The following is a 144,179-nucleotide window of genomic DNA, read 5'->3' as shown; positions in this document are numbered from 1 at the left end:
CCAAGAAAATGATGTGCATTGCCAAAATATTTCATGGAAAACTGCTTGCTTAAGGCATCCTTGAGAAGCGCAATCTCATCTTTTGATTTCCTAGCTATAAGCATATCATCCACATACAAGATCAGAATGATGAGGAAACCATTAATCAACCTCTTGTGTATAAGCAGTGATCCTCTTGGCTCCGCACATAACTTGGGATTGAATGTACTTATCAAACTTGATGTACCATTGCCTTGAACCTTGCTTTAGTCCAGACAAAGCTTTCTTAAGTCTACACACAAGTTCTGCCCTTAATGGCTTCTCAAGCTTGATCTCAAATCCTTCTAGTTGCTTCATGTAGACACCTTCTTCAAGATCCCCATGAAGAAATGCCATCTTCACATCCATTTGGATCAACTCCATGTCCTTTATGGCTACTAAACCAAGCACAAGACCCATCTCTCCATTTGCATTATACCATTGAAGATGCACTTGTGTGACTTGGGATCTAGCTTCTTGTGAAGTTCTTTGGGCATGTGTGAATGCTTTGCACCCAAACACACATAGTCTATCATAATTTGGTGTCTTTCCAGTCCACATCTCTTGCAAAATCTTAAAGTTTAATGGAGTACTAGGCGATCTATTGATGACGTATCCAACTATCATAACAGCCTCTCCCCAAAACTCATGAGGTAAAATTCTCCATAGATGACATGGTTGTGACTCTTTCTTGAATTGTGTGATTCATACACTCAACGATTCCATTTTAAGCAGATGTGTATGACATAGTAAATTGTCACTGAATCCCTTGTTTGTTACAAAAATTCTTAAACTTTGTGGAGATATACTCTCCACCATTGTCAGTTTAAAAAGCTTTTAGCTTTCTACCAGATTGGTTCTCAACCATGGCTAAGAATTTCTGGAATGTAGCAAACACTTTGTCTTTCCCCTTCAAGAGGTAGACTCGCACCTTTCAAGTAGAGTCATTTATAAATGTCAGGAAATATAGTTCTCCCCCTAGAGATTTGTGTGGCATAGGCCCACATAAATTGCTATGAACCAAATCTAGAGAGTTTCCCAACTCTTAATGTATTGGCGAGGAAGTTTGCCTAGTTCACTTGCCATAGATGCGATGCTCACATAAATTGAATTTTTTTAAAAAATTGACATAGGTAAGTAGCCCAAATGTTGAAGGATTTTCATTCCATTTTGGCTCATATGGCTTAGCCGGCTATGCCACAACTCAGTAGAAGGTTGCTTGGCTACATAGATAGAACTCTCTTTGAGTGAAGAGACATATAAAGAGTACAATGAACCAGATTTGTGACCTTTTATGACAACCAAATTTGCTTTACGCACCATCCAAAAACCATTGTAAAAAATAATAGTATAACCTAGAGCATCAAGCTGACCAACTAACACCAAAATCTTAGTCAGTTTAGGAACATGTCTGACTCCACGGAGCATAAATTCAGTGCCATTCATCATGCATAACTTGACACCTCCCATACCACATACTGACAGGAATCTCCAAGCTTGATTAAACCATTCATAGAAGTACGCGTGGAGAACCATCCTCTATCGGGAGTAACATGGAAACTGGCACTTTAATCAATGATCCAATTTTACGCATGGCACTCATCAAGAGCCACTAAAGCATTTGGACTCAAATTGGAAGTGAAAACAAGCACATTTGAGGGCTACTACACATCACAAATAACCTTTGGAGGTGGAGATTCAACCACATTGATCTCGTCTATCTTTACACTGCTCTTTGGAGCGTCATACTTCACAATAGCTTTGTCCTTTTCACACCATAAAACACAAAAATATTTGTTTAAATGGACTTTCTTACCGCAATGATAGCATTCTACATTTCTCAAATCACGGCCTCAAATCTTGCTATAATTTTGGTGATCCTTACAATCCTGTGGAACACCCGCGGATGCGACTACGCCCACCTCTTTGCCTATGGCAATTATGGCCACTTGCCATATATGGCCACTTGCCATATATGTATCTCCATGACCATTGCTATCAAGGCAAAGAACATAGCAAGAAAATGGCCTTCATTTCACCATCAAAATTCAATGCTTTTTTTATGTTAGTTGAGACAAGATGCTATTGAACTCATTCAAGTGTGCACTAACATGCTACCTTTTCTCATATTCAAATGCATAAGTTTTTCATCAAGAAAACTTTGTTAGAAGCACTTTTTCCATCCCAAGCTGTGCATAGAGAGTACAAAAGCTCTCGTGTTGTAGTCTTGTCCATAATCGTGAAGAATATGGTCTTGCCAAGATGTAATATAATAGTGGCCATAGCACGGGCATCCAAATCTTCCCATTGATCATCAGTGTAAGCACTCTCCCTACTCTCTTTCAATGGCTCTACCAAGCCTTTGTTGACCAAGACATCAAGCATACGTTGCTTCCAAATCGTATAGTTTGTACCATCAAACTTCTTTATGTAATAGTCTTCCCTTTTTGAAGCACTACTAGCAGCCATAACTCAAGAGAATGTGACCAACGATTTATGGCAAAATTTCTTGGAGAATTTTGACTGAGTTTCCCCTAAAACAGGAGTAGAGACTCAAAACAAAATGTAGTAGAATAGGTTATAAGCAATCAAATGTGCCAAGAACGCATATGATCGACTCACGAGAAAAATCCGACAAAGTTTCCTCTGTACGGGAGTAAAATCTCAAACCCGACATGAAAAAATCAACGCATAAACTAACAAAAGAAACCACTAGGCATAAAACTAACGTGAAATTCTCAAAGAAACTATCATGTGACCTTCAACTCGGTGTCAAAAACAAAAGTGTCCGACCAAATACATAGCCTATGGTGAGGATATCGAAAGAGGGGTACCCTAATAACCTATATCACCAAAAGTGTCTCAACATTTGAGAACACCCCAGCTCAAGAAAACCTTACGTAAACAACTCTCCAAAGGCTAAGCAAACTCAAGACTAGCCACAATCTCAGAAAGGGATCTTCCGATTCGAGTCTCAAAAACGATCGGGTAGCTGTCAAAAACCAAGCCAAATCTGTTATGGAATTGATGTTTTACTATTTTATTGCAGCTGACAGGTGGAAAAGACTGGACTGAGCTAGGCCTATGCGAATGAAAATATATACATTGTACATTTTATTATTCAAGTGCTCTTTTATGAGCTTTGGCCATTTATGACCGGCCGGCCAGTTTGTAATCACTTTGACCATTCAAGAAATCTATAAATGAAATACGTGCAAGAAGGAAATGGTCACTCTTGCACGGGGGGAGATTGCACCCAGTGTCTGCGTTGCTCTTCTCATCTCTCTTCTCTTCTCTCTCTCCGTGCCGGCGTAGCACTCCACTCTAGGAGGTGCGTCTGCACATGCTCTTCTATTCTCTCTCGCTCTAGGTCTTTCTCTGTTCGCGTACGTCGTTGATTATGTGCGTGTGTGACGATTCAGGTATACCGATTTATCGTTTATGGTATGTATTGTGTTATCATGAGTATTTTGCAGGGCCATCGCGCATCCGTTTATAGCAGTGGTATCAAAGCACAAGGCTACGCTCTGGGTAATAATCAATCAAAGAAAAAAGAATGGAATCTGTGGGAGGAGCTGTACGATTATGCATCAGAGCTAAGTGCACTAGCATGACTCTTTCTTTTTGTCTATTTATATATTTTTATCAAATCTAGTCCTCGTCGTTAATTCTTTCTTACAAATCTTTGGTTTCTTAATCTTAATCCTCCAAAATATAGAATTTTATTTAGTGAAATAAACTTGAATACGATGTAGAATCAACACTTACATATTATTAATATCTGAATTACCACTCAAAAAATATACCGATATAACTTGTTAACATAGTAGTAAGAGGGACCTGAGATTGCATTCGATACTGAAGAATACTTGGATACATCAAGGATATGTATAGTAGAAGAAGTAGTGCTCTTGGCGCTGAAGAAAGCTTTGCAGGGTCAATTTCACCTAGGAATTAGACCATTGTCATTGAATAGTAGAAGAATACGCCTTACTATAGTTTAAGAAGGAGAAGATGTAGAATCATCATAGATTTTATGCGTAACACTGATTGGCTTTTATGATAGCAGAAGAAGAAGGAGATGGAATTCAAACAAAAAAAGAAAGAAAAAAAGAACATCCAACATGTTCGCATTTTCTCCTCGGAACCTACCCCAAGTTTGCCCAGAAATTTATAATTAACGAGGGTATTTTTTTTATTTTTAAAGAAGAGTAGGAGATCCATCAAGACGAGCAGAGGCCTAACATCGTGAGTAGCATGGCAAACAGAGCTCGCGAGCACCACGGCGGATAGAGCCGGCCAGTGGGTGGCGTGAGAAAATACTCCATGCGTCAGCCAGCCATGGCTTTATCTAGCAACCGACCACGTCAGCACTTCTGCTGTTCATAGGAATGGGTGGTTCGGCTAACCAAATCTACATGCAGATGCTCTTTTCCTACCCCCTACAGACTACTACCCACACCCGCCAGCCCTTGCTTACGGCTAACTCCTTGTACTAACAGCCAATGTCTCCTTCGCTAATGTATACACACCGAGACACCATAGAGGGCATGCAGATGGCAAGTCAACTCTTTCTCTCTCTCTCTCTCTCTCTCTCGCCCGTAAGCTGGGAGTGCCTATCACACAAGAGGCGGTGAGCACATCCCATATGCAGTCCGACTCCATCTAGCTCTCTTTGGCTGCCCCTCGTTGCTGCAGAAGAAGTGTCACACACACACTCTTGGTTGCCGCAACTACCACCAACCAACTGACCTTCACACAAAACACATGCAAGAATTTTCCGTAGCCGCAGAAATGCAGTCCAACTCCATCTAGCTCTCTTTGGCTGCCCCTCGTTGCTGCAGAAGAAGTGTCACACACACACTCTTGGTTGCCGCAACTGCCACCAACCAGCTAACCTTCACACAAAACACATGCAAGAATTTTCCGTAGCCGTAGAATTTCCTGGTCCTATAGGGTTGCATGCCAAAGAGTTCTGCATGGCCCTTTTGAGAGCTGCACCAACCAACCCACCCGCCCTCTATCTCTTGCATGGCCCCAGGCAGTTAGAGCCCACACTTCAACCAGCTCTCTCTCTCCCCACCTATCGCCCTCTCAGGCTGCTAGTTCATTCCGGCCTGACCCGCTACATCTGCCATGCGACCACTAGCGCTCCAACGTCTCTCGTAGGCTGCATGTGCCTTGCACTGATCGTGATTGTGCACCAAGTTTTGCATAGCCCGACCTCTTTAGGTTATTCGCTACAGCCACCTTGGATGGCTCGACTCGCTAGTGGAAGGACAATTTTGTGAGCTCTATTTGCCCTGCATATACACACATCACGTTCTTAGCTTCATTGCGTTGACAGCAGAAAGTTGGGCATCTCGGTTTCTTGATGTGAGGGCATGACGGCAATCTATCGGCAGTATATGCTGGGACCTGTCATTTTACAATGGCCCACATCAGTGGACAAAATGTTTTCACTTATACAAACTACCCTCGTGACTTCAGGTTTCGAAACCTAGGTAGGCCAAGAATACTGGCAAGAATGCACGTGGCATGACATTATGCCGATAAAGATCAAGGTCACCATCATCGACATGGGACAAGGTACCTAAGGCAAGGTGACTGACAATCTCCAAGCATATACAACAAATCCTCGCCACAATGCTGTTAATCAAGGAGTCCCAAGCAAAATTATCATTGCTATCATTATCTTTTCATTCATAAATTGCCATATCTATTCATGAGAATCGCCCATGTCAACCAAGTTTCAGTTACAACTTGTCACTGCGCATTTTTATTTTATTTTTACTCTACCCACAAACCAGTGGCTTGATGGTGATGTCCGCTCACACCTATTCCTTGTACATCAGGCATCCTCAGGCATTGCCGATGATGATGACCTGATGACTTTAGGTTTTTAGTTGTAATCCTTTTTTTTTCATGTTATTTCATTTTATCTTGTACCCAAACATTGTATTAGAACCATAAGGATTGTATTAGTTTGGTCCCATAGACCTTTGCAAGACGCGAAATATAGCATTTCATGTCGCTCTCTCTCTTTCTCCTCCCAATATGACTACTTACAGTGGTGGACATTGATGAAGCTCTTCCATGACTAATGTGACACTCTTTGCGACAATGCCCAAGGTCGGGTATCCACGTGGCTTGACGACGATGACGATGATTTTAATCTATTTTCGTACCTAAACATTGTATTAGAACCACAAGGACTGTCTCCATTTTTTTTTCGTAGGTTATTTTTACATTTTAAAGATGGATACTATAACATTTCATTTCTCTCTCTCTTTTCACATCCACCCGCCTCTCCTCCCGCCCCAATTAAAAAAAAATATATATCTCTATTTCATTATAATAATAATACTAATAATAATGAAAACATTAGAGAACACGCATCTACCTGGTACCTGAACAATGCAACAGGCAAGGCTCATATATAATTTGGACGCTAGTGTCATACACTAACCACCCTCACAATTGACGCTTACGTGGAGCACCTTTGCTCATTCTAGTTGAACACGGTCATTGAGTTAACAATAGTTTTTTTATGAAACTTTAAACCAAAATTAGGTGCTTACTGCCTGAGCACAAGTTGTCGTGCAACAACTCGCACTTTATTCTTGTATTTGTTTTTGGTTAGTGGCACTAGTTGATCTATGCTATTTAAAGTCAACATTTTCTTTTCGTTCAGTTGTCTCACGTTTGTCTTGATTGTATACTAATCCCTTTTGTAGTTGCCATTGCAAGTTCCTGACCAATTATTAACCCCATGCTAAAACATTTTGGATCTATTGGTATACTTTGGTGTAAAACGCGAGTTGCAGCACTTGTACCTCATCCATATACCAACAATGGTCTATATATTCAAATACAGTTTACCCTCCGGGTATGTACATCAAATATGTCATTCCTCTTTTCATATTTCATTTCTCTGCATTGTGCTCTAACATAAATACTCAGACACTGCTACTAAGGTCATCACTTCTAATTATATTGAAAGGAATTTTTCTTGAGCTGATTTATCATTAAGCTATGCTGCGACTTATATGAGTTAAGGTGCTCTCGAATAGTGAACAAAAATTTGTAAGTACTTTGCTACTCAACTATACTCCAATGTGGTGTCACACAGGTAGTCATTGTTTTGTTTTTTATGTCTTGTCTAGTCCATTGGTCACATGCACACAGATCCGCCGATTTAGGCAGTGTGTAAATGCTCACCTTGGTGTAGATCCGCCGATTTAGGCAACACCAGTTATCTATGCAGATCCGCCGATCTAGGCAGCACACTGACAAATTGCAAATTCACAATGGTAAATGCAGATCTACCGATATAGGCAGCATTAGTGCATATTCGCCAATCTAGGCAGCACGTCCTATTGGTGTAGATTCGTCGGTTGAGGCAACACTGATCACAAATTCATGCTGCAGTGGCTGGCCACCATTGTAATTGGTATGATTTTGTTACCCGGGTACATAATGAAAGCGATTTGGATTTGGACTTATATTGTGGAATTGGAATTGGATTGGGATTTGGTATCTGATGATTACTTTATCATGGCAGTGTTTATGTGATGAGACTTGACATTATGAGATTGATGATGAGTGTGACCAATGATATCCTGATTCCTCAGGGTATGACATATACTACTTATTCTAGTGGTATGGGACACTAGAATAGGTAGTATGTGGATGACGGCAGGCATAAACAATGTTGTCTAATTTTATGAATTCTTGACTATTTGATACAAATTTTTAATCATTGCTTTTGACAAGTATTGTTTGCAGATTTTTATCTTCGCAATTGAGGACAATTGCTTTCCAACGGAGAGGTATGTTATGGAATTGATATTTTACTATTTTATTGTAGCTGACAGGTGGAAAAGACTAGACCGAGCTAGGCCTATGCGAATGAAAATATATACATTGTACATTTTATTACTCAAGTGCTCTTTTATGAGCTTTGGCCATTTATGACCGGCCGGCCAGTTTGTAATCACTTTGACCATTCAAGAAATCTATAAATGAAATACGTGCAAGAGGGAAATGGTCACTCTTTGTCATAATAATCAATATCTAATTCTCCTAAATGATTTTCTCATATTAAACTGATCATTTAATGTGGGGAAGTGCCAAGGGAGAAAAAGCTAGAATATTGGTTAAGTTAGCAGACCGGCCACAGTAGGGATCCAAAGGAGGGAAAATAGGGATCCAAAGGGGGGGCCATCTGCAAAAGAGCCATGTGAAACAACGGGCTAAAAAGACCCTAAGGTTCAGCCCATTAAGACTTCCAAAATGCTAAGGTTCCAAAATTCAAAGGTTGTGTCCAAAGGTCAACCTTAGGGAAAATTGGATGCTTAGTGTGTGCCCAAAAAGTCTTTCTACATCCCTACATGGGAGGGGGCGAGCCCCAAAGCTAGGGGATGAGAGAGAAAGCCACACACACACACACAGGCTCCCTTTACACAAAGGGAATGAGGGACACATGTCAGCTCCCTAGGCCAGATGCCCACAAGGTATGCCCAATTCCTATTGGAAGACCCTTGAAGTGGACCAATGAGAATTAGGCTAGAGTAAATCTAGTTTAATTAATTTAAAAACATTTAATAAAAGAAACCAATAAGAATTAAGTGTCCTAGAAGACTATTGGGCAGTCTCCCAAGGGGTCCAATGAGCATTCAGGAGCCCCATGGCTTGCCTGATTCCTATTGGCCAGGAGGCAAAGGGGTCCAATGAGAGTTTAGTTTAATTATTTAATTATCTAAAGCTCTCACAAAAGGGGAAAGGGGGACACATGTCAGAAGGCTATCACTTATGCTGCTTAATCCCTATTGGCTTGACCTGGGGAGGTCCAATGAGGCAAAAGCCAGACTAACTTAGCAGCTAGGGCTCGCCCAAGAGAGAGAGGGGGCTGATTTTTGCTTGGCATTGACACACACACTCTCACACTTGACCATGTGTGAAGGGAAAATACTCTATCTCCTCCCAAGCTTTAATGGAGAGCTCATCACCTACTCCAAGCTTGTGAGATAGAAGCCTACATCAACACTCTCTTGGCATGTGGATGCAAATCCAACCAAGAGCCAAGCTTCAATGCATGCTCATCTTCTCTACCAAGCTAATTACTAAGCTAAGCTATGCTAATATGAGTGATTATGTGAGGAGATGTACTTCTTTCTCGTAAGATACTTCTTTTTCCTCTCAATCTACTCTCATACCCTGCTAGCTCTCACCATCTTCGAAGGTGTGTGAGGTCTTGGGTCTGAGAACGGGGATAATTCAAGTTGTGTTTGATTAAGTGTTTTGCTTGGTGTATGAAGCTTCCATCTTCATTGCACTAGCTCGTCTTGAAGGAACACAAAGAATTGTATTGTACAATGTCTCTCTTGATGGGAGAAACCATAATACAAAGCCTTTTGGAGGGGGGACCGGCTCCATGCAAATCCGGTCCTCAACTGTTGTCAATAGCTTAATTGCTCTCTCTTTTGAAAGTATTGTCGATGCTATCTAACTAGGTGTTATGCTTTTTGTTGCTCTCTCCACCCAAGCACTCTTGTAATTCTCATTAGGAATCAACTCTAATGAAATGCTCACTATGTTCATGCTAATTTCCGCTACACATAAGATTTTAGGCCATTAAATGTTACATTGGTATCAGAGCTCAAGGTTTCTCTTTTCTTGCTCAAGAAGGGAGGTCCTCAAGCTAGCTACAAATGGTTGGTATTATTAATTGCCTGTGAGTAAGTAGAATAGGGATTTTTCAGCCTTGCAGTGCGCCTGCCTTTGTGCAGTTAACGGGGCATCACCGTCGAGAGCTATGGTCTTAATAGTGGAGTCCTACGGGGCTTGCCTACGGCTTAACCACTATTGAGCTATTAGAAGCTTGACAGGAGCCGGTGCTGTTTTGGTGTCGAAAGACCCTCTCTTCTATTCCTTGCAATTAATGGTATTCGAGCCGCGGGTACAGTAGCTTGAGTGCTTTTTCTAAAGGGGTAAAGAGGAGTAGCAACTAGGGCTTGAAGTGCCAAAGTACACCTAAAAAGTTTACACCTAAAAGTTGTTAGAATGGCTGACAATATTAAAGAGAGTGAAATTAATGTTGATAACTTTGATTTTGCTCATGAGCAAGCTACTAATGATGCTTCAATGCTTGTTAATTATCTTGTTTCTAGGCTTCAACAAGCCATGGGCAATCCATCTCTCCAAAGTGAAGTGCAACGGCAGCTCCGTGCTCACGGGATTCTCCAAGCTCATCACCATGACGAGAGAACACCTAGGAAGCCTCCTTGTGAGACTACCAAAAGAGGTCTCTCTCCGATTCGGGAAGAAGAAGAGAATCCATATGAAGGGCTCAAGAACTTACTTCTTGATGATGCATCTCCTTCCCAAAGGAGAACTCAAGAGCCTCCACCGAAGGAACGAGAAAGAAGCGAGTCTCCCGCCACCTCGGCGGAGATGGCTCCACGAAGACGGCGGGCTAAACGCTCTCCATCACCACCAAAGCGGAGAAGACCATCACACTCTTCTCCACGCCATAATTCAAAGAGGGATGATAAAAAGCAAGAGAAGAAAAAGGCGAGAAAGAGGACACCCTCTTCTCCATCTTCTTTATCCTCTTCCTCTTATGAAAGCTATGGTGAAGACGACAAAGATCAAGACAAGAAAAAGGCGAGAAAGAGGTCACCCTCTTCTCCACCTTCTTCAAATTCTTCATCTTCTGAAGAAAGTGATGGTGGAACTTTTGAACCATCAAAAAGAAGAGGCCATAGGAAATCCTATGCCGCATGGAAGAGGTCGTCCAAGCTGAAGAAATTCAAAGAGGGAGGGAAGAGCATCTCTTTCCTTACCTATGATGGCACCTTCGGTGCTACAGACAAAGTTTTGGCCTTTATCCAGCAATTCGATGCGGCGTTTGGAGATGAGGGCTTCACGGAGTCCTCTAAGCTACGCCATGTAGCTATGCACTTTCAAAAGTCCGCCAGACAATGGTGGTCTAGCCTACGAGCCAACGGTGAAGCTCCACGAACATGGAAGGCTTTAAGAGCTTCCATTATGAAGCAGTTTTTGGCCACCGATGCCAAAGACAAAGTACTCACCGAATGGCGAAGCTTAAAGCTCTCTCCCAATGAATCCATCCACAAATATGTAGACAAGTTTTGGGACCTACAACTCAAAGCCACTGTCTTCAAAAAGTTGGATTTTGGAGAGCAAAAGCAACAATTTTGTGCGGGCTTAACCGAAGAAATGGCGGAGTATGTCAACTCCCAAAGGCCACGTACCATATCGGCGGTAATACACCATACTATGGTGGCCTCGCGAATCAATTTCCAAACGGGGGGTAAAAGAAATAATAAGCCCCCGGAAAACAAAGGTTCCAATGAGCCTAAGGGGAAGGACAATGTCCAAAAGTCTCCTAAGGGCAATTCCAACAAAGCTAAAGAGAAGGGAGTTTACAAAGGAAAGAATAAACTCTCTCCTGAAGAGCTTGAGCGTTATCGTAAAGATAACCGGTGTTTCAAGTGCGGCGAACAAGGGCATGCGTACCGCGCTTGTCCCCAAAAGAACAACCGCCAAGATCCTCCTAGAGCTTCTTTGGTTGAAATCCAAGAGGAGGAGATTCACCAAACTCACCACAAAGGATCTCCTCTATGCCATGCTTGGGGAAAGGTAAGAGAACATGATGCTTTTATTCTCTTTGACCCTGGTTCTACTCACAATTTCATATCTATGGAGTTAGCCACCAAGCTAGGCATACAATCCTACGAGATGGGAGATATCCTACCCGCAGACAGTGCCTTCAAGGGGCAAGAAGCTTCAGTCACTCCCTTAATCGGGAAATTGAGGCTTCATGTCCAAGGCTATGTGGACAAAGAGGATTTCTTTATCTCTCCTCTAAAGCATGAGGATGTAATCCTAGGGGCACCATGGTTTGACCGTCTGGCAGCCCATGTTAAATTTCCTGAAAGGAGAATCTCCTTTAAGTTCAGGGAAAAGGACATGTATATAGATGCTAGGGAGATGGGTAACACCATCCCCATTGTACATACACCAGCTTTCAACAAGTCAATAAAGAGCTCTATTTCCGTGTACATGATTTTTGTTAAAGATTCTCAAAATGAACCTAATGCTTTAGCAAAAGAAAATAAAAGCAACCAAAAGGAATTAGAGTTATCCAATTTTCTCAAGGGGTTTCAAGATGTCTTTATTGACGACATCCCTTCTGAGCTACCTCCTAAACGAGGTAATGACGACCATGCAATTGAACTTCTTCCAGGAAGTTCACCGCCTAACAAACCTCCTTATAGAGTTTCTCAAGCTCAACAAGAGGAGATTATGCGGCAAGTGCATGAGTTAATTGAGAAGGGCATGGTTAGGCCTAGCTCATCTCCATTTTGCTCACCTGTGCTATTAGTGCAAAAGAAAGACGGCACATATCGTATGTGTGTCGACTATAGAGCACTAAATAGGATCACTATCAAGAATAGGTTTCCCGTTCCACGGGTAGAAGACCTATTTGATAAGCTACAAGGATCGACCTACTTCAGTAGGATTGACCTAAAAAGTGGCTATCATCAAATAAGGATAGTTGATCAAGACATTGTAAAGACCGCATTTCGTACTACATTTGGTCTTTACGAATACATTGTCATGCCTTTTGGCTTGACTAATGCACCAGCCACATTTAACCGCTTGATGGAGAAGCTGTTCAGACCTCATCGAACCTTCACTGGAGTGTTCTTTGATGATATTATCATCTACTCTAATTCATTAGAGGAACATAAGCAACACCTCCAGGTAATATTTCAAGTTTTAAGAGAGAATAAACTTTATGTTAATCGAAAGAAAAGTGAATTTTTCTTGCAAGAGATTCAATATTTAGGTCACATTATCTCTCAAGATGGAATCCAAATGGATCCATCCAAGTTAGAGGTAATAAAAGGATGGCCTAAACCAAGGAATCTTCATGAACTAAGAAGCTTTATAGGTATGTGTGCATACTATAGACGCTTCATAGAAAAGTTCTCACAAATTGCGGGACCATTACATGACCTAACAAAGAAAAATGTTAGGTATACGTGGTCTGCTAAGGAGAACAATGCTTTCGAAAAGCTTAAAGAAAAGCTTATATCTCAACCTGTGCTTACACTACCGGATCTCTCAAAACCATTTGAGGTCCAATGTGATGCTTGTGGTGATTGCCTTGGGGCTGTTTTGCTCCAAGAAGGGCACGCCATAGGCTATGAGAGTCGAAGGCTCGACCCTGTTGAGCAAGCTCTAGGCATATACGAAAAAGAACTCCTTGCAGTTCTACATGCCTTAGACTCATGGAAGCACTATTTATTGGGGACTCCTTTCATTCTGCGAACGGATCACCAAAGTCTTAAGTACTTCATGACGCAGACCAAGCTCTCCGACAAACAAATGAGGTGGGCAAATTTCCTTTCGCAATTTCATTTTCATATTGCTCACATTGCTGGCAAGCATAATCAAGTAGCCGATGCACTCTCAAGACGACCGAGAGTGAATGCGGTTTCCATAGCAACTCACAATGATCTATCTTTAATGATAGATGAGTATGCTATTGATCCCGATTTTAGAGATGTGATTTCAGCCCTTGCCTTAGGGAAGAAAGAAGAACCATTTACTTTACAAGATGGCTATCTTCTCTATGGCAATAGACTATGCGTTACTAACTCACTACGTGAGAAAGTAATGTATGAATCTCATGCTCCCCCATATGCGGGGCATAGAGGGATTCAGTCTACCCTAAAGGGAATTGAAACATATTTCTATTGGCCTACCATGAAAGTGAACATACATGAGTATGTTTCCAAATGTGTGGTATGTCAAAAGACAAAATTTGATAGAGGGAAGCAACTTGGATTGCTTCAACCCTTGCCAATCCCTAATTCACCATGGGAGAGCATATCCATGGATTTTATCTTTGGATTGCCTAAGTCTATCCATGGGAATACGGGAATATGGACGATAGTAGACAGGTTCAGTAAACAAGCTCATTTTATACCTGTCAAAAAGACTATCAAAGCCCATCAAATGGCAACCCTCTTCATTTCGCACAAATTTTCAAGTACCATGGCTTGCCAATGTCCATAGTGTCGGATAGAGATCCTAGAATGACCAGTAATTTCTGGAAGGGTCTCTTTGAGAATTTAGGAACAAGGCTAAACTTCTCTTCGGCCTATCATCCACAAACTGATGGCCAAAGTGAAATAGCTAACCTAACTATTCTCGATCTACTAAAAGCCTATGTAACGGAAGTAGATCAAAGATCCCAATGGGAGAAGTACTTACCCTTAGTAGAGTATGCTTACAATAACACTGTACATACTTCTACAGGAAAAGCACCTTTCGAGGTAATTGAGGGAAGATCAAAAAGTCCCTTGCTACTTAAGGTACATGGGAAGATCTTCGCTGCAGATGAGTATAGCCGAGACCTACAAGAATCTTTCCAAAAGATTAAGGATGCTATCTCTATCTCACAGCAAAGGCAAAAGGCTGCTGCTGACAAGCACAGAAGAGCCCAAGCCTTTAAAGAAAACGATTGGGTCTTGTTAAAGTTTCCCAAGGCTCGATTAAGGCACACGACGGGCAAGAATCCTACGGGCCACCAAAAGTACTATGCTAAACTAGCAAAAAGGTACTATGGTCCCTTCCAGATTCTTAGGCCAATCAATGAGATGGCCTATCAACTTAAGTTGCCCAATCATTGGCTCATACACAATGCTTTTCATGTGAGCCTCTTAAAGCCTTACAAAGGAGAGCCACCTCAAGAACCAACTATTGAAGACCCACCGGAGATCGAGGACCACGAGGAGGTGCTGCAGCCCGAGTCCATTCTCCGACATGAAGACAAGGTATTAAGAGGCGGTAAGACTATCCGACGATATCTTATTAAGTTTAAGAATTATCCTTTTGAAGATGCTAGATGGATGCAAGGCATACAATTAAAGGATAACCTAAACCTTGTCAATGCTTACAATGCTTCCCAAGAGTAAGCAAATGTACAAAATGTTAAAAATGAACAAAAATTTTGTCTTATAAGACTCTCTTTTTCTTTATTTGTGCACAAAAATGAAGTAGTATGCATGCTTAGATCAAGTTTGCGGAGACGACGTCTCCCGAACACCAAGTAGAGCTTGTCACTCTACTATGGAAGATTGATAGGACTAATGTGCAGACATGCTTGCGGCAGCCTCAGGCTCTCAAGCGCCAAATGGACTAGTCATCCATTATGGAATGATGTCGTAGGGTAACATAGGGATCCTCTACCCGCTAAGAAAAGGACTCATGCATATGCTTTATCTTCTCTACACCATAGTCGAGGACGACTATGATTTCAAGAGAGAGGTAATGTCATAATAATCAATATCTAATTCTCCTAAATGATTTTCTCATATTAAACTGATCATTTAATGTGGGGAAGTGCCAAGGGAGAAAAAGCTAGAATATTGGTTAAGTTAGCATACCGGCCACAGTAGGGATCCAAAGGAGGGAAAATAGGGATCCAAAGGGGGGGCCATCTGCAAAAGAGCCATGTGAAACAACGGGCTAAAAAGACCCTAAGGTTCAGCCCATTAAGACTTCCAAAATGCTAAGGTTCCAAAATTCAAAGGTTGTGTTCAAAGGTCAACCTTAGGGAAAATTGGATGCTTAGTGTGTGCCCAAAAAGTCTTTCTACATCCCTACATGGGAGGGGGCGAGCCCCAAAGCTAGGGGATGAGAGAGAAAGCCACACACACACACACAGGCTCCCTTTACACAAAGGGAATGAGGGACACATGTCAGCTCCCTAGGCCAGATGCCCACAAGGTATGCCCAATTCCTATTGGAAGACCCTTGAAGTGGACCAATGAGAATTAGGCTAGAGTAAATCTAGTTTAATTAATTTAAAAACATTTAATAAAAGAAACCAATAAGAATTAAGTGTCCTAGAAGACTATTGGGCAGTCTCCCAAGGGGTCCAATGAGCATTCAGGAGCCCCATGGCTTGCCTGATTCCTATTGGCCAGGAGGCAAAGGGGTCCAATGAGAGTTTAGTTTAATTATTTAATTATCTAAAGCTCTCACAAAAGGGGAAAGGGGGACACATGTCAGAAGGCTATCACTTATGCTGCTTAATCCCTATTGGCTTGACCTGGGGAGGTCCAATGAGGCAAAAGCCAGACTAACTTAGCAGCTAGGGCTCGCCCAAGAGAGAGAGGGGGCTGATTTTTGCTTGGCATTGACACACACACTCTCACACTTGACCATGTGTGAAGGGAAAATACTCTATCTCCTCCCAAGCTTTAATGGAGAGCTCATCACCTACTCCAAGCTTGTGAGATAGAAGCCTACATCAACACTCTCTTGGCATGTGGATGCAAATCCAACCAAGAGCCAAGCTTCAATGCATGCTCATCTTCTCTACCAAGCTAATTACTAAGCTAAGCTATGCTAATATGAGTGATTATGTGAGGAGATGTACTTCTTTCTCGTAAGATACTTCTTTTTCCTCTCAATCTACTCTCATACCCTGCTAGCTCTCACCATCTTCGAAGGTGTGTGAGGTCTTGGGTCTGAGAACGGGGATAATTCAAGTTGTGTTTGATTAAGTGTTTTGCTTGGTGTATGAAGCTTCCATCTTCATTGCACTAGCTCGTCTTGAAGGAACACAAAGAATTGTATTGTACAATGTCTCTCTTGATGGGAGAAACCATAATACAAAGCCTTTTGGAGGGGGGACCGGCTCCATGCAAATCCGGTCCTCAACTGTTGTCAATAGCTTAATTGCTCTCTCTTTTGAAAGTATTGTCGATGCTATCTAACTAGGTGTTATGCTTTTTGTTGCTCTCTCCACCCAAGCACTCTTGTAATTCTCATTAGGAATCAACTCTAATGAAATGCTCACTATGTTCATGCTAATTTCCTCTACACATAAGATTTTAGGCCATTAAATGTTACACTCTTCCACGGGGGGAGATTGCACCCAGTGTCTACGTTGCTCTTCTCATCTCTCTTCTCTTCTCTCTCGCCGTGCCGGCGTAGCACTCTGCTCTAGGAGGTGTGTCTGCACGTGCTCTTCTATTCTCTCTCGCTCTATGTCTTTCTCTGTTCGCGTACGCCGTTGATTATGTGCGTGTGTGACGATTCAGGTATACCGGTTTATCGTTTTATGGTATGTATTGTGTTATCATGAGTATTTTGTAGGGCCATCGCGCATCCGTTTGTAGCAAAATCGCTCCATAGATGACGTGCATATGCAGTAACAACGCCGCAACATACATGAGTTTGATATTGCGCATAAACAAGCGCCAAAATAGTGTGCAAGCAAAAATGTCAATCCCAACGGAGATACTCTCTCAAAAGAGCTCACAGCAGTACACATGTGCTGTCAAAAACACATAAATCTGATATGCAAAAGTTCCATTGGAATTGCGTAGTATTGCAACCTATACTTGTCAATGTGCTGTATCCAATCGTCAAAGACAAGATAGACACGACAAATTCCGCAGTCGAAGTGCCCAAACAATGCATGAAGCATGTGCATACACATAAATACAAAACTAGCTATATCTTGAGCCGCATTGGGCATCATACATAATGATAACATGGATGAGATAGACACGACATTCCGCAGTAGAAGTGCCCAAACAATGCATGAAGCATGTGCATACACATAAATACAAAACTAACTATATCATGAGCCGCATTTGGGCATCATACATGATTATAACATGGATGCAAAATTTGTGAAATTTCAGCAATGCAAAGCTGAAAATATCATGCACAAAATGCTTGCAAAACCTCCTCAAATGTCTCCACTACCACCTATGTACATGGGTATGCATCTAAGTGTCAATCCAACTTGCACATGGATCGCTTCCACATGCAAGACACGGCTATAAATACCCTCAATTTTCAGCTATATAGAGCTGAAAATAACTTGGAAAGAACACCTGCATATGGCTTTAAACAATGGCTTGCAACAAGCCTCCCATCCGTTGTGTGTATCGATCACTAGTCAGGCTACCCACACATGCATACATGCACCTGAATTGGAGAGTATGATGCCGAAAAGGGCAATGACAAAAAAGTCAAAATCGGAGAGCTCTATGTCGGAGAATTCAGAGCTGGAGAGATGAAAAAGCCCACACGCACACAATCTCTCTCTCTCTCTCTCTCTCTCTCTCTCTCTCTCTTTCTCTCTCTCTCTCTCCACAACCAAAAACTCTCTCTCTATCTGTAGAGTTGATGGGAGGGAGCAAAAGGAAAAATATATAAATTAACATTGCTTGTGGTGTTGCCCGTGTAGAGAATCAACGCTGCTTCTGAACTTGCTTGATACAATTTCAGCTCTTGCAAGGTTCCATACTCTCCTAAGGCTTGCAATGCTGAAGTTTTGTACTCGCTATGTGCTACTTTATGCCCTACTTCACATTGTAAAATTGTTTGCTCACTACATGATTCCACTTCTTCCATGCTAATGTTTTCCTTTGTAATACTTAGCCTCCTCTGTTTGAGTGATTTGTACAAAACTTTGCAATGGTTTGTACTGAGGCTACCCAATTTCTAGAGAGTTCCTTTGCTTACTTGAGAGGGCTACACGTGTGGGATGGGGGGGTGTTGATGCTAGAGTTCCAAGCTTTGATACCTATTGTGAGGCGAGAGGGAGCGTGTGTGCAAGTGCACGAGTAGGAGCACGGCTGTGTGGGTGGAGCTTTGTGTGGATAAATCAGCCACAACCCTTTATTCTTTTTTATGTATTATAGAATGAATAAGGTGAAAGGTAGTATTGGGCATGCCCGACTAGTATGGCTTGCACCCTTATAGAAATGGTAGTTGAATGAAGAATTGAACCTTTAAGTCAATCATTGGACCATAGCTGCAAACAAGGAATCTTATTGTCCCTTCTCCCAAAGAGAATTCTCTTATGAAGTCTCGTAAAGAGACTTCAAAAAGTGGAAATTCTATCCAGCAAAAGAAGCACTCCTCTGCTTGGAGAAGAGGAAGAACCCCTCAATGTGAGGGAAAGGGATAGAAGAAATACAAAGATAGAATATAGAAATCTCCTGTGAATGAAGAGACAGTCTTGTGTCATTTGATGTAGATGTACACCCTTGGAGACGTCGAAGAACTCCCTCACCATCACCTCCTTTTGGGAGGGGATATTCATGTTCTCATTCTCCTCATCACTCTGAGGAGAGTGAGAAAAAGCCTAAAAAGAAGCGGAGAAAGAAGATGCCATCCAATGCTCCATCTTTGTCAAGCTTATCTGGATCAAAGATTTTATCGTATTGAGATAGCAATTCTTTCAAAGTACGCAAGCAAAGAGGCCATCAACGCTCTCATGCTGCTTGGAAGAGAGCATCTTGCCTAAGAAAGTTCAAGGAAGGAGATAAAAGCATAACCTTCCTCTTCTTTGATGGAACTTTTGGCAATTTGATTAAAGTCCTAGGATTTATCCAGCAATTTGTTGCGGCCTTTGGGGATGAAATTTTTTTGGAGTCATCCAAACTTTGACAGTTGCCATGCATCTCAGCTTGTCAATGGTGGGCAAGCCTATGCTCCAAGGGAGAAGCCTTGAAGACTTGGAGAGTTGCTATCATGAAGCAATTCTTATCCAATGGGACTTCTATTATTGCCTCTCATCCCAACAACTGAGAAAAACAATAAGAAACCTCTTACACAAGATTCATTCACAAAAACCTTTATATCATGGCATTTTCATACACAAACAAAAATCAGGAAACAGTGAGTAACCTGCATTACTAAATCATGATTGAAACGCAATTACACTGCGAATCTAAAACTGATAGCGCACAAAATCTTCATCCTCTTCCATACACAGGGATTCCCATAGGTTTCTCCTCTTCCCATGAAGATACGAGTAGTTACTGTTGGCGGATATGCCGCGACGGACGAGCACAGCGAGAACTCACCTAACAAGGTTTGTCAGCTAAGGACGAAGCTCGACCCGTAGGCGCATGGAAGCAAGCATAGGGTGTCAACCTACACTCGACCGACTATTGACTACTTCCTACAGAGGTCTCTACCCAATGTCTAAGTTACAGCCTTCAAAAGTACACAGGAGGAGATTTCCTACAACGCTTCCAAGAGCCAAATACCCATCAGACTTTCTCGAAATGCGACAAAACTTGAGGGAAATCCTATTAACACCAATAGGCCGCTCTCCCTAAGGTTCGTGACCCAAAACCCTACCCAAAAATACCCGGTGAAAAATCACGTAGGATGTCTGACATGTTTTTGCAGGTCGTCGTTTCTGAAAACTAAAGTGCTTAATTTATAGTTCTACTCATTGCGAACGCGTTGTTGGGCGCATTTTTGACACCCCGTTTTTTGTAAATTTGTACATATGGACATGATGCCCGATGTCAAAAGGGCGTGTGGGCTTTTTTTTTGTGGGTTTTTTAGCTTGCTTTAGCAAGCACATGTACATGCACTGCAAGTTGCTAGTCTAGTGACAGCTGTCGGGCTACTGTAAGTGCCCGTGAGTGAGTTTTTTGAAGTGAGCCTTGTATATAACTTAAACTCATGTACAAATTGAAAAAAAGTTCAGCCAAACATCAGAAATTTGCAGGTTTTAGCTCGTTGTGTCTCCTTGGTGCTTTTGGATGCAGTTTTTTGCCCCGACTAGCCTTCTCTACGTGTAGTCGTGCTGGGACAACTTTCTGTTCGCGTCAATTTTGCTCATGGCGGCGTATGGAATCAACTTTAGTCATCTTCAGCTTTCTCGCCAGTCATTTTTCAAATTTTTTTCAAGCTTTAAAGTGCCCCAATTGGAGTTGTGCTCTTCAGGTTACGACTAGTTCTCTGCAGGGTTATGGCTATGGCAGCCTAGTGGCAAATTGTGTATAGGCAGATTGGGAGGGCATGTATGTATGAATTGTGGAATTGATGTTGAATTTGTGGGTTTGTGATGTTCAATTATGAAAGGGGAGGGACTTGTCTTCATATGCATTGGTCGGCGTGTGCTGTAAATCCATACTTGGACAGGGTTTTGCTCCTATGTGACATAGTCTCTTGGGTGGGCGATGACCAGTAAATTCCCAAGGGGAATACTCTTGTTGGACTAGTGGTGTTTCAAAGGAGTTTCCCAAAGCTTTTGGTGTTCATTTTGTGCTCTTTCAACGCTCTTGGTGACATTGCTATAGAGGTGTTTCAGTTTGCTTGTTTCCCAACAGTGTTTTGGTGCCCGCCACCGAGGAATCGCTTCAAGTTACCTTCAGTTTACAGGTTTTGAAGACATGGCGTTTAATTTTCCGGAGTTTAGTGGGAAATCAAATGAAAGTTCCAAAGCTTTCATTGAGAGAATGGAGTTTGCTTGCCTTCTTGCTGACAAGCAAGACCCAGCGTTGGTGCTACGAATCTTCTACTTCTGTTTGAAGGGAGATGCTAGGGAATGGTTGGAAGGCTATGAAAAGGAGATACAATCAGCCCAACCTCCTCAAGTTATGACTTATGAAATGGTAAGGCATGCTTTTCTTACACACTTTCAACAGGTGGAAGAACCACAAAAGGTATGGCAGTCTATTCAAGGTTTAGTACAAGGTGAAGGCCAAACCATAGAAGACTTTGTGAAGGCGTTCAATGCATTATGGAAAAAGTGGTGTACATCTTTGGGGGCTGAAATTCCTCCAGCCATGTTGAAAAAGGATAGGTTTCTTGCAAGCTTGAGGAGTAACCTACGCTTGAAGGTAGAGCTCAAGCAGCCAAGGACCTTTGAGGAGGGAGTTGAAATTGCAAAGAATACAAAGTGGAAAGCAGAGCGTCTTCATCAACTTGGAATCAATGTTGAGCCAAAGCTTGAAGTGAAAGCGGTAGAGCAACCAAGGGTCCTCATCAGGGAGCCAGGTTATGATCAACAAGCTTCTCATGATGTGAATGCCTTTCGCAAGGAGATGCAAGAGGTTGTAGGTGTTATGAAGAATCTTAGTGTGCATGTGATGGGAGGTGGAAGAGATCAAAGTTATGGATATGGACGTGGTTATGGAAGCAATGAGGGTTATACAGTTGGTAGAGGAAGAGGCATGGCTGGAAGAGGCATGGCTGGAAGAGGGGATATGTTTCAATGTTACGATTGTGGCGAATGGGGTCATAAAAGCCCTCAATGTGACAAGCCAAAGAGAATGGGTGGCGACATGTTTCCTCTTCCTCCACAAATTCCTTCTCGAGCTCAAGATTATGGTATTGAGATTAAAGGGGAAGCAGGACCAAGTGGTTCGACAACAGAAGAAAATGGCAAAACAAAAGTGGTAAGCATAATCCATTTGGAGAAGAGAGAGGATGATTTGGGAGCTATGGTCATGCCTGTAGGTAAGAGGGTTACAAGAGATCATGACATGAGTGATGCAAGTCCCAGCCATAAAAGAGGGAAACAGGTTGAAATAGGTACAGGTAAAGAGAAGAAGAAGAGAAAGCCCGGGAAACATTACAATGCATCTGAATTTCCTTTGGGAGAAGGGAAACCAAATTATAGTTCAAGGGCTGATTTGGTGGGTAGAAAGGCTGATGTTACCTTTGGGAAACTCATGGAGATGTGTCCCAAGTTAAAGAGGCAATGGAAGCACGTAGTCAACCCCATGAAGAAGGAGCCTGCAAGGGGGTCAGTGAGAGTCTTGTCTTTGAATGAGCTACATGATATATGTCCTACTATGGATGCATGGCATAAGAGGAAGTGCATTGGAGAGGCTTATATTGATGGAGGTGCACAGGTCTGTGTTATTACTCAAGCTTGTGTATCAAAGTTGGGACTCAACATGGTGAAGAATTCAGGTTTTCGCATAAAGCTTGCCAACCAATCAAGGGTGAGGTGCTTGGGAGTTGTAAAGGACTTGGAGGTGGATGTATTTGATGTTAAAGTGCTGGTCAATTGCCATGTTATGCCCGCGGGTATTGGTGCTTTCCCTCTCATCCTTGGAAGACCATGGTTACAGGCAACCAAAGCTATACAGGATTGGGGACATGGTACCATCACTCTCTACAATAGAAGGGGTGATAAGAAGAGGTTTGACATGGCTAGCAAGCAATCTTTGGATGATGATTTTGATGAGAAAAGTGATGAAGAAGAGTCCTCAAGTGAAGAAGAAGACAATGGGGATTATGGCAGTGAACTGGAAGATAGCAGCAATAGTGATCTAGATGTTTCCTCCTTGTTTCTTGAAGAAGAGCATGATGAGAAACAAATATTTCTTGGCATTATGGATAATGAGGATATCTCTGGTCCTTATGAGCAAATTGAAGAGCTGATGCAACCCAAATTTCAACTTAATGTCAAACAGGAGATGATACAAGGTATGTTGTCTCCCGACTTGACTAGTCATGAGAAGGGTGAGTACCTACATATGATGCAACAATTTCCCCATTTATTCATCACTTCTTATGAGTAAATTAGAGGCTTTAAGGGAGAGGAAATACACATTCCAATCAATGAAGGAGCTCAGCCTGTACGCCAAAAGCTAAGGAGAATGGGACAGGTACAACTTAATGCTTTTAAGGAAGAGGTAGACAAGCTTCTTGAAGCAGGTTTCATATGTCCTGTGAATACTGCAGAATGGGTGAGTCCTGTTGTTGTCACACCCAAGAAGGATGGAAAGTGGAGGATATGTGTTGATTTTAAGCCCCTAAACGCAACCATGAAGAGGGATCCGTACCCTCTTCCTTTCATAGATGACATACTTGATTCTATTGCAGGGCATGAGAGGTATAGCGTATGTGATGGATTCTCTGGATATTTTCAGCTCACCTTGGCTTTAGAAGATCAAAAGAAGACCACATTTATCACACCATGGGGATGCTTTTGTTATTGTGTGCTTCCTTTTGGTCTTATGAATGGCTGTGCGTGGTATCAAAAGCACGTCAACAAGGTGTTCTCTCCCTTTCTTGGCAAGTTTGTGAAGGATCTTATTGATGAATTTTGTGTTTATAGCTCTAGAAAGGATCATTGTGCAAAGCTTGGGATGGCATTGAAGCAATATGATGAAAGTGGAGGTCAACTCAACCCAAAGAAGTGTCATCTTGCTCAACCAAGAGTGAAGTTTTTGGGGCATATGATCTCAGAGAATGGAATTGAAGTGGATCCTGACAAAGTGAAGGATTTGGTGCTCCTCCCATCACCTAAAGATACAAAGCAACTTTCTACTTTTATTCAAAAGGTGAAGTATATGGCAAGGTTCATTCCTTTGTCCTCTCAACTTCTTTATCCTCTACAACAAGTAGCAAGGTTAGATCCTCTATAATGGACAAATGAATGTGAAGAGGGTTTTCAAGGTATCAAAGAGGTTCTTGGTTCTCTTCCTGCTATGCAAGCTCCTAATTGGGATAAAGAGTTTTATGTGAATCCATCAGTAGGTGAGGATGCTATTGGAGCTAAGCTTCTTCAACGAGGTAACAATTCCCACTACATGAAGCCTATCTATTGTGCTAGCAGGGTGAAGCTAGAGGTGGAAAGAGGCTACACCAAGGTGGATTTCATCATGGTAAGTGTGATTTATGCATGTAGAAGGTTTAGGCACTACCTTCTCCCTAAACCATTCACATTCCTCACTAGCTACACTCTTTTACCTCAATTGGTGAATAGCCCTACTTTGTCAAAGAGGCTCATGAAGTGGATTGTGGAGCTACAGGAATTCCAATTCTCTTTTCTTGTTGAGGAGAGTACAAGGGCTACATTGGCTGATTTGCTTACTTATAAGGAAAGCCCTCTTCTTCTTAAGGAAGATGCAGTGAAGAAGCAACCATAGAAGCTCCTCACATAGACAATGCCTATCTATTGTTTTTTGATGGATCTTACAGGAAAGCGCATGGTGAATCTTTGGGAGGTGTTGTAATTTATGATCCTCAAGGTGCGTTGGTAACTAAAAGGAGTTTGAAGCTTAAAGCACAAAGCAACAATGAAGCTGAGTATGCTACTTTGGAGAAAGGTCTCAACCTTTGCCTTCAGCTTGGCATTCGTCGTGTGAGGGTAAGAGGTGATGCTCTTTTGGTGGTTAAGCAAGTCCTTGGGGTGTGGCAAAGTAAGAATCCAAGGCTAAAAAATATGTGTTTTCAAGTGAAGAATCTGCTTAAGCATTTTGAAGCTTGGAGTTTAAGGCATGTGGACAGGTCTCAAAATGAAGAAGCACATGGTGCAGAGCAAGGTTCAATTGGGCAATTGTATGTGATAAGGGCTGATTCTCCTCTTTATTTGGGAAGGGAAGCTTTAGAGAGGTAGGAAGAGTTTCTACAAACATGTATGCTTCCATCAGAGTTGGAAAAGTAAAAAAAGTACGCCTTCCTACGTCGTGCCAAAAGGTATGTGCTACTTGGTGATGCCTTGTATATGAAGGGGGCTGATCTTGTGATGAGAAAAGTGACTTGGAAAGAGGAAATTTACAAAATTTTAGAGGAGAATCATGAGGGTTCTTGTGGTGGTCACTTTGCTTCAAAGATCACTTTGGATAAAGTCTTGCAGGAGGGTTATGTGTGGCCAAGTGTTCAACGTGATGTTCATCATTGGTGCAAGTCTTGTAAAGAGTGTCAAAGCATGGCAAATAGGGTTCTCAAATCAGAAATTAGAGGAACCATTGTGGCTTATGATGTGTTTGAGAAGTGGGGTATTGATGCAATAGGTCCTCTACCTATGACAGCTAGAGGCAAATGTTACATACTTACTGCTGTTGACTATCTATCCAGGTGGGCCGAAGCCAAAGCTGTTAAGCACATCACAAGTAAAGATGTTTCCTTATTTATATATGAAGATATTTGCTGCAAATTTGGCATGCCATTGGAGTTACTTTCTGACAAGGGTCCAGGTTTCAGGGGAGAGTTGGTGGATTATCTATGTGAGAAGCTTCATGTGCATCGCAGGTTTACTCCATATTATCCCCAATGCAATGGCATGAATGAAAGATTTAATGAAGAGCTTATAAGGATGCTTACAAAGATGACAAGAAACAATGTGAAGACTTGGGATTTAGAGCTACCTTGTGCTCTATGGGCTTATAGGACTGCCATCAAATCAGGTACTGGTTTTTCTCCCTTCCATCTAGTTTTTGGCAAAGAGGCTTTACTTCCTATTGAGGTGGAGATACTAGCCTTGAAGATGATGCTAAAGCTTGAAGAAGATCCCAATGATGCATTCAAGGAAAGACTTTTATATTTGCAATGTGTACAATTGGATAGGGTGTTAGCTTTTGAGCATTATGAGCAGGTCTTGAAGAAAAATCAAGCAAAGGCAAATGAGAAGGTAAAGGACAAGAACATCAAGAAGGATGACATGGTGCTTCGTTACAATAGTAAGCTTGATAGCACTTTTCAAAAGAAATTTCAAATCAAGTGGCAAGGTCCTTTCTTGGTCTTAAACAGGTTTCCAAATGGCACATATCAGCTTGCTGACTTGGATGGTGCCCCACATAAAGCACGTGTGAATGGCTACAGGTTGAAGAAGTATATTGCAAGGTTGATGACTGTGATTGAGGATGAGACTTCTTTTGAAGAATTTTTTGATCATGTGGTTAATGATGAAGATGAAGTGAAGACTCCCTTATGTGGTTTACAGGATCTCTTTTGTGCTGCTGATCATGAATGATCTAGCAGGCTGGGGTGTGGCAAACTATGTTGGGTGCATTTTTGACACCCCGTTTTTTGTAAATTTGTACATATGGACATGATGCCCGATGTCAAAAGGGCGTGTGGGCTTTCTTTTTGTGGGTTTTTTTAGCTTGCTTTAGCAAGCACATGTACATGCACTGCAAGTCGCTAGTCTAGTGAGTTGTCGGGCTACTGTAAGTGCCCGTGAGTGAGTTTTTTGAAGTGAGCCTTGTATATAACTTAAACTCATGTACAAACTGAAAAAAAGTTCAGCCAAACATTAGAAATTTGCAGGTTTTAGCTCGTTGTGTACAGCTTTCTGTTCGCGTCAATTTTGCTCATTGCGGCGTATGGAATCAATTTTGGTCATCTTCAGCTTTCTTGCCAGTCATTTTTCAATCTTTTTTTCAAGATTTAAAGTGCCCCAATTGGAGTTGTGCTCTTCAGGTTACGACCAGTTCTCTGCAGGGTTATGGCTATGGCAGCTTAGTGGAAAATTGTGTATAGACAGATTGGGAGGGCATGTATGTATGAATTGTGGAATTGATGTTGAAGTTGTGGGTTTGTGATGTTCAATTATGAAAGGGGAGGGCCTTGTCTTCATATGCATTGGTCGGCATGTGCTATAAATCCATGCTTTGACAGGGTTTTGCTCCTATGTGACATAGTCTCTTGGGTGGGCGATGACCACCCAAAGCTTTTGGTGTTCTTTTTGTGCTCTTTCAACGCTCTTGGGTGACATCGCTATAGAGGTGTTTCAGTTTGCTTGTTTCCCAACAGTGTGGATATGCTGAAATGCGAAACAGACACCATATGCTCACCGAATCACCAGAAATAGCTCGCGGGTCAATCTCGCGAGGCCGGGCCATACACGCACAATGTAGGTGTTGGCGCGTAGATCTCTTCGGGGGCAACACGCTGCACTTCTCCACACTCGATTCCGACCACCAGTGTGAGCATAGCGTCAAGATAAACTCTCACTCTCTCTCGTACACAGAATACGCTTCTCACAGACACTTGATAAAAATCCACAAAAGGTTTTTTCATTAAGGTCAAAATTTGGTATAAATACCTTCCAATTACAATATCTCAAGTTCCAAAGTAAAATCTTACTCCGTCCAATGGCAAAAAGAATATACAAAATTGGAAACTTCTGCAAGCCCCAAGTGTTTACAAATGAAATTACATGTTTTTTCTTTATCAGGGAATGACTACATAGGATTTCTTTCTTTTCGTATTCCACCAGTCTTCTGCTAACACTCCCCCCCTCCTAGTTCATGTCGTCCCCGACATGACAGTAGAGCTGCTGCGTCAGTGGAGGCTTTCCGGGAGGCTTTCGCGCATCTTCAGAACAGACTCATACCGTGCATGCTGGGCCAGTAATGTAGGGCCGAATATATATGTATCGATGGTGAAGAAGCCGGTGTAGAAGGCTTCTTCAAAGGCTTGGAGGTGGTATGAGGGCAAGAACATTATTCGTTGGTAGAGGGCATGTATCACCTCATGGGAAGGTTGAGCAGACAGTTCATAAGCACATCTATATGTATCTTGGAAGAAAAATATGCTGTGTGTTCCCTATCCAGGTTTAAAGACCTCAAAAACTGCCAGAAGGGTTTTACACATCTTCTTGAGCATAATGCAAGAGAGGTCAGGCGAGTCAGTGAACAATTTAATGGCACCCGTTAGGGTTTTCACCATGTATTTCTCACTCATTCTCTTACCTGCCTTCAAGCCTGGCAGCTTTGGGTAGTTGAGCCACGTGGGGTGGCTTCTCTTCAGCAGTTCATGCTCCTTCCATGTCCGCATCCTTGGTAGAGGGCAAAAGCTGAGGTTGTCTTTGATTATTTTAGGAGCCTCTACCAAATGTACTAAATACTGAGGGTATTTAGTGAGCCATGCCTTCCTCCATCTTGGTTGGGAGTCTACAATGAGTTTAACCCCTTCTGGTCTGGTGACATCTTCATTGTACAGTGGCACTGTGGGCTCCTCTTTGATCCTCTTGTTGATTGTAGCAGCCTCATATTTGAGAAGAGGATAGGGGAGAGAAGGTTGTATCCATTCATGTCGAACGAAATTTGCATCTAATTTTTGAATTGGCATCGACTTTAATATCCTCTGCTCCCATTGCATTGCTTCTTTTGCGGTATCCTTTATAGCTGCTTCTATGGCTTTCTGTAGATTGTCTTCCTCTTCTTGTGTCAGATCCCGGGGCTCTTGTACTGACCCCTCAGGAATGTCCTCTTGTATGATAGTGTCCACCGGATCTAACACATTCTCTATGTCAATTCCTTTCGTTACAGCCGGCCCTTGACTTTGTTGGCGTTCTTCACTTGTTTGGCCCTGAAGTTCATCCAGCTGCTTTTGTAAATTGTCTTTTGCTATCTCAGCTTGTTCTGTCACAGACACTAATAGGTCATTGAGTTTTACATTGACCCTATCAGATTTGTCTAACTTCTGTTTTATCTCAGCATTCTCTGTTTGTAGCGTTTGTGAATTATCTTCTAATCTTTCCTGAAGCTTCAACAATTCTGCTTTCAATGACTTGTTCTCCTCTTCCAATCGGCTTTGTATCACCATTGATCCTTCTACCATCATCACTCTTTGCTTCCTCTCAAGCGTCACCTCTTTTTGGAGTTCTATCATTTGTTCTTCAAACGCATCTTTTTCTTGGCTTGTGCTAGTTGTAGCTACAACTCTTGCCCTGCCTAGCGATGCTCTCAACCTCTGAATAGTTTTCTCTTTTACTTTCATTTGATCTTTGAGGTCAATTACCTCATCTTGGCTAGCTTCATATGAGATTTCAGCCCCATCCTTAGCTTCTTTCAAGCTCTCTACTTGCTTCGACTCTTCCACTAATTGTAGGGTTAGCTCATCCCTTTCCTTCTCAACTTCAGAAAGAGCCTTGCTGACTTTCTGGTATTCCTCTTCAGAGTTTAGCAGCTTCTGATTGCTTTCCTGGCTTTGATTTTCTAGCTCTTGACATTTCTATAGTGCTGCTTCTAATTGAGCTTGTACATGTGCTTGGCCATGCAGCTGCTCCTGATTTTGCCTCTGGAGTGTTTCCACTTCTGATTTCACATTTTCTTCACTCAACCTCAGCTCTTCGTACTCTATTTCTTTGGCCATTGATCTGGCTCTCAATCCTTGTAGTCTTTGTATAGCTTCTTCCTTGTCTTCCTCTTATGGCTGCAAATCTATGGTGTCTGTTGCATTCTCATTAAGCTCCACCAAACGAGTGCTCAATGTGGATTTTCCGGTTTAGGTGTTGATAATTGAAATGCTGTTTGAGCTACCTCCTCTCGGGTATATCCAACAGCTAGCAGATCTAGGAATATTCCATAATTCCTTGCCTCAGGATCTTGCTTCTCATTTTTTGGTTCAATTTCTGCCTTCTGCTCTTTCTCTTTGTTCTCCTCTTCCTTGGAGTCTTGTTGCCCATCAGATTTGTTCAACTCCTCAGTTTGTCGGGGTTGAGGAGGACTAGGAGGAGGTGGTGATGGTGGAGGACTTGACTCTCGGCTTGATGGTGGGGTTGATGGCTTCTTTTTGAAATCCCGTTCAGCTTTTGTTTTCCTCTCTCTTTCTTCCCCTTCCTGCTCTTCTAGCAATTGTCGCCTCACATCATCAACCTCTTCGTCAGTAAATGGTATGACTGGAATGTTCTCAGCTGCCGCATCTAGGATCTCAAAATTCTTTATGTAGTCTTCGAAGCGATCCCTATTTGCCCTTCAAGAAGATCCAGACATTGCCTCAAGTGAGGGATTCCATAATTCATTTAGATCTCCTTTTAGCATTCGTTGGGCTTTGAAACTTTCCATCAATCTTTCTAGCCGAGCAGCCTTCTGGGATTTGGTCTCTTTTGCTGGCATTTGTACAATAGCTTTCTTCCCTTTCTTTGGTTGAGTTCTTCCCTTTATTTGGTTGAGTAGGCTCGTCTTCCACTGTCTCTAGCTTTCTCTTTAGTCTGGTGGTTACCCTAGGAGCTATAGGTTGTTCCTCTTCCTTGTCCTCTGTCAGCTTTAACTAGTCATTCTGTGATGGAGGAAGAGGACATTAGCCCCTTGCATGTAAAGCTTCATATATTACCTTTGTAAGCATCTCCCCTAGTGCAATGTATGTAGGATTCGGGGTTCCCATTCTCACAATGTTATACTGTAGGTACGCCGCATAATCTATCTCTTTTGGCCTGCTTGTCTTCATTGCCCATATGAATGTCGTGCCAATTGTTGCCGGTGGTGCAGTGTACTTTTGAGGTCTCTTTGTGCACATATGGAAATATTGGTTGTAAAGTTGGCACATGGTTGCCACCATTGGATCAGCAACATCTTCGAAGGTGTAGTTCTTCTTGATTTCTTTGTATACATTTACCTCTTCTCGTCTCTTGTTGACACTGTCGCCTTTATTAGAGAGGTTTAATGCATTTGCGACCACTTCTGGCGTGATTACAATTACTCTGGTCTTTCCTTGCAGATCTGTCACTTTGGCTATGCCGTTTTCTTTTATTGTGGTGATGAATTCCGAGACTCTTTGGATGTCAATTCCTGCTGGCAATGCCTCAAAATAATTGTGTAAGTCCAGCCTTTCCAAGAGAGACAGTATATCTGGCTTTCTCGTGAACTCATTGAGTTCCTTCAGTATCATTGGCAGCTCTATGGCATTGCCTTCTGGGTCCTTGAACAAGCCTTGGCATACCCTGAGGTCGTTTGCTTCCAGTAGGTTGCTTTGTAACCAAGTGGTAATGGGCTTTATGGTTCCTGCTGGTATTACAAATGGCTCCACTTCATCTAGGTAATCTTTGTTGGTCATTCTTTTCTTCTTTGTTGGTGACTTAGCGGCTGCCGTGGATCCTGTTGCACTCTGTAGTCCAAAGTTAGCGTTCTTTACAGATTAGCTGATAAACTGAGTTTTAACTATCCAATTGACTTGAAAGTTGAAACATGAGCTCAAGAGGGACTAAGGGTGGCTTGCAAATGAAAACAATAAGAATTGTGCTTCAAATTAAGCCTGAAGACATACTACGTGTAGGATGTCTTTATCCGCAGAATGACTTGAAACTTGTCATGATGATAACCTATGACCTGTACATTAGAGCTATGTGCTTGGATTTTGATTTGGACACCAAAAAGTGAAATATTGGACTATTTTAGGCTTTTGGTTCACAAATGAGTAGGATATCCTGTAATGATAAGCAAATGTTGTCCAAATGGCTTGAAAATTGATATGTAGGCTTCTTGTAGCATGATGGTTTCATTTATGATGTCAAACTTTGCTTAGTAGGTCAATATGACTCTGGAGACATACTACGCGTAGGATGTCTTTTTTGCTCAGAATTGCATGAAATTTGTCAGTATGATAGGGCATAGCCTGTGGATCACAGCTATGGGCTTAGATTTGAATTTGGATAAGTTTTGAGGATAGGAAGACCATTTCTGGTGTTTGGGACTCTGAAAAGTACATCTATGGAGCTATGAGGCCAAAAAGTGATTTGTTTGGCTGGACACTTGGTGGGTGGGCTTGTATGAATGTGGTAAACATGTATGAAGGCCAAAAAATCCATTTGGAGGTCATTTCAAGCTTAGAGACATACTACGAGTAGTATGTCTTTTTTCATGATTTTGTAGATATGACCTCACTGTTGGCTTTGACATAATGTGAAGAGTGTATGGTTCAAGTTTCACTTCATTTGGATCATTTTTGATAGGTCTATGACCAATTCTTGCCTCTATGTTCTGACTTTGTGTTCTTTGATGCATAAGAGGTCAACTTTTGTCCAAATGGGGTGAAACTTGAGGGATAAGCTGTAAATGACATGTAGAAGCTGTGTGTATGGCTGAATGATGAGTTGGGTGCCCAAACATGGCGTAGGATGTCTCCTGCGTATTTTTTTGTAATCAGTCCTACTAACATGTGCATATGACCTCCCCCTAAGTCCCTTTGTGCTTTATTTCAATTTAAAAAATCAAATGCTTAGTTAGAAACTCCCTTCTTGGCTTTCGGAGCCTCAGAGGTGATTTCTGACTCTTGGAGCGCTTTTTCGTGATGAAATTTCTTGATGATGACCAGCATAGCTCTATTATTCCTTGGGAAACCTTGCCATGCGATTCTTGTTGATTTTGGCTTCACTTGAGCTTCGTTTGGCGATTTGTCGCTCTGGAAGCGCCCATGATTGCGTTTGCATGCCCCCGATGATTTGTAGTAGTCTACCACCACAGGATTTGGTTGTTGAAGGCCTTGGTAAGCCGCTCGCGAAAACGGACGTCTCGCTTGGCTATGAGAGCCGAGTGACGCTTTGCGTTTCCGATGCTGTTTTTGAAGCTTAGGGCTACTTTTGGTCACCTTTTGGCCATGTAACCCATGTAGCCTTGTAGAGCTCGTCGAGAAGCGCCTACTCATGAGTTTTGGTATGATTCGGGCTACTTTTGCCGGATTTCCTCTTTGTGGCTTCTTGCAGGGCTCTAGAAGTTAGGGTTTTTCCCGTTGCTTTCTTGCCTCTTTCAGGCATCCAAGATTGGTCTCCTAGGCTAGGGTAAACCCCCTATGAAGTCTTGTTGGTATTGGGTTAGCCGTTAGGTGGTTATCTACGCTCATAGGTCTCTACCTTGCAAACCTCGTTTGAGTTCTATGCTAGTTTTGGCGACAAAACATCACATATACATGAAGAGCATAAGGTGCTGAGTCTACCTATCATATCTGGTAGTCGTCGGATGACTGTGCGCGGCGTATCGGCTGCTGGAAGTCCTGTGCGCTCTAGGTGGCTAGAGCTCTCTCTCACAAGTGAATAATAGAAATGAGCTCTAAGTGGAGTGAAAAAATCTTATAATCAGGGTCCTAGAACCATTTTTCATGAAATTTGACATGTGCTCCTAACTTTTTGCGAAATGCAATTTAGACTCGAAAAGCTGTCCATTTGGACTCCATTCGCCCAGTTTTTGAGAATTTTGACGATTCGGTCAAAATCTGGCCACCACACGCCTTCCGCTTCATTCTCATAATTGCACCCCCACCACACCCTGGGTTGTTTTCTAGTCACTGATCATCCCCATCTTTTTTGTTTTTCATTACGATCGCATATCACCTGCTTTTTGTATTTTTGAAGTTTTTCTGCCAATAATTAGTAAATTTTAAAAGGAAAATAGCAAAATCGACCCAAAAAACCCCAAAAATAAAAAAAAATCAAAAAAAAATAAAATAATAAAAAATCAAAAAATTCACCCCTACACATTATGTACACTCACATGTAATTTTTATGGCCGGATTTCTTCGTTTTACCAATATTTGGCCCAAAAAATGTCTATTTTTATATATATACATACACTTATTGGCCCCAATTTGGCATTTGGCTTCATATCTCTTTAGATTAATGCTGTATAAGGGCATATGTACTTTGGTTAGTCCAAAAAATTTCACAATCAAACATAAATCCCTCAAAAATAGTCAAAACATGCCCTTTTTGCTGCTTTTTACAGTCATCGGGTTCGAATTGAGAATGCCTCCCCCCCTCCTAGTCGGAGTCCTCCCTGACGACAAGGTCTCACCTCAGGGTATATGCTGTGCATGGGTTAAAAAAACGTGCTAATGCATGGCCTTGTATCATGGCCCTACCAGATGCATATGCGATCAATGCATGGTAAAATTAATGCTGTGCGAGAGGAGCGAATAAGCAAGACGCTTATTGGCATTTGACGTCGAGGTTTCCTGTTTGTTGTTGGTTTGATTGGCTGATTTTCTTTGCAATTAAAAGTTGTAATTCTGCCGCTCTTTATTTGATCGTCTTCTTTGCGAAGGTGCCGTGGTTTCCCGCTATTGCTGGTATGGTTGTTATGATCTCCGTTGAGAGAAGTGTCGTGTCTGATGTGGCCATAATCTTTTTCTCTTTTGCTTTCCATTTGTAGCTTTGTTTTGGATGCGTTTGTAGGTTTATGGCCTCTTTTTTGGTCTTGGTGATTGTTCTGTTGATCGGCATCCACACAGATTGATTTGCCGATGTCGTTTGTCTGGTTGCTGGTTTTGCTTGTACTGAAGGGAGTTCTTGTAGCATCGCCTTGGGGATCCAAATGCGTTTCTCATGTAGTTGGCGATTGAGCATGTTCTTCGGTATCCATATCTGTTTGATGACTCTGTTTGGTGTTTGATTAACCTGGTTTTTCGGAGGCTATCTGCTATTGCACTGTGGTTTGTAGGCTCGTTCACGTAGATCTTTCCGTACCCATACTTGTTGTTTGCTTATCGCTGACTTTGATCTATTCTTTGTCGCCTGTGGCATCTCATTTTTTGATTGAAGACAGTTGGTTGTTTTCTGTTTATCCTTCATAGGTATCTTTTGCTGGTTAAGTGGCACCCATCTATTTTTCTCTTGATCAAGTGATTGTGGCACCATTATTGGGTTCTTTCAGGTTGTCTGAGCAAAGGCTACCACTTGGTGTTCTTGTGCTTGTTGAATTCTGATTGTATTCGAACTCCAATCTATCTGCACATTATATTCTTTCTGCCATGGTTGTCCCAACAACATTGGGTGTAGTGTGCTTGCATCCTCAACCACATAAACCTTGTGGGGATAAACATTCTAATGTACTTGTATATGCAATATCGTCCAACCCAATGTGCTTAATGAATTTGAGGTATTGCTTTCCAGCGCTTGTTGAGTAGGATGGAGTCGATCTTCGAGCTGGAGCTGATTATATAATTTGCAAGAAATCAAATTTGCTTGAGCTCCAGAATCAAGCAATGCCGTCGAGTCAACTTGATTGCTACCCACTTTGACTGCAATTATTGGTTCCACTGTGTCTTCACCAAAATTTGTTAATCGAATAGCATTTATTCGCAATGGTGATCCACTTTGTTGTCGTCGTCGTAGAAGCCTTCTTTTTGCAATGCATTCTTTTGCTTCTGCTTGTGCTTCTTCTCGTAACCTCTGTTTCTCCTTCATCCGTTGTTTTTCTTGATGGATTTGTTGAAGCATATCCTGTGTTAGTGATAAATGATACTTTTTTAACCGACACCCACTAACCCAATTTGACATTTCTTATCCTGCCAATGTAGCAAGTTTGACAGCTCCGCTTTGTGATAAGTCACTAATCACAAAGGGTCCCATCCCTCGCTTTTTAAGTTTTTTGGCATGTTGCTTTAAAGTATAAACAAGTACATAATCACCTGTTTTGAACTCTTTCGTACGCACATGCTTGTCAAAAAATTCCTTTTGTCTTCTCTTATGAGCGTAGATCGAAGCTACAACTCTTAGTCGAAGTTCATTTAGTTTTTCAAGATCATCTATTCCTGAAGAGAGCTCATGGCCTGTCCATTCTAAGCGTTTCGCTACTCGTAGAGTTGGAATCAAAAACTCTACGGGTAATATAACATTTAGACCAAACACCATGTTGTATGGTGTGGTTCCGATTGATGTTTTGTAAGCTACTCTGTATGCCCATAGTGTTGAGTGTAATTGTTGATCCCAGTCTGTCCTTGATTCTGATACAATTTTAGTCAAAACAGTGCATAGTGTTTTATTTGTGGCCTCAGCTTGTCCATTTGCCTGTTGATGATATGGAGCATATTTCTTATGTATGACCATGAATTTCTCTAGCAGGTATTCAATGACTTCATTGAGAAAATGTGTTTCTCGATCACTGACAATTTCTATTTGTAATCCTTATCGTACAAAGACATTCTCATACAAAAATTGTGCAGTGGTTCTTGCGTCTGCTTTTTGTGTTGCTTTGGCTTCAACCCATTTTGTGAGATAGTCTGTAGCCACAATGATATATTGGGTATGGGTGCGATACGCAGGGGTGAAATAGGCCCCACAAAATCAATTCCCCATTTCGCAAATGCTCGTGCTCCCATCATTGGCCATAGTGGCATCTTATCTCTCTTTATCGGCACCTTAGTGCACTGACATGCGTCACAACGCTTTACAAACTCCTCAGCATCCATGTGCAATGTAGGCCATCACATTCCTGTGGGGTTAAAACATTTTTTTACCATCTTATCGCTTGAAAAATGGCCTCCACTTATTCCTCCATGTGTGTGTTCTAGAATCAGCAGGTATTCACTTTCACTTGCACAGATTCTAAGTTGATTGTCCTTTCCTCGATTGTAGAGTTGATTTCCAATTAAAGTAAAGTCTCGAACCTCCAAGTCTATAGCCCCTTTTCGCGCTTTTGTTATGTTTTCAAGAAATGTCCTTGTTGTTAAGAAATCAATGATATATTGACTCCATGCAAGTGCAATGGTTACTTGAAACAATGTCGCGTGATCCACCGGTCATATGGCACTACATATAGTACAATTGTTAACATAAGCATGTGTGTCAGCATACATAGTTGGCCAATAAACTCCTAAGTGTTTCAATCTTTGGTGTGTTTTCATTGTTGAACAATGAAATGCACAGTCTTAGATGTGTGCTTCTTCAAGATAACACTTGAATTCCTCTAGATTTATACATAATAATAGAATTTGGTCCGAGCCTAGATGGTACAGTTGTCCTGCAATCAACTAAATTTTTTTTGTTTGTCGAAATGTTTGTTGTTTGGATCTATCTTCCTAGTTATCAAATCTACCTCCAAAGGAAAGAATGCTAACAATTTTCTGAGACCATTTGGGTATCATTTCAATATTGAAAAGATAAGCATTAGGTATGTCATCATCTACCCTTCAGAAGCTTCCCCGTTTTGTAGCCTTGAAAGATGATCCACTCATAGATGAGTTTTACCTTTTTTTACTACCACTGTGAAGTCAAACTCTAGTAATATAATAAACCACCGTACAATTCTCCTAGTATTGCATGGTTTTTTTACTAGATACAAAAGATCTTGATGATCTATGAAGAACACAAATTTGTTTGCAAGCAAGTTGTTTTAGGGCTTGACTACTCCCCTATTCATACTCAAGAGCACGACACAGACAACATACTTATCATCCGATGACACGACTAACCCGTAGGTGCACGTAGGCAATCTCGTTAGCTTGTCAGGCTGAGACCAATCTACACATACGCACTTTTACGATGTATCAATCATTAACTCTGGTAGAATGCAACCCACTCTATCCCTAAACGCTCATAACACCATTTACACTTCCAATGAACTCGGAATCGCATCAAAATTACTAGGCACCATCCTCTCGCTAGGATATACTTACCTATAAGTCTAATCTCACCAGATTTGAACCCTAGTTATCTTGAATACAGTCACGATAGACTAACAGGTCATAATCCAAAAGTGGGCGAAACTTAAGTTTATGAGTATCTATGTGTAGCTAATCTCTTTCTCATTCCATAAAGCACATGATTGGTGAAAACAGACACTGTTTGTGCTACTTACAAGCAAAACAAGCTCGAGGAAGGATCGATCGCGAACAGCTCGAAAATGTGAATGCGTGGCGTGGGCACGTAGCTCTCGTAGAGACTACCGCGATGGTGTAGTCACGTCGTGAATACGGGGAGGGAGAAGCGCGTAGCGAAGAGGATAAGACACACTCTCTCTCTCTCCCTCTCTCTAGCTCGTACGACATAGAATTAATATTCAAAAATGTTGTTCAAAAATGGTTCTAAGGTGACTTTTATACTTTAGTCACCTTAGCTCAAAAATGTACATGGGGTTCTCTTACTCATTATTACAAAGTGTGAACAAATCTGAGTCCTGACTAACTGATTAATCTTTACATAACCCAGACGAATGGATCAAAATGATAAGGCGTCTTTGACATAAATGGGAATTTTATATGCTTTACAAGATGGGCTCATTACAACCGTTGGACAAATGGGGCTCCAACACTCCCCCCCTCCTAATTCATGGCTACCACGACATGATCGTCTTTGTCTTCATTGTCTTTGTCGTCTTTCTTGGTTGATTTGATGTAGAAACGCATCATATCGCATAGACTCGCTTGCCATTAATGGGCCAAATTTTTTTGACTTGTACATGAAGAAGCCTGTATAAAATGCTTCTTCGAAGGTTTGGAGATGGTAGCTTGGCAGAAACATTAGCCATTTGAAATAGGCATACAATACTGGCTCTATAGGTGGCCCACTTAGATCGTATGACAGCTCTGAGATGCTTCTTTCGGTTTTCATATACTCTGATGTCCAGCTTTCTGAGAAGACTGTGAGACAGGCCAAAAAGGTTCGAGCTATTTTACATAGCATCTTGCAGGATAGGTCGGGAGAGCCTCCGAATTCTGCGATGGCGCCCTGAAGGGTTTTCACCATGTAAGAACCGGATATTCTCTCTCCCTCTGTTGGCCCTAGCAATACTGGATAATTTAGCCATGTCGGATTTCTGCTCTGTAGTGCTTTATGTTGGCTGTAGGTGTATGTTCGGGGAGTTGGGCAAAAAGTTCTGTCATCCCTCAGCTCAGGCGGTGCGTTGACTAAGTGGATCAGGTTATTAGGATGATCCAAGAGCCATTGACGCCTCCACTTTGGCTGGCTGTCTACTATTTTGTTTTGCTGTTCCCGATCCTGTACTTCTCCTTCGAACACTGGCACTTGTGCTTCTTTTTCGAGTTGCCATTGATGTGTTAGAGTTTCGTATTTCAGCAGAGAATATGGTAACATAGGGGCATTCCATTCCTTCCGTAGCTCTGCTGCTGTTTTGCCTGATCTGGAAAGCCCTTGTAGCATCTCCTTTTCTAGTTGCATTGCCTTGTACCATATCATCTCTGATTGTTTTTCCATCTGCTCGGCCAGCCTATGCTCTTCCAATCTCATGACTGAATCTTCTTCTATTTCTTGGTCTTTGGAGCCAGTTTGATCAGTCTGTGTATCTGGGGTCTCCTGATCATCTGATTCTTCCTCGTACTCATCTTGACCCCCATATCCTTCGGCGAGTTCAACCAAATTCGTTGTTGCTTGCTCCAGGTGCACTCGTACCTGTCCTTGGTGTTGCCTTGCACTTTGTAGACTTGCGATTTGCGCAGCCATTGTTCTACTATTGATTTGTAGAGCTTGAAAGTCCATTTCTTTTTTAGTGGCAGACTCCTCTAACTGGTTTAACCTGATGTGCAAGTTTTCATTTTCTTCCCTGAGTGATTTTGGAAACAATGCTTTCCATTTCACTGTCAGGAGCTGGTCCTTGTTGTTGTTCACTTTGTAAGTCTGAAATTTGCCTTTGTAGTTGATTTTCTGCTCTAAGCGCACTTTCGGCTATCATTAAGCGCTGTTTTCTTTCCAACTCCAGCTCCCTCCTCAGTGCAGCCACTTCTTCTTCTGGGTGGACTACCGGTGTTGTTGGTAGCGACGTTTTTTGCTTCTTAGCTCGTTCGATTTCTCTTGCTTGTATATTTGTTACTGCTCTCAAATCTTTGACTTCAATTTGTAAGTCATCGATGACGACTTGCAAACTTTTGACTGTCTCCAGCGCATCTTGCTTTTCTTTTTCCAACTTATGGATGTGTTCATCTCTGTCATTGACATCTTCAAGGAATACGTTGATTGTATCTTCGCAAATGGCATTGAAGTCTTCAGACTCCTGTAAATTGTCTTTGAGGAGATTTACTCTGCTTTTGAGCCTCAAGATCTCAGCATCTCTGATGCTGATCAGCTTTAGAGTGTCCTCCCTTTGCTCCTGCAGCCTTTGAACTTCTCCATGGATTTTTTGTAACCTCATTTTGTTGGACCTAATCTGATCAGCTAGCCATTGACTGTGCAGTCTTGTTCGGTTTAGTATTGTCTCCATTGACTGCAAATCTTCATCTATAGTAGCTTCCAGCTCAATTTCTTGAGAGGAGGAAGCTTTATCTTTTGTCTGATCCACCTCCTTTTGCTTGCCTTTATCACTTTGTGATATGGTTCCAGTGTTTGGGCGACCATATGTTCTTTCTTCTTCTTCTTCTTCTTCTTCACTGGGTGGTGTATGAACTCTCTCATCACGATGTGAGCTTTCTGAATGCGAAGTAGAGTCATCAGGTGGGGTCGATTGCCTCTCACTTGTGTCTGGCCTTGGAGATGGCGGTGGTGTTTCCTGATCTCGTGAAGTTGGCCTCAACTGATCTCTCAAAGTTTGGAGATCTTCCTCTTCTAGTAGCAATTCTGGTTCGTCCCTAGCATTTCTTTCTTGGATGTACCTCTCGAACCAGTCCAACTCAAAAGCTAGGTTGTTTTTATTCTTCGTTCTCAGTGTGTAAGTGCTACTAGAAGGTTTCCACGTGGCGCCTACATCACCTCGTAGAGATCTCTCTAGAGCAAATCCTTCTAGCATCCTTTCCATTTTTGCTATCTTCTGCAACCTGGTGTTGTTTTCCATTTCCGCTTTCCGCTTCTTTAGTCGGGCATCTTCCTCTTTAGTTCTTCTTTCTTCTTCCCTCTTTTCTTGTGTACTTCTTGTTACTCTTTCTAGCTTGCGTCCTCCAATGGTGTTAATAGAGGCCGGTACTTTCCCTTGTGATCTGTCTTCGATATTCTCTCTTAATACCAGCCAGTCGTTCTGATGAGGGGCAGGTGGCAACTGATCTGCCGCACCTATGGCCTGGTATATTACTCTGATTAGGACTTCTCCTCTTGCAATGTAATTTGGGCTGTCCTGCCTTAGCTTTGTCATTTCTTCAAACAGATATGACGCGTGATCTATATAGAGCTCATGGGTCATTCTCATAGCCCATGTCAGTGTGGTTGAGATGCTCCCGTGTGGTGTAGTGTATCTTGGCGGTCTTTTGCTGTAGCTCAACAAACACTGACTGTAGATCTGTGTCAGTTCTCTTACTTCCGGGTTTGCTATGAGCTCAAAAGAAGGTAGTTTGGACTTTTGCAAGTAGACTGTGAGGGTTTTCCTTCTTTCTCTCATGTTGGCTCCTTGATCGGACAATTTCAATGCTCTCTTTGGTGATCTGTCTCTCCATCACTTCATTATCCATGCCTGCCACTCTGCAAGTTCCATCTTCTTGGATAGTCTCAATTAGATGTTGTACCCTTTTGAAATCTATCCCTACTGGTGGTAGTGATACAAAGTTCCACAAGCCAACTTTTTTGAGCCATGACCTTTGCGGTGATCTTTTCAAGTAATTTTCTGCCTCCTTAGGGATCATCACTGTATCCACTAAATTTCTTTTGTCATCCACATATGAACCTTGATAGATCTGAAAGGCTGATGCCTGTTGCATGTCTGCAGGTATCCAGGTGGCTGCTGGCTTTAGGGAATTGGGTAGAAGTGCATAGGGTACTGCACCTTCCGTTGTCAGGTTCTTGCCTTTTCTTTTTCCCGAAGAAGCATCCATAGATCCTGTATTCACAATTAACAGTTAATGCACAAACATAGTACTACTCTTCTAAATTGATTACCACTTAATCATGCATCTAGATGAGCCTTCTTAGTCCCAAGATTAGTTAAGGTAAAATGTTAGCAGATAGACAAGCTCTTCCATTGTGCGACTCTGGCGGCTTCAAATTAATGTTGTTGGTGAAGGAGAACAAGTCCAAATGCCTTGAAATTTTGTGTGGTGTATGTTCACAGGGCATGTAAGGTCACTCTATAAGCCCAAACTGAAAATCTGTTCATTTGCAACTTTTTCTCTGTCTATCGCGATAGACTAGCCTTTTTTTGACAAGGGTCCTACTTTGCAGTTGTGCCTCCACCAATTGGTTTCTCATACCTTGCACATGATCTGATCCCATTTTCACCTCAAATGAATGTCAGGTGACCCCTTTTTGGATCAACTCCCATTTTCTAGATTCCTTCTAAGGAGATGTTGGTCTATCTCCTTCATTTTGTGTTGTTTTGGGCTCAAACTTAGTGGGTAGCTCTCTTGCATCATGTTGAAGCCAACTGTTAATTCCAATTTTTGATAAGATGGCCTAGTATCCCTCTGCTTAGTCTATCGCGATATACTGGTACTTAGTGTCAATTTGTCATTTTTTGGCTCTGTGATCATCTGTCTGCCTTCTCCTAGTTGATGTAAGGTTTCTTGACCCCTCACATGTGAATTTTACCTGTCTGCCCTTGTGATGTCCTGTTCTGACTGTGAGTTGTCATCATGTCTTTCTCAGCTTGCCATATGAGTCCATCCTGTCACCAAATTTGGTGTACTGCCTTCATGTGCTTCCCCAAGTCTATTTTGAGAAAATTTTGAAAAGTCTTTCCCCCAATTATTGGTGTAGCAAGTCTATCGCGATAGACTAAGTTATTTGGCCAAATGAGATCCCTCTTGCACTTTGATTTGATAATGGTGGTTAATATTCCTTGTTAGCACCCCTCATGAAGCCAAAGTCAAAATTTCACTTGTCTAATTGTAAATTCAAGTCTATCGTGATAGACTAGTACTTAGTCATTTTTCCAGTTTTTCTTTTGATGTTAGTTCACCACAATGGTGTTAATAAGCCCTCCTAGACACACACATCAAGTTTTAATCAATTTAGAAGAGTGTACTGTTTGCAGCACTTAGCTGTTCCTGGAGTTGCAGTAGACCACTTAGGTGATGGTCGCCGTTCCTTTTCGTCATTGTATGACTCCGGCTGTCTTTTATTTCCTTTTGACCTTTGATCCAAGCAGTCAGTTGTTGTTTTGGTGTTTACAACACCAAGAACGACCATTTGGACATCTTTCTGGCATGTTGCCGACATTTGCCCTAGTGGAAGAGCTTTTTTTCCTGAGTGGATACATTCCATCTCGTAGTTGACCTCTTTTGGATGTACCTTGTTAAATTTGGTGTCATTTTGTCACTTGGTCGGCCCGTTAGAGTATCATGACGCTTTGTGCGGTTTTCGTCAGATAGGGACTTTAGGCTCCGTTTTGACGAACTTTTTCATGGTCTAACCCTTCATTCGGTTTGTCGAGGTTATTGGCTTGCTGTCTATGAGTTTTGGCTCATTTCCGATCAACTTGGTTCAGTTGCCCTTTTGCAGGTCCTGTGAAATTAGGGTTTTTTGAGCGGCTTCTTTCGCGCTTTCTGAGGTCATAGGCTCGATCCCTAAGCTATAGGCATTGTGTCTTTCAATTTTGGTTCCATTTGGTGGCCTCTAGGTCTCCCTAACAACCGGTCTTGTGTATGTGTGCACATGTTGTGATTGTGATGCCGGCGAGGTTTTGCGACTAACTGAAGTAAACAACACTTAGAGTCAGTGTTGACGAGCGTGCCTCTCATATCTGATGTCGATCTGGTGACGGTGCGCGATGGATGAGCTCCTGGAAGTCTCAACTGCTGTAGGGAGCTCTCTCTCTCTCACTATGGAAAATGACTCAAATGAGAGATTTCTAGCCTAGCCTCTCTATATGTGATCGAGACTCCGACACCAAATTTTCCCATCGTTTACCTGTGGCCATAACTTTTTGCGAGATGCGGTTTAGGCTCGTAAATTTCTTGATTTGGACTTCGGTTGCTCCAGTTTTACCATTTTTGTAGATTTCTGCTGTTGGAGGTCCCTTCATGATGGTGGTCATTTTGCCCTGTCACCTTTGCAGTCCCTATTTTTTCTGTGTCTTCTTTACCTTGCTCCGATCAGGCGTCTCTTCTTTTGTGTTTCCATATGGATTACAAAATTTTTTCTATAATTTTTGCTAGAAAATGGCTAAAATAAAGCAAATAAATCCCAAAATAACCCGAAAATAGCAATTCTAACCTTTAAAAATACCAATGAAAATCAAAACACTTTGTATCTCACTTTTCTCTCGTCTATGTACATTCTCGCTCATTATCGTCAACCTTGGCCTATTTTTTGCTGTTTTTAGACATTTTTTTGGCCAGATTTGACTCTCTTTATAGTCTATACACATCCCTAGGGGCTCATGAATGATGATTTGGTCTCCAATTCTGATTAATTACGAGGGCATATTCTTTTTCCTAAAATCACACAATAAAACACAAAAATGGTTGAGAAATTGCTCACAAACATTGCCCTCTAATATATGACATGAGTCCGCATTTAGAATTCCTCCCCCCCTCCTAGTAGGAGTCCTCCCGGACGACAGGGTATCGTCAAGGGTATGTGTTATGCATGGGTGTGAACTCGTGCTAATGCAGGCCTTGTAATATAGCCGTATATGCATGTGCATTCAATGCATGTAGAAAGAATTTATGCAGTGTAAGAGGAAGGTATAAGCGATTCGCTTATTGGCATTTGTCGTTGAAGCTTCCTGTGGTAGCTTGAGTTGGCTAGCAGATTTTCTTTGCAAGGAGTAGTTGTAAATCTACCGCTCTTTGTTTGATTGTTTTCCACTGGTTTTGAATTGGCGTATGTGGTTTCTTTGAAGTCGATATTGTCGTATCTGGTGGAACATTCTTTCTTTCTGCTTTGATGACTTGGGTCTTATAGATCCTTGTAGTTTTTGTTGTTGATTTTGTTTGTTTCCTTGTGCTGTTTGCATGATGTGGCTTGACCTTGACAGTTGTAGATAACTCCTTGATTGTCATCTTTGGCCTCCCTTCTTGTGTTGTTGGCCCGTTTTGAATTGGCAATTTTGGCCGCCATACCAATATAGTCCGTTGCGTATTCGACAGATTGACTATGGTTCTTTGAAGTTTTGCTGGCTTTCGGTGTTTTGTTTGTTCTTCTGACCCCTTTTTTATAGGAATTAGGCTGTCGTGCCTTATCCAAACTTTGTATTTCCTCTTTTGATATAATTGTGTCTCGGTTAGCTCTGTACGCCGTACCCAAACTTGCTTGGTTCCCTGCATGGTTGTTGATTTTTGATAAGACGTTGCTGGACTTGTAAACTCTGTTTGTTGTTGGGCAGATCTTTGCGGTTGTATTGACTTTTGTTTCCTCCTCTACATGTATTGGTTATATGATAAGAAGGGTTCTGAAAAGTTTTCATTTCTGAACAGTGCTTCATTAGTATCCAAATCAATGAATACCCTGTTAGCTTTCATCCATGACACTGCTAAGATACACGGCGTTGCTGATCTACTTGGTGGCAGTACATGGAATTTTGTAGTGTACGGGTGTGCTTGCACTGTGATTGGTATTCTAATAGACCACAACGTGGTCACCTCATCACCCGACACTACTTTCAACCGGTGTGTCTGTGGTATTGTCCTCATTGGTCCAAGTTTCTGAAAGAGCTCAAAGCTGATGACACTCATTTTTGCTCCAGTGTCAAGCAATGCATAGATTTCAACTTGTTTTGTGCCTGCATAAGCTTTTATGTAAGGACTACACCACGTATCTTCCAAGTTGTCAATGATGCTATCGTCCTGAGCCCTAAGGTCTGTCATGGTCTTTTCTAATTTGTCGCTTTGTATATCCGCTTCGATTGTTTGGGATGTTGAAAGAGGATATTCGTCAGTCATCATTGAGGTGACCATGTTTATTGTCCTGAGAAACTACTTTCGTTTAGCAATCCGTTCCTTTGCTTCTTGTTGTGCCTGGTCCTGAATTCTTTGTTGTTCCTGTCTATAGGTTTTTCCATAATGCAGTTGAAACAACATTTCCGGTGTTAAAGGTATATGATATTTTTTTTAAACGACACCCACTAATCCAGTTCGGTATTTCTTTTCCATCTAGTGTCGACAATTTTACTACTCCGCTGGACGATATTTCTTGGATCAAATAAGGCCCCATTCCCCTTTTCTTTAGCTTTTTGACATGCTGTTTAAGGGTGTATACTAAGACATAGTCGCCCGTTTTAAAGTCCTTGTTCTTGACATGTTTGTCAAAAAACTCTTTCTGTTGTCTTTTTTTTTGCATATATGGCCGCTACAACATTGAGTCGTAACTCATCTAATTTTTCAAGGTCCTCTAACCGTTCTGAAAGTTCATGCCCCGTTCAGTCCAATTGTGTGGCTACCCTTAGTGTGGGGATCAGAAAGTCAATAGTCAATATTGCATTTAACCCATATACTATATTAAATGGTGTAGCATTGAGTGTTGTTTTATATGCAACTCGATAAGCCCACAATGCCGAATAGAGCATCTGATCCCAATCTGTTCTTGTTTCACTAACCAGTTTCGTAAGAACTGTGCACAATATTTTGTTGGTCGCTTCCGCTTGGCCATTGGCTTGTGGATGATAGGGTGCAGATTTGCGATGAATTACCATAAACTCATTTAAGAGATGTTGGATAACTTCATTTACAAAGTGTGTCCCTCTATCACTCACCAGCTCGATTGGAAGGCCATAACGTGTAAACACATATTCATATAAGAATTGTGCCGTGGTTCTAGCGTCTGCTTTCGTTGTGGCTTTTGCTTCCACCCATTTGGTCATGTAATCCGTGGCCACTATGATATATTGTGCTTGTGAACGATACGCTGGTGGAGTGATAGGACCAACAAAGTCCAATCCCCATTTAGCGAATGCTCGAGCACTCATCATTGGTCTTAAAGGCATTTCGTCTCTTTTAACTGGTACCTTAGTGCGTTGACATTCATCACACCTTTTCACGAATTCTGCTGCATCTTGAATCATGGTCGGCCACCATATACCTGCAACCATAATGATTTTTACGGTTCTCTCTGCTGAAAAATGACCTCCTGCTATGCCTGCATGAGCTTGTTCCAATAATGGAAAGTAGTCATTTTCATGAGGAACTAACCTCAGCTGGTCATCAGTTCCTCTTTTATACAATTGGTCACTAATGAGGGTATACCTATTCGCTTCGATTTGTAAAGCCTTTTGTCTGGCTTTAGACCAATCTCCTGGAAGCTCCTTATTAGTCAAATATTCCACAATAGCATGACTCCATGCGGGTGCTACTCTCACTTGGTATAATGTGGCATAATCCACAGTCGTATTGGATGTGCAAAAGTCGCATTTCTTGATGTAATTAGCTACATCGCCTGCCATTCCTGGCCAATACACTCCAAGTCTTCTTAATTGTTCATACATCATTTGATTTCCTCTATGGAATCCCCCTGTTTGTGTATGGGCCTCCTCTAGATATGCTTCGTACTCCTCTGGGCCTATACAAAACCTTAGAATTTCATCGTTTCCATGATGGTACATTCTTCCCGCAAGCATTGTGTAATTTCGTGCTTGTCTAACGTCTTCCACCGTGTGTTTGTTGTCAAGATTCATTCCATATGTCAGCAACGGAATAATTTGCTCTGACCATTTCGATACCATCTCTATATTAAACAGGTATGCGTATGGGAGATCATCATCTACCTCGGTAGCTTTTTCGCCATGTAGTAATCGAGAAAGGTGGTCTGCTCTTTGATGAGTTTTTCCTTTCTTAACTACTACCGTAAAATCAAACTCCAGCAACACACTGAACCATCTTACAATTCGTCTTGTGTTACAAGGTTTGTTTACTAAGTACAAGAGTGCCTGATGATCCACAAAGAATGTGAATTTGTTAGCGAGTAAGTAATGCCGAAATTTCTTTACCGCATATATCATACCCAATCCTTCTCTTTCAGTGGTAGTATAATTCTTTTCTGCATTGTTGAGTTGTCTACTAGCATAACTGATTGGAAAATCCGTCTTACCCTCATCTGGTTGTGCTAATATACAGCCTATTGCAAATGCCGAAGCATCTACATGTACATGGAAGATCTTTGACCAATCTGGTGCTTTTAGAATTGGTGCAGATACTAGTGCCTCTTTTAGTTTCTCGAATGACTCCTCACATTCATTGGTCCAAATGAAGAGCGTGATTAGACTATACAAGGGTTTTGCTATTACAGCATACATGTAGATAAAACGTCGGTAGTATCCACAATGTCCCATAAATGATTGTACCTCTCGTACAGTGTTTGGTATTGGAAATTCTATGATCACCTTTACCTTGTCTTCATCAGTGGTAATCCCATTAGCCGACACTATGTGGCCTAAGATTTTACCTTGTCGTACCATGAATACACATTTTTCTGGGTTGAGGCAAATCCTATACGTTTTGCATTTTTTGAATACCTTTCTAAGATGATCTATATGGTCTTCTCTCAATAGAGAATAGACACACAAGTCGTCCATGTAAATATCCAAGAATTTTTGCAAGTATTCTTTAAAAGCGTGTGTCATTAATCTCTGAAATGTGGCTGGAGCATTGGTCAAGCCAAATGGCATTACCCTAAACGCATATATGCCCCATTCTGTTGCAAACGCTGTTTTGTATTGATCTTCTAGTTTGACCCCCAATTGGTTATAACCAGAGAATCCGTCCATAAAGCTATAGGATTGCTTGCCTGCTACTCGTTCCAGGACGTGTTCAGTGATAGGAAGAGGGTAGTTGTCCCTTATTGTTGCTGCGTTTACCTTCTTGAGATTCACACACACTCGTAATTTCCCGTTTTTCTTGGGTACCACCACTATCGAGGACACCCAGTCCGTGTGCTCTATCTCATAAATAAATTCAACCTCCATAAGTTTGTCTATCTCCTCTTTTATCCTTTTGGAGAATGTCTCATTATACGTGTATGGACGTTGTTTGCTTGGCTTTGCATCAGACTTCAGAGGGATTGAATGTTCACAAATAGTAGGATCCACTCCCTTCAAATCTTTGTACGACCATGCAAATACATCTCGAAATTCCTTAAGTGTTTTGATCAGTAAGTCCTCTTCTTCTCGACCTAGATCTGTGGCAATGTAAGCAGGTCGAGGATTTTCTCCTGGCTCTGCTAAGTCTATTTTCTTGGCGTTCTCTGGCCCATCGTAGGACTCGTTTGATTTTGGCCCCCTCATTGGTTGCTGAACCACCAATCTTCTTTCCTGAATGGTGTACTTACAATAGTGAGGAGGCACATCTATCTTTTTACTCCCATCACTAGCGTTTGTTCCATCGCTACTTTCCATTTCAGTTGTCCATACATTTTTAATTTTTTGTTTCAACTCATTGTATCTCGTTTTTCGTTCAATTTTCGTCATAATTGGACTACCACAGACATTCAGTTTTTATGTTGCAACTCTTTTTTTTGCTTTGCTGGTTTTCTTAGTTTCAACAGTCTGGACTTAAATCCTGAGTCTTCGACAACCTTAAGAAATCTTCCTGACACTTTATCCTTAGCACAATCAACAGCATGAATGTTCATAAGGAAATGTGTCTTACCTTTAAACTCTGGCATGGGTCTCAGCGTGGTTGGTGGACTGATATGGTGTCGTTTACTCTTGTATCTTTTTTGGCGTCTCTCACTTTGGTTTGGGAAATTGTAGAATACGTCATTGTCTTGATCTTGATCGTCATCTCCCTCCGTATTTTCTGACTTCTTGTCATCCGCGTTATCCTTGTTTTCACTTTGATCAGAAGAATCATAAAATTCTTCTCCCTCCTGCTTGATTTGTTTAGTGGTGATGTCCACATAGCCCACTATCTTAAGCTCAAGTTTCGTTTCTGTTTTATTGATCCTCATATTCTCAGTATCTCCATCGTTCTCGTCCTCCTCCACAATTTTGCTCAACATGTAGTATGGTATGATATCGTAGCCATTCTCATCACAAAATTTGGTGGGAGTGACTTCATTGACGCGTACATCCAATGTAGCCAAAATTTGAGACCATTCTAGGGGTTCGAGCTTCTCTTCAGGACAAGGTTCTCGTATATATGCATCGTCTTCCAAGACCCTCTCTAGTGTCCTTTCATTGTGGTCAAATTCACTACATTGAGATGCCCCACACATCCATATCTCCTTTTTCTTACAAAGCCACGCTGGGACTTTTGATCCACTAATGGTGGCTGAGTCAAATTCTTCCACAGGGGTTCTCGTGACATCATGGTAGCTATGATTTTTCATGTTTACGCGTGTAGTAGTTTCAGCATGTCTTAGATACAAATAATCATACCCCCAGTCCTGCACCATTTTGAGTTGCCTCATGAACGGCCTACCAAGGATAATTTCATAGTTGTTCTTCTTGCCAAAATCTACTATGGAAAAGGTATGTTCGTACTCTATGCCACAGGAAGATACCAAAATTGCCTCAAGCAATCCTATAGGCCTTTCTATGTGCCCATCCGCCAGTTGCAATTTCATTCTAGTTGTTCGTATTGCTGGTTTTCCCCATTTTTCCCATAGCATTTTGGTCGCAATGGCAATGAAAGCTGCACTATCAAGTATTGCCTTAGTCTCTATGCCGTTATACTCAACTGGTAGGGTTGTGTTGCCGTCTTCACCTTCACAATACTCTCCTACCTTGTTGAGTGGCACTGGTCTAGTGTTGACTTTCTTCGGGTCTGTGTCATTAAGCTCGATTTCGAAGAACTTAAGAGGTCTCCTTATGCCAAATTTTTCAAGACATTTGCCCACTTCCGTCCACATGCTTGGCCTAATTTTTAACAATTCTGCCAATGTGATTGTACACTTGACCGGAGTGGTCAACAAGTCTGTCAGGATTTTAGTGTCCAATTGATTTGACCCGCCTATTCTTTGAGAAGGTACTCTTCGAATTTCTGACCTTGCCTCATAGTCCCCCATATATGATGGCAAAGTTATGAGTGATTCTGGTCTGCTATCTTCGGATGCAACTGAACCATTATCCCCTTGAAATGATTTAACGTCTAAATCCCATGGAGGCTTATTCAAGTTCAACTCTGAGAAAGGCGCCGACTCGACTGTTTTTGTCCCATATTTTTCTTGAGCTTTTTGCACCGTTTCCCATATCTCTTCAGGCTAATTTTCTTCCACAATAGGGGAATATGGTGAAAAATCTTTCAGTGATTCATCAGTGCTATTAGGCACGTCTCTTGCATCCTCTACATCCGGCAAGGATTTAACGTTTTCTATCGTGTCGGGTATCCTTTGTTCGGTTTTGTGAGATGTTTCATTGTTTGGTAGTTTGATTACTCTATCTCCCGCTTCCATAGGTGGAGGCTCCAGTAAAGCTTGTGCAGTTTCAATCAGCTATTTGCACATCTCTAGTCTCTGTTTTTCTATCTCTGGATATGGATATGTCATCCACCTTTGCTCTAGAGTCTGTCTAATCTTCGATCTTGCTTTGTATGCTTGCAAGATTGCATCTAAGGGTTCATTGATCTTATCTACCAATACCGACCCTCCTGAGCTTGCACTTCTTGGCCCCTCCGTTGATTTTAGAGAGTCGGACTCTCTTTGCTGTTTAAGTTTCTCTCGAGCTATCGTTAGCTCAGCTTCTACATCTTTTTGTTTTCGCTCATGTCTAGCATTCATTTTCGCTCTTCGTTCTTTCCAAGGATTATCACGAATGACACTAGACTTGTCAGTCTTGATTTCTTCTTGATTTTCATCGTTACTCTTGGGTTGATTGTCATTTTTCCTTGCTTGGGCTCTCGTCAAGACCTTAACAGGAATCGGAGTTTCGTTTTCTGACCCTCCACTGGAAGGCAGCGCTCCCAACATATTCAAGGTAGTTTTTGCTTCTTTGCTCGGGTTTTTAGGGCAATCAGGGATCAAGTGAGTAATTCCACACTCCGTGCAATATGCGTTGACCCTAATGATTTCGTCATGAGGGCAGTCCCTCAGCCAATGGTCTCCACCACACTTGTAGCATGGTCCTTTAGGCTGTTGAGGTGCTCCTGGAGCTCCTCTTTGTTGGTGTGTAATTCTTTGCCCGCTCATGCCTCCGTTGGCTATGAACAATAGTGTTCTTTCATCCAGGCTATATCGTCCTTCTCCCGCTGCCTGTGCAGCAGTTGGTGGTCCTGTATTTCCTATCATGCTCCATGGTTCTGGTGTAGAGAGTTCTTCCGGTGGATAATAGACAGAGCTCGCTGCATATCCATTGGGCTCGTCGTAGTATGCATGCATAAGTACCAAAGCCTTCGCATCCAACTCAGTTACTGTGGGTGTGTATCTTATGCCGACTGGTCGTAATCCTGGTAGGGGTGGTTGTTGTCCCAACACTGGTTGTGGTCTTTCTACACCTACAGGTCCTGGTAGGTTGCCTGTCTGATATCTAGGCATCGATGGGATTTGAGGGATGTCGCCTGAGCTTGCGGAGCATATGGTCATTCTCTCATATATCCCTTGTTATAATAACACTCCTCCGTCCCATGGTTTGTCCATTTTTGTTCAATCGCACACCATTTTGGTTGTTTAGCTTGTGGTTTGGAATACAAGTTAATCTTTTTAAGCACTTCCTCTACAAGCTGCTCTTGGCTCACCGCTACTTCCCCTTTCAGTGTTGTCTTAGCAGACTTGCTTCCGCTTTGTTGCGAGGAAGAATCATCGTCAAGATCCTTGAACTCATCTTCTTTGTAGACCGCACAATTGTCCACAAGGTATAGAGCTTCCTTGGTTGAATCATTCAACGTCGTGCTCCTTTTCATATGTAAGTCCTTTTGAAGATCTGCATTCCTTAGTCCTTGAATAAATATAAGCATAAGTCTGGACTGAGTTGGCAGTTCTTCCATGGGGCAGAACTTAACATATCTTTTTAATCAGAGGGCTGCCTTTTGCACAGACTCTCCATCTTTCTGTTTGAATTTATGGATTTGTGAGACTGTATTATGAGCTATTTTCCTTTGTGAGAATTCCTCAATAAACTCGTCAAACACTTCCTCCATAGACTCAAAGTCCCTTCGCTCCACCGAGTCAAACCATGTAGCAGCATCATCCTCTAAGGTTAAACCGAATCCTGCAAATTGGGTAGGAAAGTCTAACACCTCTTCAGCTCTAATTACACGCACAAAGGCTGCTACATGATCTCTCGGATCCTTGCTTCCCGTATATTTTTTGTTTACCCATTTTTGCACTTGAGAAGGTCTAATTCTACGATGGTCTACAAATATCATCATGGGATCTCCCCGTCCTAGTCGATATACCTCCTCTGGTCTTCTGTAGTGGCCAGGTTCCTCTCCCAATGGTGCTCCTAATCCATAATTTCTAACAGTTCTCGTGAGAGATGGTTCATCTCTCCGAACTCGTTCTCGGGGTGTTCTTCCAGGCTCAGTTGACCCCTGAGTCTTTGGCTTACTCTCTCCTTGATACTGTGCATAGAGTGGTGGTTCTTGTAAATCCCTTAACCCTCGTGCGGTTTGATAACCCTCTCGGGTTCGGTCTTGTTCTAATGTAGCACTCTGTCGAAGCCATGCCTGCAATGATGGCTGAGTAGCTGGTTGATCCTGGTAGTTGGTCGTCGGTTGTCGGGTAGAATGTGAGGTAGCGTCATACTCTTCTGAAAAGGGATTTGTCGACTTGCTAGGGGTGTAGGTGGCTCTTGGTACTTCGTCGGGGCCATAGGTCGATACTCCCGGAACTGTTGCCTTTTCAACCTCTTCTGGGAGAATACGTTTGTATTCTCGCCCGTATCTGTCAACAAAAACAATATCCTTCCCCATAACAGTTTCATAAAAAAATAAGTAAAGAACCTTGTCTTTGCTTAATTCGTTTGGGTAGGGTTCCTTGCATCGAAAGTAAGAGACTATTCCCTCGCTTTCATGCTTGTAAATCCCTACATTCTCATTATAGGTTGGGACCCTGGTTGTTTTCTTATCATACATAAAAAGCGCTCCACGTCAATCAATGTTAGGAGGCGGTTCTTGGGTTTCGAAAACCATTTTCCCTTTTGCCACGTTATCCCCATATCTGTTGTAATCCTCAGGGTTACTCACTATCAGATAGTGGTTCCCCTTTTCATCTCGGAATCTGTCTCCATCATCATAGACTCGAATTATCTCTAGTCTCTGAGTCGGTCTTTCTTCAATACAAATACACTTGCGTCCCCGATAGTCAGAATAAACTAAGTCTCCCCTCGAGTTAGTTCCTTCCAAGAAGATTATAGTGAACTTGGTTTCGTTTAAAGGATGTAGGGAGGCATTGGTCCTTCACCATTGAAACCTCCTGGGTGTCGACTCCCCATCATGAAGAAGGACTTTTCCAACGAAGTGTCACTATCACTACCCTCTTCAATGATTGGCGCTAATGGGTCTAGTCTTGTCTGAGTTACACTCTCTTCGGTGGACGTGGTGCTTACTTGACTTTTGACACTTTTAGCTCCCGACTTAACAAAGGCTCCTGACCTTAAATACATAAGAATGAAAGTTGGGTTGGCAAACTTAAAGCTTACCTGGACTCCTTCTTCCTGTGTGGCTTTGTGATGATCTCCTTTTGGGATCTACACAAGGATGGTTAGTCTGTTCACAAGGGTTTTCCCTGAATTACCAAAAAATATTTCAAGTATATACAACAACCACTTAGTCAGTCTTCTGGTGGTCCAATTTCAAATATGAAATGATGGCTGGGATCTATATAGAGAGTATGTCCTAGCAGTATAGTCACAAATTGCAAAATGTGTCTGAATCACTACTTTCTTAGTCTATCCCGATAGACTGACAATTTGCTCAGCACAAGTCAATTCAAAATTGTGACTTTACCCTTGAGTTCCAGTTACCCTCTACAGCCTATCCCTCAAGTTTTATGAAGTTTGGACATTTGGGTTGGGTTTTGGTACCATTTTAGTATTTCAGTTAGAGCTTGATTCTCTATCTGAACCTCAGATTGACCTTCAGTGATCTAAATGCCTTGAATTTTGGTGTGTCTGCTATATAGGCCCTGATAAAGCTCTCCCTAGGGGAAATTTGAAAGAAAAGTTCCCCAGCAACAGTTTCCCTAGTCTATAGTGATAGACTGACAATTTTCTCCATTTTTAGCATTTTTCTCAAGTTTTCTCCACAGTTGGTTCAGCCTCCCCTTGTGTAGTGCATTGACCAATTTTGGCACTGTTTGGACATTTGGTCAAAGACTTCTTGCCCTTGTCTCTGAATTCAGACTCTAAACACCAGTTTTGAAGTTTTGTGGTCAAGATGGTGTTCAATTTCACTCAATTTTTGTGAGTACCCTTGTATTGATGTGTTAAACCTGTGGTATCAAGGTTTTTTCCTTGTTGCTAGTCAATCACCACCTTCATCAGTCTATCGGGATAGACTAGGCAGAGAGCAATGGGGATTTAATTTTTTGTCTGTTTTTGCATAGTCTTGTTCCCTGTGCCCATATAAGTCTATCCTCTAAGTTCTATGAAGTTTGGACTTATTTTGACTTTAAACTCAAGCACTTCACAAATTTCACTTTTCTGTGACAATTCACAACTCCATTGCACTTGAAGTGATGCAAATTTGATGACACTTCATCTTAAACTTGTGAACATCAGTTGTACCTCATGACACAGTCAGTTTACCCTAGGCTAATGGTTATATCTCTTCTTGGCCTCTTTAGGTTCACTTAGTGTTTCCTTATGACAATCTCCTGTTTCTTTTTTGTTGGTTTTGGTCACAATTTTTATGTTTTCTCGAGTGTTGGATCATAAATTTCAATGTCGACTCTTTTCACCCCCTTCAAGGGTATATGGGGTGGGTTTTGCTTTCAAGGCAAGCAAACAGCCTTATTGTTTCTTCTTTTTTGTTTGTTTTTTACGTTTTTATAGCGTTTTTCTACTCTATTCCTTCACAAGTATAACAAGCAATCAAAACCAAAAACCATAACTTCACATTATCCTACTTAACTAAATCTAACTAGTTGCAGACCCTCGGCAAGACACAGGCTTCCTGGCTATCCACTAGACCTCAGGATACTCTATCCTGGATCTTGTTCTAAAAGTTTAAGCTCTCTCTAGTCAAAACTAAAGTAAGCTAACCATCACACGAGTGACGTAGATCTCCCTCCTTAAGGTCTTGTGTCCCTGACAGCGGCGCCAATGTTTTAGGGCTGGACTACTCCCCTGTTCATACTCAAGAGCACGACACAGACAACATACTTATCATCCGATGAAACGACTAACCCGTAGGTGCACGTAGGCAATCTCGTTAGCTTGTCAGGCAGAGACCAATCTACACATACGCACTTTTATGATGCATCAATCATTAACTCTGGTAGAATGCAACCCACTCTATCCCTAAACGCTCATAACACCATTTACACTTCCAATGAACTCGAAATCGCATCAAACTTACTAGGCACCATCCTCTCGCTAGGATATACTTACCTATAAGTCTAATCTCACCAGATTTGAACCCTAGTTATCTTGAATACAGTCGCGATAGACTAACAGGTCATAATCCAAAAGTGGGCGAAACTTAAGTTTATGAGTATCTATGTGTAGCTAATCTCTTTCTCATTCCATAAAGCACCTGATTGTTGAAAACAGACACTGTTTGTGCTACTTACAAGTAAAACAAGCTCGAGGAAGGATCGATCGTGAACAGCTCAAAAATGTGAATGCGTGGCGTGGGCGCGTAGCTCTCGGAGAGACTACCGCGATGGTGTAGTCACGTCGTGAATCCGGGGAGGGAGAAGCGCGTAGCAAAGAGGATAAGACACAGACTCTCTCTCTCTCTCTTCCTCTCTCTGGCTCGTACGACACAGAATTAATGTTCAAAAATGTTGTTCAAAAATGGTTCTAAGGTGACTTTTATACTTTAGTCACCTTAGCTCAACAATGTACATGGGGTTCTCTTACTCATTATTACAAAGTGTGAACAAATCTGAGTCCTGACTAACTGATTAATCTTTACATAACCCAGATGAATGGATCAAAATGATAAGACGTCTTTCACATAAAATGGGAATTTGATATGCTTTACAAGATGGGCTCATTATAACCGTTGGACAAATGGGGCTCCAACATGCCGAAATTTCTTTATAGCATAAATCATTAATAATCCCTCTCTTTTAGTGATGGTGTAGTTCTTTTCTGCACTATTTAGCTGTCGGCTCGCATAACAAACTGGGAAATCCATTGTTCCGTCTCCAGGTTGAGCGAGAATACTCCCAATTGTGTATGCAAAGGCATCAATGTGAACATGGAACATCTTTTTCCAATCTGGTGCTTTAAGTACAGGTGCTGATATAAGGTTTTCCTTAAGCTTTTGGAATGTAGTTTCACACTCCTCAGTCCAGTCAAAACTGACTAATAAGCGATATAGTGGTTGTGCAATGACCGCATACATATATATGAATCTTCGGTAATATCCGCAGTGTCCCATGAAAGATTCTACTTGTTTGGCATTAGTAGTCCTGGGCAAATCTGCTATGACTCTAATTTTGTCTAGGTCAGTGGTTATGCCATTTCTTGAGACAATATGTCCTAAGATGCGGCCTTGCCTATCCATAAAAATGCACTTTTCCGGGTTGAGACAGAATCGATATGTTCAGCACTTCTCAAATACCTTTTGTAAATGGTCAATATGTTCTTCTCATTAAGAGAGTGGACGCAGAGATCATCCATATATATTTCTAAGAATATTCTCAGGTATTCTTTGAACGCATGAGTCATTAACCTTTGGAAGGTTGCTGGGGCATTGGTTAGGCCAAAAGGTATAACTCTATACGCATATATTCCCCACTCCGTGGAAAATGCTGTTTTGTGTTGATCCTCTATTGCAATTGCCAATTGGTTATGTCCCAAAAATCCATCTAAAAAGAAATAAGCCCGTTTTTCTGCTACCCTCTCAAGCACATGTTCCGTGATTGGCAAAGGATAATTATTCCTTATTGTGGCTGCATTCACTTTTTTGAGGTTCACACACACACACACACACACACACACACACACAACTTTCCGTTCTTTTTGGGGACAACCACAATGGGTGACACCCAATTTGTATGCTCGATTCATAGATGAATTCAACATCCATCAGCTTGTCAATCTCTTCTTTGATTTGTTTAGCGAATGTGTCATTATATGTGTAAGGACGCTGTTTGCTTGGTTTGGCATCTGATTTTAAAGGAATTGTATGTTGGCATATCGAGGGATCAACTCCTTTGAGGTCTTTGTAGGACCATGCAAACACATCTTTATACTTCTTGAGAAGTTGTGTTAGCCTTTCTTCTTCTTCAGGCTCTAAATCAGTTGCTATATAGATAGGCTGAGGCTCTTCACCTGGCGCAGCGGGGTCTATCCGTTTGGCATTTTCCGGCCCATCATAAGATTCCTGGTTTATTCTTTCCCTTACTGGTGGTGTCATTATGATTTTTCTATCTTGGATAGTGAATTTTCGATAGTGGGATGGTACATTCATGTTTCCTTTTTCTGAATCCTCGTTACCTTCGCTTTCTCCTTTGGTAGTCCATACCTCTCGTAATGACCGTTTTAGTTCTAGGTATTTCTTTTTACGCTCCATTTTGGTCCACTCTGGATCTTTTGTCTTTTCCTATTTTGATTTGAGATTTTCTTGATTTTGTTTTTGTTTTAGTCTTTCGTGCTTGTTTTATTTCCTCATGTGTCCTTTTCCTTCGAACTCTTGAGAATCTTCCTGATATTTGGTCTTTTACACAATCCTCTACCTTAACAAGCATTAGACAGTGAGTTTTATCTTTTATCCTGGGCATCAGGTTCTCTCTAATTTTGTTTTCTGGTCTTTTTTTTCTATAGCGTTCCTGGCGTCTAGGGTGTTGATTTGCAAAATCATAAAACTTGATATCCGCGGTTGTCTCCCCATGCTCGCCTGAACTGTCTGAACACTCGTTATTTGCATCGTTACTTAATTCCAGATGCTCAGAGGAGTTATAAAACTCTTCTTGTTTGTGGTGAGTCTACATTCTTATCTCCTGCTGCTATAAGATTTACCATGTAATAGGGTAGCACATCATAGCCATCCTTATCACAAAATTTTGTCGTTGGGCTATCTGTAATGGTACAGACATCCAATGTGGCTAGTATGTGTTCCCATTCTAGAGGTTCTAAGGCATCTTCAGAAAAAGGTTTCGAAATATAATCCTTGTCCTCAATCGCTCTTTCTAAGATGCATTCCTCTCTTTTCAAGCTTCCACAATGTGAAGCTCCGCACATCCATAGCTCTTTTTTCTGCCTTAACCATGCTGGGAGTTCGGACCCTGCCAATGTAGCCGAATCAAACTCTTCCACTGGTGTCTGGTTCACATCCTTGTAACTATGGTCTTTTTGGTATATTTTGGTTATAGTCTCCCCCCGTCTGAGGTATATGTGGTCATAACCCCAATCATGCACCATCTTTAATTGTCTCATGAATGGTCTTCCCAAGATGATCTCGTAATTGTTCTTTTTGTCGAAATCAACTATTGCAAATGTATGCTCATACTCGATCCCGCACGAGGTGACAATTACTTTTTCTAAAAGTCCTAGAGGCTTTTCCATGAGCCCATCTGCCAGTTGCAATTTCATTTTGGTAGCTCTCAAAGCCGATTTTCCCCATTTTTTCCAGATTTCTTTGGTGGCGATAGCGACTTCCGCTCCACTCTCAAGAATAGCTTTGGATACTACTCCTTGGAATTCTACTGGTAGTGTGGTATTTCCATCTTCTCCCTCGCAATATTCTCCAACCTTGTTGAAAGGTACTGGCCTAGTGTTTAGTTGAGGCTTGTCCAATTCTTTGATCCCTTCTTGAAGCTTCGGGGTAAGGTCTTTTGGTCCAATTTTTTCTAAGCATTTGCCTACAGTTATCCACATATTTGGTCGTAACCTCAGGAGTTCGGCTAACGTGATTGTGCATGCCATAGGTGTGGACAATAACTCAATCAACCCTTGTGAATCCATTACTCTGTTATGAGAAATTCTTTGAGATGGGATTTCTCTCACTTCAGACTTAGCTTCATACTCCCCTAGGTAAGAGGGTAGAGTTTTTAATGAGTCCGGTTGGCTGTGCCCTGAACTGATCGACCCCTGGTCCCCCCCTTGTGAATGCATATCAAAGTTCATTTGTGATCTTGTCTCAAAGTCTTCAATGGGAGGTAAGATCTCATTCTTCTCCTTCCTAGTGCTATTTATTTGGTGGTTCACCCTGTTAGCTTCATTTGCTTCCTGGATTTTCTTCCACAAGTCATCTAGACTATTACAATCCTTACCCATTTCTACCAATGTTTTAGGCTGGAAACCATCAATTGTCTCATCTGTTATATTTGGCACTATGATAGGTTCTCTCCTAAACTCAGAGGCAGTCGTGAGTCTTTCCTTCGTGTCTACTTGTTTCTCTAGAGTTGGTTTGATAGGGTTTGGAGTTGGTACCTCGTGCCAACTTGCAGGTTTACCAAGCGGATTTTCTATCAAGGATTAGGCTGTTTCAATCATATTTCGACACATTTCCAACCTCTGTTTTTCTATTTCTGCATATGGATAAGTCATCCATCTTTGCTCTTGGTTTTGGTTGTTTTTGAGTCTGGATTCGTATGCTTTTAAAAGTGCGTCGAGCTGCTCATTTACTTTTTCTACCAGCACTGATCCTCCCGATTTTGTGTTTTTGGGTTCTACCATTTCCTTGGCTCCTTTGGTTGTAGTAGCGTGTGAACTTAAACTAGTTAGATCCTCTAACCGCTCCAATCTATCCTTTGTGTGTTTTAACTCCTCGGATAGAGCCGTTTGCTCTTGTTCTCTCCTGGCTTTCATACGCGCCTTTCTAGCTTTCCAAGTGTTTCTCTAATTTTTCATTTCTGCACTTAGGAAATCGGTCTTTGGCTCTTCAATTATGGGTTCGTTTGTCATTCATTGAGCTTGTGCTCGTGTCACTGCCTGAATAGGTATTACTGTCTCGTTTTTTGACCCTCCACTGGAAGGCACTGCTTCTAGCATGTTCAAAGTAGGTTTTGCTCCTTTGCTTGAGTTCTTAGGGCAATCAGGAATCAAGTGAGTAATTCCACACTCGATGCAATACGCATTGACTCCAATGATTTCATTGTGAGGACAATCCCTTAGCCAATGATCTCCGCCACACTTGTAGCAGGGTCCCTTAGGCTGTTGAGGTGCTCCTTGAGCTCCTCTCTGTTGGTACCCATGCCTCTGCCCGCCCATGCCTCCGTTGGCTATGAACAACAATGTTCGTTCATCCAAGCTGTATCTCCCTTCTCCTGCTACCTGTGCAGCTATTGGTGGTCCTGTCTTCCAATAATGCTCCAAGGTTCTGGCGTTGTGGGTTCTTCTGGTGGATAATAGATAGGATTTGCTGCATATCCATTGGAATCTTTGTAATATGCATGCATAGGTACCAAAGCCTTCTCTTCTGGTTCATTTACCGTTGGTGTGTATCTTATGCCGACCGGTCGTAATCTTGGTAGGGGTGGTTGTTGCCCCAATACTGGTTGTGGTCTTTCAACACCTACAGGTCCTGGTAGGTTACCTGCTTGATACCTAGGCATTGGTGGACGTTGAGGAGATGCTACCTGAGATTGGGGAGCATAAGGTCGCTCTCTCACATATCCCTTGTTATAATAACATTCCTTCGTCACATGGTTTGTCCATTTTTGTTCAATTGCACACCACTTTGGCTGCTTAGCCTGAGGCTTGGCATACATATTAATTTTTTTTAGCACTTCCTCCACAAGCTACTCCTGGCTTACAGCTACTTCTCCTTTCGGTGCTGTTTTAGCGGACTTGCTTCCACTTTGTTGTGAGGATGAATCATCATTAAGATCCTTGAATTCACCCTCCTTGTAGATTGCACAATTGTTTACAAGGTAAAGAGCCTCCTTAGTTAGCTCATTTAACGTCGTGCTCCTCTTCATATGTAAGTCCTTATAGAGATCTCCATTCCTCAGTCCTTGAATAAATATAAGCATAAGTTTGGACTGGGTTGGCAGTTCTTCCACAAGGTAGAACTTCACATATCTTTTTAGTCGTAGGGTTGCTTTTCGCACAGATTTCCCTTCTTTCTGTTTGAATTTATGGATTTGTGAGACTGTATTATGAGCTATCCCCCTTTGTGAGAATTCCTCAATAAACTCGTCAAAAACCTCCTCCATAGACTCAAAATCTCTACGCTCCACAGAGTCAAACCAAGTAGCGGCATCCTCTTCTAGGGTAAGTCCAAACCCTGCAAATTGAGTAGGGAAGTCCAAAACTTCTTCAACTCTAATTACATGCACAAAGGCTACTACATGATCCCTAGGATCTCTGTTTCCTGTGTATTTCTTGTTTACCCATTTTTGCACCTAAGAAGGTCTAATTCTACGATGGTCTACAAATCTCATAATTGGTTCTCCTTGTCCTACTCGATATACGTCCTCTGGCCTTCGGTAGTGGGAGGGTTCCTCTCCCAGAGGTGCCCCTAAGCCATAATTTTTGATGGTTCTTGCAAGAGGTGGTTCATCTCTTCGAACTCGTTCTATGGGTTGTCTTCCGGGCTCTGCCGACTCTTGAGTTTTTGGCTTACTCTCGCCTTGATATTGTGAATAGAGTGGTGGTTCTTGTAAATATCCTAGCCATCGTGTGGCTGGATAACCATCTCTGTTTTGGTCTTGTTCTAATGTCGCACTTTGTTGAAGCCATGCCTGCAATGATGGTTGGGTTGCTTGTTGGTTCTGGTAGTTGAACGTCTTTTTGTTGGTTAGAATGTGATGTTGTCTCGTACTCCTCTAAAAATGGGTTTGTTGACTTGCTAGGGGTATAGGTGGACCTTGGTACTTCTTCGGGGGCATATGTTGTCATAATAATCAATATCTAATTCTCCTAAATGATTTTCTCATATTAAACTGATCATTTAATGTGGGGAAGTGCTAGGGGAGAAAAAGCTAGAATATTGGTTAAGCTAGCAGACCGGCCACAATAGGGATCCAAAGGGGGGGCCATCTGCAAAAGATCCATGTGCAACAATGGGCTAAAAATACCCTAAGGTTCAGCCCATTAAGACTTCCAAAATGCTAAGGTTCCAAAATTCAAAGGTTGTGTCCAAAGGGTTAAAGCTTAGGATGAATTGGGTGGTTTGTGTGCTCTCCAAAGTCAACACACATCCCTACACATGAGGGGGCGAGCCCTAAAGGTAGGGGATGAGAGAGGAAGCCACACACACACACACACAAGCCCCCTTTACACAAAGGGAATGAAGGACACATGTCAGATGCCTAAGCTAGTTGCTCCCAAAATGTGCTCAATTCCTATTGGATAACCCTTGAAGTGGACCAATGAGAATTAGGCTAGAGTAAATTTAGCCTAATTAATTTTAAAACACTTAATAAAAAGAACCAATGAAAATTAAGTCTCCTGGATGATTATTGGACAGCTTGAGAAGGGGTCCAATAGGAATTGAGCAGCCCAATGGGCTACTTAATTCCTATTGGTCAGAATGGGGAAAGGTCCAATGGGGATTTAATTCACTTAAATCAATTAAGTTTAATTGATTAAGCTCTCACAAAAGGGGAAAGGGGGACACATGTTAGAAGGCTATCACTTATGCTGCTTAATAGCCATTGGCTGAGCTTGGCATTGCTCAATAGGGAGCCTGCAAGAGCAAATAGCAAGGGGGCTCGCCCAAGAGAGAGAGGGGGCTGATTTTTGCAAGGCATTATCACACACACACTCACACAATCTCATGTGTGAAGAAAGAGAAGACTATCTCTTCCCAAGCTTTAATGGAGAGCTCATCACCTAATCCAACCTTGTGAGATAGAAGCCTACATCAACACACTCTTGGCATGTGGATGCAAATCCAACCCAGATCCAAGCTTCAATGCATGCTCATCTCCTCTACCAAGCTAATTAATAAGCTAAAGCTATGCTAATATGAGTGATTATGTGAGGAGATGTACATATTTCTCGTAAGATACTCCTTCTTCCTCTCAATCTACTCTCATACCCTGCTAGCTCTCACCATCTTCGAAGGTGTGTGAGGTCTTGGATCCGAGAACAGGGATAATTAAAGTTGTGTTTGCTAAGTGTTTTGCTTAGTGCATGAAGCTTTCATCTTCATTGCACTAGCTAGTCTTGAAGGAACACAAAGAATTGTATTGTACAATGTCTCTCTTGATGGGAGAAACCATAATACAAAGCCTTTTGGAGGGGGGGCCGGCTCCATGCAAATCCAGTCCTCAACTATTGTGAATAGCTTAATTTCTCTCTCTTTTGAAAGTATTGTTGATGCTATCTAACTAGGTGTTATGATTTTTGTTGCTCTCTCCACCCAAGCACTCTTGTAATTCTCATTAGGAATCTATTCTAATGAAATGCCCACTATGTTCATGCTAATTTCTGCTACAAATAAGTTATTAGGACATTAAAATGTTACATATGTTGATGTTTCTAGAACTATTGCCTTTTCTACCTCCTCTGAGAGAATTCGTTTGTATTATCGCCCGTACCTGTCAACAAAAATGATATCCTTCCCCATAGCAATTTCATAAGAGAACAAGTAAAGAACCTTGTCTTTGCTTAATTCATTTGGGTAGGGTTCTTTGCATCAAAAATAAGAGACTACTCCCTTGCTCTCATGCTTGTAAATTCCCACATTCTCATTATAGGTAGAGACCCTAGTTGTTTTTTTATCATGCATAAAAAGAGCTCCAGGTCGATCAATTTTTGGAGGTGGCTCTTGAGCCTCTGAGACCATTTTTCCTTTTGCCACATTATCTCCATATCTGTTGTAATCCTCAGGATTACTAACTATGAGATAGTGGTTCCCCTTTTCATCTCGAAATCTATCTCCATCATCATAGACTCGAATTATCTCCAGTCTCTGAGAAGGTCTTTCCTCTATACAAATACACTTGCATCCCCGATAGTCAGAATAAACTAGGGCTCCCCTAGAGTTTGTTCCTTCTAAGAAGATTATAGTGAACTTGGCTATACACTTCGGATGTTCTTGATTAGGTCTGCTAATCTGGAACTGTACACCACCCAAGTGTTTATCAGTATAGAGGTAAAGTCTTAATTTCTTCTCTGCTCCGTCAAAAGGTTAGACAAAGTCCAATTTCACTTCTGGAAGAAGTTTTGATACCCTTAAGTCAATTAGAACCTCCTGGTAGGTCCACTGTTTAATTGTGTCCAAGAAATGAGCCTGTAGACATCCTACGTGTAGGATGTCTTTTTTGCTCGTTTTCAGCCAAAATTTTCAATGTGGCTTTCCCTTGATGTGCTGAGCTCACTGGTGTGTTTATTTTTTGGTTTGGACACCTATAAGCTAGCTAGCTGATTTGAATTCTGTTTCAGAAGCCTAATGTCACTTCTGATGATTTCACCAGTCCAATCAGCTCCAAATTGGGACTAAACTTGACTAGGAGGTTTGTCTAAGGCTATATGATAGCTTGGTATGTCTCAAATAGGAATTTGGACTTTTCTTCATGCATTAGGTATACTATGCGTAGTATGTCTTCTGCAACAACAGAATTTGACCAAACTTAGTCCACAGTCTTTCCTTGGGTTGCTGAGCTCACTGGTCTATTTATATTTGTGTTTGAATGTCAAAAGATCCCAAATTTAGCTATTCTAGCCTTTTTCAGTCAGAAATGCTAAAGTCTACTTAAACCCCAATTTTCTCACCCAATTGAGATGAAACCTTTCTCATGCATTCAATAAATCATGTAGATCATGCTCATGAAGACATCCTATGGTTTTGGTCTTTAAAATTATTCCTTGGCACAAATTGGATAGGATGTCTGGCAATTTCTTTCTTTTGGCCACCATCTATCAAGATATGGTCAATCTTCCACTTTCTAGGTCAAAATAGGGTAAAACCTACCTTCTAAACACTCTAGCCCACTCTGATTGTCCAAATTCTTTCCAGATCACCTTGTAGACATACTATGCGTAGGATGTCTACTGTCTTAAATTTTAATTTTTCTCTATCAGTGGGTTTCCCTATGCTCTGCAACTCTCTCAAAAATACTCACAGAAGCTTTTGGACTTCAATTCAGCTTCTAAACATAAATTACTGTCTTTTATAGCTCTTTGATGAGCCTAACAACAAATATAGCATGCATGAAGTGCTTCAGATCATAAATCATGATGTCCTACTTACCCTATTCCTACTCATCATGTGAGATGGTGATTTTGGTGTTCGGTTGCTTCCTGGTCTCCCTGGACTCTCAAGCTATCCTTTCACCACCTCTACCATTCCAACTCCTACTCTCCTACCTAATACTACCTAAGTCGAACGATCTAGGCCAGACACTCGCTCCCTAGACTCCTCCTAAGACCTAGAGAGCTCCCCACCCTCCGATCCTATCTAAATGTAAAATAAGACTCTAGCAAGCCAGAGAATCCCTATCCTCAAGGACTAGTCTCAGTCACCTACCTAGGGTTTTCGTCTCCGACAGCGGCGCCAATGTTGGCGGATACGCTGCGACGGACGTCAGAACAACTAAGGACGAAGCTCGACCCGTAGGCGCATGGAAGCAAGCATAGGGTGTCAACCTACACTTGACCGACTATTGACTACTTCCTATAGAGGTCTAAGTTACAGCCTTCAAAAGTACACAGGAGGAGATTTCCTACCACGTTTCCAAGAGCCAAATACCCATCATACTTTCTCGAAACGCAACGAAACTTGAGGGAAGTCCTATTAACACCAATAGGCCGCTCTCCCTAAGGTCCGTGACCTAAAACCCTACCCAAAAACACCCGGTGCAAAATCACGTAGGATGTCTGACAGGTTTTTGCAGGTCGTCGTTTCTGAAAACTAAAGTGCTTAATGTGTAGCTCTACTCATTGCGAATGCGTGGATATGCTGAAATGCGAAAACAGACACCATATGTTCATCGAATCACCAGAAATAGCTCGCGGATCAATCTCGCGAGGCCGGGCCGTACACGTGCAATGTAGGTGTTGGCACGTAGCTCTCTCCGGGGGCAACACGGTGCACTTCTCCGCACTCGATTCTAACCACCAGTGTGCACATAGCGTCAAGATAAACTCTCACTCTCTCTCGTACACAGAATACGATTCTCACAGACACTTGATAAAAATCCACAAAAGGTTTTTCATTAAGGTCAAAATTTGGTATAAATACCTTCCAATTACAATATCTCAAGTTCCAAAGTAAAATCTTACTCCGTCCAATGGCAAAAATAATATACAAAATTGGAAACTTCTGCAAACCACAAGTGTTTACAAATGAAATTACAGGTTTTTTCTTAATCAAGGAATGACTACATAGGATTTCTTTCTTTTTGTATTCTGCCATTCTTTAGTTGAGTGTAGCCGCCAGTCTTCTGCTAACAGTTACAACTTTCAGGTTCCTAAAAACTGCCCAATATCCAAAAACGAGAATTAAGGTATAGACTTGAGTGTCTACAGTAAAGTAATGTTATAGCTTGAGAAGGTATGTCCAAAACATCGTTTAACACCTGGCACAATCCGGTGGTAAAAAGTTTTTTTCCAGCAAATTTTTTTGACTCAATACCTACAAATCCCTCGTTCAAAAAAACTAAGTGCTAATAACTATATAGAGTGCAAAGTGAAGTGCCTGGAACTTAATCCAAGATTCACAAACTACACACTACATAATCACTAAACACCCCCATTGTCCTCCTAAAGGATTACATTGATGTCCCAATGTGTGAACCACCTCGCCATCAAGAGTGATTGAGAAATGCACCATTTATTGGCAACATGCCAAGGCTGGGAACCCATCAAGTAAATCATCATCCATGAGAGCTCATACAAAACAAACTTGTAGAACCAATGTTCTATGATCAAGCTTTTACTCCACCAAAAATTAGTAAAAATAGACAAATTCAAGTTCAAGATCCTTTGCATCCCTGAAGTTTGCATGCCTAAATTCCGCACTGCTGAAAGTTGCATACCTGCAAACTGTATCTCTTTGTAAATCTAAAATTCATAAAACATATCTCCGAAACATCTTCTCAAGAAAAAAAATTGATTCCAGGAACCATAGAATAACTTATCCAAATGCTCACAAACATCTCCTCTTCAATATCCATCATCCTCGGCAAATTAAACTCAAAATAGTCCTCTCTTTGCAATTAAGTTATCCCGCTCAACAAAGACTGCAACTTTAGCAAGAAAAAAATCCAAAACATCAAATCCTTTGGACTCCACATGCATTTTGCAAAATCAAATTCAAAACCTTCATCTTTTGATCATCGTTTTGCAAAATCTGATCTAAGCAATATGAGACTAACAAAATTGAACTGTCAAAATCAACATCTCCCATTTGAAAAATTTGATTTGCATGCTCAAAATTCAAGAAATTTGAATTCATGTAAGGTTGAGGTTCATCCACTTTAGACACTTCACGATTCGGAGCATCTACAACTTTGAGCTCGGTAACCATCATTGCTTTATTCAAAAACATTTGCACACTCAATGTTAGCCACCAATTTGCCGCAAATAGCCTTTTAGATAAATTAGGTTTCAATTCAAAACGAGTTATAAACGGTTCAATATAACCATCAGACATTGCTTCTTCAACATCTCCAACACTTGTGGAAGTAGATTAGAATCAACTATGGATTCCACTTTCTCAAAACAACCTTTTCGTGATCTTCTTGACTCATTTTAGGGCAAAAAGAACCAAATTGGTCTTTGCTTCTTGCATCTTGCTTCAAATCCCTTTCACAAAGCAGTAAACTCTCCTCTTCTTCGAGTAATTTCAGGTCTTCAGGTCCATTTTCAAATTCAGGTATACATTCAAGAACAAATTTAGTTTTCTTTTCAGGTTCAGATTTCGGTTCAAGTTCAAGTTCAAGGTTCAGGTTCAGATTTCTCGTCAAAAAAATTGAAGATTCAATGTAGAATGCAAAATTTGCAACCATTAGACACTTCAACTTGAGCATCTCCAACATCAGAGGCATGTAGATGAAATGCTTGGAGACCTGGTTTAGACCCAATATTCCAAAACAATTGATTTTCTTGAAAATCTTGATACAATAAACACCTAAATTGATCCGTTTCTTCATCAAATTGATTTGAATCAAGGCATAACAATAACTAATTGGACTCTCCTTCAGACATGAAGGGCACTACCAGATGGCTTGCTCATATTCGCCCTCAAAAACATAAAGAAATCCACTTTTTGTATGCAAAACACTCTAATCACTGATATCTCCCTAAAATTGATAAATTTCTGGTCCATTTTCAAACTTCTCACACTCCATTAACATTCTAAAGGACTTCACATTAGCCTTTTCTACTTCAGGTTGCACAACTTGGCTTTCAAGAAAAAACACATGATCTTCGATTTGAAACTCTTTGCCTCTAATCCACCAAACTTGGCTTCAATTTGGTTAGGAGAGTCACTTTGTATAAGAACATGCAAAAGACTCCAACAAAGCTGCATTTGTGGATGTAAGAACACTCAAGAAAACAATCATGAACTTCAATGTGAATTGCTTCACTTTCTACTTTCACTTGAAAACCTCTAGAGAACTCCTCTTGATAGAGATTAGATAATGCCACTCGACAAATATGAAAAAATTGAACTGAAAATACTTCCAAGTGTCTGAACCTGAAAACTGACTTGTGTTCCTCGAATTTCTTCCCTTTTGTCATCAAGCATGAAGACATAAAATCAATGAGATATAATAATATCAACTCCATCTACTCCATCGGCAACATCACATAGAAATGTAGAACCATCTTTAGAAAAACTTACTTCACCAACATCGAGAACTTGCAAAAGGCTTGCATAATCATCGATCAAAACCATCTCCTTGGCATCAACAAAACCATTGACATCTGGAACTTGGTATACATCATCAAGAATATCATTAAAAAATTGAACTTCCTTAGAAGAGATTCACTTTCAATCTCCATGACTGAATTCTCAAAAGCACCAACATTATGAAGATCACTCATGACAACATCATCATTCAAGACACCTTCCATAACATCAAGGTTTGAAGAAGACTCCATATTCATGATTTGAGTAAGTTGAAGATTCAGATCCTCAATTTGATTATTTTTGTCCAAAACAACGTGCTTAAGAGCATCATGAACCTCGTAACAACAAGAAATATGCAAATCAATTTCAACGTGAACTTGAGAAAACTCCACCATCAATGATGCCTTCTCTTCTTGAAGTTGACTGATTTTGAAAACCACTATATTTGTTGCAACCATACTTGAATGCCTTTCACTCTTCAACTCTAATGAGAGATTTTTGATCATCTCTGCTTGAGAAACAACAAGACTTTGAAAGTCGGCAAATTCAGGTACATAACTAATTTGCAAATCAATAATGTGAGGATCATGGACCTGCATTATGGAACTCTATAAATTAGGAACCTTCGACATAAAACTTGCAATTGAGGGAGTTAAAATTCAAGATCCTTGTCTTCACAACTTGAATAACTCATATCCACCCTTGGAAACTCTTTTTCAATCTTCAAGGCTCCAAAAAACACTTCTCCATCAACACAAACACCTTCCTGAGTGTTTCTTCTTCTTCTAATTCAGGTACATAACTAATTTGCAAATCAATAATGTGAGGATCATGGACCTGCATTATGGAACTCTATAAATTAGGAACCTTCGACATAAAACTTGCAATTCAGGGAGTTGAAATTCAAGATCCTTGTCTTCGCAACTTGAATAACTCATATCCACCCTTGGAAACTCTTTTTCAATCTTCAAGGCTCCAAAAGACACTTCTCCATCAACACAAACACCTTCCTGAGTGTTTCTTCTTCTTCTTCTTCTTACCCATTTCAAGATTAGAAATCAAATAGCAATGTTAGCCCTCACATTCAGTGCACCATACTGAAGAGAGACTATATGCAAGCTTGAAGTGGAGAGCATAAGATACAATACCTAGATCCACCCCAACCCTAACACATAGTTGCTTATACATGCTCAAATATTTATAAAATCAACAATTCAGGTAACTTCTTACAAAAAAACTGAAATATGGCTTACTTGGATCAATTTTTACTCCTTGGATATTCACCAAATCAATTCAAGTTGATTAGGATTGAACTTTAGCTTTACCTTCAAAGATCTGGATCCACCACTTTACTCACTTCAAGAATTACGGTCCAATATTTTGACTTCAACTTTTCAGTAATTTACTTAAATGATTCCAAGTTCAAAAGTTCAAGTACACTCAAGAATTAGGTTTTTAGGATCTTGAATTCTATTTTTAGCTTGTTCCTTCTCCACGGCACCAACTCTTGTTTTCAAGGTGCTATTTTATATCAGCAAATGGTTCCTATTTTTAATGAAAACCCCTTCTCATTCAACCTGTTGAAAGTTCTCTTTGCTCACGGGTGCTTCTTTAGTGCCTGAATCTTATTTGCATTCGTTCTCTTCTCAATCGGCACCAATGCTCAAGCCTCTCCTTGCTTGCTTTCTTCTCAACACTTGCATGCTTCAACAAAACCATCTATTGTCAGTGCTTTTGTTTTCCTCTTCTCCATGCTTCCTTTTTACATGTTTGCCATGTTTGCCTTCTTGGTTCTTTAGCAACAAATTCTTTTTCCACCCTTTCATTTCACTCAAGGCATCCAATATCCATACTCTTCAAGCCTCCTCTGTCCTCGCCTACAACATTCTACTTCATCAACATCCATCCCAAGAAAGGTATTGATTCACGCATATAGATTCCATTGAAAGGCCGAACCAAAGCAGGATCTCCATGTGTTATTGCGTCTCATCCCAACACCCGAGAAAGACAAAAAGAAACCTCTTACACAAGATTTATTCACAAAACCCTTTATATCATGGCATTTTTATACACAAATAGAAATTAGGAAACAATGAGTAACCTTCATTACTAAATCATGACTGAACTGCAATTACATAGAGAATCTGAAACTGATAGCACACATAACCTTCATCCTCTTCCATACACGAGAATCCCATAGGTTGCTCCTCTTCCCATGTAATGGAAATGGCCTATGAACTTTGAGAGTAGCGGAATCAGGATAATAGATGAAGCAATTTTGTGAGATTACTTTGTGAGCATAGCGGGTGAACTTAATTGATGGTAGCAACATAAACATGGTACTTAGTTAACTTGGCATGAACACTAATTTTGCAAGAGAGAGAGAGTTTAGAGAACATGACAACAATTGAGGACCGAATTCATACAGAGCCGGTCCCCCCTCCAGTAGGCATTTGTATTATAGTTTCTCCTATCAAGAGAGACTTGGTACAATCCAATCTTTGTGTTCCTTGTGACCTAGATGATGCAATGAAGATGGAAAGCCTCATGCATCACAAGCATAACATAAAATTTGTAAAAAGCATTAACTATCCCAAGGCCTCAAACACTTTCGAAGGTGGAGAGAGCTAGCGGGGAATGAGGATAGGGAAGAGGAAGAAGAAACATTCCATAGGAGAAAGAAATAGTTCCTCACTTATCATCACTCTTCTAACCAGCATACATAATAGCATAGTAATGAAGATGGCAAGCTTAAGCATTGAAGCATGACTCTTGGTTGGATTTGCATTCCATAGCCAAGAGTGTTGGTGTAGGCTCTTACTTCTTCACAATCTTGGAGAAGGAGGTGGAGCTCCTCAACTTTCACCAAGTGAGAATCATCCACAAAATGAGTGTGTGTGTGTGTGTGTGTGTGGTGTATACCCCCCCATCACCCCCCTTTCTTGCTTGGGGCGAGTTGTAGCTTTTACACATGTTTCAAGCTCATTGGACCCCTCTCCCCCCCTAGCCAATCACATGCTGCATGCATTCAAGTACATGGGTAGTCTTTGGACAAGTTTCCTCCTTACCCCTTAGAGAAAGAGAGCTTGAAAATATTTAGTTATTTGTTGGATGGAACTAGAAGCTCATTGGACCCCTCTTTAGCCCAACCAATAGCATTTAAGCACACCATGTGGCTACTCATAGGGAGAGTCTGACATGTGTCCCATGTGCCATTTGAAAAAAGGGGTGCCCTTTGGGTGAGTGTAAGGTTAAGTCAAAGATTCCCCTAACTTTGAGACTTTCATGCATAGGAAGCTTCTCAAGCACCTTCCTCATTAAGTTTGTAGGGTCTCTTTTTGACTCAAGCACCTTAACCCCCCATGCATGGGAAGCTTCTCAAGCACCTTCCTCATTAAGTTTGTAGGCTCTCTTTTTGACTCAAGCACCTTACCCCCCATGCATGGGAAGATTCTCAAGCACCTTCCTCATTAAATATGACAAGCACCTCAAGTACCTTAGTCATCAAGCATGACAAGCACCTCAAGCACCTTAGTCATCAAGCACACACCTTATTCATCAAGAATGATAAGCACCTTAGTCATCAAGCACGACAATCACCTCAAGCTTAGGTCAGGGGCTCCCTCCCACCTCAAGCTCAACCCTAGCTTGCCTAAGGTCAAAGGACTTTTAGCACTAACCATTGAAGGTCTTTAATGAAGCTAACGCTAAGGTCTTTTAAGCTCCATTATATGCACATTGCTCGTTGATAGACTACCTCCTTTTGGACCCGTATTGAGATGTAACCATCTCTCCTCTTGGTCCCCTGCTGAGATAAGTCTAGAAGCACTTATTGCACATTTCCCTTTGGTAGACCATCTCCTTTTAGACCCGTTTTTAGATGCAACCATCTCTCCTTTTGGTCCCCTGCTGAGATAGGTCTAGAAGCACATGTCTTAACTCTAACTCTTGTTCTCATTTATTCTCCCACATTAAATGATCAATTGAATATGAGAAAATCATTTGGGTAAGCTAGATATTAGATTTTATGACATTATTTCTCTCTTGAAATCATAGTTGTCCTCGACTATGAGGTAGAGAAGATAAAGCCTAGTCATTAGTCCATGTTACTTAGCGGGTAGAGGATCCCTTTTTACCCTTCGACATCATTCCAAGATGTATGACTAATCCATTTGGTGCTTGGGAGACGTAGCTGCACAAGAATGTCTGCTCTTTAGTCCATATCATACTTCCAAAGTAGAGTGACAAGTTCTACTTGGTGTTTGTGAGACATCGTCACAAGAAACATGACCCTAAGCATGCATACTATTTAGATTTTTGCACAATAAAAAGAGAACTAGTCTTACAAGAAAAAAATATTTTTCATTTAAAATGCATTTTCATATGCCTATTGTAGTTCAACATTGTAAGCATTGACAAGGTTTATATTATCCTTAAGCTAGCTTCCTTGTATCCATTTATCATCTTTAAAAGGATAATTCTTTAAGTTAATAAGATATCGTCAGATAATCTTACCGTTTTGTAATACCTTGTCTTCATGTCATAGGATGGATTGAAGTACTTGATCTCCGATTTTTGGAGGGTCTGCAACTATTGCTTCTTTTGATGGTGCTCCTTTGTAAGGCTTATATAGGCTCTCATGCAAAACATGGTGCATGAACCAATGGTTGGGCAACTTTAATTGATAAGCCATCTCATTGATTGGCTCAAGAATTTAAAAAGGACCATAGTATCTTTTTGCTAGTAGTATGCCTTAGATGAGCCTTGAGAAACTTTAGCAAGACCCAATCATTTTTTTAAAAGGCTAAGGTTCTTCTATGCTTATTAGCAGTAGCCCTTTTTGCCTTTCTTGTGAGATGGATATAACCCCTTTAATCTTTGGAAAAGATTCTTGTAGGTCACGGCTATATTCATTAGTAGCAAAGATCTTCCCATGTACTTTAAGTGGTAAGGGACTTTTGGATCTTCCTTCTTTAACCTCAAAAGGTAATTTCCCCATAGAAGTATGTACAATGTCATTGTATGCATACTCTATAAGAGGTAGGTACTTCTATCATTGAGAATGTTGATCTACTTCCACGACACATGCTTTTAGAAGATTCAAGAATCATTAGATTAGTTATTTCACTTTGGTCATCCGTTTGTGGATGATAGGACCAAAAAGAAATTTAATGTACGTCTTAAATTCCAAAAGAGACCCTTTTAGAAATTATTGGTCATTCTAGGATCTTTGTTCGACACTATGGATGTTGGAAAGCCATGATGCTTGAAAATTTGAGACTTGAAGAGGGTTGCCATTTGATGTGCTTGAATAGTCTTTTTGACAGGCATAGAGTGTGTTTTCTTGTTAAGCCTGTCGACTGAAACAATCCAAGTTGCTTCCCTTGATCAAATTTCAACTTTTGGTATACCACGCATTTTTAAATATACTCTTGTATGTTTACTTTTCATGGTAGACCAACAGAAATACATTTCTACTCCTTGAAGAGTAGATTATGGATTCTCTCTTTGCCCCTCATAAGGAGAAGTATGGGATTAATACCTGACTTTTTTATTGTATGGGTGAGTAACACATAGCCTATTGCTGTTTGGAAGATAAGCATCCTTCAAGGTGATTGGTTCTTTTTTTATTCCCTATTACAAAGGTTGTAATTATGTACTTAAAGTTTTAGTCAGTAGCATACTCATCTATCATAAAAGATAGATCATTGTGAGTTGCTATAGACACCACATTTACCCTTGGTCGTTGTGAAAGTGCATCGACCACTTGATTGTGCTTGTTAGCCATGTGAGCAATATGAAATTTAAATTGAAAAAGAAAATTTGCCCACCTCATTTGTTTGTCGGGGAGCTTGGTTTGCGTCATGAAGTTCTTGAGGCTTTGTGATCCATTTGTAGGATGAATGGAGTCCCCAAGAGATAGTGTTTCCACGTGTTTAGGGATATAGTATAGCTAGTAGTTTTTTTTCGTATTTTCCCAATACTCACTTATCAAAGTTGAGTCTTTGACTCTCATATGCTATGGAATGCCCTTCTTGAAGCAAAATAGCTCCAAGGCAACCCACCACAAGCATCGCATTGGACCTCAAATGGATTTGAGAGATCTAGTACTGTGAGCACACGTTGAGAGATAAGCTTCTCAAAAGCTTCTTGCACTTTTGCGGTCCATGAATACTTAACGTTCTTTTTTTTTGTTAAGTCATCCAATGGGCTTGCTATTAGTGAGAATTTTTTCTATGAAGCATCTATAGTATGCACACATACCTATGCAGCTTCATACCTCCTATAGATCCCTTGGATTAGGCCATCCTTTTATTATCTCTAACTTTGTTGGATCCATACGGGTGCCATCTTTAGAGATAATGTGACCTAAATATTAAATTTCTTGTAGAAAAAAATTACTTTTTTTATTATTAATAAAAAGCTTATTCTCTCTCACAACTTGAAAGATTACCTGGAGGTGTCCCTTGTACTCCTCAAGAGAATTTGAATGGCCTTAAGATTTTGTCCATCATGAGTTTGAATGCGTCTGGAGAATTTGTCAGGCCAAAAATTATAAATTATCAAATAGATCTTCTACCCACGGCACGGGAAATCTATTTTTGATAGTGATCTTATTTAGTGCTCTATAGTCGACACACATGTGATATGTGTCATCGTTCTTTTTCACTAAAAGCAATGGTGAACAAAATGGAGAAGAGCTAGACCTCACCATCCTTTTTTCCACCAATTCATGCACTTGCCTCATGATCTCCTCTTGTTGAGCTTGTGAAACTCGATAAGGAGGCTTGTTAGGCGGTGAGCTTCTTGGTAGGAGATCAATTGCATGGTCATCATCCCTCATTTTAGAGGTAGCTCACTAGGGATGTCATCGATGAAAACATCTTGGAATCCATTTAGGAAATTAGACAACTCTTATTCCTCTTGACTCCATTTATTGCAAGGATATGGTGTTCCCCAACTCATTAGCATCTATATACATGCTCTCTTCCCTGTAGGTGAAGTAGATTCTCCTTTTAGGGAGCTTCATGTTGGAAGCCATGCGGTTAAACCATGGTGCCCCAACTATAACATTCTCATGTTTGAGAGGGGAGATGAATAAATCCTTTTTGTCCACATAGCTTTGGACATGAAGCCTTAACTTTCCAATTAAGGAACATAGACGTCTTGTCTCTTGATAGCTCCATTGGCTTTCAATGCATCTCCCATGTCATGGGCTTGTATGCCTAGCTTAGTGATCAACTCTGTGGATATGAAGTTGTGAGTTGAACCAGGGTCAAACAAAATAAAGGCATCATGCTCTTCCATCTTTCCCCAAGCATAGGAAAGGAGAAATCCTTGGCAATGAGCATCCTCTTTTGGAGCTTCAAACATAGAGGCTCTAGGAGTCTCATTGCGGGAAATTCTCTTGGGGCAAGGACGATAACCATAGCCTTGCTTCCCACACTTAAAACATTTGTGGTCCTTACGAAAAGCTTCTAGCTCTTTAGGAGAGAGTTTATATTTACCTTTGTAAACTCCCTTCTCCTTGGACCGATTGTTGTTGTTGTTGGAATAGCCTTGGTAAGAATTGGCTTTCCTCTTGGCATCACTTTTGTCTTTATTTTCCACGGGCTTGACATTTCGTCTAGCCCCTTGTTGGAAATTGATGCGCAAAGCAACCATAGTGTGGTGGATTACTTCGGTGATAGAACCAGGCCCTTGAGAGTTGACATACTCGGCCATCTCTTTGGGTAATCCCACACATAAGTGTCGCTTTTGCTCGGCAAAGTCTATCTTTTGAAAGACAATAGCCTTGAGATATAAATTCCAAAACTTGTCCACATATTTGTGGATAGACTCATGAGAGAGAAGACTCAAACTCTGCCATTCGGTGAGCACTTTGTCCTTTGCATCGCTTGCAAGGATTGCTTCATGATGGAAACTCGTAGAGTTTTCCATGTCTTTGGGCCTTCACCATTGCCACGAAGGCTAGCCCACCATTGATGAGTCGATTTCTAGAAGTGCATAGATACATGGTGTAGCTTGGAGGACTCTGTGAAGCCCTCGTCTTCAAAGACCGAATCAAATTGTTGGATGAAGGCCAATACTTTGTTGGTAGCACCAAAGGTGCCATCATAGGTGAGAAAAGAGATACTCTTTCCTCCCTCTTTGAACTTCTTTAGCTTTTGTGACCTTCACCATGCAGGGTAAGATTTGCGATGTCTTCCCCTCTTGTATTCTCTAGGAGAATAGCCATAGCTTTCATCGGTAGAGGAGGAAGGTGAAGAAGAAGGAGAAGAGGGTGACCTCTTTCTTGCCCTTTTATTCGTTTGTTTCCTCTCTTCCCTTTTGGAGTGACGAGGAGAAGGACTATGGGTTAACCGTTTCCTCTTGGGAGGAGTTGGCGATCATTTAGTCCGCCTTCTTCATGGAGAGAGAGAGTCCGCCTTTTGCAAGAGAGAGAGAGAGAGTTTAGAGAACATGACAACAGTTGAGGACCGGATTCATATGGAGCCAGTCCCCCCTCCAATAGGCATTTGTATTATATTTTCTCCTATCAAGAGAGACTTGGTACAAAGCAATATTTGTGTTCCTCGTGACCTAGCTGATGCAATGAAGATGGAAAGTTTCATGCATCACAAGCATAACATAAACTTTGTAAAAAGCATTAACTATCCCAAGCCTCAGTCCCAAGGCCTCAAACACCTTCGAAGGTGGAGAGAGCTAGCGGGGAATGAGGGCAGGGAAGAGGAAGAAGAAACATTGCATAGGAGAAAGAAATAGTTCCTCACTTATCATCACTCTTCTTGCTAGCATACATAATAGCATAGTAATGAAGATAGAAAAGATGGCAAGATTAAGCATTGAAGCATGGCTCTTGGTTGGATTTGCATTCCATAGCCAAGAGTGTTGGTGTAGGCTCTTACTTCTTCACAAGCTTGGAGAAGTAGGTGGAGCTCCTCAACTTTCACCAAGTGAGAATCATCCACAAAATGAGTGTGTCTGTGTGTGTGTGTGGTGTATACCCCCCCAACACCCCCCTTGCTTGGTTGGGGCGAGTTGTAGCTTTTACACATGTTTCAAGCTCATTGGACCCCTCTCCCCCCTAGCCAATCACATGCTGCATGCATTCAAGTACATGGGTAGTCTTTGGAAACCTTAGAGAAAGAGAGCTTAAAAATATTTAGGTATTTGTTGGATGGAACTAAAAGCTCATTGGAACCCTCTTTAGCCCAACCAATAGCATTTAAGCACACCATGTGGCTAAGCATAGGGAGAGTCTGACATGTGTCCCATGTGCCCTTTGGGTGAGTGTAAGGTTAAGTCAAAGATTCCCCTAACTTTGAGACTTTCATGCATAGGAAGCTTCTCAAGCACCTTCCTCATTAAGTTTGTAGGGTCTCTTTTTGACTCAAGCACCTTACCCCCCCATGCATGGGAAGCTTCTCAAGCACCTTCCTCATTAAGTTTGTAGGGTCTCTTTTTGACTCAAGCACCTTACCCCCCCATGCATGGGAAGCTTCTCAAGCACCTTCCTCATGAAATATGACAAGCACCTCAAGTACCTTAGTCATCAAGCATGACAAGCACCTTAGTCATCAAGCACGCACCTTGTCATCAAGCATGACAAGCACCTCAAGCACCTTAGTCATCAAGCACGCCCCTTAGTCATCAAGCACAACAAGCACCTCAAGCACCTTAGTCATCAAGCACGCACCTTAGTCATCAAGCACGACAAGCACCTCAAGCTTAGGTCGGGTTCCCACCTCAAGCTCAGCCCTAGCTTGCCTAAGGTCAAAGGACTTTTAACACTAACCATTGGAGGTCTTGAATGAAGCTAACCCTAAGGTCTTTTAAGTTCCATTAGATGCACGTTGCTCTTTGATAGACTACCTCCTTTGGACCCGTATTGAGATGTAACCATCTCTCCTCTTGGTCCCCTGTTGAGATAAGTCTAGAAGCACTTATTGCACATTGCTCTTTGGTAGATCATCTCCTTTTGGATCTGTATTGAGATGCAACCATCTCTCCTTTTGGTCCCCTGCTGAGATAGGTCTAGAAGCACATGTCTCAATTCTAACTCTTGTTCCCGTTTATTCTCCCACATTAAATGATTAGTTTAATATGAAAAAATCATTTGGGTAAGCTAGATATTAGATTTTATGACATCCCATGAAGATATGAGTAGTTACAACTTTCACGTTCTTGAAAACTGCCCAATATCCAAAAACAGGAATTAAGGTATAGACTTGAGTGTCTACATTAAAGTAATGTCCATAGTATGCCCAAAACACTATTTAACAGCTTCCAACCAAGTGCTTATGGCATGGAAAAGTCTACAGCTTGATGATGGAGAGAACATGCAAAATATGTGGAGAAGTTTTGGGATTTGCATCTCAAAGTTATGGTGTACAAGCACATTAATGTCTCAAAGAAAAGGTAGCAATTCTATGCTGGGCTCATTGAATATTGGAGAGACTATATCAATGCACAAAGACCCTAAACCATTTTGGAAGTTATCTACCACTCAATGGTAGCATCTGACATCAAATGCAAATATTTGGACAAGGATTCAAAGCCAAAGAATGGGAGAGACAAGCCGCAAAAGAAAGGGAGGAATAAAACCCAAAATGTTACTACCAAGAGCGGGAAGTCTAAAGACAAATCTGGCTACTAAGGTAGAAACCGATTATCTCTTGAAGATATAGAGCGTAATCATAAGGATTACAAATGTTTTCAATGTGGTGAACAAGGTCATTCTTATCGCACATTCCCTCAAAAGAAGGAACCCCCTAGAATTGCCATGGTATCCATTCAAAAGAGGTATTTTTCCACTTGGATGTCGCTTATGCTATACATAGGGAAAAGAGAGAGAACATGCTGCATTCATCCTCTTTGATTCTTGTTCCACACACAATTATATACACGTGGGATTAGCATCAAAGGTAGGGATACATGCTCATGAGATGGGACAAATATATGTTGTTGAAGGAACCTTTGAAGGCCTAGACACTCCACTCACACCTTCGACTGGAAGTTAAGGCTTCATGTGCAAGGGTATGTGGACGAAGAGTATTTTCTTATCTCTCCACTCAAGAATGAGGATGTGTTGCTTGAAGCACCATTGTTTGACCATATGGTTGCTCCATCAAGTTTTCAGAGACGTTGGTAGCATTTTAGCACAAGTGTAGAAACATGACTTTGCAAGTCATGAGAAGGGGCACACGATCCCCATTGTATCTCAAATCCTTTGACAAATCAATAAAGAGTTCTCTTTTTGCTTCCATGATATTTGTCAAGGATGCTCCTAAATTGGTGTCTCTTCTAATGGTTCATTCAAAGTAGAAAGTGATTTCTATTCATTTCTAAATGAACATGCTGATATTTTTATTGATGACATCCCATGAGAGTTACCTCTTAGAAGGGGGGATGATGATCATAGGGTTGAGCTTGGTCTCCTCCTAGCATGCCTCCTTATTGAGTCTCACCAACTCAATAAGAGGAGATGTTGTCACAACTCAATAAACTTGTGCAAAAAGGAATGGTTTTCTCATGTCTTATTAGCACACAAAAAGGATGGTACATACAAAATGTGCGTAGACTATAGTGCATTAAACAAACTGACAATAAAGAATAGATTTTTGGTCCCAACCAAGGATTGAGGATTTGTTTGATAGGATACAAGGATCTACCTACTTTAGTAGATTAGACGTAAAAAGTGGATATTATCAATAAATTGTATCAGAAGATATTGACAAGATAGCCTTTGGGACTACCTTTCTTGTAAAAATATCTGTCATTCCTTTTGGGCTGGCAAATTCCAACCACATTCAACAAATGAGAAAGATTTTCTCGTGTACATAGGGCTTACACGGGAGTATTCTTTGATGGTATCATAGTCTACTAAGTCCTTAGAAAAACGTAACAAGCATCTCAAAGAATTGTTTCAAGCATTGCAAGAGAATAAGCTATCCATTAATCACAAAAAGAGTTAATTCTTCTTAGAAGAGATTCAACATTTAGGTCACACTATCTCAAAGATGGTATCCATATGGATCCACAAAATTCTTGAGGTGATAAATGAATGGCATGAACCAAGGAATCTACATGAGATACAAAGCTTGGATTGGAATGTGCCCATACTTTGGAAGATTCATTGCAAAATTATCTGCCATAGCAGGACCATTACACAATTTGGCTAAGAACAATGGATTGAAAAGGAGAGAAAAACTTTCACTATGCTCAAAGAGAGACTCGTGTCTCAACCTATCTTAGTGTTAGCAGACCTCTCAAAGCCATTTGAGGTCCATTGTGATGCTAGTGGTGATTGCCTTGGAGCGGTACTACTTCAAGAAGGGCATGCCATATCATATGAGAGTCGCCAATTGCACTCTAATGAGATGATTTTTGGCATCTATAAAAAAGAGCTTCTACCTATCTTACATGCCTTGGATACATGGAAGCATTACTTGCTTGGTATGCCTTTTATAATTCAAACATGTCACCAGAGTCTCAAGTACTTCATGAACAAACCAAGTTTTCCAACAAACAAATGAGGGGGGAAACTTCCCTTTCACAATTTTATTTTCACATTGATCACATTCTTGCAAAGCACAATCAAGTAGCCGATACACCCTCAAATAGACCTTGATGCAATGTTGTGTCAATAGCCTCTCATAATGATCTACCTCTATGGTAGATGAGTACTCTATTGAACCAAATTTTTGAGATGTTATGCCTACTATAGCACTAGGAAAGATGCAAGAACCATATGTGGTTTGGCTATCTTCTCTATGGCTCTTGGCTATGTGTTACAAAAAATTTAAGAGATAAGGTCATTTATGAATTGCATACTCCATCATATGTTGGGCGTAGAGGGATTTATGCATCAAGATGGCTATCTTCTCTATGGCTCTTGGCTATGTGTTACTAAAAAATTAAGAGATAAGGTCATTTATGAATTGCATGCTCCATCATATGTGGGGTGTAGAGGGATTTATGCATCAATGAATGCAATTGAGACATATTTCTTTTGGCTTATAATGTAAAAGGATATATTTCTTTTGGCCGATAAGGAAAGTGTATGGGAGATTGTCAAAGACGTGGAATCTTCTAATGCATTACTTGCCAAAATATCAAATATGATCGTGGGAAGCGACCTAGTTTCTCTTTAGTCTATTATCCTAAAATGGATGGGCAAATTAAAAAACTTCATTGTGCTTGATCTACTCAAAGCCTATGTAATGGAAGTAGACCAGTGCAACCAATGGGAAACGTATCTGCCTCTAGTGGAATTTTGAAAATGTATGGGAAGATCTTCACTGTTGATGAGTATACTTGTGACTTACGTGATGTTGTTGCTTAGGTTAAAGCAGCTATCTCTATCGCATATCAAAAGCACAAGGCTATTGCTGATAAGCATAGAAGAACTCTTTAGTTCAAAGAGAATGATAAGGTCCTCTTAAAGTTTCCCAAAGTTTGATTAGGGCACACTAGGGGCAAAAGTTGGCATGTAGAACTCACACACCATCAAAAATACTATGCAAAGTTAGCATGCACGTATTATGGACCATTCTAGATTCTACTGCAAATCAATGAAACAACTTATCAACTTAAGCTACCCTCTCATTTTCCAATCCATATGCATTCCATGTAAGTCTACTAAACTGCTACAAGGGTGATCCACTACAAGAGCTAGTGGCAGAAGATCCTCCAAAATTTGAAGGGACTAAAGAGATAATATGAGCATATCATTTTCCACGAAGACAAGGTGCTACACAATGCGAGGGTACTACATAAGTATCTCATTAAATTTAAAAACTACCCTTTTGAAGATGCTCAATGGATGCAAGAACCACAATTGAAGGATAATATGTCACTTGTAGACACCTACAATGAATTGTTATACAAGTTCTTATGTTTTTACATCGATGTATTCAATAAAAATGCAATGAAGAAGAACACAATTTTCTCTATTGAACTATGTTGTCTCAAGTTCTTTGTGAATGTTTAAATGTAATGTGTATGCATATAAAATGTTGCACACTCGCGCAAAGTTTCTCTCGAGTACCAAGTAGAACTGTAATTCAATGTGAAAACATGCTAGTGATAACTGGGTAGACATACTTGCATTTGATTTTCTCCCAAGTGTTAAGTAGATTGGGGCTCCTTGCAAAATCCCAGACATTGTCTTTGTTTTGCTATGAATAGTTGGGTCAGATTCTTGTGCTTGGGAGGCTTGCTGTTTGTGGCAGCCAGGCCAAGAATGATTTTAGATATGTATGGGGAATGGCCGTTATAAAGCCTGGCCATTTGCCTTTTTGAAGCTCCTGAATCCCATGTAATTTTTTTTTGGATCCATGGCTCATTGTGAGCATGGTGATTGTATGCCAGGTAGATTCTAATTCAACATAACTCACACATTTGAGTGAATATTGAAAAAAAAAAACCGAATTTCATAATTAAAAGCATTGCTGAGAGAGAGAGAGAGAGAGAGAGAGAGAGAGAGAGAGAGAGAGAGAGAGAGAGAGAGAGAGAGAGAGAGAGAGAGAGAGAGAGAGAGAGAGAGAGAGAGAGAGAGAGAGAGAGAGAGAGAGAGAGAGAGAGAGAGAGAGAGAGAGAGAGAGATTTATCATCCACGGAGGTCAGATATGACCTATGAGACTAGAAACAAAACATTACAAAGGGAGCGAGGGGGTTGCAAGATACATCTCAGTTAAGGACTAAGGGTCCACTGGGGGGATGGGGAGGGGGGGCGGGGGGGGGGGGGGGGGGGAAGGGGAGATAAGATGAAATGAAGAAAACCTATGGAGAGGAAGGTGAAGAGGGAGCCAATTTGGGAGTTCAAAACTCCTAGATAATGGCTTGACCTCCTCTGTAGACTGCCCATTTCCTTGCTGAGCACGCTTCTCGCTCGTCTTCTTTTGTTTGAGCTGAGCTGGTGTAAGATCTTCTGCAAACCATATTTTAGTGTCCTTGAGGAGCCTCAATTGCTCAAGGAGTCTGATTTGGTCTTGAAGGTGTGGATTGCATGGTTGGTGCGACGTTCGTGTGTAAGAGAACTGATTGTTGCTAGATCCCGTTGTACCATGTGGATTTTTGTTTGAATGTGGGCAAAGGACTCGTGAAAATTGAGGTCCCCCTCCGCTTTCCAAGCATTTGGGAGCCAGCCAATGCAAACATTGAGGGAAATATTCTCTTGTCGTTGTTGTTCACGTAGCGTGGACCGTCACACGGTCTTTGAGTTTGCGGAAGATTACCTCTTGCACTTGAGTCTTGACCTCCTTTGTGAGGGCGGTCTCTACTTCAACCTTCTCTTTGTAAAACTTGTCTTCCATTTGTTCCAACTCTTCCTTCTTGTAGTTCTCCACTATGGCAAGCCGAGTCTCAAAGGTCACAAGCCTTTGTTTCAATTCGTCGTTCTCTTTTTGGAGTCTTTCGACTTTGGTTTGGAGGCAAGCGATGTCCATCTTGGGGGCACCCGGGAAAAGCTAAGCTTGCCTTGGGACGAAGCCCAAGTAGCCATGATTTGCAATGGTGGGCTTCTTGTGGGGGGCACTACTAGAGCCAAATCAAGGCTGGTGCTGATAGCTTTATGGACTGCGGCTTGCAGAAATGGGTGAGGCACGTAAGTGTGCAAGTGCTCAAGGGTTCAAGGCCTTCGTCTAGGGCTCTGCAAGGCCGCCAGCCATAGCAATAAGCTCCAACACTAGCACCTTCAGGAGAACCTCAAACTTCTTGAGAAAGAAACAACTTGAGCATGAACAACTCTGTGCACGAACTTTAGCATTCGATTTGCATCACATTTGCCACGTGCGGAGCAGCTGTGCAAATCACATCAAGTTGTGCTGGGGTAGGTGCGTATCTCGTTGCGGGCTGGTTGGGGGCAGAGTTGTGGCTTAATGCCCCCTCACAGGGTAGCCCCTCGCCCAGGGGGAGATTGAGGAGGTGCAGGAGGGTCGTGATGAGAGACTTGCTCTAGGGTTGAGAGAGAGAGAGAGAGAGAGAGAGAGAGAGAGAGAGAGAGAGAGAGAGAGAGAGAGAGAGAGAGAGAGAGAGAGAGAGAGAGAGAGAGAGAGAGAGAGAGAGAGAGAGAGAGAGAGAGAGGGAGGGAGGGAGGGAGAGAGAGAGAGAGAGAGAGAGAGAGAGAGAGAGAGAGAGAGAGAGAGAGAGAGAGAGAGAGAGAGAGAGAGAATATACCGAGGGTTGAGTAGGATGTGTGCTAGCATACCAAAATGTGGTTTCTTCCATCAGACGTGAGTGCACTCCCAAATTGTCTATGCAGCAAGCTAAGGAAACCACTTAAAGCTTTTCAAGCTTGAATTTTTACTTAATTCATGTGGACACAAGGTCGTCTCTCACACAAAGGGTTAGTCCATAATTCAATTTTTTTAAACCCCGTAACTACCTACAATGTAGTCTCTTGGGCTATAATTATTGTAGTTTTATCCAACATGGCCGGGTGAGGCAACTATGTAGCCATGTCTCCTCTCTAATTGCAATCACCTATGCTTGTGACTTGAAGAAGAACATTGCCTTGATTAACTACCTAGAATGTAGTCTCTTGCCTCGGGGGGTGATGATTGTAGGTCTATCCAAGATAGGAGGGTGAGGAAGCTATCTAGCCATGTCTCCTCTCTCATTGCAATCACCTGAGCAATCACCTATGTGTGTGTTTTAAGATATGTGGCACCATAAAAGAGGTTGCTATGGGTGATGATGAGATAAGGAGTGAGGTTTTTTTTAAAAACAAGGTTGTGCTAAACAATGATTTGATTGATATTTATTCCAAGGGCAATATACTTCCAAAATAACAAGTCCTTAACGAGATCCACGGCTTGGATATAGTCTCTTGGATTGCACTTATTGTAGGATATGTAGGCAAGGCAAGGAAGCTCCTAACATGGTCAACAAACAATTTTATGAGGAGATCAATTACTAAGGGACTGTGGAAACATGTCATCTTGCTTGGCTGTATTAGTTTTGACATGTCTGCCAAATATGGTGTATTTTGAAAGCACAACTTCTTAACAAGATCTTTTTGGGATGTCGTCTCATGGATGACTCCTAATGTAGGTTTTTCCACTATGGGAAGTGTTAGGAAGCTATGGGTTGTTTTCAATCCATCCATCCAAAGTGAGGGTATGTATCCCAATGTGATTTTTACTTATGCTTGCAATTGGAAAACATGAGGCAATACGCAAGATGCTGACAAAGCCTTTCCACAGGCCATGTGTTATGCACTTGTTGGAGCTCCCAATGCAAGATCTCATCTCTTGGTTTCCACCACTAGTGGGTCCTAAACATGGAAGAATATCTTTGCCCTCTTATTGCAAAGACTTCATCTATTGCAACAAAAATTTGGGGTGATATTTCAAGCGAAAGGAAGACTTGGGTTTTAGAGAAGAAGGGAAATCTCTAGATCCCTTACACCTCTTTTTCATTAAGCTTTCATCTTAGTAAACATGACTTAGCAGCTCTTTTGACAATTTGGCATGCCTCTCGAATTTTATATCACTAGTTTTAATTCACACCATTTCTATTTTGAAGCAACCAAGGAAAACTTGTTCTCTCTCTCTCTCTCTCTCTCTCTCTCTCTCTCACACACACACACACACACACACACACACACACACACACACACACACACACACACACACACACACACACACACACACACACACACACACACACACACACACACACACACACACACACACACACACACACACACACACAATTGCTCTGGCCAGCCAACCGAATGGAGGTGTGCAAGCTCATGTGCTAACGTTGGCAAGAGGGAAGTGGTAAAACACCCAACACACAAAATAATTGCCTTTGAATAGCTCAGGGCTTTCATAACATCCTTTAATAATGACCTTCAAAACCTCATGCTTCCACGCACAAATACCGACCACAGCACGACAACGCACGCACAATAATTGGAGAGTATGAATGCACACCGCAAACTTGATTCGATTGCACACACCCAAACAACACTCTTTTTCTCTCTCTTTGCACCACACCACAGGAAAAATGCTCTCTCTAGATCTCCCTCTATGTGCTCCCCCCAATTACAAACTTTTTTTGCCCTATATGAGGATATCTAGCATAAGCCCACCAAAAAGGTTGAAAGCAATTTGAGCAATTACTAATTGTTTAGCCTGATCACCTAGCCAAGAGCAGATGAAAGTCCATCGATTTTCCAGGAAAGACTTGGTCCAAATGATTGAGGATAAACCAGAAATGATTGAGGATAAACCAGATAGCATGGTCAAACCACACAATGCTGGATTCGGAGGAAGTTTTAGGGTCAAGAAATATACAAGCACATTTAACATAAGGTCAAAAAACATTCCAAATGGATTCTGTGTAGAAATTAGGATTACTTTTAGCAAACTTTATGTTCCCTTTGTCTAAAAACTGGCCTCCTTTCATAATTTTGAGTCTACAATCCTCAATAGTGGTAGTTGGGAGGTTAGCCAGATATACCCATGTTTCGCTAAGAATAGATGCCAGGAAAGCTTTGTTAGGTAGAACCCAAAGCTGATAGTCCACACCAAAGGATTCAATTTCAATCTGTCTAATAGGCAGGAAAGGAAAAACCTTGGATACCTTCGGTACCATTTCTAAAAGGTTAGAGTCACTTAGGGAGCAAAGGTTGTTTTGGAATTCCTTGACAGCCTCAAGTGCTGCATTATCTCTGCAAAATATTCCACCAATTTGACGAATACACGGGGCAGCACGGGTACTAATAAAAGATGGAATGAGTCCACATAATTTTTTCAAAAAGTTAGATAATTCTACTCCAGAGGAAGAAAATAAGGCAAGCTCCTTGCTGATACTGTATAGAAAATATAGGCAATTGGGTTGTGTACTCGGAGATCTATTCACCCCATCTTTGAAGTCCTTGTCCAAGGTAGCCAGAATCTTGACCCAATCATTAAAGGACAACACGTGAAAGATATATAGCTTTTTATTTGAAGATAGAGCCTTTTTAAGAACCATGAAGCCATAAAGTATCCAAAAGAATGGCTACAAATACCTCTCAACAAAAATATTCCATTTAAAGGTATCAAAACACGGCTATGTTATCAAGCCAATTCAAATTTCTCATGCCCATTTGGGCTTACGGAATTCATCTTACATTAGTTTGTACGCCAAATGAGAAGAAAACACAGTAAATGATCCAAAGCCAAGAAGTTTAGTGAAAAGAACCTATTTCTAGCTTGTCCACTATCAAAAAAGAAAAAACCCATATTTGTTTACGGTTCTGTCATCTTCATGCTATATAAGACAATAAGTGAGATCATTAGCAAGTATAACAGTCCCAAAAATGGCATAAGGGAAGAAAAAACCCCATTACACCACACAGTAGTATGCAGATTTTTCCACGAATTAGATATAGAGTAAAAAGCCCCAGCTTTAGGCTGAGTATTATCATGATGGACCAAACAAACATCAATACCAAGTACCAAAAGATCCCCCATTTTTTTAATGTTTGAATATTGCAATGATGGACCAAACAAACATCAATACCAAGTACCAAAAGATCCCCCATTTTTTTAATGTTTGAATATTGCAATATCAAGCACCACTACTTTGATTATGCATGGGTTTCCAGAATCCTCAACCACAATGTATTTAAGGCACTATACAAGTTATCAATTGCTTTTTTTTCTTTAATCCCCTCAATATTACTCTCCAGTTCTTTAAAAAAATACGGGTACCACAAATCAAAATGTTGTAAGATTCCACTACATGAATTGATTCCCCAACCTCTCCTTTTTTAAAAAGGGATAGAGATGCCAACTATGATGAGTTTATCCACAATATGCAGTTACGATAGAATTCCCAACAAGAAAACCAGGTTAAGCTAGGCAATACCTATGCGATATGTGTAACGGTAACAATAAGTTTTCATGTAGTATGTACAACAACATTAATTTAAGTCATCAAGGTACCCTTATCAAGGAGAATACCAACCTGTGATGGTAGTTCAACTATCTCCACAGCCGCACAATGTTAAAGCCCTCACTCCTTGCTTTGAAATGAACACACAAAAAGACATACACCCACAAACTAAGTGAGGAGCCAAAGTACCCTAACCTTCTATAGCGCATCCGGTTTGCTCAATGTGAGAAGACGCCCCATGATCGATTATTCAATGGCTACAGTTTCCCAAGCTACCTCTATGGCCACTCCTGCTCGAATACAGGGAGTTGAGAGGGAGAGAGAGCATGTGCAGGAGTTAGCATAGGCTACTGTGTGTCGGAGTATACTCAAGGGGGATAGAGAGAGCCCGCTGGCATAAAATTTAGGGTAATGAGAGCCATGATCTTTACATAATCTCCTTAGGGGTGGGTACCCATGAGATAATAGAAGGAGGAGGATTACCCCCCATTTTTTCTAAAAAAAACAATGACCCGTACAATAATTTAGGTTTCTACTTAGGAATAATAAGCAAGGTAGATAGGGATCCTTGTAAAAAAGGGAAAAAAATAAATTTTTTGCTCTATTTATATAATCTAACTGCTGTATAGGTATACGTGTGTGTGTGTGTGTGTGTGTGCGAGTGAGTGTGTGTGTGTGTGTAGTTGTTTTACTTATATAATAAGACATAAATGAACTTTTACGCTCAAAACACAATGATTAGTACAAAAACAACTCAGTATTAGAATTATCTTTATACATGGCTATAAGAATGAGATCTCATTCTAATGTATAATTACAAAAATCAATCAAAGAAGTAATTTCAAACAGTAGTAGGAGCCAGTGAAGTCACGGACAGACATTTGCTTCAACCCGAAAAAATTCTAAGAAAGGATAGAGTCCTCACCTGCATCCATCCAAACAAGACAACAGATATGTTAGCCTTGGATGTGTTTTAGAGGTGTCAATGGACTATATCAGTTGTTACCCATGTCCAACTAACAACTTTTTCAACTTAAAATTCTTGTACAAATTGTTTATGTATTCCAATTCTCTATAGTTTTGAGAAGCTTAAAAAAAAAGCAATTATAGGTATTGGTTTCTATCTAGCCCCATTTTTTTAAATTTAAGGTAATAGTATACATATTATTTTTTATTAGAAGGCCACTACCCCTTCTGATCCACGTGTCATAATCCCCAAAGCAATCCATAGGTCAATTTTTTACATTTTTCAAATTATATTGCCAAAATTTTTAACGTAACTTTTGTCTTGTTTCTCCAAGTACCATAAGTTATAAAAACGTAACTTTTGTCTTGTTTCTCCAAGTACCAAAATTTTTAACGTAACTTTTGTCTTGTTTCTCCAAGTACCATAAGTTATAAAAACGTCTCCGAATCCATAGCTTTACAACCAAAAAATATACCATTGATAGCTTCAAGGTAGCCAACTTGGCTAGGCAAAGCCAAATCCTATATGGAATCTACCACACCACAATTAGTATGCCAATCTAGTCAAATTATCCTTATGTTAAAAACTCTGCAATATCAAAGGTAACCCCATTACCACACTAGTAGCTTGGTAAGAGCTTCGGTTTTTAGAAGAAAACAAGAGTAACATCGCGGTATGCAGTCAATAAGACAATCAATGTCACCCTTGGTTTTTAGTAGTACAAAGACCACCATATACTTTTCATGGGTAAAGTACACCACCCTAAGTTTTTAAATCCACCGGTTTAACGGCAGCATAAAGCATGGACAGTGAGTATTTGGTAGAAAGCCAAAAAAATACAGCGCCAAGATGGCTAGTACAAAAATATCCTTAACCATGATCCAAAACATCATCAATGTGGGATTTTTATTAAGTCAAAAGGTGAAAAAAATCTGCAAGTGAGACAGTAATCAGTGGCACAAACCCATGTCAAAGAGATGACACAGATGAATTGCTAATCCAAACAGTAAACGGACATAACCACCATTAACCACTAAGTTCAAGCATGCTTTGTAGAGTATTGCAAAAAAAACCATAGCATTTTAACCAACCTGAGTTGCGTCCTTGTGTTCCACCATCTCCATTGCAACACAATACACAGTAGTTCAAGCAATAAGAAGAGCTCACTTTTTATGCACTCACACATAGAAAAAACAAGCGCCAAGGCTAAGTGAGGGGTAAACCCTCACCTAGTTTATAAATACCGGTTATGTTACATGTTTTGAGGAGTAATATTTATAGCGAATTGTGGCCACTGTGTTATCATGAGAGCATGCTCTAGCAGCAACCACCACATTAACCCAAGGTGGGAGAGAGAGGGGGGAGGGGGGGGTATATGAATGGTCGTGAGCAGAGTCTGGGGACATAAACGGGTATTGCGACAAAGAGTGGGGGACGAGGATTTATTGCATGGTATGCTTTCCAAGGAGGAGAAAAAATTCACGCCCCCCTAAGAGGGGAATTTCATGAGGACTAGAAGCCCAAGGCCAATTACTAGTTTAAGGAGAACATCCCACAAAAGGAGTGGAGATTCCTAGCCAATTGAAGTGTCCAGATAAAACCAGGTAGTTGTGCATGTACCTGTGTGTGTGTGTGTGTGTGTGTGTGTGTACCCACCCTATCCCAGTCACCATACAAAATGGGTCGATAGTAGGTGTCAAGGGTTAACCACCCCAACAAAATTTCAATACAAGTACAGAGTAAAACTGCATATTACACTACACTACTGCGTACAAGAATACTGAAGAACACCATGAAGAGAGAAAAGAAGGTACTATATTACTCAATGTTCATCAACACACAAGCTGTTACAAAACAGTACCGAGCACAGTATGACTGCAAAAGAGAAAGACTAACTGCCCCAACTGCCAGACAATGTTAAGCACACAAATACTTGCCTAAAACTAACCCACTTAAAGCATCAACGATTGGTGTGAAAACACCCTTAAGGATCAAAGGTTCCATCCTTAGTTCCAAACAAAAGTAAATAGTCTGACACTGGTGTATCACGGCAGTAACACTTGGCACATTCGGTGGTCAATGTTTGCAAAACATTGTAAGAATCCACAAAACCCTTGACAAAAAAAACTTTGAAACCAAAGTGAAGTCTTCCTTGAAGTTACTGCTCCTGAACACCTGTATCTTCTTGCAAGATCAAAATTTCCTCCTTTGTCTCCTCCTCTGGAAAAGCTTGATAAGGTTTACTCACAACATCATACATTTTGATCTTGATCTGTTCCCACACCCCTTTCATATATTCCATCACTTCGTTTTTCATTTTTTCTATATTCCCTGAGCTGACATACCAACCATCTACATCTAGCTCTTCATTAGACATGTCTCTTATCTTTTCTTCAACTTTCTTGCAAGCTGTAACTCTGCTTAACAATACCCTATTGCTACTTTCCAAGGTAGCATTGACAGTAGACATTTCAATTAGCTGTGATTGCAGTACCTAAAACCACTCCTCCTTCCATTGAAAAATTTTCACTAAAGTCTTTTCCCTAAACGATACCACGTGTTTATAAAAGTGCAACTCCTGTAGCATGAGTTCCTGACTCCTAGTCAAATCCCGAACCTTCTTGTGTAAAAGTTCTATTTCAATCTGTGCCTTTTTGTCCTTTAAAGCTTCTTCTTCAATCTGCTTCAGTTCAGTATGCCGACCATCATTCTCTCTACTCAAGAATGTAAGGTCCAGAGACTGCTGCTCAACATATCCCTTAACCAGCTTTAGTGCAGTTTGCACTTCATCCAATGACATAGTAGAAAACTGAGCCTTAGAAATTGTAGGCCTCTCCAGAGTTGGATCCACAAACACTGTTACAGGTTCCTCCCCTGCCAATTTATCCTTTAATTTTTTGATCTTGAAACTTGTTCTAGCAGTTGTAGACTTAACAAGTTTGTCAGTCAATTGCACTACAGTGTCAGTAAACAAGTCCCAAACTCTTTGTCCATTTTATCCTTCACTGCATCGTGAGACTCCTGTTTTGAATAATCTGAAGATAAAAGATCTTGAACATCTGTAGTCATTTGCAAAGACCTATGATCAAATTGCAGTTTCTGTCTTTTCTCCCTTCTCATTGTAAATCTTGCATCTTCAGTCATCTGTGCTGGAATTTTGAGACTGTCTCCCCTGCAAAAATACTTTGTTATTGACATACTGAAAGATAGCAGCTAGATAATTCCCAACTTTAGTAGTCCTAACCTTCCTTCTCTGCTTTGTATAAATCTCAAACTTGATTCTATCAAATAAGATATTGGCCCATCCCATTTGTCTACCACTCTGAGCTGCCAACAAAATGCCATAGTTTTCCCTACTGATGTATTCTTATTTCACCAGCAAAAAGACTCTCTCTATAAATCACCTCACCTGCTGTAATTTGAATGAATTCTTCATGCCTGACAACTAATGATAATGCCTTTCCCCCTGAGACTGACCAAAGGCCTTGGTCATATCCTTCTCAGTTGCCTTATTGATTTCATTGACATCTATAGTAGAAAGATCAATCACCTTGGCAATTAACTCTTCAATCAAGTATTCTTGTTTGAAAACCTGTCCATCATTTGTTTGAAGGTGCTTCAGGTAGACTGTAGCCATATGGTTATTTCTCCAACTTACCCAAGAAAATCTTGAAAAGTCAAGCAAGCCAATCCTGCTAAGCCATGCATTATTTGCTTCAGTATGCTCTAAATCATACCTGAAGTCGAGAAAAGTATAATAAAAAAATAGTTCCTCCCTTGCAGGCCGTACCATGCGAGTAGGAGTAACCATTTCCGGCTCATCATCGAAACTCGGGTTTGGCACCATTGGACCTTGGTAACGAGTCCTCCTTGCAGAACGCGTTAGTGTAGGTGTAACTTCTTCCTCTTATCTTGTATCTACACTAGCACTCATAGATGAATTATGGACTATTGACATGTTCACCCCCGTCGTAAAATGCAAAGGTTGGTTTTACATAGGGTGGTGATTACACGTTGCCCCTTCGCATGCATAACTAGTCACTATCCCAAATTCATCATTAATAGGATGTCCCCTTTGATTCTTAACGATTTGTCCAAAATGGTTTGAGTCGGAATTCATTAATGGGTTTCTCAATTATTTTACATTCCTGATCAAATAGTATGAAAGTATTTGGTCCCACTTGCCTGACTATTTGAAATGGCCCCACATACCTGAGTTTGAGTTTGCTTGGCCTCAATCCCAATTTGCTATTATAGACCAACCCCAATCACCTGAAGGAAAAAATTTGAACTTGATATTTTTGTTGAACCAAGCTTGCCTTCTTTGTTGAATAATATCTGCAACATACTGGCTATGGATTCTGTCCTCTTCCAACCTCAATAAAGCCTCCTTCTTGTAACTGACTGACTCTTCAAGGAATATTTTTTCTTGAACTGCAACCCTGAGGCTTGGCATTATAAATTCCATGGGCACCACTGCTTCTAACCCATACACAAGCTTAAATGGTTCCATGCCAGTAGTCACTTTATATGCTTTTCTGAAATCCTATAGTGCCGAGTCCAATTCTCATCCAAGTCTGTGCTGTTTTGATTGACCAGATTCCTGATAATCCTGACCAAAATCTTGTTTGTACTTTCTGCTCGTCCATTCGCCTAGAGACAGTACACTATTGACTTCTTATGCAATATCATTTGCAAATCAGTCAGTTTATTGATCACCTTGTTGATAAAATTTCCTCCCTGATAAGAAACTACCTCAATGGGACAACCAAACCTAGTCATAATATTTTTGTAAAAAAATTTGGCTACACTTTTTGCTTTATTATCTGTTAAATCCACTACTTCTACCCACTTTGTATAGTAGTGAGTTGCAACCAATATATATCTGTTCTATGTAAATCTTGCAGGTGGTTTGATTGGACCAACAAATTCAATCCCCACTTTTGGAATGGTTCCAAAGGCAAAACAGGTTGCAATGGCATTCTATCCACATACAATGACCTGCCATGTCTTTGGCACAAAAAATAGCTCTTACTGAACTCCTGAGCATGTTTAATTACTGTTGGACACCAAAGTCCTGCTTGGAATACTTTCCTTGCAGTTACCTCTCCTGAAAAATGTCCTCCTGTATTACCTACATGAGCCTCTGCCAGTACTGCTTTCTGCTCAAATTGAGGGACACCTTTCCTTATCAGCTGATCAAGTCCTCTCTTATATAAGAGTCTTGCTATAACTATAAATGGTTTACTCCTCAATGCCATTCTTTTCCTGTGATCTTTGGTCATTGTTTCAGGCAGCACCCCTTCAACCAAAAACTGAAACATGTTATCATACCAATCCCCTGATTGGTCAGTCACTTGAACTAAAAACAATTCTGCATCAGGAAATTGATCAGGTACTCCCAAAGAATCAACCTCACCTATTTCCAATCTACTGAGATAGTTAGCCAAGACACAAAGTCTTCCAGGAGTATGTATTACCACATATTCAAATTCCTGCAAAAGTAGTATTAATCTGCCAACCTTCTTGATAGATGTGGTTTGTTCACCAAATAGATAAGAGCTTGATGATCTATATGGAAGATTACCCAATTGGCTAAAAGGTAATGTCTAAATTTTTGGAATGCATAGATCATTCCTAAGCATTCTCTCTGAGTCACTATATAATTCTTCTTTGCAGGTGTCAGTACCCTGCTTGCATAGTAAATTGGTATGAACCAACCTCTTCTGGTTTCTTGCTTCAATGTTGCACCCGCTGCCACATGAGATGCATCCACAAAATTATGGAATGTTAATTTTCAATCAAGAACAATTAAAATTGGTACTATAGTCAACGTCTTCTTCAGAATCCTGCATGCTCTACCCTGCTCTTCTCCCCATTCAAATACTGCAGCTTTCTTTGTAACCTTTGTTAGTGGTGTACAGACATGTGCTAAATACCTCAAAAATTGGTTATGCCACTTCACTTGACCCAAAATCACCCAAAATCTACCCAATTGCTTAATTTTCCTTGGTTATGGTGCTTTACTGATTCCTTCCACCTTCCTTGGATCTATAGATAATCCCTCTTCAAAAATTACATGTCCCAAGAGACTCCTCTCTTAACTGCAAATGCACACTTGGCTGGGTTCAGTGACAATTTGAATTCCCTGCATTTTTGAAAACACAACCTCATGTGCTCAAGATGCTCCCGCTTCTTTCTAAAAACACTAAAATCATCCAAAAAAACCCTCATACAGTGTTGTAAGGAATTCAGCAAACACACGTTGTACCACCTTCTAAAATGTTGGTGGAGCATTCTTTAAGCCAAATGTCATGACATTGCTAGCATAAACTCCCCACTTAGCAACAAAAGCTGTTTTCTCCCTGTATTCAAGTGCCATTAAGATATGGTTGTATCCACTAAAACCATCCACGAAACTATAAAGCTCATGTCTAGCTATTGCATCCAATAGTGTATCACAAAAAGGTAATGGAAATGGATCAATTATTAGAAACATTCAGTTTCCTATAATCTACACACATCCTGATCTTTCCATTCTTCTTGGGAACGACAACAATTGGTGGCAACCAAGTGACCTCATCCAATGGGTAAATTAAACCTACAGCCAACAGTTTATCAATCTCCTCTTTAACACTAGGTTGGTAATGGGACACTTTTATGTCCTGTTAAGTGACCATTTTCCTTGAACTATGTCAAGAGTTTCAAAATGGATTTTGAGGTGCTATCTGTCTAGAAATTTGTCTCATGAGCTGAAAAAAACTTGACATTTTTTTGGAATACCAATTCCATCTTTAACCTTGTCCTTGCACAACATTTCACAACCTAAACTGTGTGAAAAAAAGGGTCCTGTTTTTGGCTTTTTTCAACTTTTTACAACTATACCACTCTAGAATTCATGTTTGTGAGGTCTATAATACTAGAGAACTATCTTTAGTAGTCCTCAACATGTCATGATGCTTCTAGGGAGAAATAAATGTGAAAGTTGTAAGTTATGAACAAATTACAAAAATGGTAAAATCCTGTTTTTTAGCCAATTTTAGCTCTTCTATGATTTTTTTGGTGGCTTTCATGATATCCAAATGCAGTTTTGATTTTCTATGTCGTATATTGTAACATAAAGCTAATACTCCTTGAGTTTTGGGGCACCTAATATCCTATTTTGCATAGTAGACAATGATGGTTGATTTTTTCAATTATAGAAGAAAACAAAACATTCTAGTATATCAAGTATAGCTTTTTCAATACTGTTAGTTTCTTGTGACAACTACATGCATTTTGTAGGTAGTAACCATATCTAGTCATAAGGATCAAATTTGTCTAGATATTGAATAGTTTCTATGGGATTCTACAACTCATAATGTTTAACCCAGTTTTTTCATGTTTGCTATATTTAGCACTTCATCTTTGTCCCCAAGATTCCCCTTGGTAAGAGATGTATTATTCTTTTGACATGCTCCATGGCTCCTTATGAACCTAAAGGACATTAGGGAACTAAGAAAACATGGATATATTATTTGTATTGAGCGTGGCTATAGAAACTTTGATGATAGGTTTGCAGAATGGTAAAAATTCAATGATTTTGTACCTATTTCTTTTGGCAAAACAAAAAAATAGTGAGTGAGAAGCAATCATATGTTTTGATCACCAACCCATTGAAGTTAACTAGGGAATTTATCTCAAGTCCTACAAAAATCCCTAATCTTATTTTTATGCAACAAAACGTAAGAAATGACTGTTTTGATGAAAATGTACTGGTCCATCAACTTTGGAGGCTTGGTGTGACCAGAAGATGAGAAATTTTACAAGTTTCTTATTTTTTCCATGTGTAGTAGGCCTTGAACTATAATCTCATGAAAGGATTTTACAGAATGAGTGGATCTACTATGGTTTTGGAGGTTTTTTTCAAAACCCTGAAAGGACACTTTTATGTCCTGTTAGGTTACCAACCTAGTGTTAACGTGTTTGGCATAGTTGGGATTCCTTTGTTGTACAACTGGAACTGCTTCTGCTTTCAAGTTAATTTTGTGTTGACAAAAGCTACCATCTACTCCCTTCATATTTGTATATTTCCATGCAAAAACATATTTGAATTCTAGCAACAACTCCTTTGGTTTCTCCCTAGACTCCTCATATAGTTCTGCTGACACCTTCATTGTTTGTGGTTCCTCCTGAGTGTTCAGGTTCAATTCCTACAATTCATCATGAGTGACCCTGTTGGACGGATACGCCGCGACAGACGTCAGCACAACGAGAACTCACCTAACATGTAATGTCAGCTAAGGACGAAGCTCGACCCGTAGGCGCGTGGAAGCAAGCATAAGGTGTCAACCTACACTCGACCGACTCCTAACTAATTCCTACAGAGGTCTCTACCAATTGTCTAAGTCACAGCCTTCAAGAGTGCAAAAGAGGAAACTTCCTACAACGCTTTCTAGAGCCGAACACCCATCAAACAATCTCGAAACACAATAGAACTTGAAGAAGACCCTACTAATACCAATAGGCCGCTCTCCCTAAGGTCTATGAACCAAAATCAGGACCGAGAACACCAGGTGCAGAAACACGTAGGATGTCTGGCCGAAATCTGCACGTCTTTGTTTCTGAAATCTAAAGTTTCTAATGTGTAGTTCTACTCAATGTGAAAGCGTGGATATGCTGCAATGCAAAATCGGACAACGTATGCTCACCCAAACAACCGATGAAGCTCGTAGAAGGAGCTCACAAAGCCGGACCGTACGCACGCAATGTTGGTATCGGCGCATAGCTCTAGTCGGGGGCAACACGCTGCACTTCTCCGCACTCGATTCCGACCACCGTAGCACTCGTAGCGTCAAGATGAAGCTCACACTCTCTCTCTCGTACACAGTACGTTCACTCACAAACTTCAAACTTGTTTTTTTAAAATGACAAAAGGTTTTTTTCATTAAGGTCAAAAAGTGGTATATATACCTTACAACTTCTCAAACCCTAAAGTTCCAAAATCAACCATCTACTCAATCTAACTATCAAATCTGGGATACAATCCGGAAACATCTGTAAGTCCCAATATTTACAAGGTGAAAGATCGGGTTTTCCTCAATGAATGAATAATTACAAAGATAATAGTCCGCCGAGTAGTTAGATGCCCTGGGGTGTGTCCAGATTCTAACATCCCCCCCCTCCTTGTTCATGTCGTCCCCGACATGGCCTTGATCAGCTGCTTCATCTTATCGTTTCCCGCATCTTTAGTAGTGATTCGTACCTTGCATGTAGGTTCAACATTGTCGGCAGGCCAAAGATATCTGTATTCATGGTGAAGAACCCCGTATAGAATGATTCTTCAAAAGCCTGGAGGTGATAGGATGGCAGCGGAAAACATTCCCTATGTCCCTTTCACCGAGGAGGAAGTGGAGCAGATAAGGCAGACATTGCTAGATGAACAAGAAAGCCAAGAAAGGGAAAGAAAAACGAAAGTAGACAGGGACTTAAAGGGCAAACCGGTAGCTTTACCAGATAGCCCTAAACCCAGCCCACAGCCATCTCCACCGCCCTCACCACCTCCTAGCAGCCCTCCACCAGAAGACAAGGAGGTTGAGGACAAACAAGAAGAAAGGCAAGCTGAGGAGCAAGAGCAAAGGCAAGAACCTGAGCCAAAGGAAGAGGCCAAGCGTGAGTCTGAGCAAAAAGGATTAGACGAGGCCTATTATGCATTTTTGGACCTGCTAGCTGTAGGCTATACAAAGGAAGAAGCCGCCACAATCGCATTTGACTTGGCGAGAACAGGGCATAAAGATCACATGCAAGGCATCCGACTAGTGGAACTTAAAGAAATTGCTATAGACACTGTAGACCTGCACCCGCCCTCCAATGACTGGGACGTGGTGATGACAAAGCTAGCCGGATTGCGAGCACAATCCATGGCTTCATAGGAAGAAATGAAGACTCTCAAAGACACTAAAGAACATATAAAAAAGGAAGTGGATTCTCTACAGGCACAAAGCCAAAGGCAAAAAGAGAGAGAAGATGATCTGTAGGCCAGCTTGGCAACGGCTCTACAAAACTGCCAAGCAATGGAAGAAGCAAATGAGGCAGCAGCAAAAAGAATACAAGTAGCTTCAGAAGAGTGTCTGCAGCTGAGCAAGTCATTGAGAGATGCTGAAAAAGAATGAGATAATCTGACACTACAGGTGGCAGAAGAAACAAAAGAAGTAGAGGACATGAGAAATGCCAAGGAAAAGGTAGAGATAGAACAAGAAGCAAGCCTGGATGAAGTCCTTGAGGACCAATTAAAAGTCAAAGATCAAACCATCCAGAGGCGATCTCTGTATTTGGTTTGCCTTGTAAATCTGTCACCTTGGCCACTCCATCCTCTTTGATGCTTGTTACAAACTCCCATACTCTTTTGATGTCCACCCCTGTTGGTATCGCCTCAAAGTAGTTATGGAGGTCAAACTTCTCTAAGTAGCCAACCATCTTGCTTCGTACAAATTCATTGAGCTCTCTTGGCAGCATTGGCAGCTCTATTACATTGCCTCCATTGTCTTTGAACACTCCCTGGTAGATCTTTAGGTCATTGGACTCTAACAGATCCTCTTGTATCCAAGTGCTGGTGGGCTTTAATGTTCCTTGTGGAATGACAAAGGGTTCCACCTCGTCCAGATAATCTTTGATTGTCATTCTTTTCTTCTTTGCCGGTGACTTCGAGGCTGCCATAGATCCTGTTGCACTCAGTAATCCAAAGTTAGCGTTTTTTCCATATTAGCTGCGAAACTGAGTTTTACTTATCCAAATGACTTGAAAATTGAAATTATAGCTTAAAAGGAACTTGTGAAGTTGTGCATGTGCTCACAGTGCAAATCTGGCCAAAAATTTCCATTTAGACATCCTACGCGTAGGATGTATTTTTCATCAGAATTGGTTCATACTTGACATGCACGTAGTGTAAGGCTCATGGAACATGGCTATATGCTTGGATTTGAATTTGGATATCAAAAAGTGGATTTTTGGGGCTTATTCAGGCTTTAGGTCACATTTTGGGTAGAATGTCCATCATAGGTAGCAATTGATGTCCAAATGGGTTGAAAATTGGTATATGGGCTCAATGCACCATGGTATTGGCTCCCATGATGTCATTCCTTGCACAGAAGGCTAAATTTATGCTGGAAACATCCTACGCGTAGGATGTCTTTTTCATCAGAATTACATGAAACTTGTTCTGTGGGTTTTCCTTGGCCTATGGAACATGGCCCTGTTCTTGGATTTGAATTTGGACAAGATTTGATGCTTGTAAGGCTTTGTGAGGTGTTTTTGGGCACAAAAAGTGTATCTTGAAGGTGTTGGGGATCAAAAGTGATTAGAATGGCTTCAAACTTGTCATATGGGCTCTTGATGATGAGGTAATTAGATCCGGAATGATAAAACATCCCTTCCATGCCAAAAAGGTCCATTAGACATCCTACGCGTAGGATGTCTATTTCATCCTTTTTTCTCCCTGACCACACAAATTGTTTGCTGATGTGTATGTGAGTGTGTTGTGCAAGTTTCATGAGATTTGGACAATATTTGGTAGGTCAATGGCCCATTATTGCCTCTATGCCCTAACTTTGCGTTTTTCCATGCATATGAGGTCAAATCTGGTCCAAATGTGATGAAACTTGGTGTATGGCTTGTAAATGTCATTCAAAACATGTGCATGACAAAAATTGTTGAGGTTTGTGCCAAAAAGTGCCCTTGAGACATCCTATGCGTAGGATGTCTATTGGTGATTTTTTCAGTGCTAGTGCTCCCAGTGCTTGCCCTTTGCCCCCCAAGTCCCTTTTGAGCCTAATTTCAACCAAAAAGTCAAATGGATAGAGTATAACTCCCTGTGTGGACTTCAGAGCCTCCGAGCCGTTTTCTGACTTTTGGAGTGTTTTTTGGCGATGAAATTTCTCGATGTTGGTCTCCATAGCTTCCGGATCCCTTGCGGACCTTTGCCGTATGGTTTTTGTCGACTTTGGCTTCACCGGAGCTCCATTTGGCAATTTGTCGCTCTAGAAGCACCCGTAGTTGCGTTTACATACCTTTGATGATTTGTGGTGGTCTTCCACCATAGGAATTGGTTGTCGATGGTCTAGGAAAGCTGCTCGTGAAGTTTGGTGGCAAACGGACTTGCGGTTTGGCCGCAAGTGCATTTTGACACTTTATGTGTCTGATGCCGTTTCTGAGGTTTAGTGCCGCTTCGGGTCACTTTTTGGTCATGCGGGTCATATAGACTTGTCGAGCATGTCGAGATGCTCCTACCCATGAATTTTGGTAGCATTTGGTCGCCGTTTCGCCGATTTCCCATTTGGTGGCCTCTTGCGGGTTTCTGGGAATTAGGGTTTTTCCCGATGGTTTCCCACTGCCTTTGGCTATCCAGGACTGGTCTCCTAGACTAGGGTAAGCTGCCGATGAAGTCTTGTTGCTTTCGGGTTAGCCGTTAGGCCGCCGTCTCTACTTGCAGGTCTCTACCGCTCGCTTTGTGTGTGACCCCTACGCTAGTTTTCGCGACATAACGACAAACATGCGTGAAAAGATCAAGGTGGTGAGCCTACCTCTCATGTCTGGAGCTCGTCGGGTAGCCGTGTGCGTCGTAGAAGCTGCTGGAAAGTCGATCCGCTCTAGGTGGCAGAAGCTTTCTCCACAAAGTCAATAGTGAAAATGAGCTAAAAATGGGGTGAAAATTTCTTAAAATGGAGGTCTCCGAACCACTTTTCATGAAATTTGACACGTGCTCCTATCTTCTTGCAAGATGCGGTTTAGGCTCAAAAATTTCTTGATTTGGACTCCGTTTTCTCTATTTACCAGAAATTTGGCATTTCGGTCAAAACCTGGCCAAAACACGCTTTCCGCTCCAGTCTCATAATTGTACCCCATTGTACCATAGGTTGTCCTATAGTCACTGATCATCACCATATTTTTTTGTTTTTCGTTACGACTGTTTTTCACCTGCTTTTTGTATTTTTGAAATTTTCTGCCGAAAATTAGCAAAATTAAAAGAAAAATAGCAAATCAAACCCAGAAAATCCCCAAAACTCATAATAAATCACAAACATCACCGCAACACATTATATACACTCACATGCAATTTTTATGGCCGAATTTCTCCGTTTTACCAATATTTTGCCCGAAAATGGCTATTTCTACTTATATACACACACCTAGGGGCTTGATTTGGAGTTTGGCCCCATATACCTATATATACATGCTGTATAAGGGCATACGTGCTTGGGTTACTCCAGAAAATTTTACAATCAAACAACAACCCTTAAAATAGTCAAAAATCATGCCCTTTTTTGTTGTTTCTGTCATTGGTTCCGCATTTGAGAGTGCCTCTAGAATGCCTCCCCCCCTCCTAGCCGGAGTCCTCCAGGACGACAAGGTTTCGCCTCGGAGTATGTGCCGTGCATAGGTTGAAAAATTTATGCTAATGCCTGGCCGATTAATGTGGCCCTATTTTATGCATACTCGGTCAATGCATGGAAAAATTAATGCTGTGCAAGAGAAGGGAATAAGCAAAATGCTTATTGGCATTCGCCGTCGAGGTTTCCTGCCTTCTTTGCAAGTAACATATGTAACTCTACTGCTCTCTGTTTAATTGTCTTTTTGGCAAGAAGCAATTGCTTTGCCGACACTGTTGATGGAGTCGTAGCTGTGTCTAAAGATAGAATTGGCTGTGATGTAATGGCTATGAGCCTTATGGCTATGGCTTTCCACTAGTATTTTGTTGCTGTTGATTTTTGTAGATGGTTTGGCTCTTTCTTATTTGCCACTGGTTTGTCTTTCATTGGCATCCACATATGTAGGTTCTCCTTTTTGAAATGTAGCTGTCGGCCTTCCATTGTTGCTTGTACTGCAGGTAGTTGCTTTTGCTTTGGTATCCAAATGTGAGTGACATTTGGGTTATGGCTAAGCATTTTCTTTGGGATCCACATTCGTTTTATGCCCTTGGTTTGGGGTTGAACCGTCTGCTTTGTTGGAATCCGTTTGTTACATTGTTGTTTTTCTGCCATTGCAGTTCTATCCTTCCGCATCCATACTTGTTTACCTTGTTTTGGTAGCCTAGATTTTTGCATTGTGGCCGGTGACCTCATCTGTCTGTAATTAGCATGGTTGGATTTTACCTGATATTTGGTCTTGGGTTCTTGTTGTTCATTGATGGCATTCGTGTTTTTGGCTCTGTTGCCAGTGATTACATGGCTTGCAGTTGATCATGATGGTATTGCTGAGCAAAAGCTATCACCTGTTGTTCATTTTCATGTTGAATTTTGACCGCCTTTGCTTCCCAATCTATCTGCACATTGTATGCTTTTTGCCAAGGTTGCCCTAGCATCATTGGGTGTTGTGTGCTTTCATCTGTCACCACATAGAATTTGTGTGGATAAATATATTGATGTAGCTGTACATGCAATATAGTCCATCCCAATGTTGTCAATGGGTGTGATGTGCTACTTTCCAGCACTTGGGGAGTAGGATGAAGTTGATCTGTGACTGTGAGCTGTTCGTATAATCCGTAAGAGATCAAATTTGCTTGAGCACCCAAATCAAGCAAAGCTGTTGATCCCACTTGATTGTTGCCCACTTTGACCGCAATTATTGGCTCCACTGTTTCCTCCTCCAACTTAGTTAGTCGAATGGCATTGATTCGCAATGGTGCTCCACTTTTTTGTTGTTGTCGCAGAAGCCGTCTTTTTGCAATGCGTTCTTGTGCTTCGGCTTGAGCTTCCTCCCATACTCTCTCTTTTTCCTTCATTCGTTGTTTTCCTTGATGAATTTGTTGGAGCATCTCCTGTGTGAGTGGTAGATGATACCTCCTCAGTCGACATCCACTAATTCAGTTTGGCATTTCTTCACCTGCTAATGTAGCAAGCTTGACAGCTCCACTTTGTGATAGATCACTAATCACAAATGGTCCCAATCCTCGCTTTTTAAGTTTCTTGGCATGTTGTTGACTTCATTTGCAATTACTACTTCCTTTCCCTGCTTCTTTTCATTCTTGTGCTTACCCTTATCTTTCTTCTACTTATTCTTTTCCTGCTTCTTCTTCTTTTCTGACCAATTTTCCTCCTCATCACCATGAGTGTCAAATTCAGTATCCTGATCTGAATCATCAGTTTCTGACTCTGACTCTTCTAACTGTGAGTCTGAATCCTCAATCTTCTTCTCCTTTAGTTTTGCCTTACCTCCATATCTTCTTTCAGCTCTTGCAGCTGCTTCCACCAAATCAATAAACTCCTGTCCATTTGCTAATTAGGGTCTCCCTGCCACTCCACTTCTGAACTCCTTTTTGAGTCCCTTATAAGAATAGTTTCCAATTGCTCCATAGAAGGTTGTTGTGCTGCTTCCAACCTATTATTCAAGCTGCTGAACTTCTGTGCATAATCTTCAACCAAAAAATCTTTCTGCTTCAATTTCCTCAACTTCTTCAAAATTTATTCACGTGTTTTATCGACAAAGACCTAAAGCGAATACATCCAGTGATCTGCCAGCACATGATACTCCTTAAAAGTGATTCCAGACCACGCAAACAACGTCCTACCTTAATAAAAATCTCTGCCTCAAATCATTATAATCAACAAAAGCTGCCATGCCATACTGCAAGAACCAATCCATGGCCTTACCCTATAGTGTTGCTGCAAAATGCTCTTTCTTCACTACATCCGGATGTAACGCCTCATACCCACTTGCAGGCCGCGTTGTTTGAAACTGACCAACATGGCTATCAGCATCTTGGGACTTTTCCCCGCTAAACTTTGCCGCGCCCACTTTGGGATTTGATGCAGTCATTCAAGGTATCAAAAGTGTTTTTACTCTTATCGGGAGTGGATTGAAAGGTAAAGTACCTGTGCTTGATGGTACAAACTGCAATTGTCTTCTTGCCCTTAAGATTGTCTGAGTGAGCAGTACATTAACCAATTGTCCGAAAAGTGGGTCGGTTGTGGGAGGAGTTGTTTGTTGGCCTCCTTGGTTTGCAAGTGGGGTCTCCTGCAGCCTATGTTCAGGTTCTTATAGTTCAATCCTTGCCCCAATAGTTTCTTATCCTCAGTAGCAAGCCCCCTTACATGTTCTTCTTGGTTATCACTACTCGACTCTTCTTCTTGTCTTCCCCTTGCAGCAAACTCTCTCCTCACTCTAAACCTTGTGCCATATGAGTGTGGTGGTAAATATGGAACCTTGTCCTGACCCACTCATACATGGTTTCCTGTTTTCTATCTTAAATACTATACCAACACCTTCCTTTCATACAAACTATAACATGAAGGTAAATTGCATGCCCCAAAAGGTAAAAATGAAGTAACTACCTTGTCAACAATTTCAATTGCAATTTTGATTTCCCCTGGCAGATTCATGAAAAACCCCTCCAAGAATTTGGCTGCATACTCCTTAGACTCTTCCTGCGGGGTTACCCAATTGGACAATTCCCTCAGGTGGCCTATGTCCACTTGCATATCAGTTCCTTGCTTTATTCCCGACTGCCATATGGTTCATGCTGAATTTGAACCGATTGCAAGGTTGCCAAAGTGTTAGGGGTTAACCACCCTAACGGTATTTCAATACAAGTACACAGTAAAACTGCATATTACACTACACTACTACAGACATGAATGCTAAACTACACTACTAAACTGCATATTACACTACACTACTACAAACGAGAATACTAAAGAGCACCATGAATACAGAAAAGAAGGTATTGTAATACCCAATGTTCATCAATACATAAGCTCTTACAAAACAGTACCAAGCACAGTACGACTGCAAAAAAAAAAACTAACTACCCCAACTGCCACACATCGTTAAGCACACAAATACTCGCCTAAAACTAACCCACTTAAAGCATCAACAATTGGTGTGAAGACACCCTTAATGTTCAAAGGTTCCATCCTTAGTTACAAACAAAAGTAAATAGTCTAACACTGATGTATTAGAGTAGTAACAGTAGGCCCATTGTGTATAGGCCTACTATACCTAATTAGAGTGATGAGGTTGGCGTGGCTGAATTGTAAGCTAAGCCAGTCATTCCGAGAGATAGTTTTTGTAATCTTACTTATTAGGTTGCTCCTCTTGAATCCATTAAGGCAAAACTTGTGAAAAGCAGCTTGATGTCTTCCCATGCTAACAGGCAGTTAAAGGAAGAATATAAGATCAAACATACGAAGCTAACACAAGTACTAAGAGCTGCTTTATGAGATCGATTACTGTTCTTTTTTATGAATTCTATGGGAGGGATATTCAATAGGTCTCTTTTCCAAGTAAAACGGTATTCATAGCCACCATTACGGGGATTATGAAGTGTGATTGTAAAATTAAGGAATTGTACCGAAGTAGAAAAGAAGTCGGAGGTTGCAAAAAACCCTTGGCCAAAAGTTGGTTCAATCTTATGGTAGTTCAGGTAAATAAGATTAATTTTCTTTGAAAAGGTTTTACTGTTGAGCTAAATATAAATTGACATATAAGGGGTGAACAAGAGAATCCCATAGGAATGCCCAGGCTCTGGTTAAAGCATTGTCCTGCGAAGAGAATAGTGCAGTTATCAAGAATCCAAGAAATATTCTAAAATAGTTATTCCTCATGGAAGTGTAAGGGGTGACAGGAGTGGGGTTTCTTAATCCAACTAGGTTTATTAGAGAGAGAAATGTAGAAGAAACCATTCCTCTTAGCATGTTTAAATGATAACCCAATCATTTGTAGTAGAATATTTTTCAACCCTAATTCACCTTCTAAAGCTATATTCTCATTGCATTGAGTGATATCTATTGTGAAGAGATGGAATATCTATTTGGGGAGGTTAAGAGTAACTTCAATGGAGTTTTATATTAGCCAAAAGGGGTTACAGTGTATTTGGACAAAGTAATCTGCTTGGCCGATTCTCTGTAGAGCTCCTCAAGATTCCATTTCCTCAAGAGGGGTTGCACATGTCAGCGGTGGCTGATGCTAGATCCAGCTTTGTTAAGCTCGATCCTCTAGCTTCCATAGCCACCACCAAGATCAAGCTTCCATGGCCATGCTATGTTGCTTCCGCGCCTTGCCAAAAAATAGTCGCACACATGTCGATTGCTTTAAAGGCTCTAACACTAGTTGAAAGAGTGCGTAGTGTGCAAAATTCATGTGTGCACAGTGCTGTGCAAGAGAGGGAAGAGGAGAGTAGAGTGTTGTGTGGGTGCAACAATCCTCTTGGGGAGTGAGGAGCTTCTTATTCATGTGCATATACAAGAATAAGGGTATGTGTATCGATCGGATACTCAACGTCCAACATCGGGCAAAGACACAACGCCTTTACAACCAATATTGGTAGTGCCAAATTCAAAAGATAGTTTAGATGGAGTTCCACCAAAGGTGGAAAGCTCGTCTATTCACCTTTGGGATGTTGTAAAAGGTGCAAATGAGGAAGCCAGATCTTAGATTGTCCTCCATTTGAAGAGTTGCACTTAGATCATTTGTCTATGGAGGTGGATATGCAATTTTTATATAGATATTGAGTATCTAAAAAGAAAATACAATGAAAACCCTAAATTCATACTTGGGTAAACACGAAGAACAATCATTAGTTTGCAAGACTCCAAAGATGCTTAGAATCTGTGGATATTGGTAACTTGCATTGTATAACTATCATGCCAATTCAATGTTTGTCAATGCTTGGAGAGTTGTTAAAGCCGAGATAAATCTTCATAAGCAACTAGAGAAAATGGGGATCAAGGGTCTTAAAATAAGAGCATATCGACAAAACAATCTCCTAAGAAAATAATAAAACTTGTTCTAGTGAACAAGGTAGGAGATGTTGTGAGGGTGAAGAAGGAAATATGACTCTACCAGTAGGGTATGATGGAATTATATGTCTAACTATAGTAGAAAATCGAGTGGGAATTTTCATTTGGATCAAAAAATTATGGAAATCTTGGGATCCTGGGGGGTTCACTCTATATACAAAACAGGATGCCACCTGCAAGCGGACAACTTTGATAAAACCCCTATATACGACTCATATTAGGGAATATGACTCCCCTTTATACGCTTATACGACAATCAATGAAGAAAACTATCATACCCCTATCTTACATATAAAATTTAGGGTCTCACATGATCTAACTGAGTAAAACTAGTCAAAGAGTGTGTAGCATAGTGACTGGCAACGTACTAAGGAGCCACTTTTATTGATGACTAGATGTACCCTCAATGTGTCTTAGTTTGACTTTCAAACTATGTGCTCGATCAGCCTGCACCTTGGCTACTCATCCAATTCTGACCCATCCAAAGATGGAATAAATCAACCCTTGACCTGCTCCAAATAAGCCCTTATCTATGACCGGCTTGATGTAAAATTTGATGTGTGACCAAATAAAAAACTTCCCCAAAATTCATTTGAGTTCTAGTGCACATCGGTGACCAATCGTTACAAGTAATCAACCCAGGTTAGTTCCTCCACCCGCCCCCCCCCCCTCCCCCCCCCCCCCCCCCGCCCCCCATAAATATGATACCCCCCTCCCTTATTTTTAAGCTTGGGAGATAAACTATTGAGGGCCTACCCCTAACTTATACACTTATGTAACTTGTAAAAAAACCCCCCTCCCCTGCACTTACGTGGTGCGGTAAGTTTTCCATGGTGAATCCCCCGGGCTTGGGATAAACTATTAATATAAAAGACAATAATGAAACCTGAGCTTGTTGATAGAAATTGGAAAGACGGATGGGATTGTTAAGGAAGGTGAGATCAATTCTAAAGTTATTGACTACCAACGTACTTTTGAAAGAGTGGATTTTGAACAGAATTCAACTAAAAAATCATATTTGAGATTTGATTAAGTATCTACATTTAATACAAACCTACCATCTTGGTTGAGTGCAAAAATGAAACTTTCTAAATTTGACATTATGTTGTGGTAAAGAAAGGTACGATGCATATTAGGGATGATTGTCTTTTGAGAATAACATCATGTGAACAGTGAAGCACCACAAGGTGTAGATGATGATTTACTACAAGCTTTCCTTTTCTCTATTGAAATGGCACTAAGGCAATCTAAGAATATTGTGACTCTAATGACCATTTTAGAATTTGACACCAAGATTTAATTATTGCTAACTTCTAAATTCATTGAAAAAAGTGCAATGTACAAATTACTAACAACAAGGTTATACAAGAAAACTGTTGATGGAATAATGAATTTATGTATAGAACCTTAGAAACATAGCATTTACTTGATTCAAACTCATGAAAAAGATCAAGTTAACAAATGGTTGGGTGTATATTGTCCAACAATGAAACAAGATGTCCATAGATATATAGAAAAATATGAATAGTGTAAGGTATCTCCAATTCCATCCACCACATTATTTCAAATAATGGTGATACCAAATGGGGTCAAGATTTAGTGGAGTATCTTTCAAGTAAGACTTTACTTGAAAAGATGAGTAAACTAAGATAAAGCTCTATTGAGATTGAGGCTCAAAACTATGCTTTGATAGGAGAACAATTTTATAGGAAAGGTTAAGACCAAAAAAGGGATTAGTAGAAGTTCAATTTCTAATAGATACAACAATGAGATCAATCATGATGGCTGGAATTTGGTGGCCGTCTCTATTCTCCGATTTCAGGAGTACATCAAATGATGTGATGCATGCCAAAGGGCGAGAATGCTGCAGAGGAAAGATACTATGCCATTGAGATTGATGATAGGAGCATGAGCTTTTGACACATAGTAAAACCGTTGGCATATGGAACCCAAGATCTGTATATCATTGTAGACTTTGTGGGACACATAGTAAAACCGTTGGCATATGGAACCCAAGATCTGTAGATCATTGTAGTCACGAACTACATGTCAAAGTGGGCTGAAGCAAAATCCATGAAAAAGAATGATGCTAGGAATAAGGCTTTCTTCTTGTATGAGTATAAATTTACAAGGTATGGCTTGCCTATTGATATAGTCAGTGGCAAGGCTTTTTGAATGAAGTGATTAAGCACTTCGTAAAATTTTTTGTGATCCTTTATAATAACTCTTCACTGTATCACCCACAATCAAATGGCTAAGTTATTGCATTATAGGCTTATCGGGTAGCATATAAAATTAGCTTGAACACTACTCCATTCAAATTAGCTTACGAACTTGATGCCATATTACTAGTGAAATTTGTATTGCCTACCTTGAGAGTATCACATCAACTTGAATGGTCATGACATGAATTTTTTGAGAGACTAGAAGGGCTGGAGAAACTAGGTAAACAAACACTTACACCCATTGTCCACATCTATGCACAAACAAAAAAGAAAAATTAGTTCTGTGACTCTCATTTGATCATCATGAAAGAGTTCAGGAAAGGGGACGTAGTTTTAGTGTACTTCTTAAAGCAACATATCCCAAAGTTGAAAAAGAAAGAGAATGGACCATTTGTAATGATAGATGTCTCGCCAAGTGAAGTTGCCAAGCAGACCTCTTTGGACAAAAATATAATGGCCAAATGATTTTTTGAAAATATATGATTATAAAATGGTGTAAACCACATAAGATCAACCACAAGCTCAAATTGTCAACCAAGGAAGGCATCTCATTAGAGTGAAATAGCTCTCTAGATTCGGTGATAGAAGAAGAGACCCTAATGGAAGGGTAGAAGCTCAAAGATAGAAGCCATGGAAGGGAAAATATCTTGCCTCTTCTTTGCTACTCCTCTCAACCACACACACACATACATATGCATTATCCTACCATTCTTCCTACACACACCTCTTTCCTAGGGGGTGCACCTTGTAGGTATGTAGGTGTATCACATGCGCTAGACAAGAGGGTATATTTTAGTTCATATCAATTAAACATTTTCACCTATATAAGAGGAATTTTAACTCAATTTTCAAAAACAAAAATCAGGTTTATGTAGAAAGAGGGGTAGTTTTATTCCAATTCACAAAAAGTGTAGAAGGGGTCTTTTATCAAATTATGATTGCATGTGATATAGAGGATTTTTTAAGGCACCCCCCTAGACCTTTCTCAACAAACATACATTCATATGCATCTAACTAAGAAGAATGTAATCCATGGTCTCACAATGCACACACTCCAAATTGCTCACACATGCAGACACATGTTTGGAAAGAATGCAACTCCACGGTCTCACAATTGCTCACACTCCAAATTTCTCACACATGCAGACACATGTTTGGAAAGAGGGGCCATGGGATGTAAAACAAATGCTATGCAAGAGAGCTAAATGATGGGAACTTCAAAAAGTAATCATAACTATTAGAGCCTAAAACAAGTCTTTTAAGATTTTAACCCCTTTACAAGGACTTTTGTTGTTGAGTATAGGTGCTCTCATCTCAAAGTGTCCTTGTGTATGGGTGTTGTACTCTATGTAAGACTTGCTCACTACCTTTAGGAAAGGATAGTAATAGCACCATGTTCCTTTGTAGCTCTGGTGGTGATTCATCCAATCTTGACCAAGGACTACTTCTTATGTGCTTTTGGATGTTAAGGTTAGTCTTCATCCCACTAGTGTCTTTTTGAAGCAAAGTTTATGGCGCAAATTTGTTGAATTCCATGTTACATTTATCATTTTGATCAAGTAGAGCAAAGAAATGGATGCTAGCTTCATTAGAACAATTAACCAAGAATATTCCCCTCCTTAACTTGCAGCTTGTCCCCCCTCGCCTATCTCTTGCCTTGTTGAAAACCTTAATGCAGAGCCCAACCCAATGACTCCTTTGCCCTGTCCAACAACTACCTTGCCCAAACCAACTACTATTATTCCTTGTCTGAGCTCAACGCCACGCTACTTTGCGTTGCGTGTTGTTGCCTCTCTACACGAGAGAACGAGAGAGAGAGAGAGAGAGAGAGAGAGAGAGAGAGAGAGAGAGAGAGAGAGAGGGAGGTCATTGTTGCCTCTCATGAAAACTCCAAGGGATTGGATAGCAAGGGAAGCATGCCTTGCCACGTGTGTGTACGTTTCACGCGCGCACGCGTGCGTGCACACACACAGAGTAGAGATAAGAATCTTCTTGGATTCTCCTCCAAAATTCTCTTTCAAAATGGGCATCACTACTCCTATTTTTCTTTTTTAATGAGTCCTTTTTTGAGCTTGGATCTAAGACACCACTTTCTATGAAAAAAATGAGTCACATTCATAACTCTTGACTATTTGGCCACCCTGATATGTTTTTAAGTCAATGTAATGCTACATTTCATTGTACAATGCATAGGGAAATTTATGGAAAACAAATTTATTTTTCATTAAAATTCAATGGATCATTAATCTAAACCCATGGAGAACCCATGGTTGTTCTTGTCCTGCCAATTTTTTTTTCTAGAAATAGATTTGAAGTGAAAGTTCATGTGCTAACTAAGGCAAGTGATGATTAGAAAAGAAAATGAAGTAATTGTACTGCCCTAATTCAAACTTATTTTGAAAGAAGAGAAACAAAATTTTGTTGAAGGATGTCCGAAGGGGAGCTAGAGGTGAAGATCAAGAACAAAATTAATACACCCTTTAGGCTCCTCCCCTTTTGCTCTCTTTCTCTCCACTTGCCTAGCCAAATCTAGAAGGTTTGCTCCATAACCTAGTTTGTAGGTGTTGGAAGGCATGGAGAGAAAGGCAAGGCAAGGCTTCATCCCTTGAGGCTCATCCTCTCCTTTTGTCTACGTGTAGGCAAGCCTTCATCATGTTCTCCCTCTCTCCTTGCATATTGGTTGAAGAAACATTTCTCATGATCTCTTCTTTCTCTCTCTCTCTCTCTCTCTCTCTCTCTCTCTCACTCACTCACACACACACACACACACACACACACACACACACACACACACACACACTGTGGTATTACTAAATGCTTTATTTTCACCCTCCTTCTATATATCCCCCCCCCCCCCCCCCCCCCTCTCTTCTGAAGCACTCATGGGACACTGACTCATAACATGCCACTCATGGCCGGTGGAACTAGGCCCTTGCATAAACAAACTCTCCTAAAATTAAATGTGAGTAAAAACATTTGGCTCTCATGAGGCGGCCTGCGCATCCTGGGCTGAGATCTCCCCTTGCAAAGTTTCTGTGCATCACTTGAAGACGCTTAACAAGACGGCGGCTTGCCTCTCTCACCGATCATGCTCAAGAAATGAAGCTCAACCTCTATAAATAAGGTGAGGGCACACCTTGCCCCTCACTTAGCTCTAAAGTAGGTATTTCTTTCTATTTTTTTCGCTACTGTCTGATCTTGCCAACATGGAGCTCGCAGCTCAAGTAACACAGGTACCTTACTAAGCTTAGGATTTTGTTCAAGTAATGTTGCAATACCTTGCATAGTAAGAGAGGAATGAAGTTGTATGAGCTTTACACTGTGTACTTCTTGCTTTGCCTAAAGCACTTGAGAAAAATAATGGATTCTTTTACCTGCATATAATCGGCTCAGAAAGTAGCCATTGCATAATTTCGACTACTGTACTGTGAGGTTCAAACTTACCCCTGCTGAGTTTACTGGTTTACTGCACTTTTTATAAACACTAAAAGGTTCTTTAATTAAGGAAGGTGGTCCTACCTTATGTTTGGTACAAGCACACGTACTGTGCAGTCCTTTTCGGCCATGGCATTCTTGCAGACTGTGTACAAATGTTAATTTTTTTGATGTTCTTTCAAAAAAACTTGATATGGTAATCCTAGGAATATTGCACCCCCGCCTTGTGTAAAAGCGTCTCCTGACCTCGGACTAAATAGGTCGCCTCTGTAGTTTACTGAAGGATATGTCGATTCTTGTAAATTGTTGCAGGTTCATGAGCTTGACTGGTTATTTTGCTGAAACCTTAACATTTTGGTTGGCCTTGGGTCTCTTGTGCATAGAAAACGTTGGTCGGTGGATGTTTTGCAATGGGGGTAGCCTCAGTAAGGAGTAAAAGGCTCGAAAATTAAAATGCTGCAGGACTTCATCTCCGCATAAAGCTTCTTGTGCATATATGGCAGTATGTGTATGTTTGTATATAGTTGTGAACATGATGGTTGGCTTGATGGCCGTTCTTAATACATGCTAAAAGTTGGATGTGTATACAAAAATGGGGACTGATACTGTGTCCCGACTGTATAAAAATTGGCAACATGGGGTTATGACCAATGGATCACTTGGCTCTGACTCTGGCGAAAATAAACAGCTTTTTGACTGGTTGTTGTCGCTGTTATAACTGGTTTTTTGTTTCTCTCTCTCTAAGGAGATAGAGGCATCTAATTAACTGGCAGTTTTCGAAAATGGTTGGGTTTTGTTTTTCTGTGATTAACTGGTTATCACTGGTTATTAACAGTCCGTGATAAGCCTGGCATTTTGTGAAGGTAAGTATACAACAACTCACATTTTTTTGGCTTTGGAAAAAAGCTATGGTTGGTAGGGCCGGACATTACTGATCTTGAAAACTGCTAGTGATTGATGGATATGAAGGTAAGTATATGGCCAGGTTTGTTTTAGCTTGGGTATATCTCCCAAGCCTTTGCCAAAAAAAAAGAGGTTCCACAAAAAAAGGGGGGGAGTCTTACTACTCTCTTGATCGGTTACATGGTTGTCTTATTGGTTTTAAACATAAAGGTTGTCACCACCCTCATCTGTGATCTTTGGTTGACAAAAAGAACCCGGATTTCACATCTCTTTGTCGAAAGAAATACCTTGTTGTACCATGGGTTCTACTGATCTTGAAGGTAAGTATATGGTTGCTTTTATACATAGCTACTGAGCTATGGCTCGTAGTTTTCTTCTGATGGACTTCACCATAGACTATAACGGTAATATGAAAGACGGCTAAACATACCAAAGCTAATGAATATACTTGCTTGTCTAAATTAATTAAAACCTATAAGATGGACATGGATAACAACTGATATAGTCCATTGATACCTGTAAAACACATCCAAGGCTAACAAAATTGTTGTTTTGTTTGGATGGATGCAGGTAAGGACTCTATCTTATCTTGGAGGGTTTTCTTTTCTTTGGCAAGCAACATTACTGTGATGAAATACCCACTGAGGAACGGGGAAGTTTTTTTACTACCAACCCTACTAAAAGAGGACCTCTTTCATACAATCATTGTACCTAAATAATTCTGATACTGAGTTATTTTTGTACATATCAGTTCATTGTTCCTTGGCTAGTTGTCTTTTGAATGTAAAAATTCAATTATGTCTTATTAGTTAAGATTTAAACAGCTACACACACACACACTTTTTTTTGTAAATCTTGGATTAATTTACAGATAGGAAACCTTAGCGTGAGGAAAACTTATAAGAAACAAATACAAAGAAGAAAATAGAGGTGTTCTAAAAGGGGAAGGCATTAAAAGCACACATAGTAGAGTTATAGGATATCCAAGGATATGTTCCCAATGTCAAGGGCCAAAAGTAAGGATTTCACAAGTGAAATTTGAAGTGAATGAAAGGGATCCACATCTTGCTGATGGAATAGGTGAAACTTGTGATGGCACCATACGGACCATGGAGACCAAAACGTGACCCAGGTGAAGAAGGTTGCAAAACGTTGAAGGGGATGCGACAGAATGCTGAAGAGCGAAAAACGTCTACGGAAAATTGTCAATGGAAAATGGAGACTCATATAGACGAAAATGTAGTCTAGGAAGGCCCTGGTAAAGCGACAATCCAAGAGCAGGTGTTTGATTGTCTCATTAGAGGCTGAACATATGGCACAACAAGAAGAGTTGACGTGACACGCACTAAGGAAGGTGCCAATAGGGAGCACTCCCAACAAGCAACACCATAAAAATAGACGTTCCTTGAGAGGAAAATGAATCTTCCAAATTGTGTGTGGGATGTGTGTCTAACCTCACTATCCTATCTTATTGCAGTTTTAGCGAGAACCACGATTAAATTGTGAATCCATGGGACGAAGCTGACTCGACTAGTGCATACAGGCTACTAGAGGTTGTCAGTATCTTCAAAAACAACTAACAACTCGCATCTAACTCAAGCTACACTCAAGTGACTAAAATCACCAAAAGCCAATCGCTCATCGGCAAACAAATCACATCCGTTATAGCATCAAATGACATCCAAACGTAACGAAACTTCTAGGAAATGTTTATATGACCTCAGCACACATGCTTATGGTCTCAAACCCCACTTTAGGCCAAGTACCAAAATCGTGATTATTAACAACAGTGGATTTTTGACCTAGTCATTTTCGACCTAGAATGCACCTAAATGCTTAGCAATGATGCCCCAATACCCCGCCTATGCTTAGTTTTTGATTTGGAAGTGTAAATTCCTACTTATGATGAAATTAGCATGTTGGCAATGCCAAGAGCTACAAAATACTGTGCTCTGTTTACATCAATGCGTAGAGCTCTTACCTGCGGTTGTAATGCAACAAGCATGACTCCAATGTGACAACCAGAAGAGGGAGTAGGAAGTGTGAGAAGGAGAGAAGTGAGCACCGTTAGTTCATGTTGTGTATTTCATTCTCCAATTTTTTTAAAAATAACTTATAAAAATTGGCTTTTATACCTTAGCCAAGGTTTTGGTGATCAAAACTAATAATTTGGGAGCTCTAACTAAAGATAGGTAGTGAGACAGGTTGGCCCCGGCTCATCAATTACAAGGTTTATCCGAAAAATAAGAGTTATAATATTCTTGATTTATTAAAAAAAAGTGTTTTACAATGAGAGCTCCGAAAAATGGTATTCATGGTATCTGTGTTAGCTTATTGCTAACATTCCCCCCCTCCTCGCCTGTGTCGTCCCTTGACACAACTTTTATGGGCTGAAGTAGTCTTTGGGTTGACTACTTCAGCCCATAAGTGCATTGAGTGCCTTTTGGTGTCTGTTCTTCCTCTCTTTATCTGGCACTTGCAAGAACTGCATGGTGACTTTGTTCTTAAGCTCCACTACTGAGTAGCCTACAAAGCGGGATGTTAGGTTGCTGATCACTGACCCAAATATTTTTGTTTTCCAAGTGAAGAACCCTGTGTAGAATGCTTCCTCGAACGCGAGCATATTGTGAGACGGTAAAAACATACATCTGGCGTAGAAGCCATAGAGGATTTCTTTGGAAGGTTGCTCACTGAGATCATAGCACAACCCTTTGTTACCCTCGAGGAATGACATCCATGGGGTGCCTGCTTACTCTGGCTCATGGAATACTTCGATGTAGGTGAGCAGCATTTGAAAATTTTTGTATAACATTGCACATGATAAATATGGTAGACTTTTGAAGAAGGACATGGTGCCTGTTAGGGTTTTCACCATGTACTCCTCCGTCAGTGGTCCCTTGTCTAGAGTAGGCAATCTTGGGTAATTCAGCCAAGTTAGCTTTCTTTAGTAGTGCCTTGTGTGCTTACCAAGTCATTACTCATGGTACAGGACAGAAAGTTGGATCCTTTTGCAGGGCCTCATGTGCTCTTGTGAACAAAATCAAGTACCTTGGATTCTTGTTCAACCAACTCAACCTCCACTTTGGGTGGTCTTGATCTGCGTCCTCAACTTGCATGTCGATGTAAAGCCTTTCTTTCACTTGTAGCAGCTCCACTTTAATCAAAGGGTAGGACAGGGATTGTTGGTGCCATTGTGCATTGATTTGATTGGGAGTGAGTTGTGTAACGTTGACGGAGTGAAGAACTCTTAGCTCCCAATCCATTGCCGCTTTCCACTGCTCATCTACCTCTTGTGTAATTTTTTCCTTCATTGCACCTTCTTCAGCCTTTGAGAGATGGACCATTGGCACTGTGTCTGATTCAGTTATGTGTATTTGAAACTCTTCCATGCCACTTAGCTCTTCGGCTGGTTGCATCTCCATCTCAGTGAATGAAATAGAGGGGATCTCAAAATGGGGCTGCTCTGAAGTGCCTGCCTCGTCTTGGGTTTCCGACCATCCCGCTCTCAATAGTTGGTTGACTCTTTTAAGTTTTTCTATTTCTTTTAGCAGCTTGTCTTCTCTTTGGACCCACATCAAAGCCAGGTCTCTGCGCTGAGACTGCTCCAACTTAAGCTCCAACTCGAGGTCTTTATTTTTCTTCTCTAATGTCTTGTAGACCTCATCTCTTCCTTTGATCGAGGCCACTGCGGGATTTTCTCTGATTTGTTGCAGGAAAATTGCCTGATCATTTATTCTTTGTTCCGAGTACTGTAGGGAGGCATTGGATACATCTAGATGAACCTGAATCTTCTGAACTGACAAGGTCGTGTGGTTAGAAGTTCGTTTGTGACTTATGTTAGCTGTTCATCTTTTGCTTTGCATGCATCTGACATTTTTGTAAGCAAATCACCAAGCTCCTCCATTTCTTTCTACTGTTTATCTCTTGCGAGATGATGTTGTTCAGCTTGCCCTTTCAAGTCCTGCACTTGCCTTTGTAGATCGGTGATGACGTTTAGTCGATCGTTTAACTCCCCTTGGAGTGCGTCAATCACCATCTCTAATTCTTTGGCCCTTGTGCTACGACTTAGTGCTGCTGAGCAAAGTCGTCCAGTCATGTCTTGTATTTTCTTAGCATACTCATTAACTTACAAGATGACCTCGTCATTTGATTGCCAGTATTCGTTTCATGCCAGCTGACTTGATGTTTCTGCAGCTTCTTGTGTATCCTTTGGCGGCGTCATGGCGGCTATTTGCTATTGCCTTTGTGGCTGTCGGCCGATTCGCTATTGTTTTGTCATCCTAAGGCTTCGTGGATGCCTCGGCCTTCTCTTGCTGTGTTGAGGTAGAGGGTGTTTCCTTGGCATCCTGTTCTCTTGATTCCTCAAACTTTGTGTGTTCCTCTGGTTCAGGACTTAATGCCCTTTCTGGCCCTGGATCTTGCTCTTTGTGTTGTTTGTTTTGTTGGGCTTGTGTAGATTCAACTGCCTTACTTTGTTTAGGCTCTGCCTCCTTGGTGGGTTCAGGTCCTTTGGCTTCCTTTGTTGGTGAAGGTGGTGGGCTCAGCATGGGGTGATCATGCTGTGCAAAAATGGGTGAAGAAGGACGAGGTGACACATCACCCTGATCGTGTTGTGCCGCTCCTTGTTTAGTTGCTTCCTCTACTTAATTTTGTTGTTCTTCTGCCTCTTTCGCTTTTCTTGCCACTTCTTGGGCTTCCCTCATCTTCAAGGCTTCTTCTTCTTGATACATCTTTTCCAGGGCTTCCGTGGGATCATCAGCCTGCTTCTTGGTATGATGCTTGGTTCTTGGTCCTTTAAGCTCAATGGGCACCCACTTTGCCGGGTCTTTACCTTGTGCTTGGCAGCTGTGTTCATAAGAGTGCTTCTCTCTTTCAAATCTGGCTTGCTTTTGCACAGGTTCCTCCTGGTGTGCTGCCATGACTTTTCTCTTTATTTCTTCAATTCAAGCTCTCCTTTCCTTGTTATCCGAGCTTTCACTGCTATGCCGTTTTGGCGAGCTCCCAGCAGACTCTTCACCAGACTTGTAGGATCTCTTGGCAGATCTTGTAGCTCGAGGAGAAGATTGTGCTGACACTATCCAAGTGTTTTGATCTAGGGCAGGCGGCAAGTTGTCGTACATGCCGATGGCATGGTAAGCAGTCCTTGTCAAAACCTTTGGTGCACCCAGATAAGTGATTTTCCCTTCTTTCTTTGTCCCTTTCAATGTAAACAAGATTTAATGTGAGTGGTCAATTGGTTGCCTGGTGGTTGATTTGAGAACTTGTGTAAAGGTCGTGGAAGCCGCATGATTTGGTGTTGTATACCTTGGCGGTCTTTTGGCAAGGAAGTGGAAATGATGATTGTACAACCTTGCAGGCTCTTCCACCTGTTTGTGGATGAGGTCGATAAATATCACAGCGGCGGTTTCCTTGGTGAAAGTACCTGCTGTCTTTCTATCTCTTGCCCTCATTGTCAATCCTTCTGTTGGCAGTCTGAGTGCCTCTGCCAATATATCCTTGGTAATCACTACTTCAACCTTGTTCCCTTGTGGGTATGAGATCTGAGCGGTTCCATCTTCTTTGATCGTGGACAAAAGCTCGTAAGCCTTTGGAAGTCCACTCCACACGACTCTTGTTCATAGCAATCTCTGAGTCCAAGCCTCTTGTTGAGTGAATAGAGTGTCAAAGTTAGTAAATTTGGCAGACTTTCTCTGAATTGTCCTTTAGTCTGAAATGCTGACAAATTGAGTCTAATTTTCTTCAATTCAATTTTTGAACATGCATAGATGCATAAAAACATGTAAGGAACAAAATTATAAAATCCAAACAAAAAATTGCAACAAAAGTAAATAATCGTGATTATTTACAGCTGAGTATTTTTTTTAACTTTTTGCAAACTTGGCATTATAGGCTTGAAGTATATACCAAATAGATACTCTGAGTGAAATATGGGCTCATTTGGACGCATAGGATGAAAATGGTGCCAGATTTAGGCTTTAGGTCTCTGAAACAGTTGATGTAAAGAGATTTTGAGATTTTGAGCTCCAAATGTGTTCAAACTTGGCTAGTGGGCTTAGCACATCATGTACTTTGGATGTACGATGGCAAAATTACAAATTCCTACCAGTTTGGCCAAAAAGTAAATAATCGCGATTATTAACTTTTCTACCAAAATGGACATTTTTTGGTACAACTTGGTTCTAGGCATTGTATACCTTTGTGTATGTGATATGAGGTGATTTGGATCAAGAAATGTGGCTCATAACTCAAAATTTGGCTTGCAAAGACTTCTTTGCGCTTTTGGCAATTTTCAAGTTATATGTGATCATTTTGGCTCATACTTGATTTTTGGCATGTATTAGGTGTGTACAAGTGATAGATGATGTGATGATGCAACTTTCAAGCAAAAATAGTGTAAAAGTAAATAATCGCGATTATTTACAACAGTCACATTTTTCTTACAAAACTTAAAATTTTTGACTTAAACACATTCTATACACCTAAAACAAGTCCTAAATTGAATTTGGTAAAGTTTGGTCTTGCCGGCATCACTTTGTGCTTTGTGGACTCTAAAATCTCTGATTTTTGTGACTACACTGCCTGTTGAGTTGGTTAGTCACTTTTAAGGCTATGGACTTGTCCGCAACATAGTCAACTCATCCAATTTTGGCCCATTTGGAGTCAGTTTGACCTCGTATGTTGAATTTGACACTTTGTAGCCTTCGAGCCGTTTTCTGCTTTTTGAGGGCTTTGCTTGATTGCTTTCATGAAATCAATCATATACATTGTGTATAGACCTTGTAGGTAAACTGTCTGTGGAGTCAGAACCTAATTTTGGTATCTGCCAACACGGGGGATTCACTCTATATGCAAAAGGGGACGCCACCTGCGAGCGAACAACTTTGATAAAACCCCTATATACGACTCATATTAGGAAATATGACCCCCCTTTCTACGCTTATACGATAATCAATGAAGAAAACTATCATACTCCTATCTTACATATAAAAATTAGGTTTCACATGATGTAATTGAGTAAAACTAGTCAAAGAATGTGTAGCATAGTGACTAGCAACGTACTAAGGAACCACTTATATTGATAACTGGATGTAACCTCAACGTGTCTTAGTTTGACTTTCAAACTATGTGCCTGATCAGCCTGCACTCTAGCTACTGGTCCAATTCTGACCCATCCAATGCTGGTGTAAATCAACCCTTGACCTGCTCCAAATCAGCCCTTATCTATGAATGGCTTGATGCAAAATTTTATGTGTGACCTGATAAAATACTTCCCCAAAATTCATCCGAGCTCTAGTGCACATCGATGACCAATCGTTACAAGTAATCAACCCAGATAAGGTCCCCCCCCAAAAGTATGAAACCCCCCTCCCTTATTCTTAAGCTTGGGAGATAAATTATTGGGGGCCTACCCCTTACTTATACGCTTATGTAACTTGTAAAAAAAACCCCCTCCCCTGCACTTACATGGTGCGGTAAGTTTTCCATGGTGAATCCCTTGGTCTGCCAAAAACCTAGCTTTTCTACTTGGGACCCCTTCGACCTTACCGAATGGTCAACTGTTGCTATAGAAGTGTTCTAATATGTTGGGGCATGCTACAGTCCAAATCTCATCCGATTTGGTTGAGCTGACAAGCCGCTATGGTTGATTTTTGGTCGTAGGTCTTCGTGCACTGCCTGGATTCTAGGGTTTTTTCTAGGGGTTTAGACTAGCTTCCGGCCGTACAAAATGGATCATTGATGAGTAAAGAACTTACCCCTCATGTCTTGTGTGAGACGGTGCTGAAAAACGGACAACTGTAGACTCCAGAAAGTACACGTGAAAGAGGTCGAAAAGCTCTCTCTCCAAAGGCAACAAGTGGAAATGAGGTGGTTTTAGCACACCTGGGATATCTATACCCGAACTTCCCGAATCATTTTTTGCCAGATTTCCCCGTTAGTCCTACTAGGCCGTGAAATCTATGTTAGACTCAAAAATTTTCCCAATCGGATTCCTGTAGCTCATTCTGCAAGAATTCTGCAAAAGTAGGTATGGCCGCCTAATTTAGGCTTCCCGCTTCCATCTTCAGATTTGATTGAAATTTTTTGTGCTTGTCCGGCTCGACTTACTGATTACCATCGTGTCTTCAGTTTTTCCATATGAGCTCCTTTGCTATTTATTCTTAATTTTTGACCCGTTCATTGAGAAAATCAAAGAAAATAATAAAATGCGCTAAAAAAGCAAAGTGAAAATCCAATAATTAAGAAAATCCATTGAAAAACATAGCTTTATTATTTTTTGTTGGATTTTTCCATTTTTAAGTCTCAATATCGAGAAAAATGATGAAAATAAATAAAAAAGGACTATTTTTTGATAGTATATACACTATTTACACTCATTGGAGAGATATTATCCGTTAAATTTTCCCTATTGATGATTCATAAGGGCATTATTAGGTAGTTTTGAAAAAATCACACGTTAACATCAAACTTTTTTCTTCCCTCTTCAAATATTGCCCTTAATTACTTAGTACTCTTCCACCCCTCCTAGATAGCGTACTCCGGGACGATTGTGTGCATGGGTTGAATAATCGTATCTATGCATAGATTTGGTTGGCTCTACCATGCTTTGAAGATCAATGCAGTTCAAACCATTATGCTGTGCAAGAGGTGGGTCTTGAGTGATTAACTCAAGGGTTTCCGATGTCGAGGCTTGCTGTTGCTGTCTTCCAAAGAGAGAATGTTGTAGCTTGTGTGCTCTTTGCTTGATTGTACCATCAAGATGCTTTAGCATGCTAATTTCCTGAGCTTTTGTTACCAATAATGACTGTTGTCGAGCTTTTACTTGCTATTGATATCTTTGTTTGTCTCGGTCAGAATGGTGTGGTTGAGGTTTCTAAGACTTAACTCTCCATTGCTTGATTGGTTTTCCCGTTTTTGCAGAGAAGATAAGTGCTCTTTTTGTTGCCAAATCCATTTCATCTTAGGTTCCCTCCTTGGAGAAGTGCGTCTCTGTGTTTTGACTCTCGGAACCGTCTTTGGTTTTGTCGCTAATGTTTTGGGCACCCAGATTTGAATTGGTTCGTCCCTAAGCTGTGTTTTCGGTATCCAAATTTTCCTGACTCCTTGCATGCTACTTGTAGCATTTGCTTGTTGAGAGGATGGAGAAGATTGATTACTTCGTGGTTTGCATTGTTGATAGTTGTTTTTTCATTCCTCCTTTCTTGGTGCAATTGGAACAATGAGTTGTCCGTCTTTAGGTGATAGCTTGAGCTGATTCGTATCCCAATCTGGTACTGCCTTGTATGTCCGCATCCATGGAATTCCTAGAATCATTGTCTCATTCACGTGTTAATCTGGTAAGCATACAAACTGATAAGGACATGAACATCCATGTACTATCACGTTCAAGTTGACTACTCCCAATGTTGGTGTTGGGTCCTTGTTGCATCCTTTGATAGTCACTACTCCTGTTGTCAATGACTGAGTTGTTGCTTTCTTGTATGTGGAACAACTGACTGCATTTACTCTAGCTCCTTTATCAACCAAAGCATTTGTGCTATGATTGTTGAGCTGTACTTTGATGCGAAGGTCCATCCATTTAGCCAGTCATCATCTATTGACACTGCATCTTTCGGCAATTCCCACTTTCGGTCATCTATTTCTAGTGTGTTGATGGGAATAGGTATTTGTTGATTCTTGAGAGCAACTTTCCATTTCAGCACCCAAAGCTGAGCTTCTTCTTGGGCTTCATCAATAACTTGCTGTCGTTTTATCTTTCTTTGCTTGTTTGCATGCATTCTTTCTAGCATTTCATTGGTTAGCAAAAAAATTGTACTTCTTTAAAAACGACACCCGCTAATCCAATTAGCCATTGATTCACCATCTAGGGTGGATAGCTTAACTGCTCCACTTGGAGATACATCTTCGATGATAAACGGTCCGTTTCCCTTTTTCTTAAACTTGGAAATGTTTTGCTTAAGGGAATAGACTAAAACTAAGTCCCCTTTCTTGAAGATTTTTGTGATGAGATGGGAATCAAAAAACTATTTTTGTTTCCGCTTTTGTACGTAGATGTGAGCTACAGCAGCTAGCCTTTGCTCATCTAGCTTCTCTAAATCTTCAAGTCTTTGTGACAATTCATGTCCAGTCCACTCGAGATCCTTTGCTACCCTTAGTGTCGGCAATAGAAATTATATTGGCAGTATGGCATCAAGACCATAAAAAAGGTTAAAGGGTGTAGCATTTAAAGCTGTTTTGAATGAAACTCGATAAGCCCATAGAGCAACATGGAGATTCATTTCCTAGTCCGTCCTTCCTGAACTAACCACTTTATTTAACATCGAGCTAAGAATCTTATTCGTATGCTTAGCTTGTCCATTTGCTTGTGGGTGATAGGGAGCTGATTTGTTATGGATTACCATAAATTCATTAAGCAGATACTCTATTAACTCATTGAGGAAATGAGTTCCCCTATCACTGATAATTTCTATTGGCAGTGCATATCTTGTGAACACATACTGATATAAGAATGCGGTGGTGGTTCTGGCATCATTCTTTTGAGTTGCTTTAGCCTCGGCCCACTTAGTCAAATAATCCGTAGCTACAATAATATATTGAGATTGGGTTCTTTAAGCAGGTGGCTGTGTTGGCCCAACAAAATCTATACCCCATTTTGTGAAAGCTCTAGCTTCCATCATTGGTCTTAAGGGCATGCTATCTACTCGTGTTGGAATTTTCGCTTGTTGTTGATAAGCATCACATCTTCGAATATATTCTTTGGCATCTGCAAAAAGTGTTGGCCACCATATGCCTTCCATCAAGATTGCTCTTGCAATGGTCTCACTAGAAAAGTGACCTCCAGCTAATCCACCATGTGCTTGTTCTATAATCGGAATATATTCGTCTTCATTTGCACAAAGATGAAAATGTTGATCCTTACCTCTCCGATACAATTGGTTTCCAATGAGAGCATAGTCTCTTGCTTCAGTTTCAATTGCTCTTTGACGGCATTTACTCATATCCTTAGGAAATGTTCGGCTCGATAAGCAAGTGACTAGATAGTTACTCCACTTAGGAACATGTGACATTTGAAACAATGTTACGTGAGGTATGGGTGTTTGTTTTTGACATTGAGGACAGTCCTTTACATAACAGCGAACATCGCTCCTCATAGTTGGCCAGAATACTCCAAGTCTCAAGATCCTTTGCATAGTTTGGTCTTCCACAAAGTGAAGTCCTACTATGGTAATATGTGCTTGACTTAGGTAATGGTTTTTCTCTTCAGGATTAATGCATATAAGCAATATTCTATCTCGATTTCTTTTGTATAGCCTACCATCTAGTAATTGATATATAGCCGATTGCTCAATTAATCTGATTGTAATAGGAAGTGGTATTTGTGAATCCACTTGAGCTATGGTCATCAATGACACCATATTTTTCGACCATCGAGGTATCATTTCCACGGAGAACAAATATGCATCTGGTAGATCATCATCTACTCCTTTAGGTGATTCCTCTGAAACAATCCTTGACAAATGATCTGCTCTTTGGTGAGTAGTGCCATTTTTTACAACCACAATGAAATCAAATTCCAGAAGAATGATGAACCATCTCACTATTCTTCCTGTGTTGCATGGCTTGTTGACCAAGTACAATAAGGCTTGGTGGTCCACGAAGAACAAAAATCTATTCGCTAATAGGTAATGTCTATACTTTTTTATGGCATAGATCATTCCGAATCCTTCCCTTTCGGTGGTGGTGTAATTCTTTCCTGCCATGTTCAACTGTTGGCTGGCATAAGAAATAGGAAAAGCAATTTTTCTGTCTTCTGGTTGAGCTAGTATACACCCTATGGCAAAATTGGAAGCATCTACATGTATGTGGAATATCTTGTTTCAATCTGATGCTTTTAATATTAGAGCTGAAGTGAGAGCTTGCTTAAGCTTCTTGAAGGATTCTTCAATTGCTTCAGTCCACTCAAAGTGTGTAATCAAGCTATGCATGGGTTTTGCAATTATAACGTACATGTAAATAACCGGCTGTAATATCCACAATGCCCCATGAAGTCTTGAACCCCCTTGATTGTTGTTGGTATAGGCAAATCAACAATAATATGAATTTTATCCATTTTTACACACTATATGTCCAAAATTTTTCCTTGTCTACACATGAATGTGTACTTTTCAGGATTTAGGCAAATCCTATAAAGTCTACATTTTTCGAATACTTTTTTGAGGTGTTCAAAATGATCAGCACGGATTGATGAATGTACGCATATATCATCCATGTATACTTCCAAGAATTTCCTTAGATATTTTGTGAAAGCATGACTCATCAATCTTTGAAAGGTGGCATGAGCATTAGTTAACCCAAAAGGCATAACCCGATAGGCAAAAATACCCCATTCTGTCACAAAAGCAGTTTTATGCTGATCTTTTGGGTCAACCAAAAGTTGATTGTATCCTGAAAATCCATCTAAGAAGTTGTAAGCTTCCTTACCTGCAACTCATTCTAACACATCCTAAGTGATTGGAAGAGGAAAGTTGTCTCTAATGGTAGCTGCATTCACTTTCTTGAGGTTGACACACTCGTAATTTTCCATTCTTCTTGGGTACTATCACAATTGGAGACACCCAATCTGTGTGTTCAATTTCATAAATGAATTCGGCTTCCTTTATTTTTTCAATCTCTTCTTTGCTTTTCCTGGCAAATGTCTCATTATATGTGTATGGCCTTTGTCTACTTGGTTTTGCATCATCTCTCATGGGTATGGTATGTTGACAGATTTTTTGATCAACACCCTTGAGATCCTTGTAAGACCAAGCGAATATATCTCGGTATTCTTTTAGCAAGCTTAGTAAAAGCTCTTCTTCTTCTTCTTATTCTTCTTCTGTTAGGTCATTTGCAATGTAAGCAGGCTTAGGTTCTCCTCCTGGTTCAACCAAATCTATTTTTTTTCGCGTTTTTGGGCCCTTCGTAGGACTCGCCTTGTTTTCGTACTAATCTAATAGGTTATTCTACTATGATTTTTCAGTCTTGGAGAGTATATATTTTCTAATGGGATGGAACACTCATTACATCTTTACCATCCTCTTCTGTGGTTTCCATTTCGGTTGTATATATCTCCTTTAGAGATTTTTTCAACTCTTGATATTTCTTTTTCCGCTCAACTTGTGTCATGGTTGGCTCCTTGTCCTATTTTTTTGGCTTTGCTTATCCTTCCTTGTTTTTCTCGATGTTTTTGAAATTTTTGGATTTTTGTTTGAAGGATATCTGCCAGTGATTTTGTCCTTGACACAATCATGTGTATCTATCTGCATCTTGAACTGTGTTCTACTGGAGACTGATGGCATAGGTCTTGTTTTTGCGTTTTTGGTGTCTCTTTTTTGTCTATACCATTTTTGTCTTCTTGGTTTCTGGTTAGGAAAGTCAAAAAACTTTTCCTCCCCTCCTTTCATGATGTGAGTAGTTTAGCTCTCGCATGTTCTTTTTCTGACCCCAAATCTTCTGAGGTAGCTGAGTGTTCGTCTAACACATCTGTTGCATCGTAGTAGAGGTCTAAAAAAACTTGTTGAGCTTTCATCAAGTCCTTTGGTTCCTCAATTTCATCTTCAATGTTGAGGGTTGAAATCATTTGGATGGGAATTATGTCGTAGTCATCCTCATTGCAAAATTGAGTAGGCATAGGCATATTCACACATACATCCATTGTTGTTAAAAGTTGAGTCCACTCAAATGGCTCAAACAAATGCTCTGGAAAGGGTTCAGGTACATAGGTTTCGTCTATGCAATCCCTTTTTAAAATACATTCTTCTCTTTTTAAACTTCCGTTATTTGAATCTCCGCACATCCAAATAGGAGTGTCATTGTTTAACCAAGAGGGAAGCTTAGTTTCAGCCGAAGAGATTGAATCAAACTCTTGTATGGGCATTTTCATGACATCTCTATAAGTGTGATCTTTTAGATTAACCCTTGTTATAGATCCCACTTGCTTCAAGTAGAGATAATTATTTCTCCAATCTTGGATAAGTTGTACATGTTGCATGAAAGGTCTTCCCAATATGATTTCGTAATTGAGTTTCTTCACAAAGTCTACTATGGTTAAAGTGTGTTGATATTCAAACCCATAGGAATTAACTACACTTTTTCTAACAATTCTAAGGGTCTTTCAATATATCCATCAGCCAATTGCAATTTCATTCTAGTTTGTCTAATGGTCGGCTGTCCCTAAAATTCCCATACTGTTTTTGTGGCTATGGCTATGCATGCTCCACTATCTAGTATTGCTATGGTTTCAATGTCATTATATTTCATTGGAAGGTGGTGTTTCCTTCTTCCCCTTCGTGATATTCTCCAACTTTGTTCATTGGAACATATCAAATCTCCTTGTTATTCATTTCTTGTTTCAATCTTTCCACATTTTTTATGATGAGCCACGTTATCCCTGTTGGAATTAGGGTTGCAGAGAAACACACACAGCTTGGAGAAGACGAAGGACGCTCAAGGCACACAATGGAGAGTGTGTTACTTAGTGTGCAATGGAAAGATAGATAGCCCTAGAGTGATGGGCGTATATACAATGCACGGGGGAAAAAACCTCCTAAAGAGGGAAAAAATGCCCCGGCGGTCCTAGTGTGTTCACACACATCACTACCACATGTATATGGTAACAAATCCCCCCTGGAGTGATGCGGTGAACGAGAGCTGGCACATGAGTAAACGGAAGTGCCATGCCCTGAGAACAGGATCAGTCCACAAAGGGGAGTAAGCCCAAAGCTTTGCGAAAAGCTTCAAGCTTCTCACGAGACAATGCCTTTGTGAAAAGATCTGCAAGGTTGTCCTGCGTTGGCACATAAGCCAAGTTGATCTCTCCTGCTGAGAGCCTCTCCCTGACATAGTGGTAATGCACCTCAATGTGCTTTGTGCGAGCATGAAAAACTGGGTTCCTTGCAACTGCCAATGCGCTCTGACTGTCAGTGTAGATAGTGTTGGGAGTTTCCTGTCCAACACCCAAATCAGCCATAAGCGTCTGAGCCATACACACTCAACCGTAGCTGTGAAGACTGCCCTGTACTCAGCCTCACAACTCGAAGTGGCCACAGTAGGTTGCTTCTTGCTCAACCATGATATACATGAACTGCCAAGCATGAAACAAAAACCACTTGTGGACACTCGCGTGTCAAAACAACCGGCCCAATCTGAGTCCGAAAAAGCATGTAAGTCTGGCGACAATGATCCCCCCTTGGGATAAAACAAGCCAAGATGTAAAGTGCCACTAAGGTAGCGGAAAATCCTCTTGACAGCCTGCCAATGCTTAGACCCTGGGCTATGCATAAATCTGCTGACCTTTGAGACTGCAAACTGAATATCCGGCCTCATGTTGCATACATAAATGAGGCAGCCAACAGCAGTTTGGTAAAGAGTGACCTCATCAAGATCACCAGTATCATGTAGAATCAACTTCAAACCTGTTTCCATGGGAGTGGCAATAGGTTTGCAATCCTCAAGTCCAAACTTACATAGCAATATCTCTATGTAACTTTTCTGACACAAGGCAATACCACCATCACAATGCTTAAACTGTATACCCAAATAATGATGGAACAGCCCCAAATCTTTCATCTTGAAAGTAGCATTCAAATCAGCCATAGATTCAGCAATATGTCTCTCATTTGGTCCAGTGATCAGAAAATCATCAACATAAACAACCACAATGAGAAGTACATCACCCTCACGCTTTACATACAATGTGCTTTCTGTTGGACTATTACGAAATCCTTGTTTGACCAAATGAGTGTCAGCTTTCTCATACCAAGCACGAGGAGATTGCTTCAACCCATACAAAGCCTTGTTAAATTTGCACACTTTGTCCTCTTGTCCTTTTATGACAAAACCGCGAGGCTGTGTTACATAAAATTCCTCAAATATGTCACCATTCAAGAAAGCAGTAACAATGTCTGATTGATGTACATCCCAACCAAAATGAGCTGCCAATGCACATAGAAAACGCACAGTAGTCATACGACAAGTGGGAGCAAAAGTCTCTTCATAATCTATGCATTTTTGCTGTGCATAACCCTTTGCAACAAGTCGAGCCTTATGGCGATCGATCTCACCATCCGGCTTGCATTTCAACTTGTAAACCCACTTCGTACCAATGGCCTTTTTGCCAAGAGGCAAATCCCATAAAGTCCATGTGTCATTTTCTATAAGTGCATCATATTCTGATTGCATGGCAGCCATCCAATTTTCTGAATTTTGTGCTTCATCAAAAGTCAGAGGCTCCTCAACATCATGTAAACTAGACACAGCCAAAGCATAACAATCTGATGCATAAGATGCATGGCGAGAGCCTGAACGAGTACGACTAGACAAAGGTGCATCCAATTTACTGTCACGCAAAGTGTGCACCAGCCATTTTGGCATACCTCTAGCCTGCTCATTTTCAGCCCTTTCCTCATCAAGTACATCATGTACATCTTCATCAGTAATAGGCTGATCTAAAACATTTTCAAAAACCCCCATAGGCTGTACATTTGCCTCATTGGAACTTACATTCGTATTTCCACCACTGAAAAGAGGCAACAAAGTGTCATAAATGTCTTGTGAGCTTACATTACTGTCTCTAGCACATGACAGCAAGGGCTGAACAGAATCTTCCACAAACACTACATCCCGAGAAACCAGAATACGTTTTGTTTGCGGATGAGACAACCTGTAACCTTTGCTTTCAGCACTATAACCAACAAAAATACATTTGACAGCCTTATCATCCAATTTTCTGCGCTGCACTTGTGGTACCAAAGCATATGCCAAACAGCCAAAAACACGCATGTGCTCAATAGAAGGCTTTCTATCATGCCATGCTTCATATGGAGTAATAGACTGCAAAGCTTTCGTAGGACACCTGTTTAGTACATAAGTGGCACACATGATGGCCTCAAGCCAAAAAGAATGCGGCAAAGCTTGACTTTTGACCATACATCGTGCCATTTCCGTCAGTGACTTGTTTTTCCTCTCAGCAACACCATTTTGCTGAGGCGTATAAGGCACTGTACATTGGTGTTTTATCCCACGACTAGCCAGAAACGCATTAAATTCATGAGACATATACTCCCCCCTCGATCGGAACGGAGGGTGCCCATAGCACATTTTGAGACATTTTCAGCCATAGCCAGAAATTGTTTGAAGCACATAAAAACTTCGGACTTCGCTTTAAGCGGAAATACCCATGCATGCCTGGAGTAATCATCAATGAAAGTCACGAAGTACAAGTAATTGCCCAAGGACAGAGTTTGCATGGGCCCACAAACATCACTATGCACAAGCTGCAACCTGCATGTGGCCCGAACCGAACCATCCTTTGGAAACTTAGAACGCTGCATCTTACCCAAAATACAGCCTTCACAACCATGTTTGACAGGTGCTTCAAGAGGTGGCAAAGAAGCAACCATATCAGATTTCTGCAAACGCAGCAAACTGGCAAAATTCAGATGACCAAAATGTGCATGCCAAAGTTTTGCATCTGAAATAGCCCTTGAATTTGCAACAGCATTTGCAAAATTTTGTCCACACTTGTCATACAAAGTGAGCTTATACAGCCCGCGGCACAAAAGGCCAGATGCAACAATTTCATCACCAAAACTGAGATCATGAACTGTACATCTGTCATCCACAAATTTGACTACGTCCAAGTCTAGCAAGTGCGGATACAGACAAGAGATTCTTCTTGATCCCAGGTACATAAAATGCATCAACAAGTGTGAAGGAACTGCCATTAGCAGCAGTGAGCACAATCTTTCCAACTCCCTGAACTGGATAAGAGGCGTTGTTGGCACAAGTGACTGAATTCCCATGAGGGATAGACTCGAGAGAGGTAAACAATTCACGATGTGAGGTAATGTGCTTTGTAGCACCACTGTCGAAATACCACACATGTGAATCTGTAGCAATTGACAAGCATGCATCATGGATAGTAGGATTGTAAGTGCACTCTGCGCTAAAAGCCCATTCTGCATCAACATCAGCAACACAGTCTCCTTTCACAGAAGACTCAACAATGGTTGCATTTGTAGTGGAACCAGCATTTGCAGTGGAACCACCCTCTTTCTTCTTAGCCTCTTTGTCCTTCAACTTAGGACACGACTTGATCAAGCGATCATTGGCTTTACAATAATGGCAACGCATCTTCTTTTTGCCCTTATCACCAGAATTGCCAGACGAAGTGCTGCCAGCAGAAGCATTAGGAACAGAATTTTTTCCACTCGCAGCAGAACCATAAGAAGTGGCTGCATTGCTGTTACCGCCCTTTCTTTGAGAATCAATAAAAGCCTGTTCAACTGCACGCTGCCTAGTCCTGTTTTTTCTAGAAAGTGACTCTTGCAACAACAATGTGCATAATGCATCAAACTTGACAACTTCAGGATTTCCTTGGGTCATCAGTCTCCAAGTACTATCAAAAGTCTGGTAGGAATCTGGTAAGGCATCAAGAACAGTCTACACAAGGGAACCGTCTGAAATGACTTCACCTGCAGAAATAAGTTGCTCATTGATATCCTTGACACTAGCAAGGAAAGTGTCCATATCATCTTCCTCATGCATAATCTTCGATTCCAGCTCTTTACGCAGCAAAGCAATTTTAGCCTCATTGCGGCTTGCATAAAGACCTGCTAGAATATCCCAAGCCTGTTTTGCAGATTTTGCTGAACGGATGTGAGGAACAATGGTGCGCTTCACAGACAACGCAATCAATGCATGAGCCTGCGCATCCTTAACATCCCAATGAGCTTGTTCTGCCGTAGGCAAAACAACTCTAACAGCTGCAATCCTTGCAGCAAGACCTGCAACATCCTCAACATCGTCTACATCCTCAGAACCAGGACGTACATCAATGCCCTGCACAATGTTCCAGACACCTTTTGACACAAGAACATGTTGCATCATATAAGCCCACATAGGGTAGTTGTCCCCATCCAACTTGTCCTCAGCAGCAAACATCTTGAACACATCTGTGTTGTTGTTGTCAGCCATGGTAAATGCTGCACCTGATGTGAAAACTGCCTGAAAATAGGAGAAATGGAGCGGGAACAACCTGTGCTATATAGCACAAACCGTAGAATACTATAAGGCACGTGTTATGCAGAAAAGGGCACTGACAGAAATTCTGCACAAAATGACGAAATAGCCTGTGCAGTACTGCCTGTAGTGGAGACGGAGGCCGAAATGAGCCCAAATCAAATTTCTGAGCAGACCAGGCTCTTTGAGCTCTCCCAAAATATTTGTCGACTTGCGAACGCTTGCCAAAGCTCACTGAAATCGGAGAAAGTGAGCAGGTGTGTGCTGGAGCAGCTGTCGACTAAGCCCGAGAGGACGTGACCTGCTCTGATACCAATTGTTGGAATTAGGTTTGCAGAGAAACACACACAGATTGGAGAAGACGAAGGAAGCTCAAGGCACACAATAGAGAGTGTGTTACTTAGTGTGCAATGGAAAGATAGATAGCCGTAGAGTGATGGGCATATATACAATGCACGGGGGAAAAAACCTCCTAAAGAGGGAAAAAATGCCCCGACGGTCCTAGTGTGTTCACACACATCACTACCACATGTATATGGTAACACATGTTTTTGTTTAAAGCTGTAGATTTGAGCTATCGTATTGTGTTTGATCCCCGTTGTGGAACAAGCAACTACAAATCCTTGAGCTAATGTGTTTAAGTCCACGATTGACCTCGGTGGAATGTTTTGGAACCATGTCAATGCTTTTCCTTCTAATGTCATTCCAAACCCCTCAAATTGAGTATGGAAATCGAATATGCATTCTCTCTTAGCACTTGCTTAAAGCTTGCTAAGCGGTCATATGGATCCCCAAATCCACTGTATTTTCTGACCCATTTCTGAAAATCAAATGGTCTGACGCGTCTATTTGGTTCAACTCCCGATTTCTTGGCACTTGGTCCTGTTCCAAGTCCTTCAAACCATTATATTGGAAATAGTGACTCATGTAGCCCTGGACTGGTCTTAGTGTCACCCAGTGTTCTGTGTGATGAGGTGGTTTTTGGTTTCTTAACATTACTCTCAGATGATCTCTCATGGTGTTCATCTCTTGGAATTGTTTGTGGTCCTTTTCCCAATATCCAATCCCTTATGGAATACCCTTGGAAATTGGTTTGTTCTACCTCCTCAGGATTCTTGAAGATATAGATGATCTTCATGGCCATTAGTTGTCCTGATTCGGCATGCGAGGTCCACAGGAGATCTTTGACATTTCTATCCTCCCAACAATAGACTCCGATCCTAGGATTATCCATACTAATACGTTTCAAAGGCTTCAAATCTAATTGATCGTATCCCTTGAATCCTAAATTTGGTGGTCCTTCTTTTGCGGCCATATTTGGAATTATGATATTTACTTCAAAACCCCATTTGTGTATCACGTTGTTGGGAAACAAGCAAACTGGAACACCTCTATAGCGATGTCACCCAAGAGCGTTGAAAGAGCACTACAAGAATACCAAAAGCTTTGAAAAATCTCTTTGAAACACCACAAAGTCCAACAAGAGCAGTCCCCTTGGGAATTTACTGGCCGTCGCCCACCCAAGAGACTATGTCACATAGGAGAAAAACCCTGCCAAAGCATGGATTTATAGCACACGCCGACCAATGCATATGAAGACAAGGGCCTCCCCTTTCACCATTGAACATCACAAACCCACAAATTCAACATCAATTTCACAATTCATACATACATGACCTCCAAATCTGGCTACACACAATTTGCCACTAGGCTGCCAATAGCCATAACCCTGTAGAGAACTAGTCATAACCTGAAGAGCACAACTCCAATTGGGGCACTTTAAAGCTTGAGAGAGAGCTTGAAAAATGACTGGAGAGAAAGCTGAAGATGGCCAAATTTGAATCTGCACGCCGCTACATGCAAAATTGATACGAACAGAGAGCTGTCCCGGTACGACTACGTATAGAGTAGGGAAGGTGGGGGCAAAAACTGTAGCAGAAACCATCAAGGAGGCACAACGAGATCAAACCTGCAATTTTATGGAGTTTGGTTGAAATTTTTTTAGTTTGTACATGAGTTTTAGTTATATACAAGTCTCGCTTCAAAAAACTCACTCACGGGCACTTACAGTAGCCCGACAGCTGTCACTAGACTAGCGACTTGCACTGCATGTACATGTGCTTGCTAAAGCAAGCTAAAAACCCCACAAAACAAAAGCCTACACACACTTTTGACATCAGGTGTCGTGTCCGTATGTACAAATTTACAAAAAACGGGGTGTCAGAAATGCGCCCAACAACGTCAAGACCTTCGACTTGTAAACAGTGAGTTCTGTTTCGATCCATATACATTTTACGTTGTTTGTTTGCCCTAATCTCTTCTTCGAACTCAATACCATGGTCATCAATGCGAATGGCATACTCTTTGTTAGGATCCAGGTAAACCTGAGCTCCATGGAGATTAGTCTTATAAAAAGAGAGTATATGCTTATAGCGCATTGTCGTTCCGGTTTTCGAGTGAGTTCGAATATGAAGACATTTCGGATGTCAAATCAGAAAAAGTGTCTAAGACTTCTTTAGGGATAGTGTGCAAGGAATTGCCTTGATTCATGCTTTCTTAAGTGGATACTCGTCGACTGGAGGTTTCTCCAAGTATGCCCTGATTTCCTAGTACACGACCAGATCTAAGGTTCATATAGACTTATGAAGCCGTAGATAGAGTACTTACCTTTGGATTGACTTGTTGTCAATTTCTTCCACTTGATTGGATTGCACTTTCTATCTGAGCTACCGATTCCTCGTCTGCAACCTGATTCCTGTACAAATTTAATCAAGTTAGCTGTTCTTCCACAAGGACAATATAGTTTTTGCTAGCTATTATGATTGGTCTACGTGTATCACTGCAAATTGAGCTAATTCAATCACCAGTTGAGATTTCAACTAGACTTTGACAAAAATCAAAGGATTAATCTGCAACCTAGGAACTGAGTGAACATGTACCAATTTGGATCCGATCAAACCCAAAATTTCTCGGTGGCTTTGTATTATGATGGTCTATCACTGTAACAGTTCAAAAGTAAAAAATGATGGCTCTTTGTAGCAGTAGTAAATAATCATGATTATTTCTTTTGTCAGCTTTTTACACTTTCTGGCTTGGTTTGCCAAGTATACAACCTGCTAAGGTCCTTGGACAAGTTTTAACAAGTTTCGACAAAGTCTGTTCAAAGTTTATCAACTGTTTTGTGTCCGCAGACTCTGATTTTAAGAATTTGGCTTAAGTCTCACTTTTGTGATCCAAATTTCACCAAAATTGATTTGCATGGTCTACTGATATGCTTGACCTTGTAGTATGTCCAAATGTGCAAGAATACCAAATTTTGAAGCAGATGTAAATAATCGCGATTATTTACTCTGGCCAATTTTTTGCAAGTTTTTGTCCCAACCTTGACATAGATCTGTTAAACACTTCAACTTAAGGTCCCTAGCCAAGTTTCATCAAGTCTGGACTATTTCTGATCAAATGGTCATCAGTTTTCTATCTGCAGACTGTCTTTGCAAATTTGGTCACAATTTTCAATCCAATGATCCAAATCTTACCAAATTTGGTTTGTGAGCTTATTACAACATGGTAAAACCAGTGGTATGCTAACTTAGTCAAAAAATTTGAAAAATGGGATAGATGTAAATAATCACGATTATTTATTATTACCAAAATTTTGTATCTTTTTGGTCAACTGAGCATGTACACATGTATATCACATCAATACAAGCCTATGAATCAATTTTCATCAAGTTTGGACTATTTTTTCCCAATTTACACTCAAGTTTCAGAAAGTCATTACCAACTTTAGTTTTTACCCAAATTTTTGCCTGTTTGATGATCCAAATCCAATGTGCCTTTACAAAAGTTGTTTATACACATGCAACGAGTCACTGTTATTAACCTTTTTCAAGTTTGAGCTGAAAGTAAATAATCGTGATTATTTACTTTATGCCCAAAATGAACAATTTTTTACACTTTTTTCATGGACAGTCTTTTCATGAGTTGTTTTAAGCCTATGAATCAAGTCAAAACTTAATTTGGCCTAATGTCAAGAAAAAGTAAATAATCCGAGTTTCTGCCAACTCTTGAAATTTTTACCTCAAAGTGTGCTTGAACTTACCCACTGGTGCATACAACTTTTAAGCATACTCTCCAGTCGAATTGAGGGGTTTGAAGTCTTTTCGTTCTATTTCTAGCCGTAGACCTGAAATTTTGTAACTTCAAATACAGATCACAATGATTCTTTTGGAGAGAGCAATGTTCTGAAGTCCACCTCCGATCCTACTTACGCTACTCCTAAGTTCTCGTGCAATGGGGTTGTGGAAAGTGTCCACAAACACTCGTTTTCTTGTTTTTATGGTTTTCTGAGCATTGATTTTAAGACTTGTTTCATCTATCAATCATTCTCAAAATCCTATCTAATTCTACAATCCTACAATCCTAAAGGTACTTGACAAGTACGATTACTTCCAAGCTACCTCTACACAACAAAAGATGACAATCTTAAGCTATGCGATTTCTGAAAGAAAGTTGTTACTCTAAGAGACCCTAGAGGAAGTTAAAGGATAACTTCACAAGACGCTCGTGGTTTTTCCTAGTTTAGGTCTCTTCGTCCCCGGCATCGGCGCCAAATGTGGGACGTGTGTATCCTATCTTATTGCAGGTTTAGCGAGAACCACGATTAAATTGTCAATCCATGGGGGAAAATTTCCAATAGTGCAATTTGACGTTGAGGTGTTGTATAATCCAATCCACTTGTTGGGTTGCAGTGACCTTCCATCCAATAGGGTACCCCAAGTAATGGACAATGACTTTTGGATCAACAATATCCTCGGGCCATAGAAGATGGTGCCATTCCCATTCATTGAGGGGCAAGAGTTTGGATTTCCAAAAATTAACTTTAAGGCTTGTCGCAAGCCCAAATGTATCCAATGCCTGCATGATCACGCACATGTCATCTTGATGATTTCGGGGCATAAATAATGAGTTATCAGCATAAGCCTGCCCAATAAAGTCATTCCCAGAGGGTAGTTGCAATCCATGAAGATGACCAAGAGAAACCAAATGATCCAAATACATCAACAAGGGGTGGGTGGCAATAGCATACAGTAAGGCACTTAGGGGCAAACTTGGAAAATAGAACACTCAAGCAACCGAGGGTAATAATTTCAGCAATCCTTCTTTCCAAGATGTTGGCAAATTCTGCTTATCCCACACAGCATTCATCGTGTAGAGCAAAGGCTCTTTCAAGGGCTCCCAAAAGGAAATAAAAAATTCCATTGTGAGTACCAACCAGGGGAGTGCCATCGATCGAGAGAAAGCAAGGCTAAATGCAATTCATGCTCAATAATATCAACTTCCATGGATTGGGCATCATCGGGAGGGAGAATTAGATGCACCGTAGATAACAAACGTTGTCGTGCATGATGAGTTTCAACAGAAACTGGAGGTGGAGAAGCAAATACTTTCCCAAAGTGCAAAACCATGGCATCACCAAGGTCACATTTAGAGGTTTTCCAAGAGCATGAGCACTCTCTCGATGGTTATCAGCCAAAAGTTGGAGCTTTTGATACACTAATTTGGCATCCTCAACATCTCCCCGTAACTGACGCATATGGTGCTTGCCATAATCTTGAAGGGGGAATAACCTAATGAATCATCTCTCAAAATGCCTCATGAGAGAGGTAGGCATTATTGATGTGTAGTAAACATTTTCCAGAGAGAGGTTGATCACTGTGTAAACCCCCAAAGCTCAAGGTCATCAAAACAAGATAGGATCGGACAACAGGAATGCGTGATCAATGCTCATCTCGCATACAAGTTCATCATATTCTTGCATATGTACGACATACCACCTGAGCTACTGCCCGGAGCATGTTCTTATGGAACTCTGGTACGAGGATTGAGCAAAAAGTGCATCCAAAAACATTCAGATGCAATAGACTCCACAAATCCAACATCTATGTGTGTGCAATAAAATTTGTCCAAGCTTGCAATTCCACCCCCAATATGTGAAAATGACCTGTAGTGTTATCGAAAGATGTGGGGGCACTATTAAAATCACCACAAAAAAACAAAGCATTGAAGAGCCATTGGATTGTACACAAGAGCTGGTTGCAGCTCATGCCTAACCATCATCAAAACACCGGAAAAGCTCATCAAAACAGCATACGCAATCCAGTAACCCTCAAAATACAAGCATTGCCCAGCGATTCATGTTGATTGTGTTCTTGCAAAACAACAATATCTGCCTTTCATGTATGTACATAGTAACAGGGTAATCGCCACTTCGTAGGGCCACATAACCCGCACACATTGTATGAGACGCATTTAACACAACTATGCTGTCAAAAAGCTAATATCTAATTCTCCCAAATGATTTCCTCATGTTAAACTGATCATTTAATATGGGGAGGTACCGGGGGAGTAAAAGCTAGAATATTGGTAAGGCTACCAGGCCGGTCTTAGCAGGGATCCAAAGGAGGGAAAATAGGGATCCAAAGGGGGACATTATGCAAAAGAGCAATGTGCATCAATGGAGCTTAAAAAACCTAAGGTTCAACTCCATTAAGACTTCCATAGGCTAAGGTTCCAAAAATTAATTAAAAAGTCTATTGGCCAAAAGTGGGAAAATTGGATGGTTATGGAGAAACTAAAAAGTCTTCCCACATTCCTAGGAAGGAGTGGGCGAGTCCTAAAGGTAGGGGAAGAGAGAGAAACACACACACACACACACACACACACACACACACACACACACACTCCCAAGCTCTCCCTTTACACAAAGGGAATAATGGACACATGGCAGGCTCCTAGCCCATATGCCCCCAATCTCCCCTCAAATCCTATTGGATGGCCATAGAGGGGGACCAATGAGAATTAGACTAGAGTAATATTAGTATAATCAATTTAAAAATGCTTGATAAAAGAACCAATAGAAGTTAAGCTCCCTGGAAGACTATTGGACAGTCTACCAAGAGGTCCAATGAGCATCCAATAGCCCAATGGCTTGCTTGATTCCTATTGGCCAGAAGATTAAACGGTCCAATGAGAGTTTAAATAAATTATTTTAATTACCTAAAGCTCTCACAAAAGGGGAAAGGGGGACACTTGTCAAAAGGCTATCAACTATGCTTCTTAATTGTTATTGGATAAGCTCTGGAGGAGCCAATGGGAAGCCAACAAGAGCATTTGGGAAGAGGGGTCGACCAAGAAGAGAGAGAGTTGGCATTTTACACTAACCAATTTTGCTACACCCACACACAACTCATGTGTTGAGCAAGAACTCCATCTCCTTCTCCAAGCATCGAGAAGTAGAGGCCTACACCAAGAACTCTTGGCTATGGAATGCAAATCCAACCAAGAGCCAAGATTCAATGGCATGCTCATGTCCTCTACCATGCTAATTACTAAGCTAAGCTACGCTATTTGAGTGATTATGTGAGGATAATACTTCTTTCTCGTAAGATACATCTTCTTCCTCTCAATCTTTCCTCATTCCCTGCTAGTTCTCACCATCTTTGAAGGTGTGTGAGGTCTTGGGACTAAGGCTAGGCCCACTAGGTGTGTTTTTCAAGCATAATTTGGTGCATGAAGCTTCCATCTTCATTGCACCAACGAGTTTTGTCAAGGAACACAAAGATTGTATTGTACAAAAGTCTCCCTTGATGGGAGCAGCTATAATACAAAGCCTTTTTGGAGGGTGGACCGGTTCCATGTAAATCCGGTCCTCAACTGTTGTCAATTGTTCTATTTCTCTCTCTTTTCAAGTATTGTCTATGCCAAACTAGCTAGATGTAATTGCCGTGTTGCTTTCTTCAACTAAGTACTCTCTCTATGTTCATTAGGAACTTGTTATGCTCACTATGTTATCATTTTCCGTTGCACACAAGTTACTAGTGCATTAAATGTTACAATGCATTCTAAGAATATGCAGAAGGCAAGAGAAAGAAGGTGGCTAAGTTGACGTGGCCATATGCACATCAACATCAACCAGCCGTGTTTTGACTTCAGTATCATGGATGCCTATATTAGGGGAAACAACACCATCAAGGGATGGAGAAGAAGCCCCATGAAGCACTGCATCTCTATAAGAATGCACCACCTTGCTCCATGCTTCCGCAAGTGTGCGATTATCGTTACAAGGAAGGGGGTTTTGCACCACAAATTTCACAGCAGGGGGTACATAATTGCAAGAGGAAAGCGGTAATTGTGCTTTGACAGCCTTCTTGGGGGTCTCCCAAGGAGATCCTTCATGCGAATCCACAAGCTTTCCCTTAGTAATGGTCTCGTGAGTAACTGTATCCTTTCCCTTATTCGAAGTGCTTGGGGAGCCGGCAAATTTGAGTTTACCTTTATCCAAAGGCAAAGTCGTAGCCAAGGTAGAGGCCCAATAGAAGATGATCTAGGATTAGAGACCTGTTTCTGGGGGGGAACCGCAAGCTCTGGAATTGATGAAGGAGGAGGCTACAAATTTGGCTCAAGACATTCAAATTGCATGTGAAAAAATTTCCCACAGCGAAAACAGGAGTTGGCAAATTTCCCCCATTTGAGCTTGAAAGGACGTTTTCCAATGAGAGGGTCACCCGAGTTGATAGTAATGTCTACAAGGGTGGGAACATTTGTATCCCAAAGCACACAAAACCGATTTTTGTTTGCATCAAGTTTGGGAGGACATATCACTTTACCCAAATGAGAAGCAAGCATAGGGAGAAAGTGTCACCATGTACGTGGGAAGTCAACTATCTCCACCCAAACTGGACACTTGTGACGGATGAGTCTTTGATAGTCTGGAGGTTTTTCCCGGCTCGTATATGCGTCCATCACTCTAAAGAAAGTTTTATCTTTGTATTAACACACTTAATAATAGTACTTCGTATGTGATAATATTACTTAGTAATATTACTTGGAATGTGGTGTGCTCTTGAATTTCTCCTTCATCTTCTCCATCTTTGCCTGCATTTTTGCACTTGTATTGCTAACATTGATCACACTAAACTCTCTCCAAGTTTACTAATTTTGGCTAACAGATTCACTAATTGGACTAACATTGAAGGCCTACACATTAATATTTTCTTATTTAGAGGCTTGGATTGCACCGTAAACTCGCCTATTTGTGTAATCAAGTACCAATGTGTTGGATGTTAGTACTAGCCTTTGCAAAAGTTTTAGAGCTATCTGGATGGTTTACACACTAATCAAGGTGGGTGTGGAGATTCATTGGCTTGTGAAGCACAATTACAAATGCTTTTCTTATGAGTGTGATTATGTTCT

Source organism: Adiantum capillus-veneris, chromosome 6, assembly GCF_014529385.1.
Source record: "Adiantum capillus-veneris isolate H3 chromosome 6, ASM1452938v2, whole genome shotgun sequence".
In the NCBI taxonomy this organism is placed as follows: domain Eukaryota; kingdom Viridiplantae; phylum Streptophyta; class Polypodiopsida; order Polypodiales; family Pteridaceae; genus Adiantum; species Adiantum capillus-veneris.
This window is presented reverse-complemented; position numbering follows the sequence as displayed.